Genomic DNA, 144,179 nt, shown 5'->3' with positions numbered 1-144,179 from the left:
AGAATGCAATTTTGAAAGGTTAATTTTGTGAGAAAACAGAGACTGATAAGAAATGTATAACTAATCACAAACAGATTTCTCAATCACAGCAAAAATAATTTGCTCTTGTGGTGATAACTAGTTTAAGTTTATCCATATTTCTCAGTTACATTTCTTGAGTAAGAAGGTTAAAAAGACACTCATATGTACGACAACACATCAAACCCATCACTATAATCTATTTCCTCTCACGGGAAAATAAGTTAATTTGAAAGACTGTTTACAATTCCAAGAGCATGGATGGTTTGATGGAACAGTTGAACCTTGGCAAGAGCTACAAATCTCCAACTATTAAATACAACAAATCATACATTAATAACTGGTTAGACTTCAATTGACGGAGATCAGGTAAACAATTCGGCCAACATTTTACAGACATAACCTGTGTTCAGGATCATTGTATACAGATTCCTGTTAAAATCCATATCAACAATAGAAATTAATACAAATAAAATTTGTAACTAACAGCACAGGTCATGTTCAGTCAGGGTTGTAACTTTCTGCAGTCTTAACACAGAATTACTGTCATAATGATTTGGAATGATATTCCAGAAATGTTAAACTTCAATAACTTCACGTCTTACTTATGCTTTGAACTCCGGTCCCTGCTTTTGTCCCTTGAACTGCGACAATGCCCCCTGCCGTGGCTATGTGATCGGGACCTGTGCCTTCGGCGCCTTTCTCGTTCTCTGGATCGGGATCTTGATCTGGACTTGCGTCGCTCATGAGCGGGAGAACTAGAGCGTTTCCGCCTGTGGTCGTGTGACCTTGATCTGTAAACATTTCAACCAACGGTTAACAGTGGCAAGGCAGCACACATTCCCTCAACATGTAGAAATAAACAGCGGGTGACCCCTCGTGCACTGCAGTTGCTTTCCACTTAGAGTTTATTATTTCACAGCTAAAGAAATTTAGTCCACCAGTTTACTGTTTGAAAGACCAAGCAATCCAAATTTCAGTAAAATACTTGTAAATTCAGTAAAATTGTGTTTTACTTCTGGGCAGTTAATATTAAAAATATGAACTTCTGGTTAGAAGATATGGATCAGCAACCAGACTGGTTAAAGATCGAAAAGGAAGATTGTTTGCCTTTTGAAATTGGCTCTATTCTGTTAGCTCCCATAAAACTGAACAAAAAAACCTATAGTGAAAACCCTATAATATATAGTGGTATACGAAATTGGAAACAATTAAAAATGACTTTAAAATTGGATAATTTATCACTCTTTCTTCCCATTGCAAACAATCCATCATTTAAACCCTCTGTGTTGGATAAAGGTTTTACACAATGGAAAAATTATGGAATTAAAAAGGTGGGACATCTTTATAGGAAAGGAATTTTTCTTTCTTTTCAGGAGTTACAACAGAATTATGGACTACACTCAAATAACGTTTTCAGATATTTATAACTTAGAGATTATGTTAAATCACATACACAAGGTTATAGAACTAGAGAGCCAGAAACTCTTGATGAATGTTTTAATAAACATCCTAATACAGATAAGTTAATGTCATATTTATAACACCCTTTTAGATAGTGTGGCTCCGTTGACGAAATTATATAGACAAGCATGGTAAAATGAATTAGACCAACCTATAATGAAAGATAATTGGGATGAAAGTCTACAACATATACATCAATGTTCGTTAAATGCCAGACATTCTTTAATACAATTTAAAGTATTACATAGACTGCATTACTCTAAAACACAATTAAATAGAATTTTCCCACATATCTCTCCTATCTGTGATAAATGTCAATACTCAGAGGCTAATTTAACTCATACTTTTGTAAATTGTATAAAAATCAAAAATTTCTGGACGGATATTTTTAGAATAATTTCTGAAGTTGTTAATACCCAATTGGATCCAGACTCAAAACTAATAATAGGAATATCAGAACAAAGCCTAAAACTTACAACAAGCCAAAGAAACTTCCTTGATTATAGCATAATAACTGGGAAAAAATTAATAATAAATTTTGGAAAAGTCCAACAACCCCCACAATTAAAATGTGGATTATGGAGATGTCGGAGACCTTCATTTGGAAAGAACTAGACTTGTCTTAATTGACAAACAAGAATTATTTGCTAGAATATGGTCTCCATTTATTGACTTTTTGAAATGGTATTTCCGGCACGGAAGTCTGACTGAAGCTTGAACCCAGGATTAGATGAATAGTTATGTTTAATAATCTAGACCTATCTCCAAAGTTGTATTATATTATATCCAAAGGGACGGCAGATGGCACAATGGGCTAAGTGTTCGTCTGGCAACCGGAAGGTAGCCGGTTCGAATCCCTGCTTGGAGTGCATACTGTCGTTGTGTCCTTGGGCAAGACACTTCACCCACCTTTGCCTGTGTGTGAATGTGTGTGAGTGATTGGTGGTGGTCGGAGGGGCCGTAGGCGCAGATTGGCAGCCACGCTTCCGTCAGTCTGCCCCAGGGCAGCTGTGGCTACAGAAGTAGCTTACCACCACCGAGTGTGACTGAGGAGTGAATGAATAATGCGATGTAAAGCGCCTTGAGTATTAGAAAGGCGCTATATAAATCCCATCCATTATTATTATTATTATTATTATTGGTAATTTATTCTATTCTTTTTTATCGTGTTTTTTTCTCTTCTTTCTCACTATCTATAAAAAAATAAATAGATAAATAAATAAAATGGGATACTGTCAACGGAATAGGTAAAACATTTACAAAAAAAAACTGTGTGTAATAAATACTAAATACAGTCATCAGGAAAATTATGCTAATGGCAATCAGACCATTTCAACAATACCTCCAACAAAAGTTAATTTATTTCCAAGTCAAAAAATATCAGGATGCAGATATCTGAAAACTATGGTACAAATAAACCCTGTTAAAAAGGTTTACAAGGTCTGGAAGAACTTTATGATAATTCTAGTGTTGGAAGCCTGTTCCAATGAGGGCACATTCAGGCACGGAGTACATTCCAGAAAATAGAGATCTATTAAGCATTCTCGCCACATTTCACTTCTTGTCACGTGTACTTCCGCTCCTATGTTAACAAATCTCCTTTGCAATCTTTTGGGCGGCATGGTGGCGTAGTGCTATAGTTGCTGTCTTACAGCCCCAAACACCCGGATTCAATCCTGACTACGGGTACTGTCTGTGCGGAGATTGTACAATCTCCCCATGACCTGATTGGATTTTCCTTGGGTGCTCCGGTTTCCTCCCACATTCCAAAGACGTACAAGTTTGTAGGTTAATTGGCTTTGGTCAAATTGTAAATCATCCCTAGTGCGTATAGGATAGTATAATTGGTGGACGGGATCGCTGGTCGGCGCGGACTCGGTAGGTGGAAGTGCCTGTAAACGGTAAACTACTTTTATATCCTGTTCCAAGGAAATTAACCCATTACTGTTTTCAAATCAATCAATGATCAACTTTATTCAGAATATAATCAATAACTTTACCAAGCCTTTTCTCAGAGAATTTACAAGTACATCGCAGGTAGCTTTATCAGGGACAGGTACAATAAAAGCCCCGGTTGCAATCCTGGGAGATGCAGAGAAAAGTTCAAGGAATAATTTGTCAGAACCTGGACCAAATATCCTGGGGTGTGGAGGCACAAGGGAGAAAGTTCTCAGGGCAAGGGATCAAGGAGAACTCTGAATAGTTACAAAGTTAGAGATTGCCCCAGAAATTTAGCAAGAATGTTTTTGGGAGAGGGAAAGAATTTGGCAGTGCTCCATTTATTTTAATAACACAGTTCTAGAAACAAAATTAGCCCTGCACAAGAGGGAGAAACGGGATCAGGAAGAATCACACTGTGAACCTACCTGGAACTATCGTTCCTATCCAGTGTTTCTGAATGTCAAGCCTTCACCTCAAACTCCCCACCCGCCCCCCCAACCTTCAATTTAGTTTGTCACGTGTACCAAGGTACAGCGAAAAGCTTTTGTTGCGTGCTAATCATCAGATGCTATGTGATAATCCTATTACTGTTCTTTAAAAGATAAAAGATACAACATAAATTGGTGAAGAATTTTCCCCATATACATTTCAAAAATTAGAACAAAAATTAATAACTTGCCCAGATTCAAGGCAAAACCTCAAGATAGTTCAAGTGATATATATGCCTTGTTGAAACACAAAGGAAAGGATGTCATTTTGTTACTAGGATATTACACGTACATTGCTTGTCTGTTATAACCTTTTTGGGACTTCAATCATCACTTTGCTCCTGATAACTTTTTTAGAAAAACATAAGCACCTCAAATTTTCTCACGGTTAAGTTTAAACTTCGGCTGACGTGTGCAGGGAAATGTCTCAAAATGCACTCAATATATCAAATCAAAAAATATCAGATCAGGGCCCAAGCTAAACTAACTAATGAATGGAAGCAAAGATTAAAAGGATCTATTTAAATGCAGTTTACTGAATGAATATATAAGTATGCAATTAATATATTGTGTTGAAATTTTTGAAACTGCATTGAGTCAATGGTTTACACTATTATTATTGGAAAATCAGTCCATTCCATTTTAAATATCAACTTTTTTTTCAAAAAGCAAACATAATATCAAATAATATTTCAATGCAATATGGTAGAACAAAAGGTTTGGGTAAAGTCAAAGAGAAAGTGGCCAAATATTGAATGGATTAAAAACATAAAGTAATTCTACCACACGATTAAAAAACCAAACTCGATAATGTTATTTTACTGTGCAATAAACCTACCGCTTATGATCTCTGCTATGTGATCTGGACCTGCAAAACAGTATTATTTAAGAAGTTAATTATGGAAACACAATAGACAGCACAGAACACAATTTTTGTAATTAGTTGCTTAGAAAACACATTTAAGCTAATAATTGGTTTTATAGATTTTATGAATTTATAAGGCCAATTATTAATCAGAATACACAGATTATGATCAGAGAACTAAAACCTCCCAATGTAGTGGTACATATGCACATTAGCTTACTTTCTTTTCATCTTCTCTTCTTTCTCCCTTTCTTCTCTCCTCTTTAATCGCTCTTGATTCCTTCTTTCTTGTTTATCTGCAACGATTTTCTACAATTCCAAAGAAAGGAATGAATGGGACTGCAGGAACATTCATCTCAACTATCAGTTACAAACTAAATAAATGTTAAAAATATCTTGACAATTACTAAGGAAAATGGCATAAACTACAAAAAAGATTACTTCTAACAGTAACTGTGATGAAATATAAACCGAGGAAAAAACCATGCTTCATAAAAAACATTTGCTTTGTACTCCTACTTACAAATGTAAATTTTAACTTTGTTACTGTATAATTAAAAAAATACCTTCAGATGATCTAATTTCTCCCGTATCTGTATGAATCCCAAGTGCAGTTTGCCTCCAAAATGATCGGCAAGTCGACGATCATTGTCATGAAGGCCCAGATATGCAGAACATATTTCACAGACTCGCAGTTTTTGTTGCTGGAAGCTAGAAGCAGGCATTGAATTCCTATATTCGTCCTATGCAAAACAAAACACGAAAGAAAGGAACTTTTAAAATATCAAAGCACCAAATTTAGCAGTTAAAATATAATCAACTTGCAAGTGATTAATTTCATTATATGGCAAAAAATATTATTTATTGTTACATTGGCAAGATGTGAAATGTTTTTCTCAGTCAGAACAGCATCTTTGTCCATGACCTCATAAAAAACATATCTTTACCTTAAGATGAATCTCAAATATATTTCCTCAGATTTGTAATCAACAGTGTCATTTCCACAAGTTATATTTATAGTAAATTGCTGCTTATTCTTACTCTGAGGTCAATGAGATATCTTCAATAGGAATCTCACAGGAGGAATTACTGCAATAATATGTGGTCTAAAGATACCAGTATGTAAGTAATTTTGAATTTGAATTAGACATTAAAAATTCAGCCGCAGTGTTCTGAGATCAGAGCATTTTCTTCATATCCATTGTTTAAATATTGTAATACATATGATGCAATATATTGTTTTATACATAAAATGTATTAAAATGATTTTTATAATTAAAAAAAATGTAATTGACAATACATCAATTTATTATCATAAATAAAGATTAATTTGATTAATATTCTTTAAAAATATTTATGATTAAGATTTATTTGAAAATCTTAAAAATATTTTGATTTTATATCGCATTAACGTTTGTAAGATTATTTGCCTGTATACCAATAATTTGCTGTGTGTGGAATAGCCGACTACTTTAATATACCAGCAAAGAGAATAGGAAATCTAATCTAAGCATAGGCATCTGAAGGTTTGTTTTTAAGCCATCAATAATTTACTGGCCATCAAGAAGCATAAATGTGAAAACCTCATTCTAAATCAGTTACAGTAACAATGCAAGACCAGCTATATTAACATGCATGATTAAAAAAGGTGATATAGCAGATACCTCTGCTTCCCTCTTTTTTGTTCGCACTCTTTCTACTTCCTGCATGACTTTCTGAGATTCTTCTACATTTCCTTCAGCTCCAAGTTGTTCAGCTTTCGCCAAAAGCTTTCCTATTTCTTCATTCAGCTCATGCACTTTTTCTGCCTGTAAAAATACACCAATTGTTGCATCAGTGGTCAAGGAGATGATATGCATCAGAGCTGAATGTTCCATATTTGTGCATGCAATTTTCACGAAGTAGCTGGAAAGAGAATAAGTATTATTCTATATTTATAATTAAATACACATTCGGTGCAGATTCAAGAAAACATGTTGAATGTTAAAGTGTAAAATAAAAAAGATATGAAAATTGCAACAAAAAAAAACTGCGCTTCAAAAATCTATGCCAGCCATGGAATATATTTTAAGAATAGTCAGAAGTTTGTTAGTTTCAATACAGAGCTATTAGTTTCATATTTTACCCAATTATAAAAATGCATTCTGCAATCTATAAAATCATATTTTTTAATAATATTCATAACATAAATAAGAAAAAGGGCAAAACTAGTCTCAATGCCTCCTCATGTGATTGAGTAAAAGCATCAAAATTTAAGAACAGGGAGAACTGTTTTAAGATACATGGAAGCTGTATATACCTTTATAACAGACGTCTAAATTAATGCCCTTTACCCATTTTATTTTAATTATTAACTTTTCAATACATATAATTTGGTACATTATGGTTTAGGGAAATGAGTGTAGGCTAATCCAAGGCAAGTTCAGTAGGTAGGCAGCAAAGTCTGGAATTAGCTGACAGAAAGGTTAGATACCATGAGCAGCTGAAATGAGCCAAGAAACACCTCAAAGGGCCTGTCCCACTTAGGCGATTTTATAGGCGACTACAGGCGACCAGCTGTAGCCACATATTCGCTGGGATGTCGCCTGTATGGTCGTGAGTAGTCTCCTCAGTCACCCAAAGTGTCGTAGCGTCTTTCTGGTTGCCACTGGATTTTCAACATGTTGAAAATTTTTCGGAAACAGTGGGTTTGACTTCTCCTGACATAGGTGCTGTTGTAGTTGTGGCCAGGTTAACGTAGGTTGTCGCCGGGTTAACGTTGATTGTCGCCGGGTTAACGTTGATTGTCGCCGGGTTAACGTTGATTGTCGCCGGGTTAACGTTGGTTGTCGCCGGGTTAACGTTGGTTGTCGCCGGGTTAACGTTGGTTGTCGCCGGGTTAACGTTGGTTGTCGCCGGGTTAACGTTGGTTGTCGCCGGGTTAACGTTGGTTGTCGCCGGGTTAACGTTGGTTGTCGCCGGGTTAACGTTGGTTGTCGCCGGGTTAACGTTGGTTGTCGCCGGGTTAACGTTGGTTGTCGCCGGGTTAACGTTGTTGTCGCCGGGTTAACGTTGGTTGTCGCCGGGTTAACGTTGGTTGTCGCCGGGTTAACGTTGGTTGTCGCCGGGTTAACGTTGGTTGTCGCCGGGTTAACGTTGGTTGTCGCCGGGTTAACGTTGGTTGTCGCCGGGTTAACGTTGGTTGTCGCCGGGTTAACGTTGTTTGTCGCCGGGTTAACGTTGGTTGTCGCCGGGTTAACGTTGATTGTCGCCGGGTTAACGTTGGTTGTCGCCGGGTTAACGTTGATTGTCGCCGGGTTAACGTTGATTGTCGCCGGGTTAACGTTGATTGTCGCCGGGTTAACGTTGATTGTCGCCGGGTTAACGTTGATTGTCGCCGGGTTAACGTTGATTGTCGCCGGGTTAACGTTGATTGTCGCCGGTGCTGACTTCATTTTTTTTTTGTTAAAGTGATTCTATTTAAAACTTTATGTCGAAGGGGGCTCCAGTTGCCGTTTTTTCGGCAACCTGCTATGACCATGACAGTCGCCGGCAGTCGCCTAAAAATAGCCTAAGTTGACAGGCCCTTAAGAGTCAGGAGCATCCAACGGCACAATTTACCCCCTTGTGGTTGAGGCCTGATATGGCAGACCTGCTCATTAACCAAGGACCTTGCTTTCTATCCAATCATAAATATACTCAAAGACCAAGTATCCAATGTTACAGTCCAGGATAGATGGAAAAACTGGCTGAGTACAATCACCAGCAGTAATTGGAGCAATCACTAAAGATGTATTGTTAAAGATGCCTACCTGGAGAAAGATGGACTCTCCAACAGAAACCTAGATAGAGCCCTTTAACTAATGCCAAAGCTGGCCTCAAATGTCTGGGTCAGACTGGCTTCAGTATTCTCACTGACGCTATATCTACAGTAGAATTTCCAATGCTATTTTAAAAGACAATGTAAACTTTCAACTTCTCCCAACACTTTTATATGTTGCAATGCCTTGCCTTCGAAAGACCAAGGAATATGGTCCACGTTATTCAATGTCATAGGAATGCACCTAGTAAATACTGATTGTGCTATCTCTCATTGATGTAATTAAAGATCATTTATATTGAAAGGCTTTAAGCTTGACCAATTGTTAAATTGAAAATCGCTAAAGCATATGCAAGCAGAAAAGTGAGAAAAAACAGCAATTGTTTAATCAAGACATTCTTACAGTACCATAAAGCTACCAACTATACCGGATCCATGAATAATGTTACATTTTGTGGTAAAGTTACTTTACTAGAGAATTAGCAAGTAGGTTACATTAATGTCTTCTCTCAGATTTGAAATACAGGTTTACCTTTCCGGCACCCTTGGTCACAGAGCCTTTCGGATTATCTGTTTTACCTGACCAACAGAGGCCACGGCATCTGAGAATGCGTAAATTCAACCCGGCCATTGGCTGCGGAAGTCCCGGTGAGATAGAGATCAACTGCCTCACCTGGCCTAGGCACATTTTCGGGGGACGGGACGGATTTCAAGTGCACTCTCATAAATTTGTCTGGATATGGGATTAATCACCCGTTGCCTGGGAAAAAAAGTCGGCGGTGGACCCGTACTTTATTTTCAAAAGAACTGCAAGGACTTTCATCCTGTCTTCACCAAGTTAACTGACTGACTGAACTTTATTTATAGAGCACTTTAAAAACAACCACTGTTGCAACAAAGTGCTGTACATGACTAATCATAAACATAAAACAAAACAATAAAAACATTAAAAGACAGTAAAAACAATAAAAAACAATAATAGAAACACTAAAACAAGAGCAAAGTCTCATGCAGGGGCGAAAGCCAAGGAATAGAAAACGGTTTTAAGACTAGTTTTGAAAATGGACAGTGAAGGGGCCTGTCTAATGTGCAAAGGTAGAGTGTTCCATAATGTCGGAGCAGCAACAGAGAAGGCTCTATCCCCTCTGAGCTTCCGCTTAGACCTCGGTACCTCCAGGAGCAGCTGATCAGCTGACCTGAGGCACCGAGCAAGAGCGTAGGGATGAAGCAGCTCAGAGAGGTAAGACCATTTAAAGATTTAAAAACAAATAAAATAATCTTAAAATTAACTCTAAAGTACACAGGCAGCCAGTGGAGGGAGGCCAGAATAGGCGTTATGTGCTCCCTCTTACGTGTTCCAGTTAAAAGGCGAGCAGCAGCATTCTGAACCAACTGGAGACGTGCAAGGGAAGATTGGCTAACTCCAAAATAAAGTGCGTTACAGTAATCCAGCCGAGACGTAATGAAGGCATGGATTACTGTTTCAAAATGCTGTCGTTCAAGAATGGGCTTCACCTTTGCCAGCTGCCTTAAATTAAAGAAGCTGGACTTAACTACCGCGCCTATTTGACGATCTAATTTAAAATCACTGTCCATCTTAAAACCCAAGTTTAAAACTATTGGCTTCACATACAGTGCCAAGGGACCCAAGTCAACAGGGGGAGGTTCACGGGAGCCATTGGGACCAAACACTATCACTTCTGTTTTCTTTTCATTAAAATTAAAAAAGTTTAGGGCCATCCAGGATTTAATGTCATCAAGACATAACAGAAGTGGTTTGGCTGAGAAAGCATCTTTCTTCTTCAGCGGCACATATATCTGACTATCATCAGCATAACAATGAAAAGAGATGCCATGCTTTCTAAGAATGGAACCCAGAGGAAGTAAGTACAGTAAGAAAAGCAGGGGCCCTAAAATTGAACCCTGTGGAACCCCATATGACAGAGGAGCGGAGGAGGATTCAGAACCAGCAAGGCTTACACACATAGTGTTCAAGAAGGAACTGCAGATGCTGGAAAATCGAAGGTACACAAAATGCTGGAGAAACTCAGCGGGTGCAGCAGCATCTATGGAGTGAAGGAAATAGGCGACGTTTCGGGCCGAAACCCTTCTTCAGACTCAGGCTTACACACATAGTTCTGTCTGCCAGATAAGATCTGAACCATTCCAGGGCACTACCACAAATGCCCACTAGGTGCTGTAACCGAGATACTAAAATATCATGATCCACTGTATCAAAGGCAGCAGATAGGTCCAGCAGGACAAGAATCACATAATCACCAGAATCATTAGCTAGGAGGATGTCATTAAAGACCCTTAGCAATGCTGACTCTGTGCTATGCATAGTTTTAACCCCAGACTGGAAAACCTCCCGAATATTATGCTCGTCCAGGAAAAGTTTTAACTGAGCATAAACAACTTTCTCCAAGATTTTAGAGATAAAAGGCAACTTGGAGATGGGCCTAAAATTGGCCAATACAGTTTGATCCAGACCAGGTTTCTTAAGCAGGGGTTGCACTACTGCATGTTTAAAACTTACGGGGACAACTCCAGAACACAGACTGCTGTTAATAATGGCAAGAACCGACTGCCCTATACTGGGGAAAACCTCTTTAAAAAGATGAGGAGGGACAGCATCACAAAGGGAACCTGATGGCTTAATATGGCTAACCACATCCTCTAAAAGCGATAATGTCACAGGCACAAACTTATCAAATACCATCAAGCATGGGACAGAATCAGAGGGGTCAGAGGCAGGAGCTGAAATGAGAGCCCTTATGGTAACAACCTTATCAATGAAAAAGTGCAAGAAGTCATTGCACATTTCAGAGGATGCTTCCAAACAGACAGGCTGTGGGGGCATTAAGAACAGAGTCAATGGTTTTAAATAACACACGTGGGTTGTGACGATTAGACACAATAATGTTTGACAGGTATTCTCTTTTGGCCTCTTTAACAGTGTTCTGGTAATGACGCCAGCAGTCCTTTAGGATTTGAGATGAAACCTGCAGCTTGTCCTTCTTCCACTTGCGTTCAGCTTTGCGGCACTCCCGTCTAGCTGTACGAGTTACGTCACTGAACCAGGGCTCGGGTTTAGCTCTAGGCTGCAAGGTTTTTAATGGAGCCACAGAGTCCAGTATAGTTCTGCAGGAGGAGTGAAACCAAGAACTGAGCTCCTCCGTATCAAGAGAAGTGGAATCAGAGGGGGCACAGAGCTGGTCGAAAGCAGCAGAGAACTGACCGGCAGCAAAAGGGTTAAAAGTCCGACAGCGCCGAGCAAAGAATCTTAAGGTTAGAAAAACATTTAAACAAACTGAGGTAGACATGCATTGAAACAGAGTTCAACGGATGAGTAACATGAACCACTGAAAGGTAAATTCATTTGAAGGGAATAGCGAGACAATCTACGCTGTGGATGCAAATCAGACGGTTCAAAAAAAACTATGAAGATAAGTTAGGCTCCAAACAGCCAGTAACAAGTTAGAAGTTTTTTTGGCAAAGTACACGCTGTAATTTGTCGGCCTGTATTGCAGCCAGATTTATTTACTGTTCTTGTCTGTTTTAGACAGATGAATTGATCACATAATTAAATCAGGATGGCAGATCGTAACTCTTTAAAAACATATTGACTGGTTCACCTTGCAAATATTGAGGCAGCTATCGATAGGTGAAAAAAATTCTCCCTTCACAGTAATCACCAGGTTAAGTCATCCTGGTTGATGACAAAATAGTGGTCTTAACCTGGAAAAAGCAATGACTGCCCATGCAGCAAATTGGCTCACCAAGTCCACGCCAACCATCTACCACCCATTTAGTCCTGCCAAAGAGCACTGGGTCAACTATGCTTGAATTCCTTCCACAACAAAAGAAAGTTAATTTTAAATTGCATTAATGTGGTTGCCCCCTGTCTAATGGCATTATTAATAAATGTATAATTCAGATCAGCAGAACAAAGGAATGCACATTCAAGTTAAAGTAAATGGCAAATATACCTTAGCAGCAACTTCAGCACTGATTTCTTCCTGTGTTTCTGCCAAACGCTTCTTGGCAATATCTGTTCTTCTATCACAATCAACGATAAAACTTTCAAGATGTTCCATTGCCTGGAAAATGATAAAAACAAGTTCACAGTAACATATTTAAACCACAGACAGCCACACCATGCTTGGAATGCTTTATCCATTCCTCACTTACTCGCTAATCATAATTGCCAAAGCAAGCCTCCCAGAATTCTGGCTGAACTCCACAAACCTATTAGTCTGTGGGCCGAAGCGCTTTTTCGTTCAGGTCACTTATTGTGTAAAAATATTATATAAATCATACCTGAAACTCGTCAAGAACAAAACCTGCACATTTTGTTAAATATGACAAAAACGTCCAATTTTCCGAGTAGTAATTGTCCAATCAATGCACATTTGACTTTGAGGTCAGACGCAAATTGACCAATCCAGCGCTTTGTTTTATGGTCGCTAGGCAGCGAGGACTCTGGGATCATGGCTACCTCCTCATTACATCAACAGCAATAACAAGGTTTCCAAGGATAAAGGCAATGCTAACCTTGTTGATCATTTTGCTTTTCAATTGATTTATCTTTATAAAGTTATGATGTGAACTGTTAAATAAATGATAAATAACAAATGTGCAGCTAGGATTAGGGTAGGATCAGTCGGTCGGGCTTGTCGGTAGGCCGATGGATGCTGTGCAGGATCGTTCGGGCTGTCGGTCCGCCGGTGGATGGTGAGAGTGGTCGGATGGCCGGTGAGTGCTGCGAGGGGTCGGTCGGGCTGTCGGCCGGCCAGTGGATGCTGCGAGGGGTTGGTCGGGCTGTCGGTAGGCCTGTGAGTGCTGCGAAGGGTCGGTCAGGCAGTTGTTAGGCCGGTGGATGCTGCGAGGGGTCGGTCGGGCAGTTGGTAGATGGTGAGTGCTGTGAGGGCTCAGTCTGGCTGTCGGTAGGCCGATGAGTGCTGCGAAGGGTCGGTCGGGCAGTTGGTAGGCCGGTGGTTGCAGCGAGTGGTCGGACGGCCGGTGAGTGCTGCGAGCGGGCGGACTGACGGAGCTGGCGCTACAGGGGGTGCTGAAGGTGGCGTGCAAGGCAGTGCTGCTCCCCACCATCACCACCATGATGATCCAGAAGGGAATGCTGGCCGAGGTGGACTCGCTGAGTGGCCACACGTACGGAGCCCACAGCCGGTCCCAAAGCGGCTCCAGCTCCAGCCATGGGCAGCTCTAGAAGGGGGGCGAGTTAGGGTTAGGCATTTTCCTCAGTGGAAGGTGCCTTAGCCTTCCCCCAGCCCGTCACTGCCCCAGTCCCACTATGGCCATGACCCCCAATCTGCAAACTGGCAGTCAGTGGGGTTCAGTAAACGGAGGAACCCAGAAGAACTGCCCTCACCCATTAATTAGGCTGGTTCAGGAGCCGGACCTCCGTGGCAGTCTCATTCAAAAAACATACACAATGATATTATTTTTATATAACAATGATACATAATTATATATGATTAGTCATATTCACAAGATACATTTATATACACACACACACACAGATGGTATAATAATAGTTTTAAAAGACTGCAACATGGAATTAGGCTCCCCATGGTGCAATATGGGCATTGGACACTAGATGGCGCTAAGTTTTGATCTCATTTTCTAATTAGTTTAATTAATTAATGTGCAACTTTTTGCACTGATGAGTTATGACTTCCTTCACAATTATATTTTATATAAATCTGTGCAAAATTTAATGTAGCTCCGAGACATGGGTCATGAAAGTTGATTTCTAGACACATTTTGATGCACGGCCCACAGCCTATATCCTAAATATTCTGCAGCATCGTACCATTTCAAACCTCAAATATTAAGACCTCTATTTTCTTCAAACTCCAGTCATTTCCCTGCACCTCGCACTGACTTTAAGAATTCTTGTCCAGTTTCAACTTTCTAAATGCTCTCTTGCCCTGATCCTCCAAATACAATTACCACTCACATTAAGAGCCGACATTCCCCTTGCCTCTGCACTGATAATTCTCTCTGCATTCTGCCCCTTCCATTAAGTATATTTTAGATTAGAAACATAGATAGAAAACAAATAGGGCCCTCCCTTCACCACCTCCAGTTTAAATTCCATTTGGAATATTTTGGAGGACCAAGAAACCAAGAAGAAGGAGGCCATTTGGCCCTTCGAGCCAGCACCCCCATTCATTGTGATCATGGCTGATCATCCACAATCTGTAACCCATGCCAGCCTTCTCCCCAGACCGCTTGATTCCGCTGGCCCCAAGAGCTCTATCTAACTCTTTTAAATTTATGCAGTGAATTATCCACTGCCTTCCGTGGTAGAGAATTCTAAAAATTCACAACTCTTTGGGTGAAAAGGTTTTTTCTCATCTCAGTTTAAAATGGTCTCCTCTTTATTCTTAGACTGTGGCTCCTGATTCTGGACTCCAATATTGGGATTTTTTTTCCTGCATCTAAATGATCCCCCCTGATCCTTCTAAATTCCAGTGAATACAAGCTTTCCAATCTTTCCTCATATGATAGTCCCGCCATCCCGGGGATTAACCTCATTGTCCTTCCTTAAATTAGGAGACCAAAACTGCACACAATACTCCAGATGTGGTCTCACCAGGGCCCTGTACAACTGCTGAAGGACCTCTTTACTCCTATACACAAATCCTCTCGTTATGAAGGCCAACATGCCATTAGCTTTCTTCATTGCCTGCTGTACCTGCATGTTTACTTTCAGTTTCTGGTGTACAAGCACACCCAGGTCTCGTTGCACTTCTCTTTTTCCTAATCTGACAACATTGAGATAATAATATGCCTCCTTGTTCTTGCTGCCAAAGTGGATAACCTCATATTTATCTACATTATACTGCATCTGCCCACTCACTCAACCTATCCAAGTCGCCCCGCAACCTCCTAGCATCCTCTTCGCAGTTCACACTGCCACCCAGCTTTGTGTCATCTGCAAATTTACTAGTGTTACTTTTAATTCCATCATACAAATCATTAATATATATTGTAAATAGTTGCGGCCCCAGCACCGAGCCTTGCGGCACTTCACTCGTCACTGCCTGCCATTCTGACAGGGATCCGTTTATTCCTACTCTTTGTTTCCTGTCTGCCAACCAATTCTCTACCCATGTCAATACCCTACCCACAATACCGTGCTCTAATTTTCCTCATTAATCTCCTGTGTGGGACCTTATCAAAGGCAAAGACTACATCCACTGGCCCGCCTTCATCCATTTTACTTGTCACATCCTCAAAAAAATTCCATAAGATTAGTCAAGCAGGATTTCCTCATCATAAATCAATGCTGACTTGGGCCAATCCTTTTACTGCTATCCAAATGCACTGTTATTACTTTAATAGTTGACTCCAGCATCTTCCCCACCACCAATGTCAGGCTAACTGGTCTATAATTCCCCGTTTTCTCTCTCGCTCCTTTCTTGAAAAGTGGGATCCAGCCTTTCAGCCCACCTAGTCCACTAATCACTCATTCACACTAGTTCGATGTTATCCCATTTTTGCAACCACTCCCTACACACTCAGGGCAATCAAGAGGCCAATTAACCTACAAACGCATGTATCGTTGTAAGCCACACGGTCATAGTGAGAACATGCAAACCCCACACAGACAGCACCCAAGGCCAGGGGAACGCTCTGCGGCGGCAGCTATACCAGCTGCTCCAGTGCAGCCTGACAATTTTCAGATTATTGAAAATCCTGAATTAAACCTGAAGATTCCTATTTGTAGATACTGCACTGTAATTTGCTTCACTATACCAGGAAATGCAAGGGGGGGAAATGAGAAACAACAGTTCAGATTTTTTGGGGGCAGAAACAAATCACTTTGGAACATTTATCCTCATTAGAAATAAGTGTTGTAGTCTAAAATTAGCTGGAATAAAACACAATCTGAATGCGATTGCTGAAAAGATCTGCCATACTAAACTACATAACAGATCTTCATTAGTGCAAGAATGCAACCTCAATTTGCTTTAGAATAAATCCTCAAGCAATCCAGCAGTTACAAAATATTGTATATTACCAATTCTGGTCACATGTCCCCATTAGGTTTAAACGAATCTATAGATTAGTCTAAAATTAGCTGGAATAAATCTATAGATTAGTTTCTATTGGCGTTCCTCATGATAAATTGTAATATACTATGTGTTAAGTAACATATTATAAATGATTAATAAGCACACTATTTGATTTCAGCATACACACATTGGACTAGTAACTGTAAGGCAGTGTCCTTGATTATAATGAATTGCATTTAATTATTTTTCTGTTAAAGTTACTTCTAAAGTGAGGATACAGCGAGGATAAGAGCTGAAGGCCACAGATGCTAGGATGCAGGAAGCAACACATCACGCAGAACAGCAGTGGTCGAGTACATAATGTATCCACATTACAATGGTGGCGATGGAAGCGAATGATTGAAGTAGCAAATATGCTAGCCAAATTAACTATTTGTTTCTATTGACCAAAAACACAAACATACTTCAGGTAAAATAGAAATTTGCTTGTACTTCTTTCAATTTAGCATACTACATTTGGTGCTTATTGTGGCCTCCACTGCACTGGAGAAACCAAACACAGATTGGACGATTGCTTTGCGAACACCTACTTTTAACACGGCATGGTGGTGCAGTGGCAGAGTTGTTGCCTTACTGCGCCGGACACCCGGGTTCAATCCCGACTATGGGTGCTGCCTGTACGGAATTTGTACGTTCTCCCCTTGTATATCAGAGATCTTCGGTTTTCTCCCATAAGCTAAAGACATACAGCTTTGTAGGTTAATTGGCTTGGTATAAGTGTAAATTGTTCCTAGCGTGTGTAGGATAGCATTGATGTGCGGGAATCGCTGGTCGGTGCGGACGCAGTGGGCTAAAGAGCCTGTTTCCGCACTTTATCTCGGAACTAAAAAAAGTCAAGAGTGACTCATAGCTTCCAATTGCTTGCGACATTAATTCACTTCACTCTCATCTTTTCATCCGTAGTTTCCTGCCCATGTTCAACAAAGGCATAATGACCAACTTTAGGTGATTTATAACTCTGACTGTATCAGAACTGGTCATTGCTATTCACCATCATGCTGTTTTTGCTTTTCTTTTTCTATCGTATGGGCTTCACTGCTAACAACACATTACACATACAAAGAAGCTTGATGTGATTGAAACAACCACTCCAACTTCCCATCAACTCATTTAATTTCACCATGAGAAATATTTCCTTTGTTCCACACAACTCGCCTCTATCTTCTCAACACAGAAATTTAATTTGTTCTTCTCTCTTTCCCTATTTCTACAAAGAATCTTAGACTTGAAACATTAACTATTTCTCTTTCCACAGACGCTGCTCGAGTGTTTCCAGTATTTTCCGTTTTCACTTCAAATTTCCACAAAACCTGGATATTTTTATTTTCAATATATTTGAAGTCAGGATGATGTGCAACATTTATGCAGCACCTGGAGATGATAATAATCCTGAAAGATCGCTGCGTTTGCCTTTGTAGATGATGGAACCCATAATTTGGGAGGTAACACTGGAGTAACTGTTTCCACAATGCGTCTAGTACAGGTGCACAACCTTTTATCCGAAAGCCTTGGGACCAGACACTTGTCGGATTTCGGAATTTTTCGGATTTCCGAATGGAAGATTTTTAGCGTAGATTAGGTAGGTAGCGCGGGCGGCTTGAAAAGTCTGGAGCGGCTGCCTCCACCCCGGAGACCGGGGAAATAATTGTAAATCATTGCTTAAATGTTAGTCAGTTAGTTTGGAGGGATTTTATGTGGTTGGTGGGTGGGGGGTGAAGGGGGAAACTTTAATTCTTAGTCCCCTACCTGGTCGGAGAGGCGGGGAGCGGGCAATGCCTTACCGGGTCGCCGTGCAGTAAGCTCCGGAGCGCTGTGGCCACCGAATCCCAACATCGCGGAGCTGGGGGCTCCGTCCGGCCGCGGGCGGCGCCGGTTGGAGCTCCGACCCCGGCAACTCTACCCCTGGCTGCGCGGCGCTCCAAATCCAGCGCCGCCCGCGGCCGGACACCCGCAGCCCCAGCTCCGCGATGTTGGGAGTCGGCGGCGTCGCAGCGCTGGGATACCAGCGGGGAGCGGGCAATGCCGTACCGGGTCGCCGTGCGGTAAGCTCCGGAGCGCTGTGGCCGTCGACACACAACATGTCGGCGGCCACAGCGGAGCTGGGTCTGCGGGCGTCCGGCCGCGGGCCGCGATGGATTTGGAGCGCCGCGCAGCCAGGGGTAGAGTTGCCGGGGTCGGAGCTACAACCGGCGCCACCCGCGGCCGGACGCCCGCAGCCCCAGCTGGGAGTTGGCGGCCACAGCGCTCCGGAGCTTACTGCACGGCGACCCGGTAAGGCATTGACCGCTCCCCGCCTCTCCGACCAGGTAGGGGACTAAGAATTAAAGTTTCCCCCTTCACCCCCCCCCCCCCTTCACATAAAAGCCCTCCAAACTAACTGACTAACATTTAAGCAATGATTTACAGATGTTTAAGTGTCTCCCCGGTCTCCGGGGAGGAGGCAGCCGCTACAGTAGTACAGACCTGGGTTGACCGTGGGTCGTTTCGGGTCAAGTTTGGCGCCAAACGCGAGCTTTGGTGTGCAGACGACATCCTGGAAAAAATGGCCGGTTTTCAGAGTTTTTCGGTTTCCGTAACTCCGGATAAAAGGTTGTGCACCTGTAGTACATATTGCAATGGCTTTGATGGGAAAGAATGTCTGAGGTAGCAAATATACTATTTAAATGGACTGCTTGTTCTAAATGTTAAGCACTGAAAATATTTCAAATTGCATTTTGTAGGTAGTGGAAAGACTTGAACCAGGAATCCAGTTCTCCGTTGCAGTTTATCCAATATATCCACTGCTTATTACGACAAATTTAACTTGCATTTCCAGATGGGCAAGATCCTCAATGAGTATTTCTCCTCTGATTTCTCCTCTGTACTCCAGTGTACCCTCCAAAACATCAGCCCGTGGAGAAAGACATGGCCACTGGGGTAGTTGGGTTAGTTAAGGGGGGGGTGGCTTGAGGACCATCCACATTACCTTGAGGTGGCGCAAGATATCCTAAGGCGTACAAAGGTAGTTAAATCTCCCGGGCCTGAACAGATATATCCAAGGACACCGTGGAAAGCTGGAGAAGACATTGCAGGAGCCCTGGCTGTCATCTATCACTGGTGAAATGCCAAAAGACTGGAGGAAAGCCAATGTTGTGCCTCTATTTAAGTAGGCCTGCAAGGAAAAGTCTAGGCACTTTAGACCAGTGAGCTTAATATCTGCGGCAGGTAAGTTAGCTCCCGCAACGCGACTTCTCCAGCCCGTGTCGCGGGGTTGGAACGACCCGGAGCGGGGTCATACATCGCCCAGCGCGGCTTCATGGCCGTGGGACATTCCAGCGCCCGCCGGGGGCTCCAACTTTGTGACATTTGGACCGGGAGCGGGGCCGTAAATCGCCCGGCACGGCCTAAAATGGCCGTGGGACTTATCATCGCCCGCCTGGGGCTTGGACATCGGGAGAGACATGGAGAACAGGGGAGAGAAAAGACTTTGCCTTCCATCACAGTAGGTTCACTGTGATGGATGTTTGTGTGAACTAAATTGTGTGTATGTCTAGGAATTGTCTTTGTTTGTATGGCTGTGGAAACGGAATTTCGTTTGAGCCTCACTGAGGCTCAAATGACAATAAATTGTATTGTATTGTATTACTGGAGAGAATTCTGTAGGATAAGATATACAAAATAAGCATTTGGATAGACAGGGCCTGATTAAAGATAGTCAGCATGGTTTTATACGTGACAGTACAAGATATATGCCAAACGTGGTCAGATACGACTAGCATAGATGGGGTATCTTGGTCAGCAAAGACAACTTGGGCCGAAGGGACTATTTTTGTGCTGTTTGACTCTCTGGCCAGTTGATGGGTTTTTTTCAAATCTTGCTACCTGGACTGCTTCATTATATGAGGAGTTACAAATTTCTGTTTCATCCACAAATTGCTAACCTTTCATAATTTGACCTTCATGATAAACATCAACCCGAAATGCAAACTCCATTTCTCTCTTGACTGATGTTGTCTCACAAGCTGTGCATTTCCAACATTTATTTTCTCTTATTTCAGATACGTAGTGTTTACTCTCAATTGTGCTATCAGAATCTGTTTCTGGGCGGTCAGTGAATTATCATCTAATTGTCATATTTAATAGTAATTTGATGCATCTCAACTACTAGCCAGATCATTTATAGCAGTTGAAAGTCTGCAATCATATAATAGGCCAGATTGTGTAAAGGCAGCAGATTCTATCGAATGCAAAGGAGTCAAATTAATTTTTCACACAATTTAATAGCTGCACATGCACCAGTAACGATTTGAGGTTTGCAAAACCAGGACTTAAACGCAATCCTCAGTTGGTCATGCTTAGCAGCAAGTTCTGCCTGCTTCAGAAATTTGCAAATTGCCTTAATTTTTTAACAGTAAACGTTAGTAAAAGAGTAAACAATTAAAGAAAATGTACAGAAAAAGCTAAAGCGGAAAGTACTTTTCCCCCCAACCACCATGATCAGAAAGGGATAATCAGTTAATTAATGCTCAAACTTTGGGTAACTTACATCGTGTTCAAAGAATAAATCTCTTTCTTTTGCAGCAATTTCATAATCAGCTCTCAAAGCGAGATCATGAATCTTTGTGCATTCTCCCAGGTCCATACGCTAGTAAATAGAACATTTTAAGTGTAACCACAGTTAAAATTCAATGCAGACAATGTATTTTAAGCACAGTATTTTGCTACAACAATGCATGTACTACAGTTCTATTATGTGGGCTGTAACAATTCCCCAATTAATTTTAAGCTTACTACCTCTTTTCATCGGTAAAATTGTAAAGTTTAAGAATAGTTACCATATGTAACAGCTAAAATGATAACTCCATACAAAAAATGATTAAATACTAAATAAAATTGAACTTCAATACATTGGTACAGCCTCGTAGCTTACATAACCATTAACAACAACATACCCTGAACCCATTTTGTAACTCTGTTCCAGGGAATTCAAAACTGCTGATATTCCAACTGGTTGTAAAAAGCATCAATAAACATATTGAACATTTTTAGCCGGGTGTATTCAAGGAAAAAATATCCTGCCTGAAGAATGCCACTGTGTGACAATACTTTATCATAAAGATTATATTATGGGCAAAACATATTTGAGATTAACCACAGAGTCTTCAATCAAACTGCCAAACATCTTAAGAGAGAGGGAGCTCCTAATTTTAGGAAGAAAATTCCTGAGTTTAGGGCTAAGTCTGATGAGATAGTCGTAATAAAGGGGTTTAGGAATTTGTTTAAGAGTTCTCAATGGGTCGTCCAATTACTAAATTAAAGAGTGGAGAGGTAAACCATTCCATCCTTCAGTTTTGCTTCACCATTAAATTTAGATGATTGGTGATCTCTATATTCCCAAAAAAGCTCAATCTCTATTATACATTTTCTAAAAAAGATCCATGACTCCTCAGGGGAAAAGTTTAACATCTTCAGACAGCACAGGGCGATAGATAGACCAACAAGAGGATAACAATCTTAAAACCGTGTCAGTGAACAAAGAGCCAATGAAAGCCAGGGTAAATGGCAACAAGTTAGCTAGGTTGGTGTTGAGGACAAATCAACAATGCGTTCAGGATCAAAGCATGCTGATTGTGCTGAAACCCGCCTACTCTTAATCAAAGAGAGAAACCTTTGTTTTAAGAGGGTTCTGAAATTCTATTCAGTCAGTAGGATAGGATAATATTCCACATAGATTTTGTTATTACAAATTTGAGACAAGTATATATTGGTTTATCCATTAAAAAACGTTCAATATAGTCTGACTGCAATCCTTTAATTTGGAATATGAAATACATATAAAGGTCTTAGAGTTAATACATTTTTGAACTAAAAGATCGGCTAATAAATAAGAAACAAAATATTGAAATCCATCAGACTGCTAAATTATTTTGTTTGAAACTGATAGCATCTATATAATTTTGTTGCAATACAAAACCGATTCTATAAAGTTAATAATGTTTTATTCAATAAACTACAGGGACATTTTAATACAAGGGTCCACACAAAATGGAAATATACTGTAACTTTTAAATAGTTTTAAGAGTGCGATAACAATATGGCCTCAAGTACTGTATTTGAAGTTATCGTCAGGGCTACATTTTGAAATCTCAAGATACACTTCTATTTTTACATTGATGCTCTGCATTGATGTGAAAAAGGTCATATATTGGAACTTAAAAATGTTTTACTTGCCCTGCTTACATAGGAGTTGGGTGATTAGAGAGGAATATACTGCAATCAGAGAAATTTTGAAGCACAGTTCATCCATTCTAAAAAGCTGAGAGGAGAAAGAAACCATAAACCAGATTGTGTGCGAAAATATTGTTCATTTTTCTTCTTTACCTCCCAAACCAGTAAAACAGGAGTAACAAAACTACATACCGTTCCAGAAAGTATGTCATGAGGACAGCAACCAAGAAGATGACTCTTGCAAACTCTATCATCTGAGAATTTCACGCGTTGTCGTGTTGCATCTCCTGAAACAAGGCAGTTTGAAGCTGATGAGCTCAAAATTGATTAAAATGCTTCTGAATAAATGGACATCACCAGGTTGTTTCAGAGCCAAGTTACTGTACTAATGCCTTCTTGCATGTAATAATGAGACTAATTCCTCATCTTTATTGCAGAATAGGAATGTTCTTTGCATAGTACACACAAAATTCATTGCCACACCTTGGGATTATTTCTTCTTAAATCTTGGGCCTCTGGAATGTGTTATTTTAATCATAATAAGACATGCCTTTTTTCCCCCATAAACATTGAAAAATGTTAAAAGGATTACCCAAAGTAGGTTTAAGTACTTTAAGTGAATGATGGGCCGAGTCCACTTTTACTGACACCACATGACAGCATCCAACACTTTCAGAAACAAAAGAACTCAGGTTAGGATTTGAATACACAATGAGCGTCCAATTGATACCACACAGCATACTCAACCTTTGCGCCTCATCTGCAAAAAATTTTACTTGCTGTAAAAAAAAAGGTTTTCTGAGCCACACCCTGTAGCAAGGTGTTTAAAGGAAAGGTAAAATGTAACTGATGTGACAATTTAATGCTATTTTGTGTGCATGATAATGTGTAATATTTCAATATAATTTATCTAAATTTGCAAGCATCCAAATACCATGTAGTGTCCCCACTGAATGCAGTTTATATTTAGTCTAAACTATGTTGTTTATATTAATTACTTTTGAAAAGCAAACACTTTTTTGATATTCATAACAGCTTTAAAAATTATTCATGACTCACGGCTCGATGAACATGAGGCTTTTCTGCAACTCCCTTGCAGATTGATGTAGGCAGGCAAAGATACATTGAACCTTTATAAATAAAACAAGGGGCCACAATTGTTCAGTTTGTATGAATAGAGATATGGGAAGCAAATTTCAAATGTAACTAAATAAAACATAACTGAGTTTCCTGTCAGAAATTGAAGTGCAAACCATTAATTTGCACTAAACTGTTAAAAGTCAAATTCCTACAAAAGGAACATCCAGGTAACACCTAATGTCTTGGTTTAGAATGGGAACAGATGACAAAGATCAAACATTTGGCAATCAGTGAAAGAACAAACTACTGCTAGTTGTTTACCAAGTTAAAATTGGGACGTGTTATTGTTTTGTTTAATCTCCTTTATAATTACAGATTTCTCTTGCCCTATGAATTAAAAAAAAACCTGCAACTCCTTTAAAAAAATTCTACTTCATCAAATTTTGAAAGACGTCACATTGAAAAGGACATTAAAACAGTAAGGATTCTCTCCCATATATATTATAGAATGAAAATTATTATTTTTTCAAGTTCTAAGTAAAATTAACTCTCCAAATACTATTACGTACATTCTTAATAAAACTTTGTATCAAACAAAGCATGTTATGCAATACATGAAAGTAGTGAAAATAAATCAACAGTACCCATGTGTCCCATCACGGCGAAAAAAGTTAGTGCTAAAATAGTTTTGCCATTATCAAAAAGAACAGAAAGATCATTATAGAAACTTCAAAAGCATTTCCTGATATATATTTGGAGTGATCACTTTTGAGGTTAAGGACACTGAATTTCCAAGGTCTTATGTGCATCAATTGTCAAAATGCTGTTACATTGTGCCTCAGAGTTTTAACAAGATGCAAACATCAAAAAGATGGCCTGCTTTTGTTTCTTAAATATAAAGTAATATTACTGGAATATTCGTCTCGGCATATTAGAGGGTTAACTCCTTCCTATGGGTATATATGTATGTAAACATGCTGAGCATGAAAACTAAAGATGGTATTTCTTCAAGTTTCAACGGTCTTTTAAAAAAATTGGTATTGTTCCGTTCAGTAACAAGCACAAGTGTAGCAGAAAGATAGGAAACGTTTACCATACTTTACTCATATTTATTTTACTGGATACTGAAGCTGCTTGGGATCCTGACATTATAGCTAGAATTCAAACCAAAATGATCTTTCAAAAGATTAAAGAATTTTGCTTTCATGTAATTGTAAATACTCTATATGTACATTGTTGGTAGTGTATACATGTGTTAGTGTTGTCTGGACAGATTCACAATATTGCACAGCGCTGTTTCTTACATTTTACATATTTTATTGATTTCATATATCAAAATAGGAAACACTCTGCAGACCTTTTGAACAAACTACTAAACCCACAAAACATTAAATACACGTTAATGGTAGGATGTTTCTATTTTGTTTTACATATTGGACTGTGAGCGTTTAAAACATGTTCTCCACCTGATATTGTAAAAACATGAGAATTTGAAATGGGTACTCAACAATTTGGCCCCATCTGCCTTCGCTACCATTCAAGATCCTTTACGTCCGTGTAACGTATTGAACTAATTCGCCATCCATTGATCTTTGCCTTGAATATACTGAGCCTCCATAGCCGCCTGGGTAGAGAATGCCAGATTTGTTTCCCCCCGGATAAAGAAATTTCTCATCTCAGTCCTGAATGATCCTTGATGTTGAGTCCTTGTCGCTAGCTATCGCAGCAAGAGGAAACATAATCCACCTTGTCAAAGCCCTGCTATATTTTATTTGTTTAATTTAAATCATCCCTCAGTCTGCTAAACTCAAGTCCCACGCTGCTATCAAAAAAATGTTTTCTACTTTCCTATCAAGTGTTTTAGCTTTTAAAAATTGATCATATTCCACTTGGTACGTCCTTGCCCATATATTTAGCCTACCCATATCCTCCCCACAAAGATTTATCCGTTGTCAGTACATAGACAATTAAACACTCTTGAACATTACCACCCAGCATCTTCTCACCAGCAAGTTGAATGCGTAATAATTGATCCTTTCATCCAAATATCTGACTTGGATTGTGAATTATAAACTAATCCTTGTAACCACCCATTAGTCACAGCGTGACAACCCATTAATGACTTTTTTATTTCCACTTTATTGTCTATCCATTAAACAATTCTTAATTCTTACCATAACATCATCACCAATCACATAGATTTAACAACCCTTTGTATGACACCTATTCTAATGTTCTCCAACAGTCCAAACATACCCCATTTGCTAGTTCCCCCCAATCTACTCTGATATGAATAACCTCGAATATAGGAGCAAAGAGGTCCTTCTGCAGTTATACAGAGCCCTAGTGAGACCACAACTGGAGTATTGTGTGCAGTTTTGGTCCCCTAATTTGAGGAAGTACATTCTTGCTATTGAGGGAGTGCAGCATAGGTTTACAAGGTTAATTCCAGGGATGGCGGGACTGTCATATGCTTAGAGAATGGAGCAGCTGGGCTTGTACACTCTGGAGTTTAGAAGGATGAGAGGGAATCTCATTGAAACATAAGATTGTTAAGGGCTTGGACACACTACAGGCAGGAAACATGTTCCCGATGTTGGGGGAGTCCAGAACCAGGGGCCACAGTTTAAGAATGAGTAGTAAGCCATTTAGAACGGAGATGAGGAAACACTTTTTCTCACAGAGTGGTGAATCTGTGGAATTCTCTGCCTCAGAGGGCAGTGGAGGCAGGTTCTCTGGATGCTTTCAAGAGAGCTAGATAGGGCTCTTAAAAATAGCGGAGTCAGGGGATATGGGGTGAAGGCAGGAACGGGGTACTGATTGTGGATGATCAGCCATGATCACATTGACTCAAAGGGCTAAATGGCCTGCTCCTGTACCTATCGTCTATTACCTCAAAGGTTTCCAATATTTATGCATTAAATATGCTAATATATTAATTGTTAATTATTATTTACATTCCACATCACAGAACTAAATGCTTGCTTTGGAGAATAGGCTTAATCTCTTGAACATGAAAAGATTAGCAAGCAGAAAATGCTAGAAATCTGAAATAAACAAAAAATACTCATCATAAAACCAAAACACACAGCGGGTCAAGCAATAATCCGTGGAGGGAGAAAGAGAAGCCTCTTCAGACACAACTTAACCTGCTGAGATTGGGAAAAAAACACTTAATTTCTCTTCTCAGAAGCTACCTGATCTACTGAATATTTCCAACAATCTGTTTCTGTGTCTAATACACAGAAGGTATAAAGTGCGAGTTAACCCTGCCTCCTTAGTTTCGCTTCTTTTTTTTTAAAATAATATTTCTCTTTGGAGCAAGTCACTCTGAATTGTGTATATAGTTAGTATTTCATTGTAAAGCAACTAGCTGAGGTTGACAATCTTACTCGGCCTCACAGTTTACATGCTAAAGAGAGGGTGTAACATTCGCGGCCTACGAGGCGCAAACCACTCCATGTGGCCTCCGTCCGCACACTAATGCAGGTCAGATACAACTTAGCCCAGACCGGACCGGGTCGCCTTCCATTTCGAGTGAAGAACACCTTGGGTACTGTTGCATATTTTCCTCTTCATTTGCGACGAACTTGACGGACTTTTTACTATTTTTTTTTTTTTTTAGCGAATCAATTGTTTTTTTTTGTTTGAAGCGAAAACTGAATCCGGAAAACGAGAAAGGAGAAAATATAAAAAGCAAAGAACGACAGTACAGAAAATAAAATCGCACGCAGATGTTCATACTTACCGTCCCTGGATGTGCCCATTAACTGGTCCAGCATCGCTCTCATTTGAGCCTGAGCAGACATTGTTTTGTTTTTTCTTCCCCCCCCCTCCCCCTCCAAGATTTTAGTTTTGTGTTGATTGTAAAAACAATGTATATAATTGTGAGGAAACACTTGCGCGTTGAGTCCGAGGCCTAGTCGGCGCTCTCCCTCAGTAACGTACCGAACCTTCCGGCCCTCGGCTCGCCGCGCCGAGAGGGCTGCCGGGAGTTGTAGTGCACGCGCAGGGGTACTACACGGTGGCGCGCCTTCTGGCGGACTACAATAACCAGGGGGGACCGCGCGCCTGCGCAGTCTGGATGTGACGGCGGTTGGAGGCGTTGGAGGGTTGTTCCTCGCCTTGGTGGGGATAGTTGGAGCTGGTGGTTGCCGTAAGCATTGGTTGAAATAATGTTTAAATGTTATCAACTGCTGTAGCTGTTATTTGTGTTAACACTTTAAACAAAAGATGATTACAATCCCTTTGGATTTTGGGGGAATGGTAATTTTATTTTTGGTGACATTTCATAACTGTGTGTTTATCCCTCAGTCTGTCATGGAATGAATCGTGCTGCCAAGCTCGTCACGGGACAGTTAGATTTGGGTTTATATTTAGGATTATTTACACGTATACCGAGGGACAGTGAAAAGCTTTGTCTTGCATGCTACCAAATACAAACCAGATACTACCAGATACGAACAGGTGGGGCAAAGGGAAAGATACAGAGTGTAGAATGTAGTTCTCAGCATCGTAGCACAGCAGTCCCAGAAGCAATGGAAATGTTCCAATTATAAATAATGCACTGAAATCAGCTGGATTCACATTTTTGAACAGAGTTATAATTACAAAACTTGTTTTTAAGCAGCATTGGAAATAATCCGATAAAAAATAATGTACTGAATCAGCTGGATTAATATTTTCGACACAGATCCACGATTATGAAACTGTTTTTGAGCAGCAATGTATTCAGTATTTTCAGAATCTGAAGAAAAGATAGCGCTCGAGGGATATGGGGAGAAGGCAGGAACGGGGTACTGATTGGGGATGATCATTCATGATCACATTGAATGGTGGTGCTGGCTCGAAGTGCCGAATAGCCTACTCCTGCACCTATTGTCTATTGTCTATAAAGGCCATGAACCAAAATGTTGCCTGTCCATTCCCTCCACAGATGTTGCCTGACCTGTTGAGTTCTCCCAGCACTTTGTGTTTTGCTTAGTATTTTCAAAGATTGTTACCTGAAATTGGAATAATGATTCATAAAGATCTGGTCAAGATCTACGTAAATTTATGATGTGAGTTTCAATTTGTCTTGATCCGAAATGTCACCCATCCCTTCTCCAGAGTTGCTGAGTTACTCCACATGTTGTGCTTATCTTCGTTTTAAACTAGCATCTGCAGTTCCTTCCTACACATAACAAAATGCAGGACAGACTTCAAGAATATATTATATTTTTGAGCAAAAGTAAACAAGCTGCTGGGGAAAGTCAGCTGGTCAGGCAGCATCTGTGCTGGGAAAGGACATGTGTTGTTTTTGATTGGGACCCTTCTTCAAGACTGAAGATACTGAGCCTCGAAGAAAGGTCCAGACCTGAAACGTCATTTGTCCATTTCCCACCTAAGATGCAGTCTGGAGTAACTCAGCAGGTCAGGCAGCATCTCTAGAGAAAAAGGATGGATGACGTTCCGGGTCAGAGCCCTTCTTCAGACCCAAACGAAACGTTATCCGTCCTTTTTCTCCCGAGATATTGCCTGACCCGCTGAGTTACTCCAGCACTTTGTATCTATCTTCAGTATAAACCACCATCAGCAGTTCCTTCGTACACTGGTTGGTTTCTTGATGTACAGATCTTGATAATTTGTGGATATGCTATGTGAAACCTTAGTTGCATACACTTCTAATTTCATGATTTATACTCAAACACAATTGCTGTTAGGGGATTATAAATTACTCTCACCAATTTCTTTTGATTCCTTGCATCTTATCTCTACCCAAAATGATATTTTCATTAACCTTTTGAGGAAAGACGGTCTCGCCACTGTCTTTCTCCAATTCTGTTATTTCCAGAGCTCTGTTATTTCCACCCCTCGGTGCTGATCTTTTTTTTATTTTGCCTCTCTCTTCTAAAAGTCAAGAATTCTGGAATATTTACTTAACTTTGAGGTAGGGAGGGAAAGCCCCACAAATCAACTGGAAAAAAAAAATCCCTTCCACCTGGGGCAGGTTTGGGCTCAATAAAACGTAGAAGGCACCTAACTCATATTTCCAAAAGTAATATTTGTATATTCTGCCCTCCCTATCTGTCTGTAATAAAACATATTTCTAATGTCAGTCAATATACTTTTCTGTTGCATAAATGTGCCAAACACATTCTGCAATATTGTGCAATTTCCCTTTTTGTCTTCTGATGCTGAGTCTATTAAAATGTGGTTGTTTGGGATTGATAATTATATCCTCCGGAAGGTCTCGGTTATGGGTAACGTGATGATGATCTAATAGAAGGGACTAGTTTCTGCAGCCTAAATATTCTTTTAACTGGCATTCACGGTAATAAAAACCTTATGAATTGTAGGATTTTAAAATTTCATTTTTAACTTTTACAGATAGAATACTAGCAAAATGAGAAGAGTTGCTTAAGGAGAAGAAAAATAAGTTTGCTCTGAAACGCAGCTGTTCCCTTTGGGATATAAACTGGGAATATGACAGCGAACAAAGATTTACAGACAGAGATACATCCTCTGAAAAATGATGAAACTGAATCTCAACACGCAAATGAAGCTTCTGACAAACCCAAAGTAACCAAGCGCAAGAAGCTTACAAAATTTGGTCAGCTTTCCAAATGGAGAACTGCTGCCTTTTTCTTGGTGTTATTTTTATGCCTAGTTGTGGTGTTCGCATTCTCCTTCATAATTCCTTGTCCAGTCAGACCTTCATCACAAAGGGAATGGACCATAACATTTGAAAATGCAGGTAACGTTAAATGTGTGTCTTAAAGGAAGGAAAATGATAAGAACTATATAAATTTGTGATTATTTAAGAAAAATAACTTTTTTGCATGACGTCAAATTTTATTTTGTGTGTGTGTGTGTGTGTGCGTGTGTGTAAAATGTTGTTTGTTAGTTTTATAGACGTTATCTCCCTTGAATATTTCACCTCATGCAGTTTACAACCCAGCAGTATGAACGGTGATTTATCTAATTAGAAATAACCCTTGCATTCCTTCGCTCCCCGCGTCCCCCACCCTAGGTGTCCTACTAGTTCTACTGTTTGCATCCTTGTATCCCTTCGTTATCGCCTCTTCCCCAGTCTACAATGGACCATTATTGGCTCCATCCTTCCATGGTCATCTGTTGCTGGTCCTGCTATATTCTGGCCTTTTCTTACCTCCAATTCCCTCCCTTCTACTTACAATCTGAAGAAGGGTCCCGACCCGAAACGTCACCCATCCTTTTTCTACAGAGATTTTGCCTGACTCGCTGAGTCACTCCGGCAGTTTGTGTTTGTCTCCTTTGCAAGTGTTCTAAAAAACAGATTGGCTGTGTTTTACTTGAGATTTTGATGCAAGGAAACTTGAATTAATTAAATGGAAATAAGTATTTGAAAGTATTCTAAAATATTTTTGTCATTTACCTTATTTCAGCGACTTACCCTTTTCTCACACTGTGGGATGCAAACCAAGACAAAGTTGCAGATGTGATGTTTGCATTCAAGGATTCCAACAACACCAACAATGGATCCTGTGTTTCTGAGGGTAAGGGAGTGATGTAATTGTGTGGAGCATTTTTGTTTTGTTTCTGTATTGCTGTTCAGATTTCTGAACCACTAAAGTGGGCTGTTAACGATGCCCTCCCATTTATTATTCAGATTTTTATTCCATGAGACTTTTCATAATTAAAACAAACTACCTATTTGTGTATTGAAGTTCATAATTGTAGACGTTAGCCTGACATCAGTGGTGGGGAAGATGGTGGAGTCAATCATAAAAGATGAAATAGCAGCACATTTGGATAGCAGTAACAGGATTGGTCTGAGTCAGCATGAATTTACAAAGGGGAAATCATGCTTGACTAATCTTCTGGAATTTTTTGAGGATGTATCTAGAAAAATGGACAAGGGCGAGCCAGTGGATGTAGTGTACCCGGACTTTCAGAAAGCATTTGATAAGGTCCCATATAGGAGATTATTGGGCAAAATTAAGCCAATGGTATTGGGGGTAGAATGCTGACATGGATAGAAAATTGGTTGGCAGACATGAAACAAAGATTAATGGGTCCCTTTCAGAATGGCAGGCAGTGACTAGTGGTGCACCGCAAGGCTCGGTGCTAGGACCTCAGCTAATATACATCAATGATTAGATGAAGGGATTCAAAGTAACATTAGCTAATTTGAAGATGGCACAAAGCTGGGTGGCAGTGTGAACTGTGAGGAGAATGCTATGAGAATGCAGGGTGACTTGGACAGGTTGGGTGAGTGGGCAGATGCATAGCAGATGCCGTTTAATGTGGATAAATGTGAGGTTATCCACTTTGGTAGTGAAAACAAGAAGGCCGATTACTATCTAAATGGTGTCAAGTTGGGAAAAGGGGAAGTACAACAGGATCTGGGGGTCCTTGTTCATCAAAGTAAGCATGCAGGTACAACAGGCAGTGAAGAAAGTGAATGGTATGTTGGCCTTCATAACAAGAGGAGTTGAGTATTGGTCCTTCTGCAGTTGTACAGGGCCCTAGTGAGACCACACCTGGTGTGTGGTGTGCAGTTTTGGTCCCCTAATTTGAGGGAAGACATTCTTGGTATTGAGGGAGTGCAGCGTAGGTTCACAAGGTTAATTCCCAGAATGGCGGGACTGTCATATGCTGAGAGAATGGAACGGCTGGGCTTGTATACTCTGGAATTTATAATGATGAGGGGGGGATCTTATTGAAACATATAAGATTATTTAGGGTTTGGACATGCTAGAGGCAGGAAACGTGTTTCTGATTTTGGGGGTCCAGAACCAGGGGCCACAGTTTAAGAATAAGGGTAAGCCATTTAGAGCGGAGATGAGGAAACACTTTTTCACACAGAGAGTTGTGAGTCTGGAATTCTCTGCCTCAGAGGGTGGTGGAGGCCAGTTCTCTGGATACTTTCAAGAGAGAGCTGGACAGGGCTCTTAAAGATTGCGGAGTCAGGGGATATGGGGAGAAGGCAGGTACAGGGTACTGATTGTGGATGATCAGCCATGATCACATCGAATGGCGGTGCTGGCTTGAAGGGCGGAATGGCCTACTCCTGCACCTATTGTCTATTGTCCATAATCATGAACCTCTGGGTTTGTTATTGATAGTGATCCTAACAATATTATCTTCCTTTGGTGTTGTCACCAATCAACTTTCTATTTTTCTGTTTATCAGTTTGAAGGGAGCATAACTAACATTCTAAGTTTGCTAATTTATAGACTATTAACACGAATGGAGAAAGTTCATACTTATTGGACCAGAATTAGGCCAGTTGGCCTATCAATTCTACTCTGCCATTCAATCTATCTTTCTCTCTCAACCCCATTCTTCTGCCTTTTCCCCATAACCTCTTTTCTCAAAAATATATCTCAACATATTATACAAAACATGCAGTAAAGTTTTATATATCACGATCTCAGGCAAACAATTCACATTTTTTTAATGCAAGCTTTTCCTGATAAATTCTCTCTAGTTTAGCTAATGGGTAAAAACTCATGCAGATAGATAAATTATAAACATCAAACAATGTAACCTACTCTTAGCTAGAGAATAAAAAACAAGGATTTGGAGATGTCTATTTCTGGAGATCTTTCATGTGTGCATAACGTAGTTAATTTTATCTTTCATATGAGTTTTTTTTAAACCTGATTTCTAAATTAGGTGGAACTTTGTGCGGAAAAGTTTGTCACGTAAACATGGAAATTTCTTGTCAGAGATTGTGATATATTAAAAAAAATTATTGCAAGTTTTCAAAATCTGCCAAGATATTTTTTAGTAAAGAGTTATAAAGAATATTTCATAATTTTCAAGAAGGAACTGCAGATGCTGGAAAATCGAAGGTAGACAAAAGTGCTGGAGAAACTCAGCGGGTGCAGCAGCATCTATGGAGCGAAGGAAATATGCAACGTTTCGGGCCGAAACCCTTCTTCAGACTTTCGTAATTTTCTCTCTCACTTCATGCCTAATAGTTAATTCTATAAATTAACAGCTTATAAATTATGGATATTGTCAGACACAAAGTGCTGGTGTAACTCAGGCAGCATCTCTGGAGAAAAAGGATGGATGTTGCTTCTTCAGACTCGTATAAAATTATTACGACAAGGTTTGGGATCAGAGGGCGGTAAGTGAGGTACTGCGGGGGGCTGCGGAGGATACTGCGGGTATAATGTTAGTTATATTGCCTTTAAACTGTATTCTTATACTTCAACAACAAAACAATTCTAACCGTTTTTTAAAGAAAGTAGGTGCAAATATAAACACATCCGGTTAGAATATCACCGAGTGTTTCTCATTGAAAATTTGCATCTTATTTCTTTATACACTCTTGCTGAACTTGAGCAGCAAAAAGTAGTATACATTTTTACAGTGCTTTTTAATTTCCATGCCTGCACTAAAGTGCCCAATTGTATACTATAGTTATTTTAGAGTTGACTTTTATTCCGTCTCTTATTTTTTTCAGATGGCCTTTCTTTTCCTTGTGCTTATCTAACTGTTCTCTCTGGAACAAATGGGAGCCTCCTTTGGAAGCAACCTGTAGTGGAAGATATTCAGCATATTCAATGCGGGGTTGAAAATCTCAGTGACAGAAAGTCTTCAGGATGCCTAGTTATTGGAATTCCTCATTACGTTATCGCAATCAATTCTTCTGGTATGTTTTTAGAATAAATTTAATTTGATGTTGGGGGGGGGGGGGTCGGCCTGCAGCGTCACACACGCGCACACACACCACCCACCCCCCCCCCCCCCCCACTCCTTTATATTACATTAATATTATTCATTCGCTTCTTTTACCCCATCACCCACCCTATCGACTAACGCAGTGGTTCTCAAACGGGGGTACGCGTACCCCTGGGGGTACGTGAAGGCACTCCAGGGGGTATGTGAGATTTTAAAATATATTTTTGCGCTGGTTAGGGGGTACTTGGCTGAAAAAATATTTCACAGGGGGTACATCACTGAAAAAAGGTTGAGAACCACTGGACTAACGAATAGCAGAGGGGGCAGGGGCAGAGTCCACGGGAAAAATCTCTACTGGAATATATAAAAATGTTACTGTTAGCGCATCATTTTTTCGACAAGATGTGATTATCCACAAACAAATAAACACAAAAAATACACACACATCCTAATATATATTATAGAGAGGTGTTTATTTAAGTTATTGAGAGATCAATGGATGAAGATGGTGGGAGTGTTTAGAGTAGCTGGAGAAGAATACGCAGGAGAAGAGGGGGGAATGTGGAGCTATGAAGAAATTGAATAAGGTTGGAGGTGGGGGAAGAATGGAAAAAAATAATGGATTTGTGTGGCTTCGTTTGAAGCTATTCTTTGTTTATACAATAGATATTTGTTATTCTGTAAGGCATGATGCACTTTGAGTAGTTTCCAAGTGCTGTGTATAATGGGTCATGTTAGCTTAATCCAGCCCTGAGCTTTTCATCCACTTTCTGTGACATGCCCATGGTCATGGCTACCTTTTGCAATCGCATAAACTCCTAATATATCAGAGGTTGTGCAACATGGAATAGTGACCTGTAAGCCATGCCCCCAAACCACACTGAGAGCTTTCTGTTGAAATAAATGACATATTTAAAATGTTTGTGCCTTTGTTTCAACAGAGGTGAAAACAAACCAGTCAGCTTGACTTTTTTTAGTGAGTTCAGGGATGCAGCACAAGGTGAGATGCGCTGTAATGCACAGGTAAAAAGTCCAGAATTGAATGACATGTGAATGACAGTTAGCTCCTGATACCTCATGATCTAGCCCATTTTATCAGTTTTAATATATACGGCATGCATTTCAGGTAGCTTAATTTTGTATTCTGAATTAATGCCATATTAGAAAACAGAAAAGTTAGGTTTTTGATGGCTTAATTCTAAAACCATAAATAATCCAACGTGTTGTTTGGTTTCTATAACCAACCTAAACCTATACATGATTTTTGTGGATAGTTTACATTTTGTCTTGTGTGTTATATTTAAGGCGAAACATTGTGGAGACTCAACACCAGCCTTGCTACAGATCTTTTAGTGATTGGTCCTGCATTGATACTCCCAGATCTAGATGGTGATGAAGTGGAAGATCTTTTGCTGATTTTTATACCTTCTCATCAGGTAGGAAATTATGTTTCTGACAGTGATGAGGTGAAAATTTTATTTGTAAGAAACTTTTCTTTGTATGATTAAACCATTATAAAGAATAGTTTTGTCTTTCTGTAACTTAGAACACCATCTTGTTATTATATTACACATTTGCAGATGTAATTTTGAGTCAAAATCTTACTGCACAGGAGATAGCCATGTGGCCATGTCCCATCCAGCCATGCTAGCTTTATGTAGAACAATCCCTCAAGTATAAATCCCCTGGACTGGACCCATAACCCAGTAAGTTTATTTACCTCATGCCTATCTAATTTTTTTCTGAAATCACTGATGGTCTCTTCTTCTGTGACTCATGTAGACTAAGAATGCCACATTGGTATCACTTGCAATGCAAAGAAAATAAGAATTCTTCTTCCTCATGTTCCCCAATAATTGTTGCCTAAAACCTTAAATATGTGTCCCTTAGTCCTTATTATCAGCTGGGGAGAACAACTTTTCTTTTGTCTAGGAAGGAACTGTAGAAGCTGGTTTACACCAAAATTAGACGTAAAATGCTGGAGTAACTCAGCGGGTCACGCAGCATCTCTAGAGAAAAGGAATAGATGACTGAAGAAGGATCTCAAGCCGAAACGCCACTTATTTTTTTTTTCCAGACATGCTGCCTAACCCGCTGAGTTACTTTAGTATTTTGTGTTTTTCTTTTGTCTGTTGTCTAAACTTGCAATCTTGTACACACCTATTACATTTCCCTTCATTCGCCTTTACCCCAGGGATAACAAATTCTCCAACATAACCTTATTGGAAAAATCCTTCATATACATCCACTCATCCACCTGCACACTTTCCTTAAAGTGCAATTTCCAGTACCAAATAGATTTTCCAGTAGCCTATCCAGGACTTTCTAAAGGTAATTTTTAACCTTTCTGTATTCAATGTGTCTATTTTGAAATCCATATATTTTGCTACAATTTCACTATATTCTGCCATTCTTTCACTATTTCAATGAACAACTGCTACCTATTTTCATCCAACATTGGAAGCCAATCAGCCCATTAAGTCAATGCTAGCTCTGCCTCTGAAGATTCCACATCTCCCACTGATTCATCTGGAATTTAGTCATGCCCATTAACAATCTGTTTCTTCCACATAGTCTTGGGGTGATTTAGTGGGCGGCATGGTAGGATAGTGGTAGAGCTACTGCCTTACAGCGCTCGAGACCCTGGTTCGACCCTGACAATAGGTGCTTGTCAGTATGAAGTTTGTACATTCTCCTCGTTACCTGCGTGGGTTTTCCCTCCAAGATTTTCGGTTTCCTCCCACATTCCAAAGACATACAGGTTTGTAGGTTAATTGGCTTCTGTAAATGTAAAATTGTCCTTAGTGTGTGTAGGGTAGTGTCAATGTCCGGGGATTGCTGGTCGGTGCGGATTCGGTGGGCCAACGGGCGTGTTTCCACGCTGTATCTCTAAACTAAACTTAACGAAACAATGCAACTAGCCCTCGGTCCCTCTGTTCTTGCAACACTCTTTAGAACGATGACCTTGTCTGCATTGCCTCTCCCCATTCCTTCTGCCATTGTGTCACCTCGCATTTCTCTCCCAAGTTCCATCTGCCACTTGTCGCACATTCTTCCGGTCTATCCATTTCTCGCACATTTGCGTTGATAAATCTGCACTGTCACCCAAATCTCTGAGCTTAGTATTATTGGAATACCATATAAATTACAAAATGTGCCAATGTCATTTATAAGAAGAAAAACACTGGTTTTGACGTTGACCCGTTTCCCTGATTTATTGTTTCAAACTGCTCATCTTTTGAGGAGTCTTTTTTTAACTCTTTGCTAGTCTTCATTTCCTTTCCACTTCCGCTCTGAACTTGTTATAATTAATTCTTGTTTGAAAGAAATAGTTCTCGAAGAATTGACTTGGCAAGCAACAGACACAGTTCTCGGGAGAACTCTTGAATTAGCCCGTACAGTGGGACAGCCCCATTACTCTCCCTCTTATGTGCATGTACCTGGGAAATGTACCTACACTTCCAGGGCTATCAGGGGGAAAAGTAACAGAGTGACCCTGATTGGAAAGCTTCTTCAAAGAGTTGTCCAGTCCAATTGGCTTCCGGTACGACTTAACAAAAAAAGATTAATTATGACTGCCTTGGTCAGAAATCCAAAACAAATAGCTCTTTAGGAAGATTTCATATGTTTGCGCCAAATAATATGTTCTCTTTTTTCCGATATCAGCAACGTAAAAGATTGTGGAAAGTTGTGAAAGTGTAATTAGTGAAAATTGCGCTTCTGTGATCCTTTGCATTAGTGTCAAAAACATTGCCCTAGAGTCAGGTCACGTCTTCAAAATTGCTCATGTAAATTAGTTATTCTTGGGAACTGAACTGCTTTTTGCAGGCAGCTAATATGAAAGTAAACTCAAAACATTTCCACCTACACGTGAAGAGTATTTGGATAATTAGACACTCCTAAAATAGACTTCCACATTTGGGTACTAGAGTGCTGATAATTATGATTTCTAAGGGCTTTCATTTTATTTTAAGTTGCCAAGGAACTGACACCCGAATCGTAACTTTTTAAAACAGCTATGCATATTTATGTCCTTTTTTCAGGGTGTCTCAAGAACGATAGATTGACAGCGATTTAAAATACTTGCTTTTGCAATAAATACATTTCATTTTCAGATGTATTATGAAACCATACAAAGTTATCACATAAATGTATCAAGGTATTTTTTAAAGCAAAATCTTAAAACAAAATATTTTTTTGTGGGAAAGAACGCACTTTTTTAAAGAAATAAATCAATTTTGGGTGCAATTTGGATTGGAAGTAGTGATTGGCTAAAATACAAAAAATACCCTTGCATTCTATTATGTAGTAGGATACTTTCTTCCGTTTAAACTTTGTGCCCTTAAGAAGGTATGGAAAAAAATGCCAAGGTGATTCATAGTGGTCGTAGAGTGAAGCAAATGTGGCTGTGGTATCGAGTGGTGATTCCTAAGCACTGAAAAGCAGCCAATTTTGAAGTACTGTTAGGCCAAGATCTCTTATATGGACTCTCCCTGAGGCTATGATTTAATATGAGTGGTTGCGCTTGTCAGCCAGGCAGAATTTAACTGAGCGTGCCAGCATGGGGCTCTTCAAGCTGAAGTCAATGGGAGTTGCGAATTATTTTGCATACTGGCTAGAGTTATTTCTCACATAAAGAAAAGTAGTTATGGTTGTTGGAGATCAATCACCTTTGACACAGGAGTCTAAAGGAGGGTCTCGACCCGAAACGTCATCCGTTTCTTCTCTCTAGAGATGTTGCCTGGCCCGCTGAGTTACTCCAGCTTTTTGTGTCTAAATAAGTGCAAGAATTCCTTGGGGAAGTAATCCAAGATCCAATTGCCTTTGGAAGGAGGTCAGAAATGAGGATGAGCAATCGTTTCCACCATGTACGAGATTCGTCAGAACCACGATGGATGAGTGATGAGTTCAGCACCTAAAAAGTTTCAAGAAATCTTTTACAGAATCCAGGCAAAGCAGCCGGCATGAATGATGCTGCTCCACCACTAAAGGTCATGGGCTGCAGTGTGTATATTAGGTATCTGCAAAATGCACTACAGTTATTCACTCGGGCTACTTCAACAGCATTTCCCCTCCAAATCACACATCATCCTGATTTGGATGTGCATCGCCAATCTTCCAGCGGCATCCGTGACAATCAAAGGTAAAGCAGCTTGAGTGACTGAAATTCCATCCACTGCCCTATTTATTCCCCCCCCCTCTTGATCATTATTGCACTTTGACATCAGTAACTTGCACTAGTTGCCAAGAAGACTCTGAGAGCAGCTGCCAAACTCATGACTTCTTCCATCAAGAAGAACAAGGGCAGTGGGCAGGCAGGAGCACCACCATCTCTGGGTTGCCCTCCAAAACCTGGCTGTAAAATCTAGCAAATTTCATTGATCCTGATCTATATCCTGTAACATGCTATGTTGAAGTACTGGGGAAATGCCTTTGCCAAAAGGGTGCAAGAGTTCAAGGTGATGGCTCATCACTTGCAGAGATGCTGCCTGTCCAGCTGAGTTACTCCAGCATTTTGTGTCTTATCAGGAATAATATCTTCTCTCTTTGAAGTTTTGAAGGTTACAAATGTCTTTGCTGACGAGAATCCATCAATTAAGGGGCAGTCTTCGTGTTCCACGAGGAATTTCAAACCCCTTTAAAGATAGGCTTTGCTTTGCATGTCAAAGAATTGTCGGGATGGGGCTGTGTAAAAGGTATCTGCATTTGAACATCTCAAGCCTTAGTTCATAGTAACGTTGACACGCTATTTCAAAGAAAGGCCACACATCTTAATCTGCGTGGTCAGAACAGGAACATTTCTACCGTTGAGCTTAATATAGAAACCATTACCGAAATGTAAATAATGAGGTCGAACAGAAAATGATTGAGATACTGTCATTAGGCAGCATCTGTGGAGAAAGAAACCTAGAACTGTCTGATTTTATTTAAGATTGAGTACCTGCAGTTTTTTGCATGTAAATAGAATGTTTTTGCTGAAGCTGATGCAGGCCCAAGAATTTAAGCTGTTTGAAAATGATGGTAAAAATCTCTGGAGTTTGAACCTCTGGTTGGGCAGGAGATGTGCTGATAGTATTTAGCGCGAGAGCTGCATGTGTATTGAGCAGGCACGTGCAGTCAGGGTTAGCAAGGTAGGCACTGCCTACCCTGACTAAAATTATGAAATGGTAATTGTTAAATATAAATAGTAAAGGCATGGGAGAATTATGCCTATCTAAGAGATCGATCTCAGATAGGCATAATTCTCCGTGCCTTTCATCCGCAGCACTTGTAACATGCAAAGGTCTGTGCAGCCCACGTGCAGTCGGCGCTGCTTCAAGCAGTCAATTTCAATGGGAGCTGAAGGCAGCTGAAATTCTGCCTTTGCAGTACTGCGCATGCGCAGCAGCCAACTGCGCATGCGCAGCACAAGTTTCTTGGCGGGTTTTTCAAATATGGCTTGTCATTATTTTAAGAGTATCTTAGGAATCAAAGAGAGAAGATTGGAGTTTGTGTACCAATAATGTGGTACGTAAATTTCTTGGTGCTATATGTTTTTAAATACCGTATTTCCCGGGGTGGGGGTGGGGGTGGGGGGGGGGGAGAGCTCCTTTCACAGCGTTTGGGGAGTCTGGCCCGGGGTAAAGTTGCAGGGAGGGTAGGAGCGTTGTGAAGGTGGGGACTGGGGATCGGGGCCAGTAACCCACTTGCGACGCTCCGGGCACGGACCCACCACATTGTGGCTGGGGGGAGAAGTACTTGGGGTGGCTGCGAGCGGCTGCCGGGACCGGACAGCCCCTTCTGCCGGCCTGCTCACCTCTGGCAGTGCTCTCCGTCTGAAAACCTCTCTCCTGCCGCTTGCCGGCCTCACTCATGTCAGCCGCTTCCCACAAATCCTTAAATTCCAACAGCGCGTTCAAGGGACCAATTGAGGTTACTCAGCTGTGAGAATTTAAGGATTTGCGAGAAGCGGCTGACATGAGCGAAGCCGGCGAGCGACAGGTGAGAGATGTTAAGTCGGAGAGCAGTGCCAGAGGTGAACGGACCGGCAGAAGGCTCTGAAGTGGCGGCCGCTCGCAGCTACCCGAGCTGCGTCCTTCCCCGGAAGTGGTGGCCAGTTCTGCTGTCCGTGCCCGGAGCGCTGCGGCTGCAGTGAGTGAGTTACTGACATAATCCCCGATACCCTCCTTCTCAACACTCCTGCCCCCCCCCCCCCCCCCCCCCCCCGCAACTTTATCCCTGGCACAACCTGTCCACACGCTGTGAAAGGAACTCCCGTTTTTCCCACCATATCGCCCTCTGCCTTCATCCTCCATCCCCCACCCATTCAGTAATTTTAAAAATGAAGGAGATTTGGAAGCCTTGGGCAAATTGAATTGTTACTTATTTATATTTTTAATTTTTACGGAGAGAACAATCTGCGCATGCACGGTTTAAGATTTAAAAAAAAAATTGACTGACTGCCTACCCTGAGTAATCACTCACGGCACGTGCCTGGTACTGAGGGTCAGTCTTCGTAGCCTTTGCATATCAAGCTTCGTAGCCAGGCAAAACCATGGCATAATTTATACACGAATTATCACATTGGTTCACAAATTGTTAATTTCCCATTATTACCTTTTGATTCTGTGCAAGATGTTTTCATTGAATATGAACTACAGATAATATATGCATTTAGAATGAGTGTTGTATTTTCTTCCAGGGCAACGCTGTTAACGAGTTGATCTTTATGCTAGTATCTGGAAAGAGTGGTGATCCCATTGGTCAAAGAGTGTACCAAAATAGTGCCAAAGGTCTAGTGCCTTCCAGTCCATTGATTCACGTTACCAACACTGGGGCGTACTATATTCTCTTCATTCAAGGTAAATGACAAAATGTGTTTTTTTGTTTATTTTCCCTTTTAATTTCCACCCCCCCCCCCCCCCGGTCTGCACGGCATCCAGAAATGCTATACTTCATTCTTGGATACATTTGCACAATTAATAAGGAATTTAAATAATTTGCGTGAATCCTAATTCTTCAGGTGAGTCCATACATAAATTGTTGGAATGAAACAGCAATAGCAAAGCCTGCCTCCATGTATGGGTGGTAATATTGACAGAGTTTTTAAACAATTGTTGGGCAGCATTACAGATAAGTTTAACTAATAAAATCCATTAGTAACTTGGGAGTGTAGAGAAATGTCAAAATTGCTTACTTAAAACATTTATTATATTTTCCCTCCATCATTTTCCCTTCCAGCTACCAGCCAGTGAAATGAGGGCCTTTGTAATTGTAATTAATTAATTTAGCAATCCAGTATGTCAAAACATACAAGGAATTTGATTTGCCATACAGTCATATCAAAAAAGATACACAACTACATAAAAATTACCATAAACATCCACCACAGCGCACTGTGATGGAAGGCAATAATGTATTTTCTTCCCTCCTTTTCTCCCACGGTCGGGGCAGTCGAACCATCTGCAATTGGGATGATCGAAGCTCCCAGAGCTGGCGATCAAAGCTCCCGCGATTGGGCGGTCGAAGCTCCTGCGGTTGGAACTCCCGAAGTCGCTCCCAAACCAAGGGACCGCGAGCTCCACAATGTTAACTCCGCAGGCTCCCGCGGTTGAAGCTCCCGAAGTCGATCCCCAGCAAAGGGACTGCCAGCTCCACGATGTTAGGCCGCAGTGCAGACGGAGATACGATACGGAAAAAGTTGCATCTTCGTTGAGGAAAGAGATTTTTTTTAATTCCCCACTCCCCACATAATACAAGATACACTAAAACATACATTTAACAACAGACTAAAAAAACAAAAGAAGAAATGGACGAGACAGACTGTTGGCGAGTTTGCCATCGTACGGCGCCACCCGGTGGTATGTTGGTGTCAAATGTCGTAGGCCCCCCCTCGATCATGACTGACCATGGGTGATGCATCCTAGTTGTTGGCTGCTTGCTCCAAACCTCGGCTAGAGCAGTGTCGTTGTGGCTGAAGAGACCAATGCGGGAGTGACAAGCTATGTCGCGAAGGCCACATTTGTATGTGTTCTCTGGTTTGATTAAGTTGCTGCGCTCCTTTCTGCGCGCACGCTTGTCTGTCGCTGCGTTCAACAGTTTCTGTTTGCCCGTTTTAAGATGTTGGTTCAGGGTACCTCTCCACCTTGTGCGGTCAGCTGCAGGTCTCGCCCAGGACTCCACATCGATGTCGAGCGCCTTCATATCTCTTGCAGACATCCTTGTAACGTAGCTGGGGGCGGCCGATGATTCCCAGATGTCAGCTCTACATAGAGGATGTCTTTTGGAATACGGCCATCCTCCATGCTGTGGACATGGTCCAGCCACCGCAGTCTGCGCTGCCTGAGTAGAGTGTACATACTGGGAAAGCCAGGGCGAGACAGGATCTCGGCTTTGGACACTTTGTCTTGCCAGGATATGCCCAGAATATGGCCGATGCTTCTCGGGTGGAAGGTGTTGATCTTCTCTCCTGACTGGCATTTGTAGTCCGTGTCTCACTACATGGCATATTTAGTCCATGTCTCACTGTGCTGTTGACACAGGCATTGTAGATTGCTATCTTTGTCTTCACTGTCAGCTTTGGGTTGATCCACACTCGAGTTGTGAGGCGAGCGAGAGTTGTAGCTGCCTTCCCGATCCTCTTATCATATCTGTGTCCAAGAAGAGGGTGTCGGTGATGGTGGAGCCGAGGTACGTGAACTGATGGACGGTATCAAGTTCGTAGTCGTCGATGGTGATGACAGGCGATGGTGTCAAATAGAGATACAGTAATAAAGTAATTTTCTAAACTTGCAGGAACTGTGCAAGGAGTGGCACTGAAAGATATTTATACTCAAGCAACTGGAATACCACTTTCAGCACCTAAACTAAATTCAATATTAAAGAAATCCGATCCTGAATGGGAGAAGAAAACCAATATCACGTCAGGAATAATAGAAGTATACAAGTATGTTTCTGTTTATGCATATCTAATATTGGGTTATTGTTGCTGTCAAAAAATGAAACATTAGACTTTTAGAGATACAGCGCGGAAACAGGTTTTTTGGTCCACTGAGTGTGCTGGCCAGCGAACACCCCGTACACTAGCTCTATCCTAAACACTAGGAACGATTTACAATTTTACCGACGCCAATTAACCTATAAATCTGTTCTTCTTGGGAGTGTGCGAGGAAACCGGAAATCCTCCCGCGGTCACAGGGAAAATGTACAAACTCCGTATAGACAGCACCCGAGGTCAGGATTGAACCCGGGTCTCTGGCACTGTACGGCAGCAGCTTTACCGCTGCGCCACTGTGCTGCCCTGAAACCTTTACAGCAGCAAGCTGGTTACTTTTAAAACAATGCTTACAATATGTTTAAGAAAATAACTTTTGCTTGTTGAGGTTTTTTTTAAGAAAACTAATACTTTTTTGTAAGACTGGGTATTTAACAATTGTTGGGCAGCATTAAAGATAAGTTTAAGTAATAAAATCCATTAGTAACTTGGGAGTGTAGAGAAATGTCAAAATTTCTTACTTAAAACATTTATTATTTTTTCCATCCATCTTTTTTCCTTCCAGCTCCCAGCCAGTGAAATATCTTCAGCAAGTGCATGTTGCAGGGAAGAATGCTGGCAAACTGCTCATCAGTACAGATTATGCAGTTGAGCTTTTGGATGGACAGAGCTTGCAGAGCTATTGGTACCATAATCTGTCTCAGATTCAAGGGTAAAGTTTTATTTAATTTCCAACTAAAGCAATAGTTGTGCTGGTACTTGGTGTTACTGGGAAGGTTTTAAGTTTAGGATTTTGTCATCTCAAGTTTATTGTTATCCTGTAAGTGGTCCCATGCACCAGTGGAATGTATTTGTACTAGGCAGTTTGTAGTTGCATAATAATGTAAAGTGGGGAAGTAACACTGTGTTATCAACTGTGAGTCAGGAAGTGGTCGTGCTCATATCCTGCTCTAGGAATGGACATTCACAGAATACCATAAAGTATGTTAAACAAGAAGGGCTCCCAGGACACAGTCAAAGGGAATATGATGTTTTAACAGTAACGGTGTTATGGATTAAAAAAAAGTGTAGGAAGGTACTGCGGATGCTGGTTTACACCGAAGATAGACACAAAAAGCTGGAGTATCTTAGCAGGTCAAGCAGCATCTCCGGAGCTTTATTCATCGTTTTCTGTGTGGATTGGAATTAAAGATAGGCAGGTAAAACTAAGTTAACAATGGGATGCTTTTATGAAAGAGATGCTTTAATTATACTTTTGCTACATTTCCGTGATGAGAAAGGAAAGTCAATTAAACCCATAACTCCGTGCATGAAGAGAGAATGAAAGTCAACAAAGCAGCGAGAAATGAACTTTATGACAGATATCAGGTTGATAGCAAGTGAACAACCAGGTGTGTAGGTTCTTTTTATATAGCCTTAGTGAGACCACACTTCAGTTGATGTGCAATCTTGGACTCCTTTCCTAAGACATGATATACTTGCCATAGAGGGAATGCAGCTAAGATTCACTAGATTGATTCCTGGAATTAAATGGTATGAGGAGAGATTAAGTTAACAGGTCTTGGAAGAATGAGAGGTAATCTGATTCAAGTTCATAAAAATAAATATGCCTTAGGACTTTTTAAATGTAGAGTGGGTGGTTAGAATCTGGAGTGCATTGCTTTAGAAATAGTAACAACAGTTTCAGTTGTGGCATTCAAAAAGGAACCGGATAAGTACTTACAAGAAAAAATATTTCAGGTTTGGGACAGAGGACAGGGAATGGGATGAGCTGAATTGTTCTTCTTTATAGCCAACACAGACTCAGTGGGACAAATGGACGTATTTTTGCTAATGTTTGGGGTCTTCTTTGCCAAAAAAGTAAGCATTTTCTCAAAGCCTTTTTTACAGAGAAAATATTAACAATATTTCAGTGAGGATATTTGTAAAGAATGCAGTCACTAATGTATTAATTCAATTCGAATTTTTAAATTGAAGAAAATTAAAATTGATTACTTTTATTGGAATTTTGTACAGCATTTATTATATACTTTATAAGAAAAATCATTTGGAATGATGCAAGATTTCTATTTCCAGGATGCCACTGCCTGGTTATTTTAACAAGGATGATATATTTGATTTTCTAATCGAAGATTTAATTGAAAAGAGCATGAAGAAGGTTTGTTAATGCCGCAGTACATTTCTATGAAATAATAAAAAATAGTTTGGCCGCAATGATATTTTAGTGATCATAATCTCTTCCCTATCCATGAGTTATTTAGTATTTAATCAGGCAATTTGTAATTTTCATACTTAGAATATAGGTTTAGGTCCACCACCGATTTTCTGACAACTGGTTGTCTGGCGCCCCCTTTAATCCGGCCAAATTTATGAGAGCGCACTTGAAATGCCCTCCGAAAGTCCCCCTGAAAATGCAGCGCCTAGGCTGGGCGAGGTGGCTGAGCTCAGCCTCATAGGGACTTCCATACCGATCGATGGGTCAAATTTGTCCCTTGTGGCTGGGGCTCTGGAACTCCATCCCAGCCGGTGCCAGCAAATCTGTCGCCATAGCTGTCTTCTGCAGCCGATCGGCGAGTTGAATTTGTCTCCTGTGGCTGGGACTCTGGAACTTTGGCCCGGCCAGAGCCGGCAGATCCGTTCCCTCAGCCAACTTCTAAGCCGGATATATGCGAGTCGGTATCTCAGCCCTTCGACACCCTCGGCAGGTCGTTCTGGTACCGTTGGAATCTCGGAGGCTGTGACATCTGTTGGTCTGGCAAAATGAATAATCCAGAAAGGCTATAGAACCGAGGGTGCCGGAAAGTCTGTGGTGGACCTGTATCCCTAACAAAATCAGCATTTATTGCACATCCGTATACTGCAGTTTGATGTGATAGAGTAATAATATGTTATGAATCGACAATATCTATATCAGGCTGAAGTCTTCTAAAACCTGGACTCAGTAGAAATTAATGTTTTCCTTCCCTAAGGGATATTAGAGAACTAATTGGGCTTTTACAAAATTCAGCAGATTAATGTTTAATTTAACTTAATTTAGCTTCTGTTCCAGATTAAATAAAAAACTAAAGTCATTTTCTCAATGTTTTGAATTGGTAGGAACAATTGGTAGTTATTATTTTTACATATAGCAGTGTAATTAGATTCTAGATCCAGGTGCTATATGTAAGAGCATCAATAAATCATTCATATTGCAACAGTAATGCATGCATACTATTTAAAAATAATTAAAGTACTTCAATTTGCATTCATTATACTGAATTCGATATTAAAATATAATTGTCTTGTGCTGGTTTCTCTAATATATTGAATGTGAATCAATCCCTTAGTTTCCTATTTTATGAAGTCCCCGATGACTGGAGTATAGAGTTCCATCTGAAAGTCCCAAATATCTGCGTATGCTGGAAATCTAAAATAAAATAGAAAATGATGGAAACACTCAGCAAGTCAGGCAGCTTTTGTGGAAAGAGAAAAAGAGTTAATGTTTCAAGTCAGAAACCTTTGTTAGAATGGAGAAAGGGTTGGTTTTCGGTTGCAGTGAAGATGGAAAGTGGGGCGAGGTGCAGGATGGGCAGAACAAAGAGAAAATGTAGGATAAGGTAAAACAAAATGGATTAATATGGCAGATTATGTTTCATTGTCTGTGCTATGTGTACCAGAGGTCAGGCTGTTCAAAAGGTGAGAAATCTGACCCAAGATCACAGATGAATTCATGGTAGAAATGGTCAGTTCTAACAAAGACGGAAAGAGTTGCCTAAAATGGAGAAACAAGGAACTGCAGATGGTGGTTTATCAAGCAAAGGCACAAAATGCTGGAGTAACGGGTCAGTTTGTAGAAAATGTTTTCTCCATTTTCTCCAGTGATGCTGCCCGACCTGCTGAGTTACTCTAGCATTTTGTGTCAGTTTTTGCTATAAACCAGCTTCTGCAGTTCATTTTTTATTACATTAGATCAAATGAAGAATTCAATGTTGATTTAATAAATATTTTGTCAAATTTTTATATTTTTGCTGGGAAGTATAAAGACCTAATATTGATTTGTTCTCTAGGTTACTATTGTGGATGGTAAAAGCGGCAAAATACTATGGGAGGAAGAATTAATTACCAGGGAGAACTGTCCAAAACCATCTTCTGTCAACACTGTATCCCAGTCCATCTTTTTTTTCTGGGGTGAACTTCCAACACAAAACAATGTTTCCGTAAGTCTTTTGATAGAAAATAATTTACTATTCCAGTCAATTACAGGTAGCCCCTAAGTTGTGGCAGGGATTTGTGTTCCTAGAAAATGGTCCCTATCACGTTTTTTCCTAAATGAAGACTCTACATCTGCACATGTGTTGAGAAATGCAAGTTGAAGGACAAATTTTATTTATTTACTTTAAACATAAATGTTGAGCTATTTTTTATTCCCATATCCCAGATTTTAAGTAGTGTTTGTAAATTCTAAAAGGATGAATTTCCATGTCCAAACTGCCGTAATGTGGCGGTCACTGGTAATTATTAAAGCCGATTATTTTTATCGAATGTGAACACATTTAATTTCCCAGAATTATTCTTTTTTTATTGAACTTTTTAAATAGGATTGTATAAGTAAAAGATTGCAACAAGAGAGCTCATCTATAATCTAGTTTGCAGATTGTGCAGTAATGGATCAGAAATTGATCTAATGCCATATATATATATTTATCACTATGTACTTTATTGCAAGTACACTTGAAAAGTACATAAATAAATCATACCTTCTAATAATTTCGTAAACAAGTGAAATCAAAAATGATTATCTTGGTTAACCTTTGAAAATATGTAAATTTTGAACTGGAATTTGTTGCTCTGTTGATCCTCATTTAGTGTAAATTGATTACTGATCCATGACCATCCAATGGAGACATTATGACTAGCCCTAGATATTACCATGCTTAAAAAAATACCTTTTGATCGCAGCCAAATGAGTAACAGAAATGTGTCACATAGCCTCTTGTTAAAATACTGGTTTGTGTTTCATCCATTTATGACCGCAAAATCCCATTGGAAATGCAATTGCTGGGTCATCAGATGAGGATAAGAACATGATTTAACATGATGCCTTCATCTATTTTAATTGCATGTTGAATGAGTGACAGTCCTGTTGGGTTGATACAGCCAAAGTATCAATTTGGTAAATGTTACAGCCATGGATGTCGATTTCAATGTTTTAATGCATAGGTATGATTGTATATGGATGGTTTCCTTGGGTAAATCATATAAATGAGATCCTCACTTGTATACTTCGAAGTCTAATGTCAGTAAGTATTTTGTATCTAGCATTCAGTTTTCTACTTTGTTTTGCCACTTAAATATTTGACACATTCTTTATTATGATTTTGTTAAAGTTTCTTTACTAATCACTAATATCTTTAATTATTGATGGAATCATAAAATATGAAATTAAGTAAAAGTTGATTTAATTTTTGTCCCTGTGATCTTTATTCTAATGTGCCACTTCACTCAACATATAATTTTTATTGCTCCTCTTCTAAAATGATTTATGGAATATTTGTTTTAATTTTCTCAGTTGCTGGAAAGTTTTTCAGAAAAAAGTCATAACCTCTATATGCTTCATCCATTGCATCCAAATATCATTCTGGAGTTAAAAAATGGTACTGAAAATGTGGTTGCCTTTACCAGTAAGTCGACCTACCAATTCCTACTATAAGTTACTGACAATTAATTTAGAAGACCATATTTTATTTTCTGTGTTGTTGATCTTCAAATATAGTTTAATTTGATGGGCTGAATTTGCTCAAAAAAGTAAATTACAGAGTCTGGAATGGTTCCTGCAGATTGGAGGATAGTAAATGTAACATTACTTTTAAGGAACAGGAGATAAAACTTAGCACAAACATAATTCAGTTTAAAAAGATGTACAAAAAACACTTTTTTAAAAGGATATTGGGATGAGGATAGGTGATTGTGAGTGGGATATTTATTATACTGATTGTATTGGGAAGGGTGATTATAGGGTGATGGGTTGTATATATGACTAAGGTACTGTATAGTATATGAGGGTTTTTTCTTTTCTTTTTTATTTTGTTCTCTCTTTTTTGTATGGCTTTGTAAATATTTGATTAGTGTATAAATGTAAATAATTTGGTGTACATATAGCTGCTGGTGTACATATGGTGTACATATAGCTGCTAAATTTGGAAAAGATAATTATAAGCAGTTGAATAAGGGGTGGGAATTAATAAGCGTTGACTTCTTCCTGCTACTTTTCGGACACGTACGATTTCATTTATAGATATTGTTTATGACACTTTATAAATATTCTTGTTTTGTTTTTTGTATGCTGTTTCACACTTGCTTTTTATTCTTTTATTCTGTTCGAAATAAAGAATTAAAAAATAAAATAAATAAATAGATAAATTAAAATAAATTAAAAAAAGAATTAAAGATGGCAGCAAATGGGGAACTATAGAGCCTGATGCAGGAAAAGTGGTGGAATTTATTATTAAAGGTGCAATCTCAAGATACTTCAAAAATAATCTGACTGAACAGACAGATTTACCATGTATTTATGAAAGGAAAATCAAGTTTGACTAACCTATTGGAATACCATGAGGATGCGTCTAATAGAAAAGATGAGTGGGACCATAGGAGGTGTTTTTAATTGTATTTTCAGTAGGCTGTTGATGATGCTCCTCTGGGGTATAATATGCTGGCTTGGATGAAGTAAGAATAAATAGTGCCTTGCCATTTTGGCAATGGGTACCACTGGGTTCAGCATGGGGGCCCAACTATTTGTAATCTATATCAATAGCTTGACTGATGAGACCAAATATAGTATCTCAGAGGTGTCAAGGGGATTAAGACAAACTGAATGAGTGAGCAACAACATGGCAGATAGTCAAATGTGGAAGAATATAGACAATAGGTGCAGGAACAGGCCATTTGGCCCTTCGAGCCAGCACCTCCATTCAATGTGATCATGGCTGATCATCCACAATCAATACCCCGTTCCTGCCTTCTCCCCATATCCCCTGACTCCGCTATTTTTAAGAGCCCTATCTAGCTCTCTCTTGAAAGCATCCAGAGAACCTGCCTCCACCGCCCTCTGAGGCAGAGAATTCCCCAGACTCACTCTCTGTGAGAAAAAGTGTTTCCTCGTCTCCGTTCTAAATGGCTTACTCCTTATTCTTACACTGTGGCCCCTGGTTCTGGACTCCCCCAACATTGGGAACATGTTTCCTGCCTCTAGTGTGTCCAAGCCCTTAACAATCTTGTATGTTTCAATAAGAAGTTATCTACTTCAGTAAAATAAACACAAAGCTGCTTTTCTTTTAAGACTGGTGTTAGATGGGAAAAGGTTGATATTCATAGGGTCCTTGATGTCCTTGTATACAAGTCATTGAAAAGTAACCTGCAGGAGTAACAAATAGTTAAGAAGGTAAAAGCTATGTTGTCCTTCATTGCATGAGAATTTATGTACAAGAATGTTATACACTTAAAGTTCATAATTATCTCCATAGCTGATGCTGATTTAATACTTCTTACCTGATTGTTCTTCAGATGTTAAAGAATTAATGTTATTAAGGAAAAAAAGGTACCAATGTCCTACCATTTTATTGCAGCTACCTTATTTGAACACAGCAGACATGCTGGATGTGTTCTGTTGTTGGGACAACCTAAAGGGAGTCAACCAGGCCGTTTGACGATCATCAAACAAAAACTGAAAGACATCATCTATTTAGGCAGGGTTAGACGTCTCAAGAAGGGACATGATGATTTTGATGATGTTGAAATTATAGAATATTTCCACAGAATGAGATACAGCAGCTAACGGTGAGTTTAGAAAGTCAATGAAGATTTTGTTTTACTATTTTTAGTCATCTCTTGCTGACCAAAAGCTTTAAAGCTTGATCTGATATTTATTTCCTAAAACTGAATATCTTAATTGTTCATATTGGAAAACAATGGTGTGATAAATTAAAACAAACATAATAATTGAGGCACTGTTCCCTCATACAGATAAACTAGAAAATTGTAGGAATGATTTCATTGTACAGTTCATCATTTTCCTGCAGTGAGCAAACTGAAGAATTTACTACTACAGGTGCACAACCTTTTATCCGAAAGCCTTGGGACCAGACACATTTCGGATATCGGACATTTTCGGGTTTCGGAATGGAAGATTTTTAGCGTAGATTAGGTAGGTAGCGCTGGCGGCTTGGAAAGTCTGGAGCGGCTGCCTCCTCCCCGGAGACCGGGGAATCATTGTAAATCATTGCTTAAATGTTAGTCAGTTAGTTTGGAGGGATTTTATGTGGTGGGGGTGAAGGGGGGAACTTTAATTCTTAGTCCCCTACCTGGTCAGAGAGGCGGGGAGCGGGCAATGCCTTTCCGGGTCGAGCTGGGGCTGTGGCCGGCTGCGCTGGATTTGGATTTGTAGCGCCGCGCAGCCAGGGGTAGAGTTCGCCGTGGTCGGAGCTACAACCGGCGCCGCCCGTGGCTGGACCACCGCAGCCCGGACCGCTGTGGGCCGCGGCTCCCAACATCGTGGAGCTGGGGCTGCGGTGGTCCGGCCACGGGCGGCGCCGGTTGTAGCTCCGACCACGGCGAACTCTACCCCTGGCTGCGCGGCGCTACAAATCCAAATCCAGCGCAGCCGGCCACAGCCCCAGCTCCACGATGTTGGGAGCCGCGGCACAGCGGTCCGGAGCTTACTGCACGGCGACCCGGTAAGGCATTGCCCGCTCCCCGCTTCTCCGACCAGGTAGGGGACTAAGAATTAAAGTTCCCCCCAAAAGCCCACCAAACTAACTGACTAACATTTAAGCAATGATTTACAATGATTCCTACCCTCCCGCGCAATATACACTCACCCAATATACTCTCACCTTCTCTTTTATGAATGGGGATTTAGTTCCCCTTTGTTGGAGGACCGACCGGAGGTTCCGCTGTCACCTCTGCGGGCCGCCCTCGGTGAACGTTTTCAAGGACCTTTCTTCAAGGACCGAAAAAATGTCCGCTATTCGGAGGTTTTCGTTATTTGGATCTTCGGATAAAAGGTTGTGCACCTGTACTAATCTATTACTTAATTACAGTGGATTTTTGTTTAACGACAAAATAAGGGGTTTGATTTGGAAAACATAATTTGGATCATCTGAAAAAAAAATTACGTCCCAAATCAGGTCTTTCTTTCACCTGGAAAATCACCTGTATTTTTATTTATCTAAATATAATTAAAATGTTTTTCTATTAAAGTTGTCTACACATACCCAAGTTAATGGTTGGCTCTTCTGAAATCATTTCAATATTTTAACTAATCTTTAAGTTGTATTCTAAATAATTCCTCCTTGATAGACTGTTAACTGGAATTTGTATTACATAAGGATTCATAGCAAAAGGATTTGAGTATAGGAGCAGGGAGGTTCTACTGCAGTTGTACAGGGTCTTGGTGAGACCACACCTGGAGTATTGCGTACAGTTTTGGTCTCCTAATCTGAGGAAGGACATTCTTGCCATAGAGGGAGTACAGAGAAGGTTCACCAGACTGATTCCTGGGATGACAGGACTTTCATATGAAGAAAGACTGGATAGACTCGGCTTGTACTCGCTAGAATTTAGAAGATTGAGGGGGGATCTTATAGAAACTTACAAAATTCTTAAGGGGTTGGACAGGCTAGATGCAGGAAGATTGTTCCCGATGTTGGGGAAGTCCAGAACAAGGTGTCACAGTTTAAGGATAAAGGGGAAATCTTTTAGGACTGAGATGAGAAAAACATTTTTTACACAGAGTGGTGAATCTCTGGAATTCTCTGCCACAGAATGTAGTTGAGACCAGTTCATTGGCTATATTTAAGCGGGAGTTAGATGTGGCCCATGTGGCTAAAGGGATCAGGGGGTAGGTATGGAGAGAAGGCAGGTACAGGATACTGAGGTGGATGATCAGCCATGATCATATTGAATGGAGGTGCAGGCTCGAAGGGCCGAATGGCCTACTCCTGCACCTATTTTCTATGTTTCTAGAATTTTGGGAATTGGGGAATAGGGAACACAACTACATGTAGCTTACAACCCAACAGTATCATTGAATTCTCCAATGTTAAATATTACCCCACCCTTTTTCCAGTGCGCACCCATTTCTCTCACTATTTTGCCCCTTCACTTATGTCCCTCCCTTAGGCATCACATTGCATTCCTCACCTCCTTATCTGACATTCTTGTCCTTTTCATCTTGAGTCTTTGTTGCTTACTCCACCCCATTTCCCAATCAAGCCCCGCCCACTTCTATCCACCTATCACTTGCCAGGCTTTGTCCTGCTCCCACTTCTCTTTTCCAGCTTTCTCCCTCCTATTACAATGTCCAAAGAAGGTTCCTGACCCTCAAGGTCACCAATCCATTCCCTCCACAGATGCTGCCTAACCCGCTGAGTTACTCTAGCACTTTGTATTTTGGTCAAGATTGCAGTAAGCGCAGTTCCTGTGCCCCCACGACTACTGGCTTTAGTTAAACCTCAAATTAAGTAGAATTGAATGCCCACAACAAATTGGTACTTAAGTAAATTTAGGCACCGTTATATAAATCTTATATCTGAAGAATGGTCTAGACCCGAAATGTCACCCATTCCTTCGCCCCAGAGATGCTGCCTGGCCCGCTGAGTTACTCCAACATTTTGTGTCTATCTTTGGTTTAATCCAGCATCTGCAGTTCATTGCTTCACATTGTATGTAAAATGGTATGTAAAGTGGACAAACCAGGTGTTGGGCATTTTTTTGTGTACAATGGGATCTGCCAACGGTAGTCTGCACTTTTAATAAGGATTTTAAAATATGTCTCAACTGTATTTACCAAGTACATATGAGAGGATACCCAATGGGCCTGCTCAAAATTAACATATTAAAGAACATTTGGATTGTATGGACCTATTTATAATGGGTAGTCATGATAGAGTTAAGTACAAAAAATCATGACAGCCTTGCTTTAAGCTAAAACTTGTTTTAAAGGGCTTCCAAACTGTTCCTTTACGTTTTAGATTGAGAGGTCTTCTTGCACTTATTTTGAACATCTAGTTTGAGCACTAGATCAATGTGTCAACATTGTGGCAATAACATGGGTTCTACTGCTGTTCTTTGTTTTAAAATTTAATACCATACACATTTATTAATGTAGTTCAAATGAAATTACTTGGGGTGGGTAGAGAATGAAGAATACTGGGGAAATGCATTTTTTTTCTACATTTGAATGATAATGGGGGTGAGGCGGGGTAAAGGTTGTCTTGGAACTATTATTTTATTTACTGCTTCCAATTTTACACAAACTCAAAATAATTTAGAAAGACATAATCATGGTATGCAATGTAATAATGTATAATGTACTCAAATCAAATAAAGATACATGGCCTACTGTAGGTTGTAATTGTCCTTAATTTTTACAAACCATTAAATCCACTCATTCCAAATTTGAAGATGCAAATTGATTGATTTGAAGTACATTTCCAGGATTTATTTTCATTTCAAATTGTTTGAATATTGAGAGATCTCTACTGTATTTCATTTTTTAAACATTTTTTTAAAGATATGTTCTTCATAAGGACATGACAGTTGGATTTTTAAAAGATCAGGAAAAGGTCGCTATTGGGAGATAGATTATGAATATTATGTTCCTTGTAAGTTAAATCTTGTATATGTTAACTACAACACAAAGTTGCATTTTATTAGAATTACAGTTAAACATCTAATTTTTCCTAGGTTTTTAGTAATGAAGAAAGTTTGCTGAATAATGACGACACAGTACATCTTTGAAAAGAGTTGTGGAGAAAGTAAGTTTCAGTTCTAAGATGGGCAAATTAATTTATAGGAAGAAGGATAGGTTGAGAAATCGAAGAGTACTTATTTATGAATACATTATGGCAATGTGCCAACTTTAACAATGAAATGTTACTGCAGCCTTTGCTGAAGATGTGCCTAATGACTCTTAAGTGATTGCCAGCATTGAGTAAGTTTCAAATGATTATTTTAATACAATGGGGGAAATATCTATTATATAATTTATCCTTTAATGGACAAACTATTAATCAATGTACAAATTAATCCAAATAAAACTAATGGCTTAAATTGTAGAAATATGAACAGTAAGTTTTCAGCCTTGTAATACTTTGTTTGATTTATATAGTTTCACAGACATGATCATTATAATTATTGCTAGCACCTCAAATTAGCTGCAGTGGCATTTTTGGGGTAAGATGTTGAGTCTGCCCTCTCAGATTAAATATTACTTGGCAATCCTGCAAAGCAGGGCAATTCACCTCGATGTACAAGCCAATGTTTATTCAATGAATATAACAAATAATTTGGTGTTTCTGGGAGCTTGCTGTGTATAAATTGACAACTTTATTTACATTGGACGTACTTCATGGGTTATAAGCACTTTATAATTTCCTGAAGTAATGAAAGTTGCTGCTTACATTCTTTTGTTCTTCATGGGAAACAGGAACATTGGTGAGGACAAAAATAAATGATTTAGTTTAAGATCACAATGAAACTAATTCTTGCAGTCTGCATGAACTTTATGCTAGAGAATAGAAGTTAGTAAATTCAGTATTTTAAGGTTTAATTTTCTCCAAACAGAAATAGTTGATGACTTTATACATTCACAAAATAGTTGATATTTCTGTATGATTAATTCATTGATGTGTATCCTTATTACCTATTTTGTATTAGATATTTTTTGTCTAAAGTGTTTACCTGTGTAAGACAATGACATAAATTGATTACACGATTGCTAAACTTTTGGTAATTGAAACACTTGGTATTTATTTCAGTAAAAATCTCTTGTTAAATAAAAAATGCCAAAGACATAAACAATTGCCAATTAAATCCAACCTACCTGTGGTGTAGATGAATTGTACTGACACAAAAATTGAAAAATTAATTATAAATGTAAACAAATGTTGACATTACTGACCTATCCAATTTCAATACTGTATTTCTTAATTGGTGACTTTTAATGTGCAGAATATCAGTTACATTGGCAATGTGACTATAAATTACTTAATGCTGTGTGGTTTTCTTTGTATGTACTTCAATGTGCTAGTGATTTTAAGTGGAAAGTTCACCATGCGTACATCGAACAATTAACATGTTATGTAAAGCTTATGGTTTGAATGCCTTCTACAAAATGATTCAGTTAGATGCAACGGTGGATTGAAATTTTCTTTGCACTAATTTTCAGATGTTATAATGTTTTTTTGCATTGTATTGATGAAGTATCTTAAAAGTGCTGTGAGAATGTGGTTTGTAATAAACTCGTAAATTATAACCAGCTGAATAATTTGTTCTCTTTACTTGTAAACATAAATTGCTTTTTTATTCTTGTGGATTATGTTTACGAATCCAAACAATGCAATTGGATGGAATTGAATTGAAAACATTACAACACTTGAGCCAATGAACAAGTTTTACCTCTAATGGGCTTCAAAAGCTGGCAGTTCTGTCTGAATATCACAATTGGCAGAGCAGCAGTCTGTAGGTACATGTGGTGAAATGTCATTCACTCATGCCTTTGGGCTTCATTGTTTGTTTTTCATGAGTGATGGAACACAAGCTGCGCTTTGCGGTTAATTTGGCCTTGCAGTAGGTATGTTGCAAAGCGTACCTGAAGCGTCTTTGAAAATCTGCCGCTACGGGTGTGCGCGATTTTGGCGCCGTTTAGAGGGGGCGGGTTTAAAACGCGATTTTCTCTAGGCTGTTCAAATCGAAGATGTTCAGCCTAGTTAATTATTAACGAAAAATCGCTGGAAGACCCCGTCGCAAAAGCTATTATTAGGTTTAAAGGCCTTGAATAATAGTTATAGTAGTTTAAAAATCAATCTCTAAACCCGCGACCGCCAGCAACCGCAGGGTCTCATAAAGCAGACAACTGAAGGAAGGTTGTATATTTTTACATAAAAAGGGCTTCTAAAGATCCCGTTATACAAAGTTTAATATTGCGAGTAGCTCATTTTGGGCCCATTATATCGCGCAGTATTTTTCTGGGCATTTGAGGGCACAAATCTACCGCAATGTGAACGTTCTAAACCAGCGCGTTCCACAGGGACCAACTGGAAAGCTGATTTAAATGGGCATTTATTTACAGCAATTGAACACTGAATTCCTTCCATTTGGCCTATAAATTAATGTAAATGAGATTTAAAAATCATGTTTTATTGTGAATTATTTGTGAATATTATTTGGACATTTAGGCTATTTAAAAATGTTAATCATTTATTAAGAAATGGATAGATGTTTAGATCTAGTAATTGAAGTCTGAAATTAGCTACAATTAGGTAACTAACTAATTATATGCTTTAATTTCAGGTCATCCAAGTAAGATTATTTTATATTTGTTTCAGAATGCTTCAATCTATGATAACTGAAAATTTCATTCAGTTCTCTTAATTTTTAAGAAAGTTATGGGCTTTTGACTGTTCACGATCACAACTTTTTTGTTATGTCCATAGAAAATCAATAGGGAACAAGATGCTCATTTCCGAGTATGAAAATGGCCATAACTTTTTTAATACTTGAGATATGAAAGTGAATTAGGTGTCAAATTAAACTTATTTTTATGCTTTATCTGATGGGATAAATTACAGACTTGATTTTTAAAATCTCAAAATTTTGTAACATTGCTACTTGCAGTTCTTGGTTTCTTGGTCCTCCAAAATATTCCAAATGGAATTTAAACTGGAGGTGGTGAAGGGAGGGCTTAAGCCAGAAAGGGTTATTGGGAAGAAAGAGCTACTTTAAATTTAGTTGCATCTGGTTGGGTAACTATAGTTGGGTGGAGATTATTCCATGCTTTAATTGTGCGAGGGAAGAACGAATTGCTGTATACATCTGTCTTTGTAGCTGGGATCACAAATTGGATCGAATGCCCTCGTCTGCTCCTAATTGGTTTGGGTTTGGTGTAGGTCTTGTAGTCTATGTCGATTTGACCATTTAATATTTTGTAACAACAGGTCAAACTGTGAGCTTCACGTCTGTCTTGGATTGGGAGATTTGTTCTCTTGACTTGCAACTATAAATTGCTTAAATGTCTTTTTAAAATATATTTAGTGATGTATATTAGTGCTTATTGAATCCAAACAATGCACTTTCATGGAATTTAAAACATTTATTATACTTTAACCATTGAGCAAGAGTGTCTGCACTACAGATGGAGCTGCCATTGTCAAGGTCCTCATGGTCTCCAAAAAGCTGCCAGTTCTCCAAGAGCTTCTTAACCAACGAAATACAAGGGGCTGGTCATTTAAAATGGAGGTGAGTAAGAGTGGTGAACTTCAAGAACTCTCTGCCCCAGAGAGTTGTGGATACCAGCTCATTAGAAGGATTAAAAAATGTAGTGAGATATTTTTGAATGATTGCAGGTTATGGAGATTTGGCACTGAGATGGAGTTGAGCAGTGCCTTTGCAAAGTTTGAAAGGGCAAGATGCGCCCTGTTGTAGCATCTCATTGATGGCAGAAATTACAGATGGTCAATTGAATGTGAAGGTTGAAGGGTTAAAGGACTACCCTATTCTTGCTTTCGGTAGAAGATGGAATGAGGGTAAAGTATGAGAAAATGACCATAATGCAGGGGGGTTCCACAGTTAAGGAAAAGGGAATCTGGAAAGAACTGTGGAATAATATATTTTATTGTTACACACAAGCAGCACTGTGAGTGAACCCCTTGCAGTTAATTTGTTCTCTTGTAATTATAAATTGCCGAAACTTCTTTTTTTTATATACAGTGCCCTCCATAATGTTTGGGACAAAGACTCATAATTTATTTATTTGCCTCTGTACTCCACAATAAAGTGCACATTGTCAGAGTTTAATACAGGCCATTTTTATACATTTTGGTGTTTATACATGGTCCCCTATTTGAGGGCACCATAATGTTTGGGACACAGCAATGTCATGTGAATGAAAGTAGTCATGTTTAGTATTTTGTTGCATATGTGTCTTTTTACAATATTGGACAGTTTTTGACGAACAAGATTCGTATTCAAGAAGGAACTGCAGATGCTGGAAAATCGAAGGTACACAAAAATGCTGGAGAAACTCAGCGGGTGCAGCAGCATCTATGGAGCGAAGGAAATAGGCAATGTTTCGGGCTGAAAGCCTTCTTCAGACTGATGGGGGGTGGTGGGAAGGAGGAGGAGCCCGAGGGCTGAGGGATGGGAGGAGACAGCCCGAGGGCTGAGGAAGGGGAGGAGACAGCAAAGGCTAACAAAATTGGGAGAATTCAATGTTCGTGTCCGCAGGATGCAGACTCCCCAAGCAGAATATGAGGTGCTGTTCCTCCAATTTCCGGTGTTGCTCGCTCTGACCATGGAGGAGACCCAGGACAGAGAGGTCGGATGGGGAATGGGAGGGGGAGTTGAAGTGCTGAGCCACCGGGAGGTCAGGTTGGTTATTGCGGACCGAGCGGAGGTGTTCACTTTTAGTATTCATAAGATTAGTATTCACTTTTATACACCAATACACTGTTCTTAACAAAATTCTACCCATCATGTGAAACCTTATAAATAGCAGATATAAATTAGATAACTTCAAGACCGACAGTCAAAAACTTGTTTCATAGGACACATTTTCCCACCATTTTGGACACCAAAAGTGTGACATTAAAAACGTTGCCACATTTCGTCATGAATATTTAATTCATAAATAAACTTCATATGGCCCTTCATACATATACGTTTTGATAATGGTCAAGGGAAATATCTTCATCTATACTAGGATAAAAATACAGTAACATAAAGGTAATACAGTACAGTAAAGATCCCGTAATGGTCGTTGTGCTTGGTGTCCATTGTCACAACGACTGTTATCGGGGTCGGTACCTCCTGCAAGTTAAATCACGGAGGCTCCAACCCTCTAATGTTTTTCAAAAACCCAACGAGGAATGGTAGTAGCGATTTTTGGGTGAGTCAATTATTTTTTCTTATTTTGCAATTTAATACATCAAAAACATCGTGGTGTGAAAAACGCAACGACTGTTCACGATATTTTCCCGACTTTTTAAAATTAAAAAAAATGTTTTGACATAAATTGGTCATCAAAAATAAGAAACTGAGCCAATCTTCAATTTGGCAACACTCTCGTTTACTTTTGTACGGACCAAGGCCCTAACTTCATTCCTTCGTGTCGACTTCGGAAAGCTCCGCAACGACCATTACAGAGACATTTTACGTACAAAAAAAATCAGCCCAAATCAAACGATCTGACGAATCATCGGCCATCGATGTCGCTCAGATCCATAAAGTAATGTGCCGTTTAGATTGCATTGGTGAAAATGCTTGTTTTTCGCTGGTTCACCAAAACGAACATTTTATTTAGTGTCCACCCACCGTACATTTGTGTGTATGATGTGTAACGCACGTTGCGGTGTCCACTCAGGTGGATGTAGTATTCTACTACATGATCAGGTGAATGAAATGGAAATGGTGTTTGCAATTTTATTGTTCCATGTGGTATTCATAAACATAGAAAGGAATAAGAAATATGTGTACTTAAGGGCCTGTCCCACTTTCACAACCTTTTTTACTCGTGGACATTTTTCATCAGGTTAGAAAAAGCGCCCCGACCTACTTGATGCCAAGAGTATCTACGACTAGCATCACGACCTGCTATGACCTACCTACGACCTCATATGACCTTGTGACGACCATGCTGCGAGTACGAGTCAAGGGCAAACTCGGCAGAGGTCGCGAATTAGGTTGTGAAAGTGGGACAGGCCCTTTACTGTGCCCACCAGGTCAATGGTGGACACAACGCAACAACCGCTACACAAAATGTATTTGTGTACTCTAATGCTATTTTCAGAAACTTGTCATCAATATGCTATCTTTTCTTATATTTATTGTTGATACTATGTTAGTCATGAACCCAATAAAGTGCTTGTCAACATTTTTGAAGTTTGACCCCATTTGGCACATTTTTGTGTGCAGTATTGTTAAAAGATCCATATCATTTGTATGCAATGACTGCTTGAAGTCTGTGATTCATTTACATCACTGGTGAGAAGACACCCACCAATTGATGGGTGTCTTCTCTGGTGATGCTCTGCCAGGTCTGTATTGCAGCCATCTTTAGTTTATGCTTGCTTTGGGGGCTAGTACCCTTCAGTTTTATCTTCAGCATAAAAAGACATGCTCAATTGGGTTCAGATCGGGTGATTGACTTGGCCAATCAAGAATTAACAATTTTTTAGCTTTGTAAAATTCCTTTGTTGCTTTAGCAGTATGTTTGGAATCATTGTCTTGCTGTAGAATGAACTGCCGGCCAATGAGTTTTGAGGCATTTGTTTGAACTTGAGCAGATAGGATGTGTCTACACACTTCAGAATTCATTATGCTACTACCATCAGTAGTTGTATCATCAATGTTGATAAGTGAGCCAGTACCTTCAGTACATGCCAGGCCATAACACCCCCACCACGTTTCACAGATGAGGTGGTATGCTTTGGATCTTCTCTCCTCCATACTTTGCTCTTGCCATCACTCTGATATAAGTTAATCTTCATCTCACCTGTCCACAATACCTTTTTCTAGAACTGTGGTTGCCCTTTTAAGTACTTCTTGGCAAACTGTAACTCAGCCATCCTATTTTTGTGACTAGCCAGTGGTTTGCATTTTGCAGTGTAGCCCATGTATTTCTGTTCATGAAGTATTCTACGGACAGTGGTCATTGACAAATCCACACCTGACCTGAAGAGTGTTTCTGATCTGTTGGACAGTTGTTTGGGAATTTTTCTTTATTATTGAGAGATTTCTTCTGTCATCAGCTGTGGAGGTCTTCCTTGGCCTGCCAGTCCCTTGGCGATTAGTTATGATGTTCCAACCAGTTGATTTTGATAAGCCTAAGGTTTGGCTGATGTCTCTAACAGTTTTATTCTTGTTTCTCAGTCTCATATGGCTTCTTTGACTTTAATTGGCACAACTTTGGTCCTCATGTTGATAAACAGCAATAAAAGTTTCCAAAGGTGATGGAAAGAATAGGTGCTGAGAGCTCTTGCATTAAGGAGGCAATTAAACACACCTGAGCAATTGCAAATGCCTGAGAAGCCATGTGTCCCAAACATTATGGTGCTCTGAAATTTTGGGGGGGGGGAGAAACTATGTATAAACACAGCTGTAATTTCGACATGGTGAAACCAATATGTATAAACATACCCTTTAATAAATTTGACAATGTGCACTTTAACCACATGTGATTTTTTTTTTTTAAATTACAAATCTCAAATTGTGGAGTACAGAGGTAAATAAATGATGGGTCTTTGTCCGAAACATTATGGAGGAAACGAGATGGGGGGAGGCTGACATAGCCTTGGGCTTGAGAGGGATGTCGTAATTTTTTGAAATCACGGAAGGCAATGGTCAAACGAGCAAGTGGACAGAGGAGTTATGGTCAAACAAGGGCAAGTGGACAAAAGAGTGATGGTCAAACAAGAGCAAGTGGAGCAGGGTCAGGCATAAAGCTGGAGTAACGCAGCGGGTTGGACAGCATCTCTGGTGAAAAGGAGTAGGTGGACAAGGGAACGAGGGTCAGATATGGAGCATTGGGCGAGGGTCAAACTGGAAACCAGTTGGTTTGGTGGCTTAAAATTGCATGAGTGCATAATGGGCTGCAGGCGTGTGAGCCACGGTGATCCGGGTTTGGCCAACGCCTGGCGCAACTTTGTACCTCGCCGGTAAGTCTCGGGGATGGCGAGTCCGACCACCCGCCTTGGTCCGGGCTGGGGCAGCGGCAGCGGCAGCGGTCGACCGTTGGCCAGGGAGCGAAATAATTGGTGTGGAGTGGGACGGTGTCGGGGTGTCGGGTGTGGAGCTGGACGGTGTCGGGGTGTGGAGCGGGACGGTGTCGGGGTGTAGGGTGTGGAGCGGGACGGTGTCGGGGTGTAGGGTGTGGAGCGGGACGGTGTCGGGTGTGGAGGGGGACGGTGTCGGGGTGTAGGGTGTGGAGCGGGACGGTGTCGGGTGTGGAGGGGGACGGTGTCGGGGTGTAGGGTGTGGAGCTGGACGGTGTCGGGGTGTGGAGCGGGACGGTGTCGGGGTGTAGGGTGTGGAGCGGGACGGTGTCGGGTGTGGAGTGGGACGGTGTCGGGGTGTCGGGGTGTAGGGTGTGGAGCTGGACGGTGTCGGGGTGTGGAGCGGGACGGTGTCGGGGTGTAGGGTGTGGAGCGGGACGGTGTCGGGTGTGGAGCGGGACGGTACCAGTGTGGAGCGGCGGTTTCCCGCCCAGGCCCAGGCTGTCCCGCGCACGTGCCGCCAGCTCGCCCAGCGCACGTGTCGAGGCGGCGGCGGTGACGACGACGGGCGGGGGGCGCGAGGGAGGTGGGTGGCGCCGCCGGTCACTCAGCCCCAGCCTCCCCTCCATTGTCCTCGTCCTTTCTCCCTCCGTTTACCTCACCATCCATCTGTTGACCTTTCCCTCCGTCCATTGACCTCTGCTTCCCCCGTTGCCCTCTCCCTCCATTGTACTCGCTCCCCTCCCTCCGCCACCCGCTGCTCCGTGCCTGCACCCTCCTCCTATCCTTCCCCCACCCTCCTTCCCCCTTCATTCACCCATTCCTTCCTCGTTGTCCACCACCCCCCCCCCCCCCCCATCTCTCCCCAGCCCCCTCCCCTCCCCCATCCTCCTTTCCCAATTGCACTCTCCCCTTCCTTCCACCCTCCTCCCTCCCCCTTCCCCCGCCATTCAGCATTGTCCGCGGCGCACGGAGCCGGTGGCCGGGGCGGGGTAGAAGCTCTTCCTTGTTGTTGCGTGAGGGCGAGCGGAGCCGCAGCGCTGCACCTGAGCCCCGCTGGATCCGGCGTTGCCTCTGGTGAAGGGCGGGCAGGGGGTTGGGTGCGGGCTGTGGGGTGCCACAGGTGGGGAGGGTGGAGGTGGCTGGGTTCGGGGTGGCTGGAAGCGGGCAACCCGAGTTTTGAGCGAGGTGCAGTCTCATGCACCCACCAGTTAGCCAGAGCTTTTAGCGGGACAGGCAGCATCTCTGGAGAGAAGGAATGGGTGGACGTTTCAGACCCTCAGACCCCCTAAAATCCTGCTCTTCAGTAACCAGTGTTAGCGAGGTATTGGTTTGCCCTTTGGCTATCCTAGAAATGCCCTTCCAGCGGCAATCTTGCTGACAAGACTTACCTGATGGAAACTTAAAACATAATTCGTGTTTCCTCCTAATATTCAATCTTGCTGTTGTTTCTGAAATTTAAGTCCATTCAACGGTTTGACACGGATGGTGGCGTCAGGGGTTCTAGTAATGTGCGCTAAAACTGATAAGTTAACAAACAGGAAATGAATTCAACGAACTTTATATGAAAATCACCATTGTATTTAAATACTTGGAGCAGGATAAAGGCTAGGCTTTAATGCATGCCCAAGCTTTCTGAGCTTGAATACTCAGATTGGATCAGTCTTAAGCCATTGAGTGCCAAAATTCACTTAAAATGACTTCTCATTTATTTAAAATGGGAGAGAACAATACTGATGTCGCAAGTGGAAGTATGTCGTAAGTGAAAGTATTAACGCTGATGTCACTGCACTTCAGTGGGTTCACACCAGAGGATAAGCTGTATTTGAGACATAGTTAACTTAACAGATGAGTCTTTACATAAGTACTAGAAAAATTATAAAATTAGAATATGGATTTATATTTTTCCTTCGAATCTCTTAAAATCAAAGGATGTATTTATTTATTTGGTAATATTAGCGGGACAGGTTCTTTCTTTGGTAATACTTTATATATAAATGTTCACCTGAAATTGATATTTAAACTGTCAAGCTTTGTATTTATATCACCCAATGTTTTTATTCTAGGAAACGTTTTGAACTATAGTGAAGGTATTTAAATCCTGGTAAGGATCATTTTAATAATATTTAAATAATAAGTTGGAGTTTAATTTATTTTGGTTTCAGATTTTTTTCTGATGTATCAAGTTTCCAATTGGCTAAGATTTGCTAGAGGGGTCTTCTTTCTGTCACTTCATTAACATCAACAATTGGTAAATAGTAATATTGGCTTTACTCAAAACTTTATTCATAGGTGAATACCAACTTAACTATCTCCAGAACAATTGGGTCTGTGTCTCTTTTTGACACATAATGTTATATGCTGCTGATTTGGACATAACCCTGGGCTTCCTGCCCAGGGTGCAGATACCTTTCACTGGATGAAAAATGGGTGAGTGGGGAAGAGAGGTCTAGCAGCAATCCACTCAATTTGATTCAGCGTAAAGGCATCTGTAGAAGCCTTGTTCATTGAAGGTGCAGATTGTTTTGTCGTCCTGTTCTCCAAGTGGCATTTTGTGTTTGCTCTTTATTGGTTAGACTCAATATGTTCTGCAAAAATATTTTTCAAATCTTTTGTCAGGCACCATGGCAGAGACAATCCAGGACAAACTGAAGAATTATAAGACTGCCCCTTTCGATGCTAGGTTTCCCAATCAAAACCAAACCAGGAACTGCTTCCAAAATTACCTGGGTGAGAAAATGTTGGGATGAGACTGATGTCAGGAGAAGTATGTTAAATGAACAATGTGAAGTAGATTCATAGCATTTTTTAATTTCAGGTGTTCTGCTACAAGATTCTGATATGCACAAGACCCATAGTGTCATTGGTTAGGATATATAAGAAAAAGATGCCAGGCATGAGTTTGGGACAGTGAGGGTTTTATTCCAATGCCAGCTGGTTTACGTCGGCTAATCTGGGTTGAGTTTGTGATGGCAACGGATTTGGAGATTCTAATGGAGAGATTGTTTTGGTCTTAGGGAAAACTGTACGAGGGTTCTTTCCTCCCCAAAGCTGGTGTCCATTGTTGTACTCCCATAACTTGAAACCTTCTTTAACTTGCATTGAAGTTAGTCTTGCAGTAAGGATAGACGTTAATCCAAATCACAGAAGTGGTAGCAATCATGTTAGAAATCATAATGCACGTCTGGCTACCATGCAATAGTGGATCTGTCATGCAGAGATCCGTATAGGGAAAATTATAGATTGTTTTCTCAATGGCAGGTTCTTGATCAGCTTTACCAAGAAATTGTTATAGTTATAGATTTTTTTGGTTTTGGTGTACAATGTGGGAATTGTTGAAGCAAGTGAATGGTATTTGTTTTTATATTTGGTTTCAGAAAAAAACTTAACCTTTCATTCCTTTACTGCTTGCATTCACTTAGCAAATCCACAATATTTTCTCAAATGCTCTAGTTTTGCTGCATAAACAAACAGGTTTAAAATCGTTGAGAAAAGATGCAAGTTAATTGACTTTTGGCCTTGAAAGAACTGGTAAATGTATGTATAGTCAGTAATTTCATTAAAATCAAGATTACTTTGAGAAAGCAGAGGCACAATGGGACTCTTTAGTCCCATCAAATGGAAAGGTAACTCCAGGACCCTAGTGAACTGGGTGATTTTCAGGAACTGCTGCTAGTTGGATTATCTTTAGGTCTTGGCTTTGGACCTTGAGTGGCAGCTGATATCATTGCAGTCCATTCACTTGATTGAGCATAGGTTGACAGGATCTTACAAGTGATCACCTCCCAATTAAAGAACATGCAGGCAGAGGGACAATGGGTGACTGTAAAATAGACAAGGGGCCCCATCACTGCACGTTACTTTATCCAGCTACAATCCATGCCATCAGTAGTCTTTTAGCTAAAGAGATAGAGAAGTGGAATCATGAAAACAAAATTAGGAAAGCAGAAGGTGTTTTGGGGCAAAGTGTGATTAAAGTACGATTTGTTGCTCCTCTTTTACAAGGAAAAGGGATAACATTCAATGCAGGTGGGACTTTGTAGGGAGTATGGGGTTGCATTGGATCAGGGTCAGGTGGAGCTAAAGTTCATGATCCATTGTGGTAGGTCGAATGAACGATGAAGTCCTCCAGGCAGATATTCAGGAAGTAGCAATGATTAAAATGTACATTTAAATTTGTTGTCAGTCAGCTAGTAGAAAAGCAGTTGTGGGAGTGGTTTTTGACAGTGGAATTTACAGGCAGCTAGTCTTTAAAACCCAGTTTGGAAAAGACCTACCTTAAGGTACAAAATAATTTGCCAAAGTGGGTTGCAAACAATTATTTGATAGTAAAACAGTTTCACCGCTGTGCTCTCATCAGATTACTCCTGCTGACATGCGATATTGAGTATAGACTAGAACAGTACATATAACTGCATTATTGGAGAGATGCTGCAGGAGGGATTTTTCTGGGGCTTTGGAACTGGTTTTAGGGGAGCAATAGACTCTGGATAGGTCATCCCTCAACTATTGTCTTGGAAAATGTGTCCCTGCCATTGGGGAGTATATACACAAGTCTGAAAGATAGGTGGGAAATGAAACAGGAAATAATAAACGGATATATCCAAAGTTCTAAGACATGTAGATAGAAGGACCTGTTTCTCCAAGGGAGGAGATTTAAAATAGTCAATTGTATTCAAAGTATATTAAGAAAATATTCTACTAAGATTGGCTGAAATTTACTGGTAAAAAAAGAGTGATAGTAAGATAAAAGAAAAACTCTTACTGCATTTAAAAATTACTTGGATGAGCATTTGACATTTCAACCTTCAGAATAGTAGAGAGCTGGTGTTGTGGGTTTAGGGTATATTAGTCTAGTAGCTTCCAAGCCAAGGCCGATGACCACTTTCTGTGAATGTAATTCCCAACCAAGTTCAGTACAGCCACATAAAAAGTTAGGTTTCTTCACTTCTGCCTCAGTTTATCTCTGACCCATTATTGTTTAATTATCAATTTTAAGTTTGTTATTGCCGTAGCCTTATAAGATTGCAGCAGTTCAATTTGCATTAAAGTTATTGAAAATACAATTGTAGTCGTAACTTTTGTGGCTTTCTAAAAGCCAGGGGACAGGACAGCTTTGACAATTGTAGGTCTTATTTTCAACAACTACCTGATTGTTTAATATGCATCTTCTTTATGCTCTATTTGCCCACTGCACAGACTGTGTTACATTAAACATATTTCATACTCACGCATCTTTCAATCTAAATGCAGAATTGAATTGGAAGTACTAAGTATTGGTCAGTGTTAGCAATGCACAATTGATGCAAAACAACAGCCCATTTTTCCTATGTGATCAATAATTGCTCAAATTAGATAAATATAATTTAATTATGCAGATAGTCATATAATTATGACCTAAACTATACATGATTATTTTGCAGACTTCCATCGTTGTACTAAAGCACTGACTGCAAGAGGTGTTGATATTTCTCCCTGTGAATGGTACAACAGGGTGTTCAAGTCAATCTGCCCAAATTCATGGGTAAGTGATGGAATAAACTGCATATTATAAAATTTACAGTATTGTTGGTTTTAATGTTTAAAATTAAATGGTTATTTAATTTTAAAATGTTCAATCTAATCCAAAGTCCTCTTTGTTAAATTACCACATCTAACATTTAATTTTATAATTATGTAAGAAAACAAGTTACTGGTCAATTTAAAACTTGAGATGCTACTGAACCAATTAAATTGTTTGCTATGAAATAACAATAGGCATTTTGCATCCTCAGATAAAGAAATGGGATGATCAATTGGAGCAAGGCACATTCCCTGGAAAAATCTAAGTGATCATTGCAGCCAGGTTGAAAAATCTTACAATGTTTGCAAACGTTCATCTTATACCAAAATAAATCTGAATATTGAACATATTTACTTTTTTCTCATTTTGTGCATATAATTACATAGTTATGGATGTCCAGCAATACATATCGGAGATTTGAAAAGTCCTGTGATTCATCATAATATTCTCAAGAAATTAAAGACATTTGTCAAGCAGTTGCAACATTTGTAAGGAAGAATTATATCATCTTGATATTCATGAGAGGTCAAAATTAAACACCAGAAAATTAAAAACCAGAAAAAATATAATCCAATGTTTGAAAGCATAAGACATGTCTTTTGGAAATGGGCTCTTCTACCAACTTGGTGCCACGTTATTATCCTCAACAGATTAACTTGTAATGAAACAGTAATTTGTATTAATCATCAGTTACACAGCGACAAAATATACTTTTTAGATGGATCTTTGAGCTTTGAATGAAAAGGCCATAAGTACACAATCTAGTAAAGAGACTTAAAAAGATAATTCATCCTGATACTTGTACTTTACTCAGTGAACATCATACTGTTGGAAGTGCCGTCTTTTGGAATGAGATGTGAAATTATGGCCAGTTCTGTGCGATGGCTGAATATAAAAAAACACACAGTATAAATCAAAACAGAAATTTCAAGTAGATTTTCAGCATAGAAAGGGACTCAGAAGGAAATAATAAACATGCCGCCTTTTTGAAAGTAAGATCCAGAAGTTTGTTTGTATTCTCCTCAGGAGCATGTGAGTAAATCCAAAGGAAATGATTCCTGGTTCCATCTTGTTGACTTCCTGCAATTTGAATGTGTCAGGCTGCAGTGCAGTTTGTTCACAGTATTTCTGCCGTTAGGATAGTATTATACTTTAGAGATTCATCCTATCACATCAAGATGTGGGATTCATATGTTAGATAGCAGATGAGCAACACAATCAGCAGCATCAGTGCCAGTGTTGGCCAACCATAGGCTTGCAGTTTAGTTTCAGAGAGAGGAGCTGAAAGAGATGCAACTCTCACAAGGCAGGAAATGGAAAACAAAAAAAATGCAGAAGCTAAAAATCTGAAAATAAAATAAAATCCTGGAAACATTCAGCAGATCAGGCAGAGAGATAACTCTATTTCTGACAAGGATTGTGAATCTTAAATATATACTGTTTATCTTTACAGTATTTTATATTTCTATCACAGGAGGCAGCACCATTGAAACAGTGTCTAAAGTTGGGAAACTCAAGTTTGAGTGACTTTGTGTTGTAATGAATAAACAGTACTCAGTGGTACGATTACTACTTATTCATTACAACACAGTTATTCAATCCATCAGATCCATACCAGCTTCCAGCAGAGCAATCCCATTAGTCCAGTTCTTCACCCCCTCTCCCACCTTGACTTTCTATTTCACTGCAACTCTGCAAGTTCTTTTTGATTCTTTTCTCACTTACCTACAGAACGCCCAGCAGAAGGTAGACAAAAATGCTGGAGAAACTCAGCGGGTTAGGCAGCATGTATGGAGCGAAGGAATAGGCGACGTTTTGGGTCGAGACCCTCCAAAAGGGCCTGAAACGTCGCCTATTCCTTCGCTCAATACATGCTGCCTCACCCGCTGAGTTTCTCCAGCATTTTTGTCTACCTTTGATTTTTCCAGCATCTGCAGTTCTTTCTTGAACACTCAGCAGATCAATAAAGATTTCAGAGTAGAGTCCTTAAATAGATTTACCGATACTTGAATTATACTGCAATCTTCGTCATTCCACATTAATGCATACTGATGACAATCCCAGTCATGTGGAAGTAACATGGCTTGAAACCTAAATAAGCTTTAGTAAACTCAAAACACTTCCAGATTTGCTATGCAAGAACAGCCCCCCAAAATTGAGTGTATCTCCCAGTTAATAACGAGGCCATTCATAGTAGAATTTTCTTCTGTTACATTGATACGTCTTGTAAAACTTTATTAAGTTAAATATGTAAAAGTATTCTTAATAAATATTATATATTAGAAGAAGGAGCTCACTTGCACTGGGCGACTTTCCTGGTATATTTACATGCAAAAGTATGGGAAGATTATTATATTTTTTCTTCCATAATATCACCTTAAATATTTTATTTTATTCTCCTACTTGTCATTCTGTACACAATCTATATCTAGCAAGATAAAACCAGGATAAAAGTCCAGCATAATGTTATGAAAACAATTATATTAGCACCAATGTTATGTTTTACATTTGGTATTCTGCAGAGAATACGTTGTGAAGTTTATAAATTCACAACATTAAATATTTATGTGGCACCTTTCATGATATCAAAACATCCAAAGCATTTATAGATAACTAGACCAAGGGGGACCCGTTGGGTCCCGTCCCCTCAACGCGCGGCTGCGGCGTCACACACACACTAACCACCCCCCTTGATATTATATTAATATTATTCATTCGCTCCTTTTATCCCATCCCCACCCTATCCACTCATGTGTGGCCCCCAACTCGCAGGCTCGTACAGAGAGGGGGGGGGGGGGGGTAGAGAGAGAGGGGCCGAGGAGGGGGAGGGGGGAGCGGGCGTCAACCAAAGGACTGCGAGTTTGGCGGCTTCAATCCAGAGCCCGACTTACTCATCTTTTGAATAACGGGGATTTTAAGGATATAAATTATACCTTTTGAACAGAATCAGTCAGATTTATGTTCACAATTTTTGTTCCAAACAATCCCAAAATCTGAAATTAAAAATAAAAGCCTATAGTCATGAATGCGAGAGTTTTAGTTGACGTATGGATATTATGTTATCCATAGGCAAACAATATCACAGAACTATGCATCAGGGAGGTATTGGCAATATGAATTACTTTTAAAGAAGTTTCTTTGTAAAAATAAAGTGGCTTAATTCCAAAATTTGCAGAATTAGGTGATCAGATAAGTTGATTGTTATTTGTTACATCAGAAAGGTTAAACAGTGCACATAAAATTAGGTTTCAAATAAGCAGGCACACAAATAAACTTTTGATGAATGTACTCCATTTCAGATAACTTATTCAAAATTAGTTTACTTTCACCCAAACAATAGGCAAAATACTGATTTGAGCAATATATATTTTGTTTTGCTTAGAATTTTTTTATTTAAAACTGTAAAAAGTATATTATAAAGACTTCATTGTATATTTAAATTAGATTTTTCTCAATTAATATACATTTTCTTTACACATTGAAAACATATATTTACAATTATTACATGAAAACATAAGAAAGGATGGGCTAATGTAGGTCTAACTAGAAGACCCGTACAACATATCTGTTAAAATGGTAGGAATATTGTCAGAGTTCAAAAGACGGAAAAAAATCAGTATCATGGAGTCAATTATCTGTATTAAATCTAAGTTTTGTTGATATTTTCTAACTCGTCTTTTGTAGAGATGTTAAAAAAAAAATGTTCTCAATGTGAGATGAAGCTTCTTGGACAGAATTCCTAATAAATAATACAGCATTTTATACTTTCCATTCTTGTTGCCCATTGACTGCAGTATCATTAAACTTTTAGCAAACTTAAATTCTTACTTAAGAAATGTCAGTGTCTAAACAAGCAGATGCTTAAAAGGCCACTTAGTGTTTATGCATGACAAATAATACTACCTGAATGATGATAATGTTAAATATTCTAATGGCTAGAACATATTTAATCCAAACATTCCTATACCTAACAAGTGGTATGGTTAATAAATTATCCAGGATATTTCTAAAATATATATTTCTGAAGGAGAATTTCTCAGTTTAATCTGATTACAATATATTCCAAGTGTTTGAATATTTCTTTAGAGTTGCACATCTTAAACTTAACAGATGGATAAATATCACCAAGTTTTAATATGTATATTGATGTCAAGACAATATTAAATTTTAAAAGATTTGAGGTGAGATCAATTATTTGCTTCAGTGTTAATTCAATGATGATACGGCTTCATTGGCACACGTTGTTGGTGAGAAGAATACCATGAAAGGTGGTGGTGTAAGGGCTGCTCAACATTAAGGCACTTAATGGAATTGAGTAAGCAGAGCTTGCTCTGTATTTGGCCCACTATATTTAACTTTTAAGTCCTTCCTATGTTTCAACACTGGAGACACAGCACTCTCATTTCCCACAAGCAACCAAAAGGTCATATTTTGAAAATGATGAATGATTTGTGCATGTCAATTTCAATTTCAAAATTAGGTAATTAGTTATTAAATCTGATCAATCTGATGTCCTGCCAACCTTGTTGTGTTTCAACCATTGAATCCAAATCCAAACCAGGAAAGGAATAATTAATATTTCAAGACTGTTCATCGCACTGGAGATATTCATCAGAATCTTCTTCTCCCAATTGATCCTCTCTCCGTAATGCACGTATTTGGTCGCAAAGCTAAAAAAAAAATTTAAACTTGCTGGAAATCATGGCTTATATAGGATAATCCACATAGGTGTTCTATAACTCAAAAGAAGTAAGTTAGAACAAAATCTTCTGTTCTAAATGCAGATGCAAAGTAATTATTCAATGTTTACCATTTTCTTTCTTTGACTTACAAATGTTTTCAGGCTTTGAAAGGTAATTCAGATAAGATTTTCATCATAGATAAACACAAAATGCTGGAGTAACTCAGCGGGACAGGCATCATCTCTGGAGAGAAGTTTTGAGTCTGAAGAGTTGACAATGAAACGTCACCCATTCCTTCTCTCCAGAGATGCTGCCTGTCCTGCTGAGTTACTCCAGCATTTTGTGTCTCTTTGATTTAAACCAGCATCTGCAGTTCTTTCCTACACAAACGTTTTCATCATTATGCATGCTTTTGGTTTTAGATTTGCTTTGCCTTTACCTCTGCGGGAGTTAGAGGACACAACGTCAGGGATTAGAGGACACAACGGAGATGGGAAGGGGCAAACCCATGGAGGGATTTTAAAACAGGGAAGTGAATGTTAACCAATGTGCAGTTTAGGAGGAAGCAATGGAGGCCAACGAGCAGATGAAGGCCTTGGCACAAGTTATGAGACAGGCAAGCAAGTTTTGAATGATTTTGCAGATATCTCAATCCTAAATAAGCATTTAACCACCAATCCACAGCCCATGAGGGCAGGGAATTCCTGAGATGTACAACCATCTCAAGGAGAAATTTCTTCTTATTGCAACCCCAAACCTCTCATGGTTCTAGATTCTATAGCTTGAATCACGCCTTTGCCATCATACACTTTGGCAATCCCTCTCAAGATCAACTCTGTTTTGAGATCAATAAAAATTGGCAATGGATATAGGTTGATTTTTGTCAATCTTCAGATTATAGCATACAAATTCCAGGAATCAATCTAATCAGTCAAAGCCGCATTGATTGCAGAGCAAGTCTATCCATCTTTCGGTGGTAGACCAAACGTTAAGCGAATATTGTGCAGGAAGGAACTGCAGATGCTGGTTTAAACCAAAGATACACACAAAAAGCTGGAGTAACTCAGCGGGACAGGCAGCATCTCTGGAGAGATGGAATGGGTGACGTTTCGGGTCGAGACCCTTCTTCAAACTGTCATTAAATTTACTGTTATAAAGATTCAGACATTGAGAGAAAATTGCAGGTGTGGTCTCACTAAAGTCCCATAGAAGTGAAACAAGGTTTCTTTGAACTCCATCTCTTTTGTGATGGAGATGAAAGTAAAATTTGTTTTCCTATTTAATAAACATGCTGTGTTTCTCAAACACAGAAACCTCTTTTTAAGCAGTTTCTCATCCTACCTTTTCTATTCTTTGAATAAGTGTTCATCCATATTACCAACCTACTCCAGCCCTCATTTTTATTCACCAAACAATGTGCTATATCTTATCAAATGCATTTAAGCTCCAATATCTAGAAATTTCCACTCTCCAATTTTAGCATGGTTCTTAATATTTTCTACTCTTGGTTATATACTTCTTAATGTTTCAATTAGGCAATATAGTAGAAAAATAATGAAAATCTAACCTGGGTCAGCAGTTTGCTTCTTCTTGGATCGCTGAATAATTTGGTGCTCATTGGTCATTTTCACGTCCTGATCTTCCACTTGATTGCTGAACAAAATTAAGCAAAATAATAAGGACCTTACGGCTTAACCTTGACCTCTTCATAAACTCTAAAATGTGTCACCAACTTATTGTTATCAAGGTTCAGAGTCAATTCTTTCCAAAATTACTCAGTGGAATTCCTCATTTTCCATGTACAATAAGGACTGTACAATATCAAATGTGATGTCTACATATCTTTTTAAAATAAATATAATAGTAGTCTTAAGAAAAGAAAACACCTATGTAGGAAATTCTATCACCAGGGCACAATGGATATCTTGGGTACTTCGTGGCAGATTCAATCCATGGCTAGGTCACTATTACACTGTTGATGGTGAGTGCATATTTAGCAAATATCTGTATCTGACTTATGTTCCCAAACCTAATGCTTGGAAAGGATAGAAACAGATACAACAGCAAAATTGAAAGATTCTCAGGGCAATTGGGGGGGGGGGGTGGTACTGGGATTAAATGGATGGCCCCTTTAAACACAAAATGATGAATCATTCGAACTCTTTCTATGAGAGTATTCCTTGAAAACCAACATGCAGTATCTATATAAGTGATCATAAGTAATAGGAATAGAATTGTGTCATTCGGCCCATCATGTCTACTCCGCCATTCAATCATGGCAGATCTATCCATTCCTCCTGAACCCATCCTCCTGCCTTCTCCCCATAACCTCTGACACACATACCAATCAATCTAGCTATCTGCCTTAAATATATCCACTGACTTTGCCTCCACACCCTTCTGTGGCAAAGAATTCCACAGACTCACCACCCTCTGACTAAAGAAATTCCTCCTCATCTCCTTCCTAAAATAATGTCCTTTAATTCTGAGGCTATGACCTCCAGTCCTAGACTCTCCCACTAGTGGAAACATACTATCCACATCCACTCTATCCAAGGCTTATAGAATTTACAAGAAATACCAAGGGCGTGGATGGGCCATTTGTAAATGCATTTGTAAGTCCTCCCTCCACCACCTCCAGTTTAAATTCCATTTGGAATATTTTGGAGAACCAAGAAGCCAAGAACCAAGATGTGCACAAATGGTGAGGAATTTATTTCTTCGATATCTGATCTCCAGAACATCACGTAGGTTAAAAGCATAAAGACATTCATCTGTCTGCACAATGGTGGTTGACTTATTGCTTTAGTATAAATAAGTATAAATAAGCCACCTTCATGCGGTCAGATTGGCCTGTTTTGGTGAGCATTCCTTTTCAACAAATGGACATGATAAAGTGAACCAAGTACCTGGCCATAGCATCCAGTCCCCTGGCCAAGCCAATGATACGCATCAATTACCCTTCGCAATGTTCCTTCCGTTACGTATAATCACAGGCCTCCTACCAAAATTGACTCCACTTCTCCTCCCCCCCCCCCACCCCACCCCCTGCATCCACCGATTTCAGTTCTCTATTTCAGCTTTCGCCCCATCACCTAGATTTTCAAAATCTTTCCTAAATTGTTCTTAAAGTCAATCAAACCTTAATACAATAAACCACCATCCACTTAAGCGTAAGGACATAAACTGAGAGCATTTTGTTCTTTATGAAGACATACTATTTCAGGATGTGGAAATATGCCAATGATTGCTGAGATCGTCAAACAGAAGGAAGACTTCAAACTAGATTTTCTTTTAAGATGAAGATCATTTCATATCAGTTCATATCAAACGAGAATTAGGATTTTCAATAAACGGAAACTGAACAAAGTAAAACAAGGTCATGGTCCAACACATTCCTCTTCACAGAGAGAGCTCACTAGCGATATTGTTTTATAGCTATATTGCATGACGCAACAGTTTTCCCATTGAAAGCACATTGGCATACAGCAGTTTTACAGATATATTACTGTTCCTTCACTGTCACTGGTCTCAAAACAGGAATTTCCTACACAATAGCACCGTGGAAGTAATTTCACAACAGCTGCAGTAGTTCAAGGGGATGGCTCATCATCACCTTCTCAACGGCACTGAGTGATGGGCAATCAATGCTGGCCTTGCCATTGATGTCCACCTCTCAAATATAATCAAAAGATCAAAACTTGCTTTTCATCATTTCATTTTTGTGAACTGAAACTCAGAAGATATTTCAAGAAACCAGCACTGTTGTTCACTCGATGAAACAATGCATTGTAACAAGCCTTTTGGACCGAGTCCACGCTGACCATTGATCACCCATTCACACTGTGTTCTGTGTTATCCCACGTTTGCCTCCACACCTTAAATACTCAGGGCAATTTACAGAGGCTAATTAACCTATAAACCTGCACGTTTTTGGGGTGTGGGAGGAAACCAATGCACCCGAAGAAAACCCACGCGGTCATTGGGAGAACGTACAAACCCCACACAGAAGTCCCGAGGTCAGGATTAACCCGCATTTCTGGCGCTGTGAGGAAGAAGCTCTACCAGCTGCAAAACTGTGCTGCCTTCAATCCTCATGTTTAGAAATATTTACTTCTTTCTATAGCAGCACACTCTTGATTTTAAGAGACCCTGTTCCTGACCTTTTGATCCAATTTTCACAAAACTGCTAAGTTGGCACAGCAAATGTTGCCCTCCAGTCAATTATTATTTTACTGCCAAGACAACGTGGGGGGGAGGGGGGGTGGTCACTGAAAACAGAGAGGGGCCCGGCATGGGGGAGCGCTGAGAATGAAGAGGGACCATTGGTGACTAAAATTAATACTTTGCAACTCTGTCACCGCTCTATACATGGTGACTGCGCAGCTTGTGTGTGGTATGCAAAAGAAAGAATTTGGCTGTGACATGTCGCACGCAATAATAAAGTATCAATCGTTCAATCAACAACAAACGCACCTTTGATCCTTCTGCTTTGCCAACTACTGGGTCCATCCCAGACCACATGCTCCCTCCAGAAATAAGAGCTCCTCTTGTGTTTTACTGGGTCTACATTCACAGATGCTTTGAGACTGAATGTATATCTAATCTGGTTTGCGGGTGGTATGCATGGAATGTAGTTGTCAACGGAAAATATGGCATCTATGTGCGCACAATTGTCTACAGTACTCACAGGGGAGCTGGAGTACGTTGCCTCAATACAACCCTCACCCTGAAAGCTTGTAACTATATTTATGTGCGATTTACTTTTAAGGTAACAAGGCAAAGTGCGACTAAAGAATAAATTTGGCAGGCTGCATTGCTGGACATTTTTATTGTTCTATTTTAATCTCACTAATCACGTTTCTGCCGTCACTGTAGTGTAGACGTGCTGTTACAAGTTCAGGAAACTTGAATCCACTGATCATCCCAGAGTTTAACTGCAAGGCACATTTGGGTGGAATTCCTACCTAATTCAGGAATCCTGAATAACAAGTCGGAAGCACAAATTGATAAGACTGTTTTGGAAGTATTGGAGAAGTCAAACAGCTCAACTATTGCTCAGTTGTTTACATCTTTACTTGCTGTACTTTGGCCAGAAGGTATAAAACATGAGAATGTTCTTCTGTTTGTGACTGATGCAGCTCCGTACATGAAAAAAGCTGTTAGTTGTAGCGGGGACTCCTTCAAGGTACCGACCCCGTGACTAGCGCCTCCCACACCAAGACGCCGCCCTCTAGAGCCGATGGTTCGTTGTGACCTCCGGGAGCCCGGGACGGTGGACGCCCACAACGGGGCGGTTGAGCCACATGGACTAGCTCGCTCAGGTCCAAGTGGGCCAACTTCAAACGAGCCACAGACACAGTTTCACGCCGGCCTTCCATGTCCAAATCGAATGTAGTAGGCCTGTGGCGCAGCAACCGAAAGGGACTTTTTATACGGGCGCTGCAAGGGTGACCTGTGGGAGACATGGCGAAGAAAAACGTACGGGCAGCCCATCAGCGGCAGTGGCACATGGGAAGGGGCCACTCCATGACGCGACATTGGGATGGGAGATAGGGCGCCGACCCTCTCCCGCAAGCGGATCAGCGCCGATGACGGGGGTTCCTGGGACCCATCAGCAGCAGGGACTAACTCCCCGGGGACGGTGAGCGGAGCATCATACACCAACTCCGCGGAGGACGATGACAGATCCTTCTTGGGGGCCGTCCGAATCCCCAACAAGACCCACGGCAACAGGGCCCGGGAGACGAGCCTTCAGGGCGGCCTTCAGACAGCGGTGCAACCGCTCCACCAACCCATTTGACTGGGGATGGTACACTGTCATGTGGTGGAGCTGCGTCCCAAACAGGCGGACCACAGTTCAGACGTGAACTGGGCGCCTCGGTCGGACGTGATGTGAAGTGGAACCCCAAAGCGGGGAATCCAAGTTGCCACGAGGGCACGAGCGCACGACTGAGTTGAAGCAGGATGGCCTCCGGCCACCGCGTAAAACGGTCAACCACCGTAAGCTGGTGTGAAACACCCTGGGATGGAGGCAGTGGCCCCATGATGTCCACGTGTACGTGATCGAACCGCCGGCGTGGCACTGTGAAGTCTTGAACGGGCACCCGGACGTGTCGATTCACCTTTGATGTCTGGCATGGGATGCATACCCGGGCCCAGTGAGCGACCTGCTTCCGAAGTCCGTGCCACATAAACCTTGCGGCCACCATAGCGACCGTGGCCCGGATGGATAGGTGGGCCAGCCCATGGATCACCTCAAACACGCGATAGCGCCAGGCTGCCGGAACGATAGGCTTCCGCTGACCCGTAGATAAGTCACAGAGGATGGAACCCGAGGGACCCAACGGCACGTCCTCAAGCACCAAGCCAGAGATCGCGGTACGGTACGCTGGCATCTCATCGTCCACCAGCTGGGCCGCCGCCAAGTCGGAGTAATCTATCCCCGAGGCCGGGTTAAGCACGGCTGCAATTGCCGGACGGGACGAAGTATCCGCCACGAGGTTGCATTTCCCGGCGATGTGTCGGACGTCTGTTGTATACTCCAAAATGGCCGCCTGCTGGCGCTGCTGACGGGCGGACCAAGGATCCGAAACCTTCGCAAAAGCAAACGTGAGGGGCTTGTGGTCCGTGAAGGCTAAAAGGTGCGGCCCTCGAGGAAGTACCGGAAGTGCCTCACTGCGAGGTGTAAGGCGAGCAACTCCCGGTCGAAAGCGCTGTAGCGCTGCTCCGCAGCACGCAGGTGGCGGCTAATATAGCTCCCTACTCCTTCAAGGACACGGGCATTGCCCGGCCTTAAATACCAAATCAGGTACCAACCACATGACTAGCGCCTCCCACACAAAGACGCCGCCCTCTAGAGCTGATGATTCGTTGTGACAAGGGTTGTCACCAGGTGCTCTTAAAGTTTTATTTCCCAAAATGTTGCATTTGACATGCTTAGCTCTAGAACTTCAGCCCGTTTTGACAATGTGGGGTACATGGCTCTCTGCTGTACTCTACTATGCTGCAAAATTTTGAAAAGATAAAATAAATCGTCAACTGTTTTGAAGAAGAAGAATCTGCCACTGTCAGGATCATCAGTGAAATCATGCAGAAAAAGTCCCTCCACCGCGATCTTGTTTCCAATTGCTTCCAATTTTACAAACTTCCCACAAGCTACCACTTTCCTTGAGAAACATGGCGAAACATTTGTGAATAACTTGCAGGTTTTCAACAAAGTAACTGACGATATTCGTAAAGTTCCTGGCGTTGTAGGTAAAGACATACAAGGAAAATGTGAGAGAGTGATTTTAGCTAACAAAGATCTTGAAGAAATTCAAAACATAGCTAAAGTTCTCAAAGGGTGGTAATACACAAGATATCAACATGAATATAGCGTCTGTAGCTTGTTTTGTGTATGCACCAGTGACCTCAGCTGAGGTAGAAAGACATTTTTCACAACTAAAGCATATTCTGTCTGACAGACGGCATAGTTTAACACCAGATAATTTGAAAAAAATGCTGGTAATTATGTGCAACCATTCAACTTAATGTAGTATACCTTTACATTTTAATTTTTAATTATATTTTGGTGGTTTAAATATGCCTTTTTATGCCTTATTTTGTCAATAAATGCCTTTTTCGTGCCTTTTTTGTAATTTTATTATGCCTTTTGCCTTTTTTCGTGCCTAAACATCCTGGCTCTATTTATAACACTTGCAGTGACACATCCCAGATTAACCTACTTTAGCTGGAACTGCTGTTAAAAATAAATAGAGCTTGGGAGTAAGGGACCCGATAAATATATTGACCTCTCTTAAGCCTATACCTGAGCTAAGCTGATTATAATGGAGGGAGCCAGTCAAATTCTCCTTCATCCACTATCTATCAACACAAAGGAATTTGCCCAAATGCTGTAATCCAGCAAGATACTAAGGGGTGCAAATTGCTTTTTCACATTTAGTTTTACAGTAAATAGTATTCACAAATGCAAGCTGTTGCAGAACAAACCTCAGCTTGTCTATAGAAACCAAACAAGATTGAAGAGGTCAGATTTGGGGGGCGGCACAGTGGTATTGCTGCCTTACAGCACCAGAGACCCGAGTTCGATCCTGACTACGGGTGTGGTCTTTTCGGAGTTTGTATGTTCTCCCTGTGACTGCATGGGTTTTCTCTGGGTGCTCTGGTTTCCTCCCACATTCCAAAGACGTGCAGGTTTGTAGGTTAATTGGCTTTGGTAAAATAGTAAATTGTCCCTAGTGTGTACGACAGTGCCAGTACACGGGGTCGGCACGGACTCGGTGAGCCAAAGGGCCTGTTTCCGTGCTATACCTTTAAAGTCGAAAGCAAAGGAATCAAGTTAACTGTACATCAGTCAGTTTAAGCACAGACATTTTCTCATTTAGTCCATATAAATAGACTTTTGCATCACTCTTCGAGGCAAGTATCAGGCCAAATGTAGGGTCGAACCCACTCTAATAATGATCCAAAACGCCTGTCCATTCATTTAACTTTCACACAGATAGATTGAAGCCATTCAACAGTCTCAGAAGTGACACAAAATGCTGGAGTAACTCAGTGGGACAGGCAGCATATCTGGAGAGAAGGAATGGGTGACGTTTTGGGTCGAGACCTTCAGACCCGATTCGGGTCGAGACCCTTCTTCAGACCAGAAGTGGTTCAGACCAGACCAAACCTTCAGTCTCAGAAGTGACCTTGATTTAACTGGAAGGTGGGATGATGAATTGAGGCCACACTGTCATCCTCCAGTCCTAGTTTCATGCACCCTGGGCTGAGGAATGCAAGGTTGCAGAATCATCCCAATGCTGGCAAATTACAGGCAGAAGTATGGAAACTAGCAAGATTAGTTCTCCATAACAGATCAATTTACCTGATGATTGTGTTTCTCTCCTTATGTGCAATCTTCTCGTCATGAGTGAAGAGAATGGTGTGGTAAGGAATAACAGGGTCGCATGTCGGGAGGATACCACGAGCCACTTGACTCACCATATCCAGAATTCCATTATAGATTAATAAATCATCAACAAGCAGCTACAACAGAATAAAATAGCCTGTAAATGGGGCATTATAACAGCACAAAACGTTGTACTTATTAGATCACAGTAATGCTGTTTAGGTTAATAAAGTTCTCCGTTCCCACATGCATCTGTACACTTGGATAAAAGAGCAACACTGAATTTCTAGATATCAGCAAGCTACCTGCCTGTAAGGCCAGCACTGACCCTATACAGATTCATCAGTAACCTCCTTACAGAAAGGGTGCAGCGGTATTGATGCCTTTTAGCGCCAGATACCTGGGTTCAATCCCGACTACTGGTGTTGTCTGTATGGAGTTTGTACGTCTCCCCGTGACCGCTTGGGTATTCTCCGAAATCTTCTGTTTCCTCCCACACTCCAAAGGCATACAGGAATGTAGGTTAATTGGCTTTCTGTAATTATAAATTGTCCCTAGTGTGTGTGATAGTGTTAGTGTGCGGGGATCGCTGGTCTGTGCGGACTCGGTGGGCCAAAGGGCCTGTTTCCGCAGCGTATCTCTAAACTAAACTAAACCAAGCCATTGTGAACTTCATTGACTTGCAGTGTGTTCCAGCTGCAAATCTCATCCTTGACAAATAATGACAACTGCCCATAATATCACTGAAAATATACTGGAAGTTAATCGGTGTCCCCCCCCCTCCCCCACACACACTTCGTCTGCTGACAAAACTCACCATTTACAGCTTCTGAATGTCACTATCAAATAGTAACAAAGAAAATGAAACGCTTATCAGGTTATAAAACATGTTTAAAAACAAAATATTACTGAAGACTAAAAAAATGTGAACATATTTAAGAATCGCAATTCACTCCGAAAATGTCCACCACCTGACACTTGGGGCCACTCATTGACGTTTCTGTCCTTTCCAATTACCAAAGTCATTGTTCACCTCACCAGCTTTAGCCTGCACAGCTACAGGGAGCAGAGTCCCCAACATGAGCGCTGGAGAATTGCACCGTCTGTATTCTGCTGTTGCAATCCTCGTGTCCAGCAGCAGGTCAGGCAGCAAATTCCCAGTGCACACCCATCGGGAGGTTTGAGACTTGTGTGTTGGTAAGCAATCCTGAAGTATTACTGCCATTTCTCAGGAAAATCTAGGCCACGAAGATGTTCCCGTTAATTACCACGCCTGATTAATTAAAATCATATTTTTTCTATTTTAAACATAGTGAACACAGACCTATATTCCTGGCCCAGATTTTCCAATTCCAATGGCAACAATGACCCATTTAAAACTCTGGTAAATGCTTGCAGTGTAGATGGCCCATTATCCACACATTCCCAAAATGATGTGGTTAAATTGCCTCTTCATGATCATGATCAAGAGATAGGAATATGAACATGTCCCTTTGAACCACTTATTTCTCACCATTAAAAAAAACGTTTTTAATTTCTGTTTTGTTCATTCACTTTAATTAGTCCCCCCCCCCCCCCTCCGATTTTGCATAGTTATATCAGTTGTTACAACTTGCTTTTGTATTTTGTGCCAGTTTATTCTTGCATTCCATGTTAAATTTATCAATTTCTTGGACTTTGCTGAGCTCTAAAATGCTCCCAATCATCAGACCTTCCTGCCACTTGACCTTCTGCACAAATGTCTTCCTTGCATTTAAACACTATATTTAATTCTTGCTGTCGCCCTCGGAAGGATCTGTTTTCCTGTTGCATATTTGTGTGCTTTAAGGGAAAATATTTTCCTGCAAATCAGATACTATTTCTTCAAAATTGGTTCAGATTAACATAATCTGTTTTTGTACCGGAAGTATTTGTACTTCCAGTGGCGCTGGTGTCAGCAGCCTCCACCTACAGCCCGGTATCTTTTTGTTTTTTTGTTTATTTAGTTATGTAAAAGTGTGTTTTTTTGTGGGCTTTTTGTGTTTTGATGTGGGGGAAGAGGGTACGGTGCGGGGGATACCGTCCTTCAGCCGCTTCCTGGTGAAGACGCGACTATTATTCCAGTCGCGTCCTCGCCCCCCCCCCCCCCCCAGCGGCCTACCTACTGGATTGGCGTGGCCTTTCCTGCTGGGATCGACCAGAGCTCCAGCAGCGGCGGGACAGCGCTGATACATCGCGGGGCTGGCGATGCCTTACCGGGGATCGCCGTCTGGAGCCCAGAGTGCTGGGCCTGCTGCACCGACATCATGGAGCTGCGGTTTGCAGGCTCCCAACGCGGGTGGCGCTGATGGACAGCGCGGGGTCCTGCAGCTCGGGAGCTGCGGACTCGGGAGCTGCGGACTCGGGAGCTGCGGGAGGCGGCTGATCAGGAGGTCCGGGCCGCTGAGGAGGAGGATTTTCACCGTCGGGGTTCGGCGTCGGCGTTCCACCGGCCCGGCGTGAGGGCCTGGACATCGGCCCACCCGGGGCGGGGACTGCGGGTGCTAGGAAGGCCTCGACCACGAGTGTACATCTGGGAAGAACGGAGGGGAGGCTGGCTGGACTATGGTGCCTTCCTCACCTTGGTGCCACTGTGTTATGTTGTGTCGTGGACTTTCAGTGTTTGTGCTTTTTTTTTAAATTCTACTTTATTTTTAATATGTTTTATTATTTAGTATTATTTATTTATTTTTATTTTTATGTTACTGCCTGTAAGGGAAATTCATTTCGTTGTCTCTAACTGAGACAATGACAATAAATTTGAATACAATACAATACAATACAATAACCTACCCCAAATTCTTTTACTCCTCTTTGAGGGGTTTTCGAATAATTCCAGAGCTTTATCATTGATATAACCATGGGGCAATCAAAGATTATGTAGATCTGATTCACCTGCAACAGAGAGAGCAACTAATAATACATATTATCTTATAACATTTTGATATTTATCAATGTCACATTTATATTAGGGTGATCAGGAAACCATACTTAGAGGTAGAAGTTATTGGTCAGGTATTCACAAAGTTGACTGCAGCATTCTCCATCTACATTTCATTACCCAACTCTACAAAACTACCATATGATTTCTCTCCAAACTATCCAGATGCCTTCTCAAGTTCTCAAGAACGGGTTCTCCCCCCCCCCCCCCCCCCCCCTGAAAAACACCCCCATTAGACTCTGAACTGAACACATTCTGCAGCATGACAGACAATTAGGGATTTCTTGTTCAAACCTTTCAAATAGTTTAGTCAGCTTAGGGTTGATGTGGTTGGGTTAAGGACACAATGATGCAGAAAGACAAGTCGATGACCATTTACAGTAGCAGCTGGGAATCATAGCTACCAGGAGAGGTTCAAAGCATCAGTGCCAACTTGCGTATTTACAAAAGCAAAACCTCCTATAGTATTACTATTGTTTATTGTTGTCACATGTTCTGAGATACAGTGAAAAACATCCATTATATTGTATTGTATATACACAAATGTTTTTTTTTAAACTTCTATGTTGCAAAATCATGAAGTTCAATACATATTGATGTTAAACGAGTCAACCAGGTGCATGTTTTTTACCAAGTCAGCAGTGTAATCGACTTGTGCATTTGGGCTTTACTGTACATACCCCTGGACTGGTGTTGCAGTGATATTTACATATAAATCATGGGAAGGTTGTGTAAGAAGGAACTGGAGATGCTGGTTTAGACCGAAGGTAGACACAAATGCTAGACACTTCATCAGACAGGAAGAAGGGTCCCGACATGAAATGTCACCCATTCCTTCCATCCAGAGATGCCGCCTGTCCCGCTGAGTTACTCCAGCATTCTGTCTGTCTATTAATCATTGGTTTCTCTTTTGACAATACGTTGCAGGCCATTTTGCTGCTGAGATTATACAACAGCAATTTTTGAACAGATTTAATAGCAAAGTGCATCTTAGATATAAACTAATCTAACTACAACTTTGTTCCTTACCAGATTGGGGAGAATAGGGGCTAGCCACATGTGTCTGCCATCACTTGTATCATTTACTCCATCAACTAATTTGTCTGGGGTTCGGAGATCTCCAGAAACATTCTCCAAAACATTCACGCTGTCTGGAAAAGCAGCAATGTCTGAAAATAACTAATTAAGGATTTAAAAAACAAATTCATTTGACCAGTACATATGATTCAGAAATAACAGAATAAATACCAATAGGTATATTAGATTGTATATTATATTTGATATATAAAAAATCAAAACGTGAATGATAAGTGCTCCATGAGTGATCTAGTCTAATTGTTCATTATGTACATGGGCTAAACACAATGTCTCCATATAGTCACAACCGTCTGTGAACTCGACAAAAGAATTAAACAAAAAACACATTTGAAGCACAAAATGTTGTAATAATGCAAAAGATAGAAGGCGGAAAAATAACAACTTTATCTACAATAAGAGTTAATCAGTCTCACAAAACTCTTGTTAATGAGTTACTACCAATGAATATGTTCTCTTATTTATCAATAACCTATGCAAAGTAGTTCATCCTTTGTACTTTAAATTCCTACGTTTCAGGTACAAAGGTTGGTTTCTGCATGAAGTAATCATCTCCTCATTTGCTGAAAATTTGTAGGAAATGCTTAAGTACCACCCACAAGACAATAATCATAAAATCAGATACTTTTATTTAGGTTTATTGACAAATAATTAGTTATTATTACCAGGAGAAAATCACTTTAGCATTTGCTTGGCAATGTAAGGCAGCACAAAAACATTTTGAAGTTTCAAACGTGACATCATTTCAGAACTGATGCTCGTTTTATTTTTTTCATCCTGAATAATGTGAAGAATCAACAAGTGAGGAAGAAATTATTTTTCCCCACATTGGGCTACTCTGTTGCACAATTAAAAAAACAATTATAGTCAGAATCAAACATTAATTTACCAGCTGATAATACACTGATAGATTACCAACTGGATTTCCATTGGAGCTACAGGTTATCTTTGTTTTGCATTAACAGTAAAGGAAATGACTGACATACGGCTAATATTACCTGGTCAGCACATTTTCTATTCCATGTCGTCCAAATCAAATTACAGTGAATGCCGGAAATGTGAAAAACAAAGTGTGGAAATAATCAGGTCAGGTGACAACTGTGAAAAGAGTTTGCATTTCAGGCTGATGACTTCTCATTAGAGCTGGGGGGAAAAAAACAGATAAAACTTATAACAGAAAAAACAGATAAAACTTATAACGTACACTAGAAATGGGGGAGGAGGAAAGAAGAAAACTGAAGTTCCGAGAGAAGGGGGGAAGTGGGAGAGGGAAAAGATGAAGTGGTTGAGGATAACCTGCCTTGCCCCATTTTGTCAATTACTGGGAGATCTTGTGAGTTGGTTAGGAATCAGTTCCCCAGTGGAGCTCTGTGTCCAGGGCTCCACTGCAAGGCTTCAAGAGCAGGTGAATATTCAGAAATAAACAGTGGTCTTGGCATTTTTAAGAAGCAGCTCATGCGAGTGCCACTTTCATTTCAACTGTTACTGTATAATGGCAAAAGATACTATTCTCTGTCAGTAGGATTTTTTCACCGTTTTCATCATAGAGTTCCAGTCCATTTAAACCAATGTAATATGGATCTCCCCACGTGGTCAGCAACTGCAGCTGGAAAATAACTGGAAGAATTCGGATCAAGGAAAATAACCCAATACAAATTTATAAACTAAATTTCTGCTGACATTACCAGAAATATTTCAACAGTAATTGCCAACCATCTTCCATAACGCATCTTCACATTTAAAGAAAAGTAATTCTAAAACTAAATTTGGGCGACACAGTGGCGTAATGATAGAGTTGCTGCCTTGGAGCGCTAGAGACCTGGGTTCAATCCTGACTATGGGTGCTGTCTGTTCGGAGTTTGTAGGTTCTCCCCGTGACCTGCGTGGGTTTTCTCCAGGTGCTCCTGTTTCCTCCCACACTCCAGACATACAGGTTTGTCGGTTAATTGGCTTCGGTAAAATTCTAAAATTGTCCCTAGTGTGTGTAGGATAGTGTTAATTTGTGGGGGATCGCTGGTCGCGCAAACTCGGTGGGCTGAAGGACCTGTTTCTGCGCTGCATCAATAAACTAAACTAAATGAATGAATGATTAAAATATTGAACACCATTGCATTGTCATGGAAGTGGAAGTCAGATCGCAAAGGAAATGAAACAAGGATTGGTAATAATATTTGCACAACAGCTTTCTTAAAGTAGCACAATCGAATTGAGCTCCAAAGTATAGTCAGCGCACAACCAATGGAGTTTCAAGGTGACACTTTTAATTTTAGAGCTAGAGCATGGAAACAGGCCCTTCAGCTCACTGGATCCATGCCGATCTTTGATCACCTGTTCACACTAGTTCCATATTATCTCACTTTGCCTATACAATGGGGACAATTAGCCTACAAACCCACACGTCTTTGGGAAGTTAAACAATGTTGAAATTGAAAATGTGTTTAATATGCCAGCCAGTGGAATCAAACAGTCATAGGTTTCATGTACTAAGACTAAATCAACTCATTGAATTTTAATTAATTTAAATAGAATTAGAAATAAATTGAAGCAATGAAGCTGTACATGAGGAAAGGAGCTTTCAGGCCCATTTGTTACCCAAATTGATTATTGATCACTGCAGCAACAGATCATTAACGATAGATTAATGTACCCACTCATGCCCTTAGTCTGGGAATTCAAACTAAAGGCATTTAGCATCTCTGGAGAGAAGGAATGGGTGAAGTTTCGGGTCGAAACCCTTCTTCAGTCTGAAGAAGCGTGTCGACCCGAAACGTCACCCATTCCTTCTCTGATTTTTGCACAGCAACTTAAGGACAATGCTTAATGCTTAACGGCGGCGACTGTGGAGGCCTCAATAGGCCCGACTTTGGGTCGACAAGAGGATGGGGACTGGACTTTGTGCCTTCCCCCACAGTGGGAATCACTGTGGGGGGATGTTTTTGTGTTGAACTTCTTTTTGAATGCTATGTTGTATTTTTATTAGTGTGCTGCAAGGACATCAGAATTTCCCCTGAATAAGGGGATTAATAAAGTTTAATCTAATCTAATCTAATGTATTTACAGCTGGGTTTTTGGGTTGAGACCCTTCTTCAGATGTCTCGATCCAAAACGTCACACTTCCCTTCTCTCCAGAGATGCTGCCTGGCCCGCTGAGCTACTCTAATTTTTTGAGTATTTTCAGTTTAAACCAGCATCTGCAGTTTTTTCCAGCACAAGAGGTAATTAATGTCTTCAATCAGATGTAACTGGTGTAAAATGTATTTTCCAACATGTGCGCCTGGTTTTGTTAACAGGAACATTTCTGTCAAAGGAGCATGTGAAACAGGGCAACTCCATGCAATGGGCACAGATGCCTGTGCTTGAAGTTGTGATCCTTTCAGCTACTTCATTCTGTAGATTTATCATCTGGATGAAAGTAGTTTATAAATTTAAGGCCCGTTTGTTTTAAACTTTAGAGATACAGCTCGGAAATAGGCCCTTCGGCCCACCGAGTCCACGCCGACCGACGATCACCCCGCGCACTAACACTATCCTACACAGGTAATGTGTCGGATAGTAGGATATCCTACACACCTAAATACTGGTTCTGTTCTGTTCTGTTGTTTTGCACAATCCCGCGGGCATTGCCACTTTCATTTCACTGTACATCTTGTATGTGTATGTGACAAATAAAGCTGACTTGACTCGACTCGACACATTAGGGACAATTTACAATTTTACCAAAGCCAATTAACCTACAAACCTGTACTTTTTTGGAGTGTGGGAGAAAACCCACCCGGTCACAGGGAGAATGTACAAACTCCGTACAAACACCTGTAGTCAGGATCGAATCTGGGTCTCTGGCACTGTAAGGCAGCAACCCTGCCGCTGCGCCACTGTGCCGTCGTTACCTGAAGGACAGTACTTCATGTGTTATGAAGCGGTTTTGAAGTTAAAAGGATACAGCCACATGGCATGAGTGGCGCTTCATAGTCCATACTGGCCTGTTCCATCTTCTGAGGATGGTTCCTGTCATGTACAAAAAAATAGTCCAATTAGAACACTGAGTCCACATTCAAGATCACCAGCAGAAGTTAATTAGCCATGTATTCATAGTAATTAATCATTTAAAAGTTAATTAAAATTAGCATTAATAGTTAATAATGCCTCTATTATCCTGGACCCACGTCAATTCACCTACTGCCACAACAGATCGACAGGGGATGCAGTCTCCACTCTGTGCTGGAACACTTGGACATGAACATGTATGGCAGGCTGTTGCTCATTGACTACAGTTCAGATTCAAGATTCAATTTAATTGTCACATGTACCAATTAAGGTACAGTGAAATTTGAGTTACCATACGGCCATACTAAGTAAAAAGCAAAAATACACACAGCACATGAAATAAAGTTTAACATAAACATCCACCACAGTGGAATTAATCAACATTCCTCACTGTGATGGAAGGCAATAAAGTCCAGTTATCTTCCTCCTTTGTTCATCTGTGGTCGGGGCCTTTGAACGGGGTCTTTGCCGACGGTCCGCTGTTCAAGCCCTCTCGTCGGGATGATCGAAACTCCGGCGTCGGGACGGATCAGAACACTCTGCGGCATGGAGCTCCCGAGTCGTCCGCTTCTTACCGGAGACGTTAAGTCCACAGGCCCCGCGGTCGGAGCTCCAACACTGGCGATCCTCGGCAAAAGATGCCAGGCTCCGCGAAGGTAAGTCCGCGCTGTACCCGCAGCATGAAGCTCCAGGCCGGTCTCCAGGAAAAGCCGTACCACTCCATGTTGTAGGCCACAAAGGGAGGGCGGAGATGCGACACGGAGAAAAATCGCATCTCTGTCGAAGTAAGTGACTGAAAAAGGTTTCCCCCGATTCTCCCCTGCACCCTCCCCCCCCCCACATAAATCATGCCAAGAGACATTAAAACTAACATTCAAAACATACTTAATATAATAAAAACAGAGAAGGAACTAGACAGACTGCTGGCGAGGCTGCTGTTACAGGAGCCACCCAGTGGTGACAGTTTGGTGTTAACACCGTAATTTCTGTCAAACCCATCCACAATCAGGGAGCTGGATCCACAAATTCCTCATCGTCAGACATCAATCAGTAAGGATTGGAAACAACACCTCTTCCTCACAGACCATCAGCACAGGGAAAATCTCAGGATAGCGCAGTCAATTCCCTGCTCTACTTTCTCTGTACCCATGACTGTGCAGCCAGACGCAGCTCCAATGCCACTTTTGGCAGTCGGTGGGACCAGGAACCCATCTGAAGGCTCGTCTATCGGCCGGACCGGGAACCCTCCCAAAGGATCGGTGGTCAACGGGACCGGGATCCCGCCCAAAGGCTCGTTGGGGCCCCGCACGAAGGCTTGTCTGTTGGTGAAACCGGGAACCCGCCCGAAGACATGTTGGACAGTGTAACCAGGAGGGAGCTGGAGACGTCGGATGTGAGGAGCGTGGGCCAGTAGGAGGGTGAATGGGGCAATGCCTCCAGCGTCTACAAGTTCAGCTGCAGGAGGCGCCCTCAGGACATAAAGAAGGCCAGACGGGCCAACAGGTCAGGATTTTGAATAATGGCGCCAAAAAAGGCGGCGCCTACGTGTCATAAATCCAAAAGGAATGTCACTGTGCAGTTGCCTATGTGACAAATTAAACACCATTGAACTATAAATTCGCCAACGAGACCGCGTTTTTGGATGAATGACGAGTCAGAGTGAAGGAGGGAGATCAATAAACTGGGTTGAGTGGATTTTTCTTACCTAACTTGTTGTTTAGGTGCTGCCTCGTTGCTCTTCTGGAGATAATCTATGAAGAGAATTTCCTGAGCAAAGTCAAAATGACATTTGCCTGAACCTTTGCGAATGAGGAAGCCCTCTGGTGGTGAAATACAGTACCCATCAATGGTAATGTGGACAATCTTTGCCTAATCAAAATGAAATGGTAGACAGATTATACAACAATGGCCCATGCTCACCATGGTCCAATACAGCAAGTCTGTACTTACCTTGGCTCAGGGGCAACTCAGAGGATGAAAGTTGCACATCCTCAACAGCATCACATTGTATTATGCCAGGGAATGCTTCCACCATGCAGAAACACTCAGAAATATTATGCACCATTAAAACTTAGACTATTAAAACCAAAAAATATTAAAAATACTCAAACCACGTTTTGTATCTATTTAAATAACTAGGTAACTAAACTTTACTTTACATTATAAAATATTATTATAAACAATTATTACTTTGGACGACTTTCAAACCTTACTTTATTCATTGAAATGCTAATAATTCATTATTAGTATATATTACTTATTATATTCTTTTGAGTTTATATAAACAGAGGGCTTAACCTGGCACAGCTCTTTGTGCAGATCACCCATTACAAATTTATGTTCATGTTTCTATTGAATTATTCTGACGAAGAAACATTGAGGGGGTTAACATTCTTTGTTTTTTAGTTTAGAGATACAGCATGGAAACAGGCTCTTCGGCCCACCGAGTCCGCACTGACCAGCGATCCTCATGCACTAGCATTATCCTACACATTAGGGACAATTTACAATTTTTTTTACCGAAGCCAAATAAACCTACAAACATGTAAGTCTTTGAATTGTGGGAGGAAACTGGAGTACCCAGAGAAAACCCACATGGTCACAGGAAGAATGTACAAACATTGTGACCTAATTTGTGGCAATGCTCTGGAACCAAGGGTGTCGGAAAACTGGTGGTGAACCTGTACATGCAAACTCATTAGAACCATTTTTCATGCACAAACAGTGACTACATTAATTGTTGCAATATGATACGAAAGGATACAAAAAGGTACAGTATAAAACTATAGTAAACATCAGCACTGATGTATAATATCAACACATTATGATTATAGTTCTGTAAATATAATTAAATGATCATTGCACCACATTGCCAATACAGGTGCTCCCCGATTTACGATGCTTTGAGTTGCGATATTTCGACTTTACGATCAGCAAACGCTCGGCAACGGGATTGAGCCACACGTCACTTCTGGTCTCGTGATCACAATACGTTTTTGACTTGCGATATTTTCGGTTTACGATGGGTTTATTGGAACGTAACCCCATCGTAGGTCGAGGAGCAACTGTATATATAAACTTCAAATGTGGAAATAAAATATAAAATCTGCCATTTTTATACTTCTAAGATCCCGTTTAGAAGCCCTTTGCAATGACTCACCCCTCTGTATGTATCTTCTGGGGACTTGTTATAGTTCCAGAAGCGAAATCCAACAATACGCTGTTGCTGATTAAAACTGATTGTGATGATGTGATTCTTTCCATAGGTGAAAGGAATCAGCCACATATGTTTATCTTCCGTGGTGATATTAATCCCATCAATCAGCCTTAGCAAAGATACCAGGATTCAGTTAGTCTTTACAAGTCTCCAAGGCTGAATTTCCACTTTATATCTAAGATGAAATTTTTAGAAGCAATAACTCCCAAGTAACATCAGTTTTACTGCTTAGACTCTGAAGGACAGGGTCTGAACAAGAACCAAATAAAAGACTTGTAAGAGGGGAACCGAGAGGACAGAGCTGCAAAGGAGGGTCAAGGTGGAAGAGATAGTGTTTACTAGTTGTAGACTTCAGCATACGAGCAAAGAAGTGGAGTGACGATTAATTATAAAAATGTTAGTTCAGCCACAAGTGGAATAAATATCACATACATCATGGAGACGAGATTTACAAATGCAAGTGCTTACGGCAAGATGCAGAAGAAATTTGCTCAAAAGAATTCTGGAGATGAATTTTTAATTCTATACAGCATGGAAACAGAAAGGAGGATAGACAGGAGATCCCCTTGGGATGTTCTCCTTAGGACAAGGGAAGCCCTGGGCTCTAATAGAGAAATTAAAATAATGAAGGATATAGACAGGGCAGTGCCTTAGGGGACATACCATGAAGGAGAATGGCAAAACAACCAAAATTAACATGAAGGAACATTTTTATAAGCAGCCGGTGGTTTATTGTTTGAGATGTCCTGCTTGTGGAAATGGTGGAAGCAGATTCATCAGGGTGTTGAACAGCAAACTATCTGAAGGGCTACAGGGAGAGGCCATAGTTGGATTGCTGAAGCAAACAACCAGTACAGATAACGTGAGTCAAATGCACTCCCCCTGTGCAGTAACCATTCTGTCATTCTGCGAGAGGAGCAGGAGAGAGAAGGGGAAGCAGAAGAAAGGTAGAGTGTTCAAGTCTACATGAAGAATATGCTGGTGTCTGGGGCAGTAAGCCATTGGCACAACAGAACATTGGTGACATTTTAGTTATTTCCATTTTTTTGCAGGTTTTTTCTGCCGGCACCAAGTCAACTGTGGGAGCAATTAAGTTCTGACACGGTATATAGATGCATCACAGCATGGTTTGGGAGCTACTCTGTCCAAGACCGCAAGAAATTGCAGAGAATTGTGATCGCAGCACAGACCATCACACAAACCAACATCCCTTCCATTAACTCCATCTACACTTCCCGCTGCATCGGCAAGAGTCTCACTCCCTCCTCTCCCCTCTCCCATCCGCAAGAGTTACAGATGTGTAAAAATGAACGCCTCCAGATTAATGGACAGTTTTTTCCCCAGCTGTTATCAGGCAACGGAACCATCCAATCACCAACTAGAGTGGTCCTGAGCTACCAGCTACCTCATTGGAGACTCTTGGACTGCCTTTAATCAGACTTTTCTGGTCTTTATCTTGCACTAAATGTTATTCCCTCTATCCTGTAGGTGTACACTTTGGGCGACGTGATTGTATTCACGTATAGTCATCCAGCTGACTGGATAGCCTGCAACAAAAAAGGTTTTTGCTGTACCTGGCAGTGACAATAAACTAAACTAAACTAAAAAAGATATGGCAGTAACCCACATCTCATGTTGGGGAACATTTGCCAGTACTAACAGGCTTATATTCGATACCCATTGCCCATCTTCTAAGCAGTCTCCTTTCAATCCAGCAGGGTCCTTATTAAGACACCACTCTCTCAATAGAGCTCAGCTTCCCAGCAGTATCTTGCAGTCCTTACTCTGGCATATGTCTTCAATTAACAGGAATAAAAGAATTCCTGATCTATGTGGATGCACATGGAATGCCATATCAGCTAGAGGAACTATTTTAATGGCCATATTGTTTAAAAGTGGGCAGTTATAGTGCCTTGGAGCTATACAGCATGGAAACAGACCCCTTGGCCCAATCTGCCCATGGCATTCTGGGCTAGTCCCATTTGCCTGCATTTGGCCCATAACCCTCTAAACCCTTCCTGTTGAAATAGATGAAATAAAAGTGTAGGAAAGAACTGCAGATGCTGATTTAAACCGAAGATAGACACAAAAAGCTTGAGTAACTCAGCGGGTCAGAGCGCATCTCTGGAGAAAAATAATAGGTTTCCGGTCGAGATCCTTCTTCAGACTGAGAGCCAGGGAAAAGGGAAACAAGAGATATCAACAATGGTATAGAGAGATATAGAATAAATGAATGAAAGATATACAAAAAAGTAACGCTGATAAAGGAAACGGGCCATTGTTAGCTGTGGGCTAGGTGAGAACAAGTACACCTAAAACATGTTTTGAAAGCCATAATTGTATCCACTTCTATAGCTTCCTATGGCATAGCGTTCCACATATGGACTACCCTCCAAGAGAAAATATTGCCCCCGAGATCCCTCTTAAATCTCTCCCGTGTTACTACCACAGGAACATCTGAACTGTTCTCTTGCATTCTTGTTAAGCTCTTCCTCTACTCTGTCCTGATGCATTAGAAGATGCCAGTGAAGGACAACCAGAAGTGGGAGGTGGCAACAAGTGAGAATGGGTACGGTGGCTTTTTTATTGCAATCAGACAAAACTAAAAATCCAATGGGCTTACTAATGTGGTGGTAGGATACGAAAGAGGCAAGGAAGCACTCAGATACACGGAGACAACATCCTAGGGGTACTGTAGATCGAAAATGTGAATGATATGTCACAAGCCCACTATGGCCCTGGCAGAGAATAATATTTATGAAATTAAAGCTTAAATGAAAGTAAGGTGTTTATGCTCTCTGTAAAATATGCTAGTGGTCACCGGAGCATATTTTGGATAACCCTAGCTTTAAATATATGATTGCTATTTTCAAAGCTAAATTATTTTATTCAAACAGTCAATGAATATCACATACTTGTCCAGTGTTCTGCTGTCTTCATTATATTCTGGCAGTTCATTCAGATCTCTTGGTGAAGCTTCAATAATGTCCATTGTGACAGGGAGTGCTTGTCCTTCTTTGCCTATAATCTCCAGTCCGGTCAATCCCAGGTAGTGGGAGTCTCCCCAAGTAGCCGTGAAATGTAGCTGCAGAGCTAGATTGAAAGAAAGGCAGTCGGGATTACAAAACATACTATGTATTCATAGATAAATGCAACAAATTCAATCTGGTACCATTTCATTTCTTCTTCGTTTTAAATAGAATTACACAGTACAACCTTCAGTATAGGCTACTGAGCCGAGTCATGCTGGTGTTTATCATTCACATATGCAATGGTTCGAATCATATTTATCAGTTCTGTTTCCATACCCTTTCTTCACTCCTCTAATCTATTATTAAAGGCTGATATGGTACATGGTTTTAATCAACTGGGAGCTGAGTCCAACAGACAAAAGGCTCCATGCATATATAAAAAAATAACACTAGCTCTCTGTCCGAAATATATCTCCCCGATCTTGATCAACCCACGCAGGAAACATTTTCATCTTGCCTCCATAATAATCTTAAGCATTCAATATATCTTTAAAGATAGTACAGCAAAATGTCACCAAATTGTACATATCTCGATCAAGTAAAAACAACTACCTACAATTTATTAAAAGTTTGAGAAGCCAAGGAAAACAATGTACAACCCAGGAACTGTAGGTGTGGGTGTACACATAAGGACACAAAGTGCTGGAGTAACTCAGCGGGTCAGGCAATATCTCTGTGGAACATGAATGGGTGACGTTTCAGGTTGGGATCCTACTTGAAAGCTCCCGATCCAAAACGTCACCTCTCCACATTCTCCAGAGATGCTGCCTGACCCGCTGAGTTACTCCAGCATTTTGCAACCTTTCCAAGAAAACACGAGGTGGTTGATATAATCAGAATTCCCGTGAGTTATCAGAACTTAGCTTTGTACGCAAAGACTTACTTTTCCCGGTATATTCACCAAGTACCTGACTGGCTGGTCCAACCGACGGCAAGGACAATTGTTTCTGCTCCTGTAAATGCAGAATTTCGATAGTTGTAAGAGACCGTGTGCAGTTATTATTATAGCGATATCTTATATTCATTTGTTCCAACAGTACAATTGTGGTAATTTTATTTCAGCTGTCTTTGAATTGAATTGTTCAATTGAACAGGTCTGTTATGCTGCTACAAGTAAGAATTTCATTGTTCCATTGTCAGTACATGATAATTAAACACTCTTGAATAGTGTTGTTCCCTTGTAATACAGATACTTTGCCAGCAGATGGCACTGACATTCTTCACACTGGCAATGCTGGATTTACCCAAAGCCTCAATTGACTTGGAGGTTCAGACGGTCTGAAGAAGGGTCCCTACCCGAAATGTAACCTATCCATTTTCTCCAGTTGTTGCCTGACCCGCTGAGTTACTCCACCATTTTCTGTCTATCACTGGATATATGTTACCTGTTTATCTTCTATACTAAAGCCAGCTTGCGTGAATGGCCTCTCATCTCCATCATCTGCAGTGCCGGGTCTGTTGAGCTCTTCTTCACAGGTAAGTGGCAGAGTATAATCAACATCAGCTACAAAGGTTTCATCGTACTGGGACATTGCATCGAGAATGTCATCGTCTGTAGTGAACAGTATAGTATCACCAAACTGTTCCAAAGCTGAAAAATTGAAGAATACAAATAAATAAGTGCAGAAACAATAAATCTAGAGCCACAACAAATTATAAAGTAAAAATAGGACACTAGTTCTGGAGTAACTCAGCATGTCAGACAACATCTCTGGAGAGTGATATTTTGGGTTGGGACCTTTCAATCAGACTGAAGAAGGTCCTGACCGGAAACATCACCTAACCTTCTTCTCCAGAGAAGTTGCTTGACCCATTGAGTTGCTCCAGCACCGTGTCGTTTTATAGAAGCATCAGCAGTTTTACTAAGCAAAAAAGGAATCCTGGCTGATTTTTAAATGTTCTAAATATAAATATTAGAAATGGGAACTAGAAGATATATTTCTCAATTTTTTGAAAAGAAAAATTACCTCAGTACCTGTGACAATAAACTAAACTAAACATGTACCTACAGTAGGTTCCTGACCCATAATGTTGTCTGTACACTACCCTTTATAGATGCTGCCTGACCTGTTGAGTTCTTCTAGCAGTATGCTTTTTACTGAAAATTCTAGCATCTGCAGTCTTGTGTCCCCATTTCTCATTATCTTATTCTTCCAAAACATCACGAACAGTTCGTGATGGTTCGGAAGAATAACAAAATGAGAAATGCGGACACAAGACTGCAGATATAAGACTCTTTATATAAAGAGTTACATTTCCCCTCTCTTAACACAAGAAAGGATGCCGAATGTCTCTAAAATCTACATGAGGTAATTCGCTGACAAGAGTTTTTACTGACTGATCATGAATTGAGAACATTTTCTGTGTGTAGTTTGAGAGGGAATATACACATGCAATTAATGTATTGGTTACCTAATCTGATGTTAATTTAATGTAGCTTTATTATATGTAAGAAGGAACAGCAGATGCTGGTTTAAACTGAAGATGGACACAAAAAGCTGGAGTACCTCTGCAGGACAGGCAGCATCTCTGGAGAGAAGGAATGGGTGACGTTTCGGGTCAAGACTCCAGTTACTCCAGCTTTTTGTGTCTATCTTAGCTTTATTATATATTTGTTAAAGAGAACTTTTGATGGCCATCCGGTGCTCTGAGGCACATTATTGTTAACATGCAGAAATATAGTAGCCAAAGTGCTTAAAATAAATGGTCAGTTTAGTTGGTGGCTGAGAAATAGTCATTTAGTTTTGTGAGAGTACAGCATGTGCTCAAGTCTCAGGTGTGTGATTCACTCCCACAACCTTCCGACACCAGTGCACAAACAAAGCTTTTCACTGTACCTCGGTACACGTGACAATAATAAACTTAAATCTTGAAAAGGGTGACAGGGTGGTGCAGTGGTAGAGCTGCTGCCGTACAGTGGCAGAGACTCGGGTTTAATCCTGACTATGGGTGCGGTCTGTACGGAGTTTGGACATTCCCACTACAAAGTGGGTTTGGACATTCCCACTACAAAGATGTACAGGTTTATAGGTTAATTGGCTTTGGTAAAATTGTAAATTGTCCCTAATGTGTATGGGGTGATAGCTGGTTGGCACAGACTCGGTGGGCCGAAGAGCCTGTTTCTGCGCTGTATCTCTAAAGCCTAGATTAAAATTTTGTTTATTACTAATTGCATAGGAAGCACAGAAAGTAGGGAATATTACTTTCATCTGGGAATATTAACCCCATTTAAACTCAGTAACATAAACAACTGAATATGCTTTACCTCCACCTAGTGTTCCTGAAGCCTTGGCTATTTCTCCTTTGAAGATGAACTTTCCGTTTAACGAGATTTCTACATCTTTAATACCACGGAAAGAATGTATTCTTGATTTGTTGTAATTCCAGATTCGAATCATAGCTACATGATAGGAATTCACAAAGTCAATATAAATAAAATGTGGACTTTCTGGAGTGAAAGGTGCCAGCCAGAGATGCATATCATCTTGTGTCCTGTTTACACCATCAATCAAATTTGAAACTACCCGGGGATCTTTTCCATAGGCAGGCAAAATGTTAATATCTGCTGGATTTGCTTTTATGTGTGCTATTTTGACGGGCTCTCCAGATGAGCTGAATATTTCAATCCCGTTAAGTCCAACATAATGGCGATCGCCCCAAGTTGATATGATGTTAATTATCAAATGACAGCCAAATGGTAAAACTGGAATTTCAAAATCACTTCCATTGTCATCTCTTTCAGGATCAGTTACGTGCTCTTCTTTCTCCTCTTTGGTTTCTTGTACCGATTCCTGATGCAAGGATTTAAGTCTTGATTCTCTTCCAATCCTCTGTTCCTGCAGGAATTCATCGAATATGTCTCCCTCATAATCCAAGTTGGCTAGGCGACCCCGTTGTGACTTGTTGAACTTTAATAAAGAATTCCACGATTCCATGAGGGTGTCATCCTGATCATTTCGCCACTTGGCTCTTGTGGACCCTACAGAGTTAGAGGGCTTCTGGAAATCTGAAAAAAATCCACAGGACATATTTTAAGGCATGCATTGCAATGCCTTGTGGATCTACTCTGCAATTTTGTGACCAAAATCAAAACAGCCTCAAAGGATAAACATAATTCTGCACACACGAATGGAAAATAAGTCAAAAAACTAATTAAAGTTGAAATCTTAAACTAAAACCAAAAGTCATACGAAGAATTCAGGCAGTCAAGCAGCATCTGTGGACCCTTCCACAGAACCAAGGGATGAGTAAAGGCACGTCAGTTTTCAAACTAGAACAGGGCGAGAAGTTAAATATAAAACAAAAAAACTACATGAAGGTTGATAGGGAACAAAAATATCAACCATTAGGGGAACATTTCATAGAAACGATGCAAGAAAGGGACATAAGCATTATAAAACATGTATAAAAATAATATATATTATATAATGGGAAATAACGAAACAGCAATTTACCTGAAGTTAAAAAATTTGTGTGAGAAAAGTAGTTTTCGGGAGATAAATGGGGAAGAATAACATTTATTGGGATTGCTCCGGGAGCCAAGATAAACTCAATGGGCTGAGTGGCCTACAATTTCACAAGGAACAATATAGAACACAAATGAGAATGGAAGAAGCAAAGTTTTTGAGGCCAAACATTTTTTTAAACAAACCTCATGTAACAAATTTCAATAATATACTAAGGTAGACAAAAATGCTGGAAAAACTCAGCGGTGTGGCAGCATCTATGGAGCGAAGGAAATAGGCGACGTTTTTTCAGACTGATGTGAGGGTGGGGGGGCGGGAAGAAGCAAGGAAGAGGCGGAGACAATGGGCTGAGGAAGAGCTGGGATGGGGAGGGGAAAGAAGGAGAAAGCAGGGACTACCTGAAATTGGAGAAGTCAATGTTCATACCGCTGGGGTGTAAACTACCCAAGCGAAATGTGAGGTGCTGCTCCTCCAATATACGGTCACGGAGGAGGCCCAGGACAGAAAGGTCGGATTCGGAATGGGAGGGGGAATTGAAGTGCTGAGCCACCGAGAGATCAGGTTGGTTATTGCAAACTGAGCAGAGGTGTTGGGCGAAGCGATCGCCAAACCTACACTTGGTCTCACCGATGTAGAGCAGCTGACACCTAGAGCAGCGGATGCAATAGATGAGGTTGGAGGAGGTGCAGGTGAACCACTGTCGCACCTGGAACGACTGCTTGGGTCCTTGAATGGAGTCAAGGGGGGAGGTCAAGCGACAAGTCTAGCATTTCCTGAGGGTGGCAAGGAAAAGTGCCATGAGAGGGGGTGCTTTGGGTGGGAAGGGACAAATTGACCAGGTAGTTACGGAGGGAGCGGTATCTGCGGAAAGCCAAAAGGGGAGGAGATGGGAAGATGTGGCCAGTGGTCGGATCTAGTTGGAGGTGGCAAAAATGTTGGGAGGATTATTTGTTGTATGTGACAGCTGGTAGGGTGGAAGGTGATGACAAGGGGGACTCTGCCCTTGTCACGAGTGGGTGGGGGGGGGGGGGGGATGTGGAGTGAGAGTAGAGTTACGGGGTATAGGGTATTTTGTTCTTCATATTTTTTTTACCAATGGGACCTAAACTACATGAGCAAGAAAGAATAGGAGGATTTTAAATCAGGTCCGATGATGGAGAGCATCATTTGGACTGAACAGCCTATTTATGCGCATTTATACCTCTATATAATTCTTCTCAATACTGCAATCCTTGAAGGCTGAAGGTCAGACCAACTGAAAGGATTAACTTTTACCACCCACTCTACTCAGCAACCTGTTAAACTGTGCAAATATCACTTAAATTCATAGCACTTGCATGCTGCAGCTTCTAAAACATGAACCCTCGGCTCTGTACCATGGAGTGGCAAAATTCCAAGGTCCACCTGCACCCTATAATTTCTGCCAATTGCTAAATAACTTCAATTTACAAGACCTTAAGGAATAAAGATGCCTTTGTGTCACTGATTCATACTAGGTGACAACCTTCCCTGCAATTTGAAGCATACATTAGGAAATTCAGATATTTGACTTTTCAACAAACTGAATCCACTGAACCTGTATAAACCGATGGGGCAAATTACAAAAAACTGAGGTTAATTTCATTTTCAACACGTTATATAGTTATTCAATGTTTTGGCTCATCGACAAATAATACGCAATTTAAAAAAAGTGAATGCAACTACGTACTGAGAAATGTATGGAAAATCCAGAAGCATTATTATAGAATCACACAATACAGCAGTCTAATCATCCTCGACGTATATGTGAATAAACTATTCAATTAGACCCATATCCTGCTCTTTCATCATAGCCCTACATATCTTTCTATTAATTACATTTTCAATTATCATTGACCTGTTTCATACATCATTTTGGGCAATCCTCTCCAAATTATATTACGCTGCCTCAAAAAACCCCATCTTTCCCCTTTTGCTAATTATCGTAAACCGCATCACTGGTTACTAAGAACACTGCGAAAAAAATATATTCAGTCTATCAAAGAGCTCCTTAATGGGCCTGTCCCACTTAGGCGATTTATTAGGCGATTTGGCTGTCGCCACATGGTCGCCGGGGTGCCACCTGTATGGTCGTGAGTAGTTTCCTCATTCGCCCAAAGAGCCGTAACGTATTTCTGGTATCTGCTGGATTTTCAACATGTTGAAAAAAAATTTGGTGACAGTGGCGACCGTGGGTTTGACGCCAATGAGCGTAGCTTGACGTAGGTGCTGTTGTAGGTTGTCACCAGGTTAACGTAGGTTGTCGCCAGGATGTCGTACGTTGTCGCCAGGATGTTGTAGGTTGTCGCCAGGATGTTGTAGGTTGTCGCCGGTGTTGACTTCGGTGAATTCCATTGTCGTGTTCGCCAGCAGTCGCCTAAAAAGCGCCTAAGTGGGACAGGCCCATAAGTTTCTCCATGACTCAAGTTCCTCATCAATACCAATGGATCCTCTCCCAAACCTTGAGGCCGAACCAGATAAAGGTTTTTTTCAAAACCTCTTGCTTATGTAATCTAATTATATATCACAAAATCATATGTATTATTTCATAAATAAATAACACCTTTATCAATATGTAGCAACTTCAAAGGTTTTGGTACCTCAATGTCCAGGTATTTTTGTTCCTCCTCCTACATTATAAACTTAATCACAAACCAGATCTTTTCACTGGGACAGTACACGTGACAGGACAGCATGGTGGAGCAGCAGTAGAGTTGCTGCCTTTCAGCATAAGAGACCCAGGTTCGATCTTGACTATGGGTGCATTCTGTTAGTCTGGACATTCTCCCCATGACCTTTGTGGGTTTTTTCCGGGTGCACCGGTTTCCTCCCACACTCCAAAGACGTACAGGTTTGTAGGCTCATTGGCGTGGTAAAACTGTAAATTACCTCTAGTGTGCGTCGGACAGTGTTAGTGTGCGGGGATCGCTGGTTGGCATGGACTCGGCGGGCCGAAAGTCCTGTTTCCACGCTGTATCTCTAAATTAAACAACAATCATCCTAAATCTAAACTTAAATCTAATTCTGACCAAGGAGGAGAGTAGAATCTCCAGAAAAATAGGCTTAATGGGAAAATTCTCCAGAGGCTGCATTATTTAAAGAAGATGCTTTTTTGAAACTCGTGAGGCTCATAAGAATGCCTCAGGTTTGGACTTGGCACTTCTTCAATTACCCACCGTAATTTCTGAATTACATAACAGTTCACGATTGTAAAATGCATTGGGATATCCCGTGGCTACGAAAGGTGCAGAAAAATGCATGTCTTTTGTTTAAATCTTGCTTGCTATGCCACGTATGTGTTGAGGTTCATGTATCACATCATTATTACAGCATATCTTGCTTGTAGACAATCAGTTCATAATTCGGAATAAATGCACAACAATAAATCACAGCTGAAGAGGTGAGATCAAGATAGCCACAGGCAACGGAAGAAGGTGAACATACTTCTCATAAGAAACACTTTAGACATATGGAACAGTGATCAAACAATAGAAGCAATTACATCCTGTCAATAAATTAAAAAGGAACCCAAATTGCTCTAAATGTTATTTTAGAGTAATACAGCATGGAAACAGGCCATACCACCATCTGTGTGGAATATGTTGCCCCTCGGGTACCTCTCACCTTAAGCCTATGATCTCTAGTCCTTGATTCACCTGCCCTGGGAAAAAGGTTGCGTCATCCATACTATCTATTCCCCTCATGATTTTATACACCTCTCTGAGATCAACCTTCAGCTTCCTACGCTCCAACGAATAAAAGGCCTACCCTGCCCAACCTCCCCCAATAGCTCCACTCCTCAAGTCCTGGCATTCAGGCCACCTTCTGTCCAGGCAAAAATGTTAGATAAATTCACTGTACCTGTTAGAGGCAGAACCTCAGTGTCATTTATATTAAGCATTTCTGTATTTCTTGGCCTTTTCAAAGAGCTTCTCCTTCCACTGATGGGGTGGTCATTTCTTGGACCCTCTTCCTCCGGTGACGAGGGAATGTAAGAGTCCTTTTCTTCAAGGTTGTCCAGAAAGTCCAAATCACTTACATCAGTGTGTATTTTGTCCCTCCCTTGAGAGCCAGCTAATTCTTTTCTTTTGCAATTTAACATCTTATGAGTTGTACCATCGGCATCTTTATGACTGTGAACAAGATCAAATAGATCAGGCCAACTACTACTGATTTCATTGGTTTTGCTTGAATGGCTAATTCTTAAATCCACAGGCACTTCATCACTCAGCCACAGAGGCTTCTTCCATTTACTTTGCTGGGGCATTTCTTTGGCTGGTGATTTTAACCACAGTGGCAGTTTTGAAACAGATGACATTTCTGAATTTGTCTTTCCAGTTAGCTTTTCACACAGTTCTTCTGGGTCCAGGATCTCAACAAAATGATCCTCTTCAATCTCCTTAGTAGCTTCTGAAATATTTATCCTTAAGAGTGACTCCTCAAGTGAAATAGGAGCTGTTGACATCATGGCTTCATCCAAGGCAGAAATCTTATGCTTTGGTGAGCCTGTTGAATAATTTAACATATCTTTCTCACTGTCTGAGCTTGAATTTAAAAAGAATAAGCAATCTGACGGCTTCGGCAACTGTATGTCAGAGTTTATTTTTGAACTCCCAACCTCTTTAGTTTGCTCTTCTGTGTCACTCCCACTGGAAGCATTAAGTGTATTTCTCATTTTACTCGATGTTGAATTTAAAAAGAATGAGGAATTCACTTGTTCTAGAGACGTAACATACTGTTCTCTTTCCGCACTATTGGTTTCTTTAGTTTCTTCTTCCATATCGCTCCCATTGGACATGTAAAATCCTTTTTCGCTGGACCTCAAATCAATGGTCGTACTGTAGTCAAAGACCTGGTTTCCACAACCTTTTTCTAGCTCCTCTTCATGTACTAGATTACCATCCAGATAAATCCTCACACTTTTTGCCCCAATATCAAGATCCTAAATAAAGAAATCAAAGACAATACAATTTTTGTAAGGTTGAAAATTTGTTACATTTTTAAAAACATATACCGTGAATTCTAATGCAACAGGTATTCGGGTATTGGAAATTAGGCCGTAGATAATTCACAAATCAGCAACAAACATTTTGAAACACCAAGTAAAATTTTCTCTCACTGAATTTGTGTGAAAATAATGTAAACAAATCAACACAACATTTATAATTTTTCAAGGAAGATAGATAAAATGCTGGAGTAACCCAGTGGGACAGGCAGCATCTTTGGTTAGAAGGAATGGGTGATGTTTCGTGTTGAGACATTCTTCAGACTGAGAGTCAGGGGAGGAGGAGACAGAGATGGGGAAGGTGTGAAAACAAGACATCAAAAGAGATGGGGATCAAGAAACATGAAGAATAGATCATTGTTAGCTAGGATAAGGTGACAACAAAGCAGGTTTTTCAACAAAGGTTTTCCAGATGATGCGGCCTCACCTTATGGAAAATCATGATACGGACATTTTCTAGGAATGCAAAGAGATTTCCCCGTATAGACGTTATAACTCATCTGGACACGTTAGAACTCATCCAGGGCATGTTGGTGTTTCTTGTTTATGCATGCAAACAGGCCTATTTGTATTCACCTACCCCCTCAATAAAAAGACTCTTGAATATTGAAGTTTTTTTTTCTGTACCACAACCACTGGAAATTGATCCCAAATTCCAGATTTGTACCTCGCCTTCCAACTTGTATCTACAGTGCGTCATTCCTCACTCTTAATTACTGGCAAATTTACTCCTATGCATTTGTTGTTGTCTTCCATAATTTTAAGTAATTCCAATAATTCACAAGCCATGTTCATCACACTAATGGCCACAAAATGTAATGGTCACACTGAACAGTCTCGTCAAATGAAGTTTTTTCTATTCTCTAAAGATTTTTGCAAATTCAAGAGAAAATCAATCACTATCATAATTAAGCAATCGTATTACTGTGCCTAGGAATTTAAAAAAATGAAGATAGTTCTGCTGACTTACTCCCACTCCCATAACCTGCTCAAATCTGCCCAACTCTGATGAAAATCAGGAATTCTCTATATTATATATACCATAGGTCTGTTGTTTCCAGTTTATGCAAGCAAGCATACAAATGCCTGGTAGAGCAACACGGCAATTACTATTTGCTTGTGATCTCTCTGTATCATATCATGAGTATACGGACCGCAATAATTGTTCCGATGTGTGAACTGTGAAATACTTTAATTTGGGGATTTAATGTTTCTTTATTTATGCATTTCATCGCTTAGCTACAACGAACCATAGCACATAAGTAAAGGTAAAAACTAAATCCATTTGTTTCTACTTCATAAAATTTCAGTCTTAAATTTATTGAAGCTGCAGAGAATAAGTAGGTTAAAAGTACTGAGAAATGTTCAATATCCTTTAGTAAACAGCATTATAAATATAAACTTAAATATGCTATTACATACAAAAGCCGGGCACAGCATTAGTCATCTGTCGCACTTAGAGCACATTCCAATCTAATATACAAACAATTCTCAAAGGTAACTGAAGATAATTCAACCTTAGCATGGTATAAAGAGACAATAACATTCTTGATAGATACTTACATGCTATGCTGCACATATTACTATCTGCAGTACAAATAACAAATATTGGTTGTTCAGAACTAAGATCAGGATAAAGCTTAACTCTAATCCTTTATGTTAATCTTCTGCTGTTCTACATTCTTTGCTTATGTAACCTGCCAGCAGACTGAACCTCTGTAGATTTACACCACTCCCACCTATTTATAGCAAATAAACCTAACATTTTCAGAAGTACAAATTAATGTTTTCATTTATTTTAGAAACAAGGAACTGCAGATGCTGGTTTACCAAGGAAAGATAAAATGCTGGAGTAACTTAACGAGTCATGCAGCATCCCTGGAGAATGTGGATGGGTGACGTTCTGGATTGGCCCCTGTCTTCAGGCTGAATCCATTTGTCTCACACCTTGTGTGGGTTCAACTCTGGCCTTTGTCCAACTATCTGCAAGTCAAAAATCCACCTCGCCTATGTTCATCAATGATTTGCCATGCCTTATCCTTTCTCCATCCCCTGCAATCAGTCTGAAGAAGGGTCCCGACCCAAAACATCACCTATCCATGTTCTCCAGGGATGCTGCCTCCAGCATTTTATTTCTTTATTTTAAATATCTTTTAAATTGGCAAATGAATTTCTACTTTCTAAATTGCAACAAATGTAGAAGGAACTTACATTGAGGCTTCTGTTATAATTCCAAATCTTGATCGTAGAAATACCAAAGTCAACTGATTTGCTTAGATTACGTAGAACAAAGTACAATTGAACCGGTGGGTGGAAAGAACATGTCCACATGTGACAATCTTTTGTGGTCTGTGAAGAAGGGAAAGGAAAAGATCTTAACATACCCATGTTTAAACTTTCTCACATATAAAGTTAAAAAAACCAAAATGAAATGCAATAATATAATTAAAGCAGAAACACAGGTATAAAAAGGAAACCAGAGCACCCGGAGGAAATCCACACATTCTGGGATAATGTGCAAACTCCACACAGAAAGCACCAGAGATCGAGATCAAACCCAGATCTATGGCGCCGTGAGGCGGCTTTACCAGCTGCGCCCCCAGTTTTACTTAGTGTAATGTTAGCAAGGACATTATGAGCTGAAGGACCTATTCTTGTGCGGTATTGATTTATGTTCTATGTTAGTTAAATATTTTCTCTGGATTATTAATAGGTAATTTAAAATGGGAAGGAAAAAATTGTTACAGCATTTTATAAGGAAAAATGTAATATATTATCCAATTTACCAATGCTGTTACACAATCTATTACTTATTAGGCAGAAAACAAAAATACTTGATTTAGATGCTGGAGGTAAACAAAGTATTTTACAAGTTTGTTTGCAGTCTAAAATCTGGTAAATGTCCTCCATTTTAGAGATCCGTGTCGCTTACCTTTGTTTTTCCATTTACTAAAGAAGGCAAATTTCCTGGATAATATGCATTTCTAATATCAACATCATTAGGCGAAACAAAAATCTTCTGTTGTTTTTGGTCAAAAAACTGCACTTCGGTTAAGCCCACTTTGTTGTCATTACCCCAGTTGGACAAAATTTCCATTGAGATATAAATTGTATCCTTTGCTGGTAACCTGTCAGATACTCCAACACTTTGATGTGTCTATCAGAAAAAGAAATTGCAGTTTTTAACCTTCTGAAAATTGCAAGTTATTGCTTCAAACCATATTATATCAGTGAAATATATGCAAAGTGAAAAGCTTTTTTAATTGTAAAATATGGTATTCGAAAAACCCTAAGGAAGTACTAAATTATTCCAATATCTGCATTTATTTGCAAATTTTCTTAACAGCATTTCTCTGACAATCCATTTCCAGCTATTCAACGGGTAAACCTCCATTTGGCAATTTAGTGACCGTCACTGCAGATAAATATAACAATAGACAATAGGTGCAGGAGTAGGCCATTCGGCCCTTCGAGCCAGCTATTCAATGTGATCATGGCTGATCATCCCCAATCAGTACCCCATTCCTGCCTTCTCCCCATATCCTTCAATGTGCTTCAATAAGAAAAAAGTAAAGTTTAATCACCTCAGTATTGAGTGCATTTCTGTCTAATAAAGTATCCCTGCTTGATCTGTCGTTCAAAGGATCCTCTATTGTCTCCAGTGTTTTTCTAAGCTTCGTCTGTTGACTAAAAAAAAATACGCAAGTGGTAGGAACACAATTATGTGCAACTGGAAACTTCAAAAGCTTAACAATATTCAAATGACCCTTAAAACTGAAAGATTTGATGCACCAGGTAATGCAAGTATGTTAGAAATTATAGTTGATAGAAAAAACAGCAAAAGGCTCATACTGTTGGTCTATGAAACAAAGGGTCATTGTGTGTAGATTGTGCGCCTAGATTTCTGTCATACCTGGCAATATGACAAACCAAAATTTAATGGAGTGAACTATGATGTCCACGTTTATTTCATATTATATGTATAAAGTCCATAAATAAATACTTTTAATGGAATCAATGACTGTTTCAATATACTTCTTTCTCTCCAATGTACATAATATTTAGCTTTAAAAATGTCAGCAAATTCTAAGTAATAACTTACTGGAAAAATGGATAAGGATCCTGGGGGATGAGAAAAAAAGGTGAAACCGAATCATAGTACTTTGCAGTACATGACAATAAATTAATGTAATCTGTGCCCAGTGTTGGTCCCCTTATTTATGGAATATAATGCTTTCAGAGAAGGTTACTAGGATATCTGGGCTGCATATTTTAGAATGAAAGGTTGGCTAGGCTAGAGTTGAATCTGCTGACATTTCAAAGAGGAATGGGAACTTGATTGAACAATTTAAGATCCTGAAGGGTCTTGACCCGAGGACATTATCTATTGTGAGAACATTTAAAATTCAGTCTCAGTGTCAACCATTCAAATGTAGATGAAGCATTTTCATTTGTAAGAGGTCATGAATAGTTGGAACTCTCTTTCTCAAAACAGTGGCAAAATCTGAATCTTTAATTATTATTGCAGGTAGATAGTCGATAAGCTAGGATACTGTGGGTGGATGGGAATGTGAAGTTGAGGTTGCATTTGGATTAGCCAGGATCTTATTAAATAGCAGAGCAAGTTTGAGGTGCTCAGCTGCCTATTTTATGTTCTTTAAAGGAAACTTGATATAAAGATTTTTTTTTTTTAAATCGCAAGGCTTTGGGGAAAGAACAGCGAGGAAAGGTAAAAGAAATACTGCTAACCATGCAGTACAATGGGAAATGGGATGCGGCATGACTAAATGTATCAACATATAACTTGGACTTTTGGAAGAGAGCAAGATCTTCAGGTAAAACAGCTTCATGACAACACAGTTGCGGCCATATTTTGGACATTAGACATTTCAGATACCGTGTAAAAAGATGAAAATAATTTTCCAAGGAGCATTCTGAAAAACTTGCACAAACTCATTATATAGCTTATGCAATCCCGTGATGACATAGAACAGTGATGCCTTTCCGCAGGACTTTTCCACCAACGTTGTGCATACATGAATTCATCAATCAAGAAAAAATGTGAGCTAAAAATGCAACAATGCAAGTAGGAAGGGGAAATACAATGTTTGTGCACTGTGGTCAAAAGAAAGATACATAGGAAAACCAATATGCTTACCTGGGTTCCAGGAGGCTGATTCGTTCAATAGCTCTATTGATCATATTAGGCTTTACTGAAGAACACTGTAATCTGCTATTCATGGCTGGGTCTGGTGAATGCTAAATAATGGAATAATTGAACAATTAAAACAGAAATTCCAGAACAAAAGAATCATTCATTCAGATAATCTTGATACATTTCTATCATATTTTCATTCAAATGCATTTTAATTATCTTTGTTCGACAAAGCGCAAGCTAATTTGTCAAGTTGGGCTATTTCTCCAGAAAATCGAACTAATTATTTCCAAAGATATAGCCATGTAAATCTTTCCAAAAACTCCTCACTGGTTCTTCTATTGTAGCATTCTTAGTACAGGTTTATTATGGTCATGTATACCAAGATACAATGGTAAACCGTGTTTGCGGTCATATCATACCATACACGAGTACAATCGAGCCAGAGAGTAGTGCAAAGAGAAAATACCAGAGTGCAGGATATACTATTAGTGCTATAATGTTATAGTTACAGAGAAAGTGCAGATAAAATAAAAAGGCCACGATCTGCAATGAAATAGGTTGGGAGATCAGGACGACATCCTGGCCTGGAGGAGGACCATTCAGTGGTCACATAACAGCAGGAAATCAGCTGTTCCTGATTCTGATGGTTTGTCCTTTCAGGTTTTTGTGTCCTCTGCCCAACAGGAGAAGAGGGGAATAACCAAGGTGTATATAGTCCTCAATTACGTTGGCTGCTTTCCTGAGGCAGCGTTAAATGATGTGGGGGGGGTGATGGGAGGGAGGGGAGTGTGTGGTGAATAGGGCCACGTCCACGACCCTGCAATCTCTTGGCAGAGCTGTTGCCAAGCCGTGCAGTGATGCATCCCAATAAGATGCTATTTGCAGTGCATCTTTAGAAGTTGGTAAGAATTGTTGGAGATATGCCAAACCTCCTTAGTTTTATGAGGAAGTAGAGGTGTTGGTGTGCTTTCTTGGCCAGAGCTTCATTGAGATTGGTCCAGGACAAATTGTTGATGATATTTACATCTAGGAACTTGAACCACTAGAACATCTCCATCTCCACCATTAATGCTGACTGGGCCATGTACACCACCTCATTTTCCAAGTCAGTAACTAGCTCCTTCATCTTGTGGACATTGAGGTTACTAAGCTCTCTTTCTCCTTCCTGTTCTCTGTCTTGTCATTGTTCCAGATCTGTCCCACTACGGTAATAGTCATAAAGTCATAGAGTGGTACAGTGTGGAAACAGGTCCTTAGACCCAACTTCCTCACACCGGCCAGCAATGTCCCAGCTACACTAGTCCCACTTGCCTGCTCTTGGTCCATATCCCTCCAAACCATGTACCTGTCCAACTGTTTCTTACATGATGGGATAGTCCCAGCCTCAACTACCTCCACTGGTAGCTTGTTCCATACACCCACCACTCTTTGTGTGAAAAAGTAACCCCTCGGATTCCTATTAAATCCTTTCTCCTTCTGCAAACTTGTAAATTCAGTTAGAGCAGAATATGGACACACAGTCATAAATATATAGGGAGTATGGTAACTCTATGTAAAGTATGGTAACTACTACTGCGTCACTGTGTCGGCTGGTGGTTTTCTCATAACCAACGTGGCTTAATATTGCTGAAGGTTAATTTTTCTTGTCATTACATACTGTTTGCCAACACAATGGTGCTTTTGTTATTGTGTTCTGCTTTTCCATGGATTTCAGCACATCTTCGTTTTCTTTCTGCATGGCCTGGAAAACCACTGACGCAGATAAATCTGGATCCTTCACATAGCAAGTATTCCTTCTTGCTGCAGAAAGTACCCTCTCATGGCACTCTTGCTCTGAAAAAAAAAACCCACTTGATTATTAAATAAACTAATAATATGTTTTTAAGGTCCAACATCAATAATGTAATTATTGAGTTATGCAAAGGAATGTAAAGTCTCGAAACAGGAGGATCCAGGTTTTCAAAGAGGGCTCTGATAAATACGTGTAGAGTAAATGTGTTTAGCTATTTAACTAGTCTGACATTTTATCAATCTTGTTATTTAGAAGACATTGGAAAATATGAATTTGAAATCTAAATGCTGTGGCATATATGCACCTTCAATTTATTTTGTGAAAAAAAATCAACATGATTCCATATTCTAAGTTTATACTGTTATACAAGCTTATAAGACAGCAGGGTGACACGTCTAAAGATAAAATGCTCTGTTTGAATCGCCCTACATCAAAATGAACCTTACTTGAAATCAGGTTAGCTTGTCGGTTAGAAGCAGGAGTTGTAGTACGATCAAATGATTTACTTTTCACTAGAAGAGGTTTCATAGGAATGTAGGATGAGACATCATCTTTTCTTGCCACTGCTAGAAGTTGTTCTTTGCGTTTGCCTGTAGACAGATGCATTGATGAATAATTTGTTATTTACGGATTTATCTTACCTTGTTATTAGATAGATCAGGAGTTTAATAATTCTATTTTCGCCTAAAATTCTTACCTGAAAGAAAACACAATGTAAATTGTCCCTATAGTAGAGGATAGTGCTAGAGTAGGGGGATTGTTGCTCAGCACAGATTCAGTGGGCTGAAGGGCCTGGTTCTGTTCTGTATCTCTAAACTAAACATCCTTTCTGAACTTCCATCCACAGTTAGTACTCTGCATTTTTTTTTCTCTTCATCCTAATTGCCCTGATACTACCAAATTATTTTGAACACCACCTTTGAGGATAACTATCCCATAATATATGCTGCAACTGATTTATAAGTTAGATCCAATAATATCATGTGTTATACAAATTATATTCGAAAGTACAAGAAATGTCCATTGGGAGATTTGGCATGTTGCTAACTAAACTACTGAACTTCTACAAAGTTAATTATCAATGACTGCATTTTATTAGTCACACTTTATAGAACTACGATGCAAAATTAATCTTACCACCTTGTCCTTCCCTAAAAACTCAGTTGTTTTTTTTGTGGTGTTTCAAGAAATATCACAAAACAGTTATATTTCAGTCATGTTGTTTAAAATACACACACTTGTTACTAAAACACATCACATTATTTTGCATTCCATATATCGTCAGTATTTAAAAAATGCCAAAGGTATTAATCCAAAACATTATTATCAATCATGCTGTGTATAAAAACAATACATGTACATTTAGAATTCTCGTAATGGCAGAATAAAACAATAGGTTTATCAAATCTTATAAACTTACTTTTTGTATTAGGACCAAAATCAAGGACAATCAGATCACCAGGGCGTAGTTTTGCCTCGGGGTTTTTCTGGAAAAATTCTTTATTAAGCTGCATATCTTTCAGAGTCTCGGTTGGCTCTGGAGTTTCAATCTGCTCCAAAATGTCATCGTCCTGCGAATTGGAGTTCTCATTGGCATTGCTCTTCTCCTCCTCATTGAGCTGGAGATCATCAGACTGCTGCAGGCTTTTTCTCAATAGCTAATACAACAGGTGATCATAAGTAAAGAACTAACAAATACAAGAGAAAGCAAGCCGTTAAGATGATGATCATTGTGTCTTTCATGCTTACAAAAGACTTCAGTCCAATGTTACAGAGTTGATTAACAACTAAAATGTGGATGGACAACAAAATCAGAATTTCCCAAACTCCATGGTCATATAATTTTCACTGGATTTAGTTTAGTTTAGTTTAGTTTAGGCGCGTAAACAGGCCTACTGGGTCCGTGCCGACCAACGTTCCCCGCACACTAACACTATCCTACACACACTAGGGACAATTTACAATCTTACCAAGCCAAATTAACCTACAAACCTTTGGAGATCTAATGTAAAATGAGGTATTATATAGCACAGATTTTATAATTATAAAATAGGAACACAGATCCACATGCGCAATTTGTATAATGATAATATATTAAAATGGTCATGCACACCTTAATATCTTGCATGTTTAGCAGTATTTTTTCATTGCCAGCATCACAGCATGTTTCCGATGTCCTTAATGGCTTTATGAAGGAAGACTCTGATAACGTACAAGAATTGCTTCTGTGTCTGGAAGAATTATTAGCAAGATTCTGCAAGGAATTTAGAAAAAGAAAATTTGCAGAGAAAAATTACATCTTGAAGCACAGGCAAACATTTGGTTCTGACCCAAACTGTGACCTAACCATGTCCTCCAAAGAAGCTGCCTGACCTGTTGAGTCACTCCAGCATGGTGTTTTTTTTTTTGTTGTAAACCAGCATCTGCAGTTCTTTGTATACTGTGGACGGTTCGATTGTAATCATGTACAGCCTTTCCGCTGACTGGTTAGCACGCAACAAAAGCTTTTCACTGGACCTCGGTACACGTGACAATAAACTAAATCATACCAAATCAAATTAAATATTTTTAGTAAAACATTTAAAAATCACATTCCACGTTATCGAGCAGCATCTATTGTTGCCCAGCTCAACACTCTGGAATTATTGTAGCCCCATGTAATAGATTTCTGAAATTCTTGAACCACTTCATATTCTTGTAAATCCTATTTCAACTTCAACCTCTAACCAAGTACTTTTGTCAAAATTTCCACCAGGTTTGTGTGCACTTGTATTTTACATGTCTATTGTGCCTGAGGGACATACTTTTATTTTGAAAGTGCTATCTAAATTCAGGTTTGTATGGGATACATATCATTCTTAGATTATAAAGATATTTCTTCCTGCTAAAAAAGTAATTCTCCTGCAGTGCCTCTGTGAAGAGCTTGCAACCAGATAAATTAATTGAACGTTAGCAACAACTTTTGAGATTCACGAATTTGGCCAATCTTAAATGAGATTGACTAAACTTAAACTTAATCAAAGGTTTGCCACACCAGGGAAGAAATAAGGAAAATCATTGAAGTGATTACTGAATCGATCTTGGATAGAATGGATGTGGAGAGTCTAGGACTAGAGGTCATAGCCTCAGAATTAAAGGACGTTCCTTTAGGAAGGAGATGAGAAGGAATTTATTTAGTCAGAGGGTGGTGAAACTGTGGAATTCTTTACCACAGAAGGCTGTGGAGGCCGTCAATGGATATTTTTAAGGCCAAGATAGATAGATTCTTGATTAATACAGGTGTCAGGGGTTATGGGGAGAAGGCAGGAGCATAGGGTTAGGAGGGATAGATAGATCAGCCATGATTGAATGGCGGAGTAGACTTGATGGGCCGAATGGCCTAATTCTGCTCCTATTACTTATGATCTTCTGAGGTGGCAGGTACGTGAAATATTTTGAAATTCAAAAACATTTGATCGTCACTGTCCTCAAGACATTTATTCACAAACAATATTACACAATATGATTTCACACGGTTTTTATGAAGTTGAGAGCTGAAGGAATATTCATCTGGACACTCTAGATTTCCATGTCAGAGGTACATAGATTCCCATATGTATCTATTCAAATTTGAAAGCAATAAGCGTTTTCTTGGATTGCATTGACTACACTGTGAACTAAACATTATATATTATAATCCAGAATTAACATTATTCATTTTTAAATGGGAATCTGTTGTTATAAATTGGGAGAAGCTCATACAAAGTTGAAATTTGTAGGATCAAATAGCCTGTTTGTCCTTTGGAAATTTCATATAATCCTTAAAGTTTGTAAGTTAAACTGTGATCATTATGGAAGGAAACTTTGCAAGAATTAAAATAAATTCGCCTGTTGGCCAAACATAACATTTAAGATCGCAAGATACAACTCGTGTTGTGCGTTTTGTTTTGACAAAAAGAAAACATGAGTTACCTGAGAGCAATTACACATTTCCTGTGGCTCCATATTAACACTTTCATAAACTTCAAAATCATTAGAGTAATCCACAGGTGAACCAAGATGTAGCTGTGGACCTTTCTCTGTTTTAATATGGACCGAAGACTGTAACAAAATGCCAAAGTTATATAGATCGGAACAGGTAAATATTCTGACATTAAACTAGAACACCACACAACTTATTCTTCTGCTTACAATTTAGAATTTGATTGATTTTATGTGATTCAATCCACACTGTATTTCTATCAGGGCTCAAATATTTGCTTATATAATACTTTCTATATAGAAACATATACATTTGTTGATAAAAGTCCATACTGAAATCTATAACAGCAAGAACTGAATAATGACAGAAATATTTCGATTAATTTTCACATTTTAAAATCATAAAGTGAAAATAGTAGTAAAAAAGTAAATTATTAAGTTGATTAAAGCGAATTCCAAGCTAACAAAATCCAACTTTGAAGATGCTTTTGTTACTATATCCAGATAATACCCTCTGCAAATGGGAATGTCGTTTTTAATAGCCGTCAATGATTCTACTGTCAGTCAAGATGAGACATCAGACAATAAATCTGTGATATACTGAAATCACAGAGGCAACCTCAGTCTCAAAAGTGTCATTAAACTGAGAAATACCCAAGAGATTTAACTCTCTAAAAACACTTAATATTACACTTGGTATTGCAGTAGTGTAGTTCAGAGACTGCCTCGACTGTGGGTTGGAGAGGGGGAGGTCACACAGCTGTCATTCATGTTCAGAATGAAAAATGACACAAAATACAGACTTTAATATGCGGGAACTTTTTATAAAGGCCTGTGAGGCAAGCAGTCTGATTGTAACAAAGAATATTTAGTTTACTTTAGAGACACAGCATGGAAACAGGCCCTTCAGCACATCGAGTCCATACTGACCACCGACAATGGTTCACACTAATTACATTTTATATAACTAGTGTTCTCTACAATGACTGTAACTGTACAATAACTAGTGTTTTCTCCAATTGACTGTACCTGCACCCAGCCTTTTCGCTGAACTTTGTCTGGAGCAGTTTGGGTTCTACGTTTTAGAGATTCTAATTCTTGTAGCTCTTCGGTATTGAACGGTGATCTTGAAGCAGAATCTAAAATTAATTTTGAATACAAAAATTTTAATGGATAAATTAAATGTGAACACAGCTTATTGATTCACCTGATAACGTTTAAAACCAGTGAAATTCATGGGTGGTAACTTCTTAAACATTTACATTTTAACATATTAGGTCCCATCCCATCCTCACCACAAGGTGCATTTGAATCATATAATACCCGACCCTACAGCTGACTAGAAGGACTCAAGAAGATGGCTCATGGCCATTTTCGCACTGGCCACATGGGATGGGTTTGAGGGACGTGCTCTCCAAAATGGGTTTTGGGGAGGGAATCCGAAATTGGATCAAACTGCTCTACACCAACATCCGTAGTGCAGTCCAAATCAATGGGTGGGAATCAGACAGTTTCCCTGTAAGGTCTGGAGTCAGGCAGGGTTGCCCTCTCTCTCCTGTCTTGTTTGTCTGCTGTATTGAACCTTTTGCCGAGTCCATCAGGAAGGATGCGAGCATAAGAGGAGTGACATTGCCAGGCAGTGGGGGCATTCAGGTCAAGACCTCCCTGTACATGGACGATGTCGCCGTCTTCTGCTCGGATCCAAGGTCGGTCCGCAGATTGATCAGCATCTGTGACCAGTTTGAGTCGGCCACGGGAGCCAGGGTGAACCGCAGGAAGAGCGAGGCCATGCTCTTTGGCAACTGGCCCGACCGATCTTCCATCCCCTTCACCATCAAGCCTGACTTCTTGAAGGTGCTGGGGATCTGGTTCGGGGGGGCTGAGTCGAGTAACAAAAATTGGCTGGAGCGGATAGCCAAGGTGGGGAGGAAGCTGGAGCTGTGGAAGCAACGCTCCCTCTCCATAACCGGGAAAAATTTGGTCATCAGGTGTGAGGTGCTCTCGGGTCTGCTGTACTTGGCACAAGTGTGGCCTGTCCCTCCCTCCTACGCCACGGGGATCACCCGGGCCGTCTTCCAGTTCATCTGGGGGTCGAGGATGGACCGGGTACGACGGGTCACCATGTACAAGTCGGCAGACAACGGGGGTAAAAGCGTGCCCAACGTCGCCCTCATCCTGATGGCCACCTTTGTGTGTGGCTGCATCAGGCGGAGTGTAGAGCCAAGGCACGTGGGCACTAAGTGCCACTACCTGCTGAGGTTCTACCTGTCCCCGGTGTTGCGAAGGATGGGCCTGGCGCAGATGCCACGCAATGTACCAGTCAGCTGGACATTGCCGCCCCATCTGACGTCTGTTGACAGGTTCTTCCGGACCAACACCTTTGACCACAAGTCCATCGGGCAGTGGTCAGCACGGAATGTCCTGCAGGCACTGCAGGGAAAGGACTCGATGGATCCGGTGGCGTGGTTCCCAGAGCAGACTGCCCAGCTTGTCTGGCAAAATGCCTCATCGCCAGAACTGACCAACAAGCACCAAGACCTGGCTTGGCTGGCGGTGAGGGGAGCCCTCTCAGTTAGATCCTTCCTGCACCGTCGGAACCTCACTACCAGCGCACGCTGCCCCCGGGACGGTTGCTATGGAGAGGAGACGGTTGCCCACCTCTTTGCAGAGTGTGGATTTGCAAAACGAGTCTGGAGAGGTATGAAAGGGTCCCTGGAACGATTTATCCCGAACAGCTCCGTCACAGAGGACTCTGTGATTTACGGACTGTTCCCAGGGACACATTCAGAGACTGACATCGAGTGCTGCTGGAGGGTCATCAACTCGGTGAAAGACGCTCTTTGGTCTGCCCGAGCGTTGCTCACCACCCAGCAGAGCGAGATGTCCGTCAGGGAATGTTGCCGACTGGCCCACTGCAGACTGCAGGAGTACGTGCTAAGGGACTCGCTGAAGCTTGGTGCAGCCAACGCCAAGGCTCGGTGGGGGAGGGCCACAGTCTAGGGTCCTTCCGCTGCTGGACATGGGGGGCACAGTATGGTGGAGACGCCCCTCAAATTAAATTAAATTAAGGGAAGGTATCCCACACCAGAGGGCCACATGAGTGGCACGGGTGGGGGACATTTTTTGTGGAACTTGAAATGTCAGATGGAAATGTTCGCACTTTGTACACATTGTATATATTTATTATTTGAACAGGGGCCACAGAGTGGCACTGGTGGGGGACTGTTTGGTGAAATTTGACAAATGTAAAAAATTGTACTGGAAAAAGTTTGTATAGTCTCCGAAAATGTCGGATGAATTTTGTTTTGAATGGTTCAGAAATTGTATATATTTACCAATTGAATAAAGTATATTTTGAAATAAAAAAAATGGGATGGGTTTGAGTCCCGGGACCGCCGAGGGCAAAGGGAGACCCAGAGTGGAGGGCCGTTGGGAACAAAGGGGCCCGGCGTGGGGGGGGAACGTCATGTACAATGGGAGATCGGGCCCAGAGGGTCGTGTCGAAAGGGGGGGGGGGGAGGGGGGGATGGGAAAGACCACTGGGGCAAAATATGGGGTACTTTGTAACCTTTTCGACACCCTTTACAGACACTTTGTATGCCTATGTATGCAAAACAAAGCATCTCACTGCGACTTGTCACATGTGACAGTAAAAGTATCCAATCTAATCTAAATGGCAGCCTAACTGGTGACACCCACAAAGAAATGAATAAACAAAGAAGAATTGAGATCGTGGGTGGGCATGTCATATAGCCTGCTCCTATCCGTAACAACTTTCAGCTACCTACAGTTAAGCTCTCTTTAATCAATTATTGCACATTCATCGTCCTCTTCCCCAAAACATACTGGATTCCCTGTTCATATCTGGATCCACTAGTGACTACTGAAACAACAGATACACTTCCATTGACTAATGCATGGAGTGTAAACACCATACAGTCAAGTTGGGTTGGCATGGTCAATTTTATGTTCTTCATGATTTGTGTTCTGCTATCTTTCAGATGAGCTTTAATTTGAGCTCCCACCTGCTCTCTAAGATGGATGCAAAAAAGATCCCTTGACGCCTTCTTGAAAGCAAGCAGATTATTCCTGAAGCCTGGATCAATATTTATCCCACAATCATTAAAATCCAATTATTAGATCATTAATACATTAGTCTCTGTGGACGTTTGGTGTGTGCAGATTGATTACTGACTGTGTTTCTTGCACTGCAACAGTGATTACTTTTCAACAAGCTCTTACAATAAAGCATTTTAAGATTATGAAATCCACTTTCAAATTCAAGTCTTTCTTCCTTGAATACAAAAGACCTTTGTAATTGCCTTCAGACTAAAGCCTCAACAAAATAAATGTGTCCTACCCTAAAAAGATCAGAAGACTGTAGATAAAATAACTTTATTTCCCAAGCAAAGTAGCTACCAGGAATCAGTGAAGCAACAACAAAAAAAGATAAAACTGAAAGATAGAGCATTTGAAAGGAAACTACTTCATATCAATATACAATAGATAATAGGTGCAGGAGTAGGCCATTCAGCCCTTTGAGCCAGCACCGCCATTCACTGTGAACATGGCTGATCATCCAGAATCAGTACCCCGTTCCTGCCTTCTCCCCATATCCCTCGACTCCGCTATTTTTAAGAGCTCAACCAAGTAATGATGGATCCCAGCACTGTCCAAAATTCCCAGTGTCAGGCTATCTGATGCCCTCCTGTCTCACAGGGAGGAACTATATTTGAGGTTTCCCAAACCTACCATGTTCACGTCAGAACCTTTGGACTTTAGAGACACAGCGCGGAAACAGGCCCTACGGCCCACCGAGTCCACGCCGTCCAGCGATCATCCCGTACACACACTAGGGGCAATTTACAATCTTTGCCGAAGCCAATTAACCTACAAACATGTACGTCTTTGGAGTGTGGGAGAAAACCGGAGCACCCGGAGAAAACCCATAAAGGTCACGGGGAGAACGTACAAACTCTGTACCGACAGCACCCGTAAGCCAGATCGAGCCTGGGTCTCTGGCGCTGAGGCAGCAATTCTACCACTGTGCTACCGTGCTATCCCTAACCTGAAAGATCACGACCAAGCAACCGAAGATAGACACAAAAAGCTGGAGTAACTCAGTGTCCTAGTATCCTAGTGAACGTGCAATGTTAAAAAAAAATGAACAAATTAAAAGTTCCATAAAGGGAATTTTAAAAATTGCGATAGATATCAAAAAGGCACAAAATATTTTTTTGCAATCCCATTGAGAAAGAATGTGAGCAATCAAGAGCGACGTGGCCTAGCACAAAAATGGATGATGTGATGTTAGAAATGAAAATGTATATGGGGCAGCACAGTAGCACAGTTGTAGAGTTGCTGCCTTACGGTGCCAGAGACCTGGGTTCGATCCTGACTACGACTACTGTCTATATGGAGTTTGTACTTTCTCCCTGGTTTCTCTGAGTGCTCTGGTTTCCTCCCACACTCCAAAGATGTACAGGTTTGTAGGGTCATTGGCTTTGGAAAACATTGTGAATTGCCCCTAGTGTGTAGGATAGTGCTAGTGTATGGAAGTGATCGCTGGTCGGCATAGACCCGGTGGGCTGAAGGGCCTCTAAAGTCTGTAGTCTAAAGTAAAATAAGCAAACGACTGATGTACTGAATGATTACTCAGTGTTGATATTTACAGAACAGGACAATAATGCTATTAAGAGCATCTCCAGGAAACCAGTATTGATTCAGGGAAAAAGAACAGCAACAATGTGTGGAAGCAAACTACGGTGAAGAGAATAATGGGAAAAAGTGCGACAAATGCTCAGGATAAGGATTTTTTTCAACATAACATATAAAGGAAGTAGGTGAGAACAAAGTGCAACATAATCACTTATAATCACAATATATTACAGGCTGGAAATCATAAATAAAAGAGAAAACATTGGAAAGATTCAGGAGTTACAGTTTCAAGTGCATGACCTTTCATGAATCTGATAAGAATCTGTCTCTCAACTTTTATAGTTTCTGAAAGTTCTCACAATTTGAGAATTGTTCCTTTAGGTTTAGGAAAAGCAGCAAGTTACAGACCAGTTAGCCACATGTCGCTTGTCAATAGTTAAAGATAGAGGAACTAAAAAATTTCAGTTGATCAGAGCAAGATAAAAGCGAGTAGATATGGGGAAAAAAATCAAATTGCTGCAGTAACTCAGCAGATCAGGCAGCATATGGGAAATAGATTTAATTGGTGACAAAATGTGAGGTCATCAATTCTGGACCTAAAAAGACTAAAAGCAGTGGGGATCCAAAGACAATTTGTGGTCGATGGAGATAAATAAAAAACGTTGAGGGTACATACATAGCAGGTTGAATGCTGGCTCTTGCAGGTTATCTGGCATACGCGAGGAAAGTCATTATGCAACAGTTATACAAAGCCTTTGCGAGACTAGAGTACTGCAAGCAGGAGCTGGCACAACATATTAAGAAGGATATATTGGCCTTAGAGGGAGTTTGTTGGGATGATGCCGGAGGCCAAACCACAAGATTATAAAAATATAATTGTGTTCAACGGAGTTAAGGGAAAATTGATTGAAGTTTTTATATTAAGAAAAACGCATTGTTTTTTACTGGTTGGGAGTCCAGGACAATGGAATTTACTTTAAAAACTCGTGCCTGTCTTTCAGATTCTAGGAAACATTCATAGAGAAATATTTTGCATTCCTTTTCACAAACTTCAATTAAGTCAAAGTCTACTGATAAACGTAAACTGCTGACTGAAAGCCTTCTGATAACCAACGGTAATAATGGATAAGATACAGAGACAGGCGCACAGAGGTTGGTGGAAAATAAGCCACATTGAATAACAGACAATGGCACAAGATTTCCTATTTGCTTCTTATGTAAAGGTAATTACTCACCAGCTGTCCATACCGCTCTTGAAGTTGCCTCTAATCTTGGTTGCCGCTTTAATTCAGAGTTGGCACCATTTATATAGATGGAAAACCCTTGCTCCAAACACTCCAGTTGGATCTGTTTGGAATCTTTTGCCTTCAACCTTTTCAATAATCTGGGTATAAAATAACAACATAAAAGGATTGCAAATGCTTTAAATCCAAAACTAAAATGAAAATTGCTGGAAACACTTTGTTACGGCATGATAATACATAAATGAAGGAATGTAAAAGGTTGTGAAATGTAAGGACAAAGGTATGACCCTACCTGTTTGCACCACTGGAAATAAAATGTCATAGGTCAAAAAACATGTAGGAGAAATAGGTGGTTCTGATACGCAGAGAAACGAGTGAATTAAAATTATAAAACTCGACTTGGAGCCCAGAGAGCTCCAACATGTCCAGAGGTGAGTTGCTTCCCAAATTAACATTAGCTTTGTTGTAATGATTTAGCAGCACACAGGCAGATAGGTCAGGATGGAATTGAGATATAGAATTAAAGTGACATGCAACAGGGAAGTCCAAGGTGCTCGTGTTCAGAACACGTTCTGACTATGGGTGCTGTCTGCACGGAGTTTGTACGTTCCCCCAGTGACCACGTGTGTTTTTCCAGGTTGCTCCAGTTTCCTCCCACACTCCAAAGACGTACAGGTTTGTAGGTTAATTTGGCTTCAGTAAAAATTGGAAATTGTCCATAGTGTGTAGGATAGTGCTAGTGTGCAGAGATCGCTGGTCGGCCTGGGCTCGTTAAGGAAGGAGGTGAAAGGACAGGTGGGGCCTCACCTGTAGTTACTTGGGAAAGTGCCACTCAGCGCCAATTGAGTGGGATGGAATAGGAGACCGGGATGTCATGGGTGAAACGGTCCCCTTGAAATACAACCAGGGAGAAATACAAACAGGAGAAAATCTGTCTTGTGCTGAAAGCTAGAAGTTAGTGGAACTTAAACGATGATCTGATGAATGTGACGGCTGATGGAGGTGGAATGCATGGTCCAGGGATCTCCATCCTTGTTCTGTCCAGGAGGAGAAGGGGGGAGAGCAGAAATGGGCTAATACATGCGGCCAACTACAATAGGTGTAGTCAGCAAGAAAAATTTGGTAGCTTTTACATCACAAGTGCCAATTAGTTCCCACGTTGCTGCAAAACTATGTGTGTGCACATTTGAAGCGGCAGCATATTGAAAAAGACAGCGGAATAGTGGCATATGCGACGTGTGATTAGGAAGAGTTAAAGTGTGTGACATCAATTAATGGGCAATGCTGTTTTGATCTTAGCACTGCAATTAATGTGGCTAACGTCAGTGGATCCTGGATATAGGTACAAAACAATATAAAGTAACAACGGAAAAATTAAGTACAGAGTCAGTCTTCATTTTACGGCAATGTAAACACTAACAGTCAGAGCATCTCACAGTAAGTATTGCTTGTTTCTACTGGATAAACATTGTAAAATAATAATGGGAAGGGCAAGAACACAACATTCATATTGACTCCAACAACTAGCTTTTGAGGGAAGGTGTATCATCTGCTTACTGATAGGAGATTCATATGGAATTTAAAAAGCAAATTTGAGCTGCATGATCCTCTTTCTTTCTGGATATTCAGGAACCCCACGGCAGGCTAGAACGTATAGGTCCATGGGTAGCAGCTAAAAAAAGTATCCCAATGGAAATGGACAAACAGGAAAAAGATTAAACTAATCTGTTCTGCCAGCACAAACTGCCCAGTTTTAATTCAGCAAGCTCTGGAAAGCTAGTCCCTATGCGAACAACACTGTACGGATTGCAGATGTTCAGTAAATCCTTTGTAATTATCCAAGCTAAAACACTCAACTTTAACAGTGGGGAGAAAATAATTGATTTCAATAACAAGGGTCAAAGCAGAAATAGAAGTGAAAGCCACAGGTGACATAAATATTGATCACAGCTTTGCAACACCATCTTTATGTCAAAAAATGCAATAGAAATAAAAAGTGATTTGGTAATTTATTCAACGCTTATATACCAGCAATAATCTTTAAAATGGAAATACATTAGGCATATAATGATTAACCAACGAGCATAACTTTTTTAAATTTTTGCCCTCCTCTCCAATCAATTTCTCTATGTAGATGGGGCATGTTGGTCGGCGTGGACTATTTGGGCCAAAGGGCCTGTTTCCACATTGTATGACTATTGATCACATATCAGGCACGAAAATATGGAATTTTGTTTACATTAAATCAGTTAAACATTATCTGATCTACCTCAACAATATGTCAAGGATATGTCAAGGATCTACCTCAACAATATACCAAAGTGAAATGAAGAATTGTCTGAACGGTTAGCACCATGTTTTCAAATATCTGCTGTATCTGCTTTAGTTTCTCACAGAATGAAAGTATCAAAGTAGCACCACCTCCTCTCGCCTTCCACCGACAGTCCATCCTCCAGCTTCACAATTCGCAACTCTCCAAAGCTTTTGACTCACACCTTCTGTCTTTTCATCTCAGGCTTTTGTCCAACCATCTGCCTGTCAAAAAAACGTCCTCGCCTGTGTTAACCTGCCAGGCTTTGTCCTGCGAAGGTCAGATTTAAGAAGGGTCCCAACGCAAAATGTCACCTAGCCATGTTCTCCAGGGATGTTGCCTGACCCACTGAGTTACTCCAGCACTTAGTGTCTTCTTTCGTAAATAAGCCGCTGCAATTCCTTGTTTCTACATCAACATCTATGTTTACTTTGCAATAATGCAAAACAATTAAAATATTGTAATGCAAGTACAATAGATAATTTATTCATACATGTAGAATTTGGAAATGTGTTTATATAAATCAAAGAGAATCTCTAAATAAGACACTCAAGATCACATTTCTAGTCAACATAGCCAAATGTCATCAGTACGATAAGCTGAAAAAGACTATTGCGAAGAGATTTATTTCAGAAAATGCTGCAGATATAATTCAATAATAACAGTACTTATGATACACAGACATATTACCAACTCCACCACTAAAATTTGGCTGGTCTTTTTCAAGCCTAGCAAATTAACTTTAACATTTGTACATCACGGAATGTACATCAGGATAAAAAGCATGAATATTACCTGTTCCTGTATTGAAGTAGTATCAGGTGCTGATCATGTTTTTCATCAAAGTTCATTAAAGTATTTTGGTCAGGTTGATTTTCAGAAAATACCTAAATAATAAATAAAACTTTATTGTGCAACAGATTCACAACATTTTTTCCATTCTTCAAAAAATGGTTCAAGTTCTTTGACATATTTACTTAAAGAATGCTGGAAATATTTTACCAGTCAGGCAACATCTCCGAAGAAAGGAACAGAGTTAATATAAATGTGTACGTACAGATATACAAAATTAGGAGTTGATCACTTAGGCTCTTGAGCTAGCTTTACCTTAAGAGCCAGTCATGCAGCATTTACCCTTCTGCCCAATGCGTCCATGCATCAAAGAACCAGTTCCATTTGACTGTTTAGCCCATATCCCTCAAACCTTTTCGATCCATGTAGCTAAGCTCGGATAGTAGGATGCAGAGGTGATCTTAGAGGTATATAAAATCCATGAGGGGCATAGATAATATGAACTGTCAACAGTTATTGTTTTCCCCTAGGGTAGGGGAGTCTAATAACTAGCAGACCTACATTTAAGATGAGAGGGAAGAGATGCCAGGGACAGCTTTTGCACACAGAAGGTGGTGGTATGTGGAATGAGCTGCCAGAGGTAGTGGTAGAAACAGGTACAATTACAATATTTAAAAAACATTTAGATAGGTACATGGAAAGAAAAGATTTAGTAGGATGTCGGTCAAACACAAGCAAGTGAGACTAGCTCAAGTAGGCAATTTGGTCAGCAGTTGGTCCAAAGGACATGTTTCCCTGCTTTATGACTCCATGGCTCTAAATTGTGCAGAACATATATTTTTTAAATTTCATTGACCCCATGTATAAGAATTGCTGGTATTCTTCTAGAATTTGGACTATCCACAGCGTACCAATTCTCACAACTCTCTCGCTCACATTTGCATCCATAAAGATTATAATCTATCATTCTGGTTTCTCCATTTTAATTTAATCTTTTCTGATTCACCTTTATCCTACTGAGATGATTTGCGTTTACATGGCATGAGGTTTACACACTATTCTGGTTGACAGAGACCTTGACATTGTCCATCCCATTATCCACATTTTTACCCCTCACTTCTGCTTATGAAAACTTTTTTGTTTTTTCATCTTCCCATGTCCTAATTCCATTCCCAGGTTAACGTGAAAGGATATCACACACCCTTTTATTATTTTTTGTAGAAACAGCAATTTATTTTGGTTACTTTCAGTATGGTGCATTCCACCGTTGCTGCTCTCTCCCCTCCACACCTGGGAAATCAAACCCAGCTAGAAGTTCGTTTTGCTAACTACCTCATTATTCCCTTACTGTAACATTTCCCATTTTGCTTTCCACCATCACCAGTTTGTCATTTAATCTTATCTGCCCTCCACATAAAAACAGACCTTCCTCTTTCTTCGCTCCCTGCTTCTGTTCATCGTTACATAGTATTAAGTCTCTGGTTTCTTCGAGACTTTATGAAACTCATCAACATGAAATGTTAACTCTGTTTCTCCTGTGCACAGACATTCCCTGACTTGCTGAGTGATACCAACGTTCTCTATTTTGTACTGAAGGAAATATATTGGAGCCGCTTACACATTACGGCTTTGGTAATCACGGCAGCTGTAAGAGACAGAAAGAAATGGAAACGTAAACTATTCACATCACCAGTTATAGGAAATTTAAACAGGCAGATGGAAAGATATGCAAACCAACATTCAAATGTTAGCGAACTTCAGGATGGGTAGAAAATAAGCATGTTTTCCAAGTATGCCATTTTTTGCTTGTCCGAATTCCAATTTGTTATGAAATTAACTCAGATATTGAAGTATACAAGTTCAGACTGAAGAAGGGTCTCGAGCCGAAACGTCACCTATTCCTTTGCTCTAGAGATGCTGCCTGACCCACTGAGTTACTTCGGCATTTTGTGTCTGTCTTATTGAAGTATAGACCCCTTTATTTAGTCTCCTGCTTTAATCGTAACTGAGATATTTTTTTTGGAAAACAAGCTTATTTGACTCAAGTTTAAAGCCTCAATAACATGAGTTGAAGGGGGTAGCAGCAAGGAAATGATATGGCAGTGAAATAAATAAAATTCCACATCTTTAAAATTGTTACAAACTTAAATGAACATCTACTTCCTTTAGAGTTTGTTCCTACCTCATCCCATTCCTCTGATCTCCCTTTGTGTGTTTTCACTTGGCCAATATGTCCCCTTGAACAGTGCCCTTTGGAAAGAAATCAATGTGGCATTAGAGATATGGATTTGTGAGATAGAAAATGCCAATGAGTTTATTCACTAAAAACATGCAAGATAAAAATGATCAGCTAATGACATTATAAAGATTGACGATTTGCTCAACACAGATTGATAGATTCATAGATTAAATGAAGTTAAATAATTTTTACAGGTCTCCCATTTCAAAAACTCTTTTGCTCCTTCTGATGTTTGCAAATGCAAATAATGCAAGATTGTCCTGCTCAATCAATATTCATCAAGCTTAGTTTAGTTTGGAGACACAGCATGGAAACAGGCCCTTTGGCCCACGCCAACCAACAATCATCCATAACTCTATCCTACACAGTAGGAACAATTTACAGAAGCCAATTAACCTACAAACCTCTATGTCTGCGGAGTGAGGGAGAAAATCGAACACTTGCAGAAAACCCACTTGGTCACAGGGAAAACGTACAAACTCCATACAGACAGCACCCATAGTCAAGATCGAACCTCAAGTCTCTGGCGCTGTAAAGCAGCAAATCTACTGCTGTGCTGCCCGCAAAAGATGCCTACTTGTAAAAGATATAAAATCAGGACTATCAGCCTGGTTAGAAGGATCTCGACCCGAAACATCACCCATTCATTCTCTCCAGTGATGCTGCCTGTCCCGCATGTGCAGGAAAGAACTGCAGATGCTGGTTTAAATCGAAGATCGACACAAAATGCTGGAGTAACTCTGCGGGACAGGCAGCATCTCTGGAGAGAAGAAATGGGTGACGTTTTGGGTCGAGACCCTTGTTCAGACTGATGTCAGGGGAGTGGGCGGGACAGAGATAGAATGTAGTCGGAGACAATAAGACTGGTAGGAGAACTGGGAAGGGGGAGGGGATGGAGAGAGAGGGAAAGCAAGGGCTATTTGAAGTTAGCCAAGAAAACATCACAAGATTGAGGTTGAAAATGGGAGCTTTTGTGATGAGGGAAACAACATTATTGAGATTGGGATCGGTGGTTCTTGTCACTGACAGGACCTGAATCCAAAAGATCAGTTAGTGGTTGCATCAGAGAGGTTATGAGTTCTCTAGTTCAATGTAGGAGCAGTAGCACTGACTGGACTCGTTAGATTAAAGAGCGGCACAGTGGTGCAGCTGAAAGAGCTGCTTCCTCACAGTGCCCAGGTTCCAGAGACCCAAGTTCGATCCTAACCAGGGGGAAATCCTTTAAAACCGAGATGAGAAGAACTTTTTTCACACAGAGAGTGGTGAATCTCTGGAACTCCCTGCCACAGAGGGTAGTCGAGGCCAGTTCATTGGCTATATTTAAGAGGGAGTTAGATGTGGCCCTTGTGGCTAAGGGGATCAGAGGGTATGGAGAGAAGGCAGGTACGGGATACTGAGTTGGATGATCAGCCATGATCATATTGAATGGCGGTGCAGGCTCGAAGGGCCGAATGGCCTACTCCTGCACCTAATTTCTATGTTTCTATGTTTCTATGTTTCTAACCTCAGGTGCTGTTTGTGTGGATTTTGCACGTTCTCCCTATGACCACGTGGGATTCCTCCAGATGCTCTGGTTTCTTCCCACATCCAAAGATGTGTGGGTTTGCAGATGTGTGGGTTTGTTAATTGGTCTGTGTAACTTGCCCCTAGTGTGCAAGGAGTGGGTGGGAAAGTGGGATAACATACAACTAGCGTGAATGATTGGATGTGGACTCAGTGGGCTAAAGGGCCTCTTGCCATGCTGTATAAACTGAAGTAAATAAATGCGATAGCTGAAAAAAAGCAGGGCAGAAAATGGGTATCCTGCTATTGCGATTCATATCTCAAATCCCCAAAGTTTGTACAAAGGCACAAGTCAAAAGAATGATGGAATAATCTCAACTTGCCCGGATAAGATGAGCTTCAGTGACACATTAGAGCTTTGGAAACTATCCCGAACATAGCACTCCATTTGATTCTTACCCTATCCATCAAAACAAACAATCACGCCCGCCACAAGGAACCACAGCTATATGGTGTATCATTTACAAATGATTGCAGTTATTAATCAAGGATACTCGGACAGAGACTTCTACCATTTAGAAAGGAATGGGCATATGGCACTTGGGAATACAAAAATCTGCAAGCACCATTCCCAATCATCTTAAGAATACTTTGCAATGTTGTGAGCAATGCTGACTCTGTCTGCAAAGAAAAAAAGTTTAAACAAGAGTAAAAACATTCTCTCCATAGATGTTTCAGTGTCTTCAGCATCCGCTTTATTTCACACTTCTAGCATCAATTATGATAAACAAAGTCAAGAGTGCAACCAAAGACACAATCTTTAGAGGATCCACGTTGCTGAGGTTAGTGTAGCAGTGTTTGCTGGGAAGAAGCTGTTCTTGAACCTGGTGGTCACAGTATTCAAGCTTTTGTACATTCTTCCCAATGGTAGCGATTAAATGACAGCATGGTGATATTTATTAGTTGCTTTTTTGAGGCAGCAGCTGCTATATATCCCTCTGAAGGGAGGGGGGTGGTAGGAGGTCAGCATCTACGATAGATTGACAATGTCTACCATTCTCTGTAGTCTCCTTCGTTTTTTGTGTGTTTGGTTTACCCAACTAGGCTGTGAAGCAATCAGTATGTTCAAAGATAGAAACATAAAGCTGGAGTAACTCAGCGGGTCAGACAGCATCTCTGGAGAAAAGGAATATGTGACGTTTCATACGTCCATCTCTCATACACCTGTAGATGTTCGATAGAATATTCACAAACATATTGAATCTCCTCAATCTTCTAAGGAAGTAGAGATGTTTCTTTGTGATTGCATTGATGTGCTGGGCCCAGGACAGATCTTCAGAGATATGCACTTAGGAACTTGAAGCTGTTGACTCTCTCTACCACTGTCCTATCCATAAAAACAAACGTAGATTCCGGGCTTTAGCTTCCTGAAGTCAACAACCAGTTCCTTGGTCTTACTGACATTGTCAGCAAGATTATTGTTCTAGCACCAATCAGATTTTCAATCTTTTTCCTGTACTCCAGCTCATTATTATTCATTATTCGTCCAACAATGGTGGTATCATGGGCAAATTTAGAGATGGCATTGGAGCTGTGTCCAGCTGCACAGTCACAGTTATAGAGAGTGGAGCAGAGAGAGAGCGCAGAGCCTTGAAGTGCTCCTGTGTTGAAAGTTATCAAGGAGAAAATATTGTTGTTCATTCGTATTGATTATGGTGTGCCAATGAGGAAGTCAAGGATGCATAGGGACAAGCTGAGACCCAGTTCTGTGAGTTTGACGACAAGTTTAGAGGAGATGAGGGCGTTGAAGGCCGAGTTGTAGTCGGTGAACAACAATCTGACATAGGTGGCCTTATTGTCTAGGTAATTTAGTGCAGAATGGAAAGCCAGCGAGAGAGTATCCCGTTATCTCTTAAGCCAGTGGGCAAATTGCAGTGAGTCCAGGTCCTTACCAAGCCAGGAGTTGATATTCATCATAACCAGCTTCTCATGAAACTTCACTCACTGCAGATGTTAATGTTACTGTTCAATAGTCTGTGATATGCCACCTTACTTTTCTTGGGTACCGGTATTATGGATGTCGTCTCAAAGCAGGAGGGGGGTCAAAGACTTCAGTGATGAGAGGTTGAAATTGTCTGAAAAAGTCAGGCTGGTCAGTTCATGCAGGTTTTAAGAACATGGCCAGGAATCGTTGCCGTGCGTCGGGGCTGAATGCTTCCCAAGTGTTCATGAAGGATCTTCACAATAAGCCTCAGTGACTGAGATTGCAGCATCACTGGGGATTATGTCGCGCGGGAGGCAACGACTAGGTACTTGGATATTCTCCTTTTTGAAGTAAGCTTTAAAAGCATTGAGTTTGCCCGAGAGTGATGCCTCACTGTCGCTTGAGCTACCACTTGGTTCTGCCTTGTACAAAGTTTTGGCATGCAAGCACTGCCACAGTTGCTAAATGCCCAACTCATCCTCCAGTTTAGACTGAAAGTACCTCTTTGCTTTTCTGATGGTCTTGTCAAGGTCGTACCTGGTCTTCCTATAGGACCCTGCATCACCAAGACCTGATCTTCAATAGATTACAGACCTCCTGACACCATCAGGTTCAGGAACAGCTGCTACAATCAGGTTTTCGATTCAACCTTGTTTTCTACAACATTCTCCACCTCCCTTCCATTTACCGTGCCTGTTCTCCAACCCTCCACTACCAATCACTGACTCCTTCCACTGTCTTTTTTGTATTCAATTGGCAAGTGCACCCTGGATCATATGTGATCTAAATTTCCCAACTTGTCAACTCGCAAAGAGGAAGGGGGAGAGAGCGAGAGAGAGGAGAGTGTGGGGAGAGAGGGGAGAAGAGATGAGGGGGGGGAGGGAGAGAGGGGGAGGGAGAGAGGGGGGGGAGAGAGGGGGGGGAGGAGAGAGGGGGGGAGGAGAGAGGGGGGGAGGTGAGAGGGGGGGGAGAGAGGGGGGGAGGAGACAGGGGGGGGGGAGAGAGAGAGGGGGGGGAGAGAGAGAGGGGGAGAGAGAGAGAGGGGGGGGAGGGGGGGAGAGAGGGGGGGGGAGGGGGGGAGAGAGGGGGAGGGAGAGGAGAGGGGGAGGGAGAGGGGGGGAGAGGGGAGGGGGAGAGGGAGGGGGAGAGGGAGGGGGAGAGGGAGGGGGAGGGGGAGAGGGGGGGAGGGAGGGGGAAGGAGGGGTAGGGGGAAGGGAGGGGGAGGGGAGGGGGAGAGAGGGTCGTGCCTGCAGGACACCGATACGTGAAGCAGCCCCCCGCCCATGTCCCACTCACGCTCCATGCCGCCAGTCGGGCGCGGGTTCCCCTAGCCTCGGGCCGCCGCCTCCAACTTCCGGCCGCGCTGCCGGTTGCGCCGGTAACGGGGGCGGGGGGGAGGAGTGGCAATCAGAGCGCGCTTCCGGTCAGAGCAAACCAATCGCGCCGCACCTTGGCTGCCTGGCAACCGGGGAGGGCGGCCTAGTCTGCAGGGGTCTCCGCGCTCCGGCCCTCGGGCTCCGGCCACCGAGCCCCGCGCTCCGGCCCCAGTCACCGAGCCCCCAGGCTTTCCTGTGCCCCGGGGTCGTCTCCTGCAGCCGACTTTGAAGAGGCGGAAGGTACAAACCAAAGATACTAGAGGGTACACAAAATTGCTGGGGAAACTCAGCGGGTGCAGCAGCATCTATGGAGCGAAGGAAATAGGCGACGTTTCGGGCCGAAACCCTTCTTCAGATACTAGAGGATCTAGTTCAGTAAAGGTGATGAAAATGTCTCAAAAAAGGCTTTAGCCTCTAGTATCTTTGGTACAAACCCTGGTTGCTGGAGTAACTCAAAGCGGGTCAGGCAACGGCAGCAGCAGCAGCAGCAGCATTATTATCATCATCCCTGAAGAACACGGACAAGTGCCATCTGTAGGATGGAACCTCAGATGCTGGTTTACACCGATGATAGACACAGGAGGATGCTGGAGTAACTCAGCGGGTCAGACAGCATCTCTGGAGAGAAGGAATGGGCCCAGAACGTCACCCGTTCCTTCTCTCCAGAGATGCTGCCTGTCCCGCCGATTTACTCCAGCATTTTGTGTCCATCTTCGGCCAAATCCCATTCTGGGGTACACAAAAAAAGCTGGAGAAACTCAGCGGGTGCAGCAGCATCTATGGAGCGAAGGAAATAGGCAACATTTCAGGCCGAAACCCTTCTTCAGACCATAGATTCATTCAGACCACTACCCTTCCTTCGCTCCATAGATGCTGCTGCACCCGCTGAGTTTCTCCAGCTTTTTTGTGTACCTTCGATTTTCCAGCATCTGCAGTTCCTTCTTAAATCCCATTCTGGGTCTAGGCGCCTTTTTAAATAGTGGAGAATCTGAAGAAGGGACCTGCCCTCGTCACCTGCCCATCCATACTCCTGCTGCAGAGACGCTGCCCGGCCCGCTGAGTCTCTCCAGCCCTCTTTGTCTTTTTTTCCGAGTTATATTAAGGATTATGTAAACTCAGGTGAAGAAACCAAACAACATCCCCCAGCACTGAAGATGCAACGAGGAAAGCAACCTGTAACACCTTCGGTTAGATATATTTTATGCTAACTTATTTAAATTATTTCTGGGATCTTCTTTCCCTGTTTTTTGTTTATGTAAGGCTATGGCAAATCATACCAACATTCCCAAAGACTGGATTTCTTTTGGATCAAGACAGCACATATTTGTCTTATTAATTAAACAAAAAGTTTCAGTGTCTTTTTAGAGCAGGAAACCAAGGAAATCTTAATATTTTACACATTGAGCCAGGGCACAAGTTAATCCCTTTACAGTATAAACACAAAGCAAATCAAGGGTTATGTGGAGATGACAGGAGAATGAGGTTGTGGCGGAAAGATAGATCAGCCATGATTTAATCGTGGAGTATTCTCGATGGCCTACTTCTATGACTTACGAAATGATAAATCGAATTTAATGTCACATCAAATCACATCATATCTTCCTAAATTACTACAGAGAAAAGCAAAAAATCAGAGGTAGGTTCACTGTTCAAATTAAATGAACACTTTTTCCACTTGCTTTTCAATTCTCTTCATCTCTTCCTGACTTATTTTGCTAAAATCTTTTTTTTAGACATTTTCACCACCTTTACTGAACTAGATCCTCACCAAAACCGTTCTCATTTCATGCACAACTGAGAGACCAGACTCACAGCAAAGACTCCAAGACTTCCAGACACACTTCCAGGTCTTTTCTCTTATAGCCCTTCCATTGAGACAGAAAGGACTCCAAGGTCGTGACCGGGAGTTTGATCCGCTGCCTATTCAGCTCGGAGCTGCCATTCACTCAGCACCCTGAACACGTGGATGAGTCGAAGGAGGGGATCCCACAAGCTGCTCCCAAGCTCACACTCGACACCTCCATCTTCTGCCAGGGGTTTGTTCAGCTGAACAAACGGCATCCTAAACCCCTCCGCCGGGTGCATCCGCCGCTCACGGTGCAGCGGGCAAACAGGCGTGCGGATCAAGAATCTTATCACACTGGTATTCAAACACTTAAATAGGAGCGGCATAGAATATGCTTGCAAAAGGGATTAGTGCAGATGAACAAAAAGATGAATGTGATGGGCAGGAGGGCCTGTTTGTAACTGTACAACGCTCTGACTATATGCAGCATAACAGAAGTAAACAGAAGACCTACTGTTGAGACTAAAGACGATACTCTGGTCCAAACAAAGAGGGTTTCTTTTACCGCTTCTAAATGCAATCTGAGCCTCTTAAATGAAATGAATTGTGACCACCGCAAACAGTACAAGTCTGTTTTCTGCAAACTTTTCCATGAAACTACACGCCAGCTTCGCAAAGGCAAAGATGTCTGCAGCATCTTTAACAATTTGTGCAGGATGCAGGACACTCTCGGACTATTTTGAAAACGTAGCATTCTCAGCGGTTTGTCTGCAATGTCACCAAAAGGTTAAAAAACATTTATGATTGATCTTTGTGTCCAGACCACTTGTTATTGTTAGAATAGGTTTTGCATTTGTTGAACAATTTTGAAAGAAAATAGATTAATAATGCCCTCAAAGAATTTAAATCACCTTTAGTTGTGTAGAAACTTTGGAATGGAATGGGATACTTTATTGTCACATGTGACAAGGCACAGTGAAATTCTTTGCTTGCATGCCCTAGGTATGCAAATAGTCGCCCATAAAGGGCGTTTACAGTACCCGTGCGCCAGGTCGGACTTTGTTCTTCCCCCATCCCCCCTCGCTCACGGCAGTCCCCCCCACGCCTTGTCCTCCATTGTCTATTGTTCTTTCTCCTCCCTCCTGGTGGTCCCCCATGCCATGTCCTCATCGTTCATTGTTCTTCTCCCTCCCTCACGGCAGTTCCCCACGCTGACAACGTTACAAAGTACCCCCGCCAGCTCCTCCTTTGTTCTCTCCCCCAAACTCCCATTCCCCGCTCTGGGTCCTCCATTGTTTCCCACCCACCCACCCATCATGGTGGTTCCCCCGTGCCTTCATCGACTGCCGACCACAGGTTGACCCACTAAACAGCCACCGACCCCTTGAGGCTTCACCACCACCGGAAGTCCGGCCGAGAGACCCTTGTCGCCACCACCGTCAAGGCTGTGGGTGGAGCTTTTATAGCCTTTTGCTGTGGAAACTTTAATAGTTTCTGTCCCATCATGGATTACAGATATGAAAAAGTGGATCAAGTAGATCAGGTGGTTTACTGATTATCAAACAATGAAGGACAACTTTTTAATCATCCACATGGAATTGACTGACATTGACCTGTTGAGTTACTCCAGTACTTTGTGTTTTACTCTGGATTCCAGCATCTATAGTTCCTTCTGGCTTCTCGCCGACAAATGTTATCATTGAGTATTGTGTCTGGCGTTCCACTTAATGTCATCAGAGTTTAGACAATAGACAATTCGGCCCTTCGAGCCAGCACCGCCATTCAATGTGATCATGGCTGATCATCCCTAATCTGTACCCCGTTCCTGCCTTCTCCCCATATCCTCTGTCTCTGCTATCTTTAAGACATCTATCTAGCTCTCCCTTGAAAGTGTCCAAAGAACCGGCCTCCACCGCCGAGGCAGAGAATTCCACAGACTCACAACTCTCTGTGTGAAAAAGTGTTTCCTCATCTCCGTTCCAAATGGCTTACCCCTTATTCTTAAGATGTATAAGATATATTGTTGAATGTATAAAGTTGGTATCTCATGAGTAAGCATGTAAAGGACAGTGGTTATCTAATGAACAGCTTCTCTTTCATCTTCCCTCTATTTCATCTACACTCCCCAATACTGCACCACCCACCTGCACATAAGGGGCAATTTATAGAAGTCAATTAACCTACTAGTCCACACAAAAGATCATAAAGTGCTGAATTAACTCAGGGAGTCAGGTAGCATCTCTAGATTACATGAACCCAGATAATGCTTTGGGTTGGGACCCTTCTTCAGACTAGCATCTGCAGCTTGATGTTTCTTCCAATACACATATCATTGTAACGTGGGAGAAAAGCGGAGAACCTCGGGGAAATCCAGGCAATCACAAGGAGAACGTGCAGACTCCACACAGACCGCACTGGAAGTCAGAACTGAACTGAGGACTGGAGCTAGGAGGCAGCAGCTCTACTAGCTGCACTGGTTTGTTGTTCCCTGTTGCTCTAATTAGTTGGGGCTTGGATGGCTCATAGTTTGTGTGTTTTACTGATGCAGCTAATAGTCACATTGAATAGAATGTCTGCTAAACATATTCATTGTACAGTAAAGAGCATATTGATGGGTTGCATCATGGCCTGGTTTGGCAACTCAAACGCCCAGGAACAAAGAAGATTGCAAAAAGTGGTGAACAGTACGGGTACTGACCTCCCCACCATGCTTCACAAACACAGCCAGCATCATCAGAGACTCACACCATCCTGGCCAGACTCACACCACCCTGACCATGTGCTCATTTCACCCCTGCCATCATGAAGAAGGTATAGGAGCCTGAAAACTAATGTTCAGGTTCAGGAGCGGCTTCTTCCCTACAATTACCAAACTATTAAACACTACAACCTTCACTTAGGCTCTGAAGTACATAGACATGGCGACATTGTTGTTGACTTTGCACTACTATTGTCTATTTATTTGTCTGCTTGTTTATTTTTATATATATACTGAACTATTTTTATTGGTTATTATGGGTTTTACAGAATAATGTGTTTAACATGTCTGTTGTGCTGCTACAAGTAAAAATGTTATTGTTCTGTTTCAGGACATATTACAATAAAAAACTCTTGACTCGTGACTTTGCACTTAGCCAGAGGTGACAAGGCAGTCTTCAAAAATAGTAGGGAAGCCACTACATCAAACTAGTAAAGGTGCTGTGAGTGGGATGAAAATATGCAATGAACATTTATCCACTTGAGCCCATCAATGTTTCAGGTAGATTATGGCTTATCTCTACTCACCCATAATCTTTAATACTCTTGCCACACAAAAATCTATAAAGTTTAGATTTGACATTTTGAATTGGGTTCGTTTCAGGAGCTTATTTGAGGAAGAGCTTCAGATTTCCATTATCTCTTGCATGAATAGTTGCAAGGGGCGTCACACATGACCAAGCTTGATCTTATTTTATGCTACCTTCCTATCAGGTCATGCAATATCATTCTATCTATCCTACCTTTGTTTAATCATCTTAAATATTTCTATTATATTAGCTCACAGTTTTATACACTCAGGCAGGAAATCTAAGCCACTTTCTGAAATTACAAAAACATTTTGTAATTTAACCCTTTAAGGCTCCTTATCACCAGGGAATCAGTATATCTTCCACTCCAAAGTTATCCCATTCAGTTTATGTGTACTCACACCTACTTTTAGTCCCAGTTAAATGATACTATTTTGTTTAAAACCTTGGTTCTTTTGAAAGGATGGATAAAGACAGCGAAAGCAAAGACAAAGAGGATAACACACTTTCCCTCATGAGGAAGACTACAGAATCATGTGACACGCAGAAGCGCCCTGTATTTATAGAATAATTCAGGATGAAGCTGACAAGCTAATGGAAATGTTGAATCGTTTTAAAGAGCCTAATATACATTTGGACTTTTCTTCTTGCGAATGAAGCATAAACCAAAGGAATAGTTAGATCTCAAGCCGGGTGTTGAGCAGCCAGGTTGTTGTCTCTGCATCAATGTCTGCCAGGCCCTGAGCTCCATTTGGTGGGTGGTAGAGCGGGCACCCAGAGATGACATGGTTGGCTGTCTGCCGTTCTGTTCCGCATTCAAAGGCTGGGCTCTGGCGGAGTCCCCAACTCCACATGCTGGCATTGAACCGCCCACTTTTGGACTTTTGGTACACTGTGATTCATTGCAGCTGTCGTACCGTTGAACAATAAACTCATTATTGTGGAGACACAAGGAACTGCAGATATTGGAATCTTGAATAGAACACAAAATGCTGGAGTAACTCAGTGGGTCAGGCAGCGTCTGTGGAGGAGATGGGCAGACGACGTTTCAGGCCGGGACTTTACAACGTCTGGCTACTCCCTCCACATATGCTGGCTGCAAGAAGGAACTGCAGATGCTGGTTTAAACCGAAGATAGACACAAAAAGCTGGCGTAACTGAGCGGGACAGGCAGCATCTCTGGAGAGAAGGAATGGGTGACATTTCGGATCAGCATCTCTGGAGAACAGGACCTTCTTCAGACTGAGTCAGGGGAAAGGGAAACGAGAGAAAACGACGGTGATATATATTTAGTTATAGAACAAATGAATTAAACATTTTGCATATCTTTCATTTATTTGTTCCATATCTCTCTACATCACCGTCCATGTCTCTCATTTCCCTTTACCTTGACTCTCAGTCTGAAGAAGGGTCTCGATCCAAAACACCACCTATTCCCTTTCCCCAGGGATGCCGCCTGACCCGCTGTGTAACTCAAGATTTTTGTGTCTACCCTCCACAGATGGTGCCTGAACCACTGAGTTGCTCCAGCACTTTGTGTTGTGCTCCCTGTTGTAACTGATGTGCTGCCATTTTCCAATAGATGGCACCCTTGGTTCAAAAGAGTGCTATAACCTGTGTTCACGTCCTTTAAATAAACATTCACCAACGAAAAAGGTTGTTCTGTTTCAATAAACTGCGCTTCTACTTAATCTTATAAAAGCTTTTAATAACTGACTTTCTGAAGCAACGTAATATTATTTCCAAATTTCTCTACTGATCAATTTTCAACTCTTGAAAACTGAATAACTTTAGCCAGTGGAGAGCTATCAGTTGTTTGATATAAAAAGATACCTAAATAGAATTAAATACTTATAGTATTTTAATGGAGCCATTAATCTATTCATTTTAAGCAGGCAAGCACCTTTATTAAATCTGGAATAATTCTTAGCATCAGAATTGGATTTCATTTGTATTTAGACTGATAAAACATCACTGCGTTCAACACCAAATAGGCTCCAGTAAAAAAGATTGCACAATTGATCAAAAGAGATTTGCAACAACATTTGGTGTGAATTACATCTATAAATAAATTGTTATAACAAGACCTAAGCTGATCCAAACCAGGCTTTATTGAATACACAGTTGTCCAGCAATCACAGAAGGGCTTGCAGCCTTAAATTCCCCATGGCAACCAGATTGCAGCATCAATAATTATACTGACACTAACATAACTACACTCATACAAACTGTTAATCATACAAGTCGCTACTCCACCCATACCTCCAAACACATCATTTTCCCCACTCCACCCCTCTCCTTAACTCACCATCAATATATAGTAAACCCTCATTATAATGGACCATGGGGGGGGGGGGGGGGGGGGGGAGGAGGGGTTGGTGTACGTTATTGCCGATTGTCCGCTATACCTGGGTAAGGGAGGTAAATATTAACTAGTTTAACCGAGAAGAAATGTGGTGCTGGAGGGAGGGGTTAAACCAGGGGGAATTCACAGGCCCCTGGTCCCACACGTGGTGCGTCAGGGATGGGCCCGGTACTTACGCCAGCTTCATGCTGCCTAATCTCTCCGCTCCCACGACCGGAAGCTCCCGCCACATGGTACCAGCTTGTTGAGCAACCTGGAGGAAGTGGGGGACGGTGCAAAGGGAGCCTGGCATCGTTACCTTACGAACAAGGCAAGTGTTGCCAGGTTGATGCAGGTGCAGTGTTGCAAACGCTGCCACTGCATCCAACACACCGGGGCCTCGCTTTGTTGCAACTGCTGCAAACCCGTGCCCAATGCAACACTCTTCAAGAGGGTTTTACTGCTCATTCTCGCCCCGCCGCCAGTTCCACTGCCCGCCAACCGCCACCATGAGTGGACGCCTCTGTCCGCTAAAAAAAACAAAAGAAGAAGGGTTTCGGCTCGAAACGTCGCCTATTTCCTTCGCTCCATAGATGCTGCTGCACCCGCTGAGTTTCTCCAGTATTTTTGTGTACCTAAAATCCATTTTAAAATGGTCTGTAATAACAATTGTAGGCTCTATTACCCCTCCATCCCCACATGAACTTTAAGCCTTTCAGAAGTAAGATGATAAAAAGTTTTCTGAAAGTTTGTCGTCTTTTCCATTCAGGCTAAGAATTAGGAGGGAAACCTGCATGGGAAGGCATTCCTTGTGAGTTCAGCTTCTCTGCAAACATGTGCAGTGGGGACATCAAGGACCAATGCACCTCACGAGCAGAGGCCGTAAGGACACTGCACGGTAAGAATCCCGGTACAACACTTCACATGCCCTGGTTTGTCCTAACAAAATGCAAGATAGTCCAAAAGTCTCCAATTAAGTAGATAATAGGAATGTTACAAAATTTTGAGATTTAAAAATCAAGCCTGTAATTTATCCCATCAGATAAAGCATAAAAATAACTTTAATTTGATACCTAATTCACTTTCATATCCTCAGTATTATAAAAGTTATGGCCATTTTCATACTCGGAAATTAGCATCTTGTTCCCTATTGCTTTTCCATTGACTTAACACAAAAGCTGTGATCGAGGACAGTCAAAAGCCCATAACTTTCTTAAAAATTAAGAGAGCCGAATGAAATTTTCAGTTATTGTAGATTGAAGCATTCAGAAACAAATATGAAACATCTTACTTGGATGACATGAAATTAAAGCATACAATTAGTTAGTTACCTAATTGTAGCTAATTACAAAATTGACCGTTGTGACAGAAATAGTCATAAACACCCAGACTGCCTTGAAAATTCAAAAATGTGATAT

At 40.8% G+C, this 144,179-nt stretch overlaps 4 protein-coding genes and 1 long non-coding RNA gene across 20 annotated transcripts in view; 2 read left to right on the top strand and 3 right to left on the bottom strand.

Annotated features, from left to right (window-relative positions):
* luc7l (LUC7 like) overlaps positions 1-27,967 on the bottom strand; it is a 32,008-nt gene extending 4,041 nt beyond the window's left edge. Inside the window, exons 1-11 of one of the 6 annotated variants that reach the window (XM_033040973.1) lie at positions 27,719-27,955; positions 23,950-24,020; positions 23,083-23,177; positions 22,903-22,978; positions 21,209-21,307; positions 12,568-12,678; positions 6,441-6,584; positions 5,343-5,519; positions 4,997-5,085; positions 4,750-4,779; positions 624-812 (exon numbers count right to left, since the gene is read on the bottom strand). In XM_033040973.1, the coding sequence (XP_032896864.1) occupies positions 624-812; positions 4,750-4,779; positions 4,997-5,085; positions 5,343-5,519; positions 6,441-6,584; positions 12,568-12,678; positions 21,209-21,304 (836 nt within the window). In that variant the 5' untranslated portion in view covers positions 21,305-21,307; positions 22,903-22,978; positions 23,083-23,177; positions 23,950-24,020; positions 27,719-27,955. Of the gene's footprint in view, positions 1-623; positions 813-4,749; positions 4,780-4,996; positions 5,086-5,342; positions 5,520-6,440; positions 6,585-12,567; positions 12,679-21,208; positions 21,308-22,902; positions 22,979-23,082; positions 23,178-23,482; positions 23,560-23,949; positions 24,021-27,718 lie in introns of those variants that run through there. The other 5 variants (XM_033040972.1, XM_033040975.1, XM_033040976.1 and 2 more) reach the window with 5 other exon arrangements.
* On the bottom strand, positions 19,575-21,198 carry LOC116985876. The gene is made up of 2 exons (XR_004415364.1): positions 20,309-21,198; positions 19,575-19,896 (listed from the first exon to the last, which is right to left on the bottom strand). It is a non-coding gene; the product is annotated as an uncharacterized LOC116985876 (long non-coding RNA).
* Positions 27,365-57,899, top strand: fam234a (family with sequence similarity 234 member A). Of its 4 annotated transcripts, none has more exons than XM_033040970.1 (13): positions 27,365-27,523; positions 30,340-30,706; positions 31,377-31,487; positions 34,412-34,600; positions 35,935-36,065; positions 42,311-42,470; positions 44,404-44,554; positions 45,168-45,314; positions 46,679-46,760; positions 48,649-48,798; positions 50,151-50,262; positions 52,207-52,417; positions 56,327-57,899. In XM_033040970.1, the coding sequence occupies exons 2-12, from the start codon at positions 30,436-30,438 to the stop codon at positions 52,413-52,415; spliced, it is 1,713 nt and encodes a 570-aa protein (XP_032896861.1). In that variant the 5' UTR covers positions 27,365-27,523; positions 30,340-30,435; the 3' UTR covers positions 52,416-52,417; positions 56,327-57,899. The 4 variants fall into 4 exon arrangements, with proteins under 4 accessions (XP_032896861.1, XP_032896859.1, XP_032896858.1 ...); XM_033040968.1 differs by lacking the exon at positions 27,365-27,523 and adding an exon at positions 28,033-28,126; XM_033040967.1 differs by lacking the exon at positions 27,365-27,523 and adding an exon at positions 28,058-28,236.
* Positions 57,900-65,288: 7,389 nt separating this feature from the next.
* Positions 65,289-70,262, top strand: LOC116985871 (cytochrome c oxidase subunit 6B1). 5 transcript variants are annotated; one of them, XM_033040962.1, is made up of 5 exons: positions 65,289-65,427; positions 66,417-66,454; positions 66,970-67,080; positions 69,774-69,874; positions 70,125-70,262. In XM_033040962.1, exons 3-5 carry the CDS (start codon positions 66,975-66,977, stop codon positions 70,176-70,178), a joined length of 261 nt encoding a protein of 86 aa, XP_032896853.1. In that variant the 5' UTR covers positions 65,289-65,427; positions 66,417-66,454; positions 66,970-66,974; the 3' UTR covers positions 70,179-70,262. The 5 variants fall into 5 exon arrangements, 4 of the variants coding, with proteins under 4 accessions (XP_032896853.1, XP_032896855.1, XP_032896856.1 ...); XM_033040964.1 differs by having other exon boundaries at positions 65,296-65,427; positions 66,417-66,440; XM_033040963.1 differs by lacking the exon at positions 65,289-65,427 and adding an exon at positions 65,521-65,674.
* Positions 70,263-70,632: 370 nt separating this feature from the next.
* Positions 70,633-135,347, bottom strand: katnip (katanin interacting protein). 4 transcript variants are annotated; one of them, XM_033040961.1, is made up of 29 exons: positions 135,265-135,316; positions 130,425-130,492; positions 129,861-129,887; positions 128,246-128,337; positions 125,131-125,279; positions 119,267-119,376; positions 118,229-118,357; positions 116,391-116,531; positions 115,698-115,935; positions 114,724-114,867; positions 114,143-114,318; positions 112,486-112,586; positions 110,912-111,014; positions 110,260-110,484; positions 109,539-109,676; positions 106,184-107,264; positions 101,104-101,844; positions 99,224-99,429; positions 98,722-98,791; positions 97,722-97,899; positions 94,750-94,915; positions 93,295-93,458; positions 91,486-91,550; positions 89,052-89,162; positions 87,480-87,619; positions 86,303-86,404; positions 83,468-83,628; positions 76,163-76,248; positions 72,843-74,583 (listed from the first exon to the last, which is right to left on the bottom strand). In XM_033040961.1, exons 4-29 carry the CDS (start codon positions 128,299-128,301, stop codon positions 74,525-74,527), a joined length of 5,040 nt encoding a protein of 1,679 aa, XP_032896852.1. In that variant the 5' UTR covers positions 128,302-128,337; positions 129,861-129,887; positions 130,425-130,492; positions 135,265-135,316; the 3' UTR covers positions 72,843-74,524. The 4 variants fall into 4 exon arrangements, with proteins under 4 accessions (XP_032896850.1, XP_032896849.1, XP_032896851.1 ...); XM_033040959.1 differs by lacking the exons at positions 72,843-74,583; positions 129,861-129,887 and adding an exon at positions 70,633-70,798 and having other exon boundaries at positions 135,265-135,347; XM_033040958.1 differs by lacking the exon at positions 129,861-129,887 and having other exon boundaries at positions 72,842-74,583; positions 135,265-135,347.
* Between the last annotated feature and the right edge of the window lie 8,832 nt (positions 135,348-144,179).

The sequence above is a fragment of the Amblyraja radiata genome, chromosome 22 (assembly GCF_010909765.2).
Source record: "Amblyraja radiata isolate CabotCenter1 chromosome 22, sAmbRad1.1.pri, whole genome shotgun sequence".
NCBI classification, from domain to species: Eukaryota; Metazoa; Chordata; class Chondrichthyes; order Rajiformes; family Rajidae; genus Amblyraja; species Amblyraja radiata.
The sequence above is the reverse complement of the archived record's forward strand: the minus strand, read 5'-3'. Positions and strand labels throughout refer to the sequence as shown.

Coding starts and splice junctions, on each gene's coding strand:
- fam234a (XM_033040970.1), top strand. CDS start 30,436: ATGACAGCGAACAAAGATTTACAGACAGAGATACATCCTCTGAAAAAT. Junction 48,799..50,150: donor CAACACAAAACAATGTTTCC/GTAAGTCTTTTG, acceptor TAATTTTCTCAG/TTGCTGGAAAGTTTTTCAGA. Junction 50,263..52,206: donor AAATGTGGTTGCCTTTACCA/GTAAGTCGACCT, acceptor ATTTTATTGCAG/CTACCTTATTTGAACACAGC.
- LOC116985871 (XM_033040962.1), top strand. CDS start 66,975: ATGGCAGAGACAATCCAGGACAAACTGAAGAATTATAAGACTGCCCCT. Junction 67,081..69,773: donor CTGCTTCCAAAATTACCTGG/GTGAGAAAATGT, acceptor ATTATTTTGCAG/ACTTCCATCGTTGTACTAAA. Junction 69,875..70,124: donor CAATCTGCCCAAATTCATGG/GTAAGTGATGGA, acceptor TTGCATCCTCAG/ATAAAGAAATGGGATGATCA.
- katnip (XM_033040958.1), bottom strand. Junction 94,916..97,721: donor GACAGCAGAACACTGGACAA/GTATGTGATATT, acceptor ATCTTTGCTAAG/GCTGATTGATGGGATTAATA. Junction 91,551..93,294: donor GCACCTAAACAACAAGTTAG/GTAAGAAAAATC, acceptor TGTACATGACAG/GAACCATCCTCAGAAGATGG.